This window comes from Poecile atricapillus, chromosome 4 (genome assembly GCF_030490865.1).
Source record: "Poecile atricapillus isolate bPoeAtr1 chromosome 4, bPoeAtr1.hap1, whole genome shotgun sequence".
In the NCBI taxonomy this organism is placed as follows: Eukaryota; Metazoa; Chordata; class Aves; order Passeriformes; family Paridae; genus Poecile; species Poecile atricapillus.
In genome coordinates this window covers 8,685,928-8,827,795 of record NC_081252.1, presented here as the reverse complement: position 1 = coordinate 8,827,795, position 141,868 = coordinate 8,685,928, and the positions used below count along the sequence as shown (strand labels likewise).

Here is a 141,868-nt window from a genome sequence, read left to right as displayed (position 1 = left end):
GGCCTGTGCCTGCTGTAAGAGATGGAGGTAAAAGCTTTAATGCTGACACCGGCCTGGCTGGAAAACTGAAATACAGAATTAATACGAGGAAAAATATTTACCCCTCTACACCTTTGAACTGATTTGTTTTCTAAAGGACACTAATATTTACATTCTCCGTAAAAGAAACGTGCGCTTTCCTCTCACAAAAATATTTTTATGTTTGACTAGACTTATTTTTAAACTCTTATCAATACAGGGCAGAATGTGTCCCAGAACAACCAAAATAAGGCAGAGGGAAAAATTATTTCTATTCTTAGTGTAATACCACAGCTTAAAGTTACCAGGTTTGAAACAGAAAAACCAGGACAGCCAAAACTCTGGGTCTTATTCCAGTTCCATTGGTGAGCAGAAAATGGAGAGGCTTTAAGTCTGCTTGTGCAACAGATAAAATCAAACCCAGAAGTTACTCCACACAGTATTTTTAAGCAAAGTTTGGCTGAAGTCCAAAATGTTTGTCTGAAAAATGAGCCCCTGTGTGTATTTGTAACCTGCAATTTAACAGCTTCACTTTGCCTTAGGACAGCCAGCAGCACTGCAGTTTTCTAGGTCTTTGTTCCTTTCTTTGTTAATGCAGCAAGAATTAGAACTATTTCTAATAAAACTGGTAACAAAGAGTAATTTTAGCAATTAGTACCAAAAATTTATATCATTTTTAGATTTAGATTTGTCCTGTTTTCACATCCCTCTATTTTTACACCTAAGAATTATTTTTTCAGCATCATTTTACTCACTTCAAGGAAACTGAAGTTTCTTCTCAGGCTCTCACCATGCCTTGCACATGGGCAATGCAGTGAGTCACTGCATCCCAGCCTGGGGCCATGGAAAATGGGTGCCAGGATTTCCTCTTTTTAGGGGGGCTCCTGGTGTTATGTTCAGGTTTCTGACCCCTGAGTGCAGCTCCCTGGAAGCAGGGGTGTTGCCTGGGTGTGACAGGGACTGGAGCTGGTGGCTGCTGTAGGTTAGTGCTGACGTGAGCTTTGTGGATTCTCTCAGCACCCCTGCCTGATTGCCTGCTGCTTTTTTGAAGATTGCATTTTTGGGATGTTTGCCTCTGATGCTGATTTCCATCACCAGTTTCATTCCTTCCATTACCTCCCATGACCTTTTGGGGGAGTGTCTACAAATTAGTTCCTGATATTTTCCCCCGCTTTCTTTTCATTCTCTCTTATTAAAGGAGTTTTCCCTTCATTCTCTTTCTGATAAGGAATGATGCCAAATTGCTCTTCTCAGCCCGTCCTTTTGTATGCTGATTCCAGCCAATAAAATACATTTGACATTTGAAATTTACTTGTAGAAATTACTTTTAAAAGGGTAAACTAATAATCAAAGCTTCAAGATACCTTAGCCACACAAACCTAAAAGCTCATGTCGTAAGAGAAATGAATTGATTAATTACCTTTGTCTTCTGTAACCCAGTTGATGACTCAGATCTGAAGCTCCAGGAAAGCCTCTCCTGACACACTGAGCCATTCTCGAGGCAGTTTGAGATTAACAGATGAAATACAATGCACTGCAACACAATTCAATACCTTTAAAGTAAAGTAACAAAATAACTGTAATATCTAAATTCACATTTTTCAGAGTGGGGCTAAATCATGGGGTTTTTCCACTCCTGTCTGCTCTGTAACATACCAGAGGCTTCCCTTTTGGGGGAAAACTGGCATCTTCTGATGGTGTTATGTATATGCACACAGCACAAATGGCCCAGGCTTGAATGTTGTCTCTAGGGTATAACTTTTCAATCTTGCCCGAATTTTTCTCATGGCCTAAAAAAGAGAGAATATTTCATCCTTAATTCTTCCCAGCATATGATGTTGCATCTCTAGTTATCAGCATGGCAGCTGAAAAGATTTTATAAATGTTGTCTCATCATACAACTTTCAAGTTAAGGAAAGTTACATCCTGTATGCTATAACTTGTTTTACATTGGGTGGCATCCCCATTTACCTCAGTACGTTTATTTTTATGCCTGAAATTCCAAGACTTTCTTTGTAAGCAAAGAGGAGTAGTTGAGTAAAAACGCTGTCTTTAAATTATTTATGCCTCTTCTGCTTTGCAGTGGAAGATGCTTCTCTGAACATTGTTCTAAAAGCTCCCAAGTCATTTAGCCCATTGCTTTATCTTTGGGTGATGCCATCCAAGGGTCAAAGACAAACTGATGTCAAGGCTGCCAGAATTTATTCAGAAAGAACCAGAAGCTGCTGGGTACTCAACACTATTTAACAAAAGCAAAAATATGACTGAATATTCATAGTCTTTTCTGGGACTTAAACCATTTACCTTGTTAGGGCAGCCCTGGCATTTTTCAGGGGAATGGAGCAGTCACTTCCCAACTGACATTAAATTACACTCACAGGTATGACCCCTCTAAAAATCCTGCTACAGCCCAGTAAGCGGAATCAGGCATTCACCATCACGGAGCTGGAAGCTGATTCACTGGCATCAGTTACTTGAGAGACAATTCATTTAATCAGGAGGCTGTAAAGAGCCCTTCCATAGCCTTATCAGATTGAAAAGCCCTTGTCAGGCAGTCCTCTTGCAGGGAGCTCTCTAAGAATACCAGGGAATTGTTTTCCTGATGCTGCATTTGGTATCAGAGGCTGCAGAGTGCAGACGTGGGCATCTCACACCTTTGGTGGACCAAGAGCAGCAGTTGATTACCAAGAGTAATCAACTCAGAATTTGAAATATTTCCCCCTTGCTCCCAGCTCTGAGACATCAATTGCAAATAAATAGGAAAGAAAAAAGCACATTACTATTACTCTGTGTATTATGAAACTTAATTCTGTATTCAACTCTGCTTTAGTGTGGGGTTTGAAGTTGCTGGAGCTGTGAGGATATCAGTGGTTGATTTATGTTTCCTCTAAATAACATCAGTATTTACTATAGGAGTTCATTCTGGATTACATTGAAAACAAACAAACACGGAGCTTAGAGATAAAGAAATATAAATATTCGTTATGCAAAATATTCACAACACTGCGAAAACTCACTTCAACAAGCCAGAAGCTGCTGGGTCAAAACACCCACATCCTTTAACTTCAGGGCAAAATCTTAAATTCCTTGGTTCTTTTCATCTGAGGATAAAATCACAGACACTTAGTTCAGAAAACAAACAAATATGAATAATTTGTTTTAAGTACATAATTTGCCAGAGCTGGAAGTCGCTTGTTATCAATTACAGTACAGAATTAATTTATTCCATACTTGACCTTTCAGTACTCAGTGTCTTTTTAACTTCCAAAGAATATTTATTCAAGGAGTTTCACTGAATGTTGCCTGTCTTTCAAAGGAGTTCCCCTTTTCATGGTGCAGCCAAAAACTGATTCCCAAACAGGTTCCTTAACTGAGGAAAGCATCCTTGCTCCATGAGTAATTTACTGGTGTCTGCATCTGTGCACCCAGATCTTATGTGAATATAAGAAAAATGTAGAAAGATCTATATTTGAAGATATTCTTCATTCAATCCCTAAAAAAATTACAAAGGAAAATATAATTTACCTTACATAAAGGTTGTGCTGTCATATTCCTCCAAACTAAGCAATATAATTTTCACTTTGATCAGCAGTCAGAGTAAAATATGAGAATACTAACAAAACATGTTCACTTTTACTAGTTTCTTCAAAGTATCACTTTCATAAACTGTTTCCTTCTGGTGTAATTAATGAGTGTGACTGTAAACCAACACTGATAATAAAATCTGCATTTTAGAGACCAGTGTTGTTTAGCCAGATTCTCAGGACTGTTCTTGTGCCTCTCATTCAGACCTATTGGACACAGATTGTCCTGTGAGGAAACAGGCATCAAACACACAAAATTAATAGTGATTTCAGCAAGGCCAGGGTATAGCTTGTAGAAACCAAAAATTTTCTAAAATTCATCTATCAAAACTGTTTTTAGACAGCACTAAACATGCTATTTCTGGAAAAAATTGGTACTTTTAACTTCAGAAAATGACAGGTGAAAGCAAGCAAACAGGTAGGGATTCCACAAGATCCCATTGCTGTATCTTGGCAATCCCTAAAACACACTTGAGTGTCCCTGTGTTGCACCTGCACATGTTTGGCTTTTTTTTCACAAAAACCTTCATTTATTATTTAAAATCCCACCTTTCTACGCCACATCACTTGCTGGAAGTGCACACGTAAAGCTTAATTGTGCTACTGCTTCCTTTCTTCAGTATAGATTTTTTTGGTATGGGCTATAACTTTTTCACTCTTAAAAAAATAGTTGCTGTTGTGTTTTCCTATGATCAGTTCACTGAACCCACTAAAAACCCATGCCTTGCTTCAGGGCAGTATTTGGAAGCCCCTAAAGATCCTGGACATCCTCCCAGCTTCCTGACATGGTCCCAGTGCCACTGTATGCACCACAGGTGACAGCAATATCCAGTGGTTTAGAGCTCTTTCTCCCCATCTTGTTTCTGGCCAGTTGCCTTCTTGATTTATACTGGATTTTATTGTGTGTCTCCAGCCCTATAAATAATTATCTGCAGGGTAACTAGAAGCAGCTGTGTCCGTTCCTCCAGTGTTCATATCTTACATTTCACACACTGAGTTTTATGCTGTTCTGCTGGTAATAAATGGCGTCAGATGGTAGGTTAGCTTTAGGCTTTAAAATTTCTCTTATTTTTAGTTATTCCGGCTCTCAAAAGAAGTGTATTATACTGAAACACACTATTATTAGACTTTTTGTGCTAGATGTATAGGCATATAGTATAAGCCTTTTGTCTAAGCAATCTAAAACCCATTTTGAACATATAATGAGAAGTATTTACCAAGTAAAGTTTCTTTTTTAAACTGGAGACCCCATTCCTGGCACTACTAATTATCTAGAAGAATGAACTGCCACACAGCAAGTGGGTGTTACACTCTGTTGCCAGAGAAAGAGGTGCAAGCACATTCTTTCTGGTGGTTCATGACTATTTTTAACTTTAATTTCCTTTGTAATTATTTCCTTTCCTGGATTCATAAATCTGCAGTAGCCTGTTATATAAATCTCAGCTATCCCATGTTTACAAATAATTCTGGCTTATACTCCATGTTCTTTGCACTTTGGAAATTCCCACAGACTTGGAGTTTGGGTGTACAAAGACAGACACAGGGGTATCACCCCATGTTTAATACCAGCTCTGTACAATAAGCCTTTTTTAATAGCAAATGTCCACCTACATTTCTTTTAAACCTCCTCCAGCCTTTTTGTTGGAGAAGCTACTTTTCACTTGGTGTCTCAATGACTGCTGTGTGGCAGGACCATACTGAGACTTTGTGGGAGTTTATACCTTTCATTACTTGTTCATTTTTTGGTTTGAAATTGAAAAGGATGGAGGAATCCAACAGTGAATTCTTCATGCTCAAATATAACACGGATTTTAAGGGGTGATATAATTGTGCCACTGAGGGAATAATGATGCTTAAGTGCAGATTTTAGGAAAACGATTTAGAGGTGAAAGAAGAGATGTAAAGGTAATAATTGTGGCACAAAAAACAGACCAAAGGCTGTCAAAATTGTGCTTGTGGAGAGCCATTAAACACAGGAAACAGTGATGGTTTATTATTGTAAATTGCAATGCAACTTACCTGTGTTCAGTGCTTGAAATGCTTGTGCCCTAAGTGACCAAGGGCTTTGGAAGTTGCCTAGGAGATCATCTGGCACATTATACACCTCTAATGTCATATTTTCCCAACCTTTTGTGGATAGCTGCCTGGCAGGATTGCTTTGAGGCCACAGAGGTGACCACACTCAGCTAGAGCAGTGCCTGCTCACATGAGTAGGTAAAGTGACTTCTTTACATGTATTTTTCTGTATTTTCCAGGGTAAACTGGAAAAATATAGCATTGACAAAGCTGTAAGGGCAGTGTCTTAATTCACTGTGGATACCTCCTCTTTCAAATGCTACAGTGTCAAATTGCAAAGATCCTGTGCCTTACCTTCCGGGCTTTCAGCGTGAGCAAGGTGACTTTAAAAATGTCACTAAAATAAAAAGCAGTAGTAGAAATAGATGAGGAAAGGCTTCAAGACATGGCATCCAGGGAATAAATCAGTGAGTTGCCAGCTGACCATGGAGCTCTGGCCCACTGGGAGCTCCCAAGCCCTTGGCTTGAAGAGTGGGATCATGCCAGGAGAGAGCAGAGCAGCACATGTAAGGCTTGCTCCTGTTCTCAGAGAAATCACTGGAAGTTTTGACCATGACATCCATGGAGGCAGGGTGCATGCCATTAATATTCCTAAGAGGGAGTGTTGCTGACACTTTCACACTGTAATCACTGCAGATCCCACCTGGGTAGCGCACAAAGCAGTGCAAATAAATATATTGTTATTGATAATAAAATATGATGATGAAAACTTGCTGGTGGTAACACTTAGCATTGCTAATATACAGCTCACAAGCTTGGAGACATATGATTTTGGCAATTTCAACTAATAAATACTTCACTAGTTACATTTACAAGGAGTAAGTAACTTATAAACAAACAATTTATCACATTTGCTTTCATTAAACTAAGAAGCTTCCCTGATTATATGCTGGCCATTCTGCCATTCACCACCCTTCAAGAGTGAGGTGGTTTTTGCCTTCAAATAAAATCAGCTCTTCATTTTTTCCGTTTCGTGGGTAGCTGGCAAATGACAGCTCAACATTTTCTGTTTGCACAGTGTGTCTTCTCTGTCTACCTGAGCTATCCTTGAAAACAGTCAACACCAGCAGGTGCCCTTGAACTACAGGTTAAAGTTACTGAAACTGCTGTTGTTGAAAAGAGAACGCTGGTCACCATTTCTGTGCTGCCTCAAAAGCTGTTATCTGAAATCCTGGATGTTTCCTATGGCAGTGGCCAGAATGGGGAGATAGGGAAGCATTATCTTCTGGCAGAAGGAGCTGCACAGTTTCCCTTTCAGCCTGCAGTTATCCCACTTCCCTGGCTCAACATGTGCACAGGAAAGAGTTTGTTGACAGACTTTGAAATGAGTTTATGGAGTTTACACTTTCATTTTTATTCAATTTACATTTGCAAGAGGCAGGGAAGGAAACCAAAAATCAAACTTACTATGGAAAGTATTTTCAGTATTAACTGTGCAATATAAGAAACTCTTCTCCTAGCAGATTTTAAAAGTGAGACTTCAAAATCTCTAGAAACAGGGCTTCTGCTAAACTGACAGTATTTCTTTGACTTTGACCATATTAGTCATTGCTTTTGCAGACTTAGCAAAAAGGAAAACTGCTGGCTTTAGCACCAGCACTCCCACAAAAAATCAAGCCTACTCTCTTTTGGCTTACTGCAATGTAGATGCCAGCTTAGTATTTCAATTTAAAAACAAGCATCTTTGTGAGTCCAGAGTCAGCCTTTCCTGGCAGGGAGCAGCTCTGGATCAAATGGTGTCCCCTAGGTGTGTTTCTCTCTGTTGCTGTCACCCACAGAGACGTCCTCTGAAAGCAAAGGGCCCAAGAGTGATGCAGCTGACTGCTGAGCAGGGGGCATCATTCAAGCACCAAAATGGCTTTTGACCAGCCAGACTCCTGGAGTTGTTTCTTAATCAGCTCTTTTTGTACTTTTTATTGATTACAGATCTAATCTGAAGTCCACTAAAACCAGTGAGGACAGGCTGTGTCACATGGCTCTGACAATGATGACAGAAGTGATGGATTTTGTGTAACTATCTGCAAACACAAAATCCTCCTGAATATTTATTTATTCTCTTACTATTTGCTCTCAATTTCCTACACATTTCCCTCTTTGACACTTGCTGATGCATCTCCCACCTGCCCCTCCCCAGCTCCAGAGCCCTGGGTGTATCTGATGCAGAGGGAATGGAGGAGGTTGGTGCTGATAAGTTGGAAGGAGGCAGGGAGAGCAGGGACAAGGAGAAATTGCACACCAGCAGAGCAGTAAGCATCTGACAGGGTGACTTGGCAGCTCCTGCTCCCCTCTCCAAGGTGGATACAACTTCTGCAGAAGCAAGAGAGTAGAGGAGAAGAGTTATGATGAGGGTAAGGAGCTCAGAAAGGGCTTGGAAACTGTACCTGGATGCTTTCCAGCTGTGTTGTTGATCTGTCTTCTGAACAAACAACCCCCGACTTGGACCTTGACATGGCCTTTTGGTATTAAGAGTTTTCCAGCTCCCAGGACACACAGGCCTCAGTGTGGGTCTGATAGGGACTTAGAGGTGATGCCAACTCTGCCTAGCAGGGGCATGTGCTGAAAACTTGCAGCTCTGATCTACCAGTTCCAGCTGAGGGTATCACCAGCAGTGCTGGGCTGAAACTACCCCAGTTTCTCTCCCAGAAGGGCTGTGTCTGGTACACAACTGGGATGAGGTGTGAGTACACACAGTGCAGCCCTTGATCTCATGGCTGAGGCCTAATCACCTTGAGAAAATGAGTATCGAGCTTCTTTCCTACTTCCCCATTCACCTCTGATGGTCACATCTGTCTCAGCCCAGCTCCAGCAACCACAAAGATGGAAAATCACTTTAAAACAGAGCTTGTGGTTTACAGCAACAATAATCTCTTTGGGTGCTCCTCTCTGGGAAAGGTGTTTTCTTTCAGCCTGGAAAAAAACAGTGATCTGAGAGCTGAAATTGAACATAATTTCACTTTTAGTGAAGGAAGGGGATAATAAAAGCTGATAATACCTGTAGGTAACAGCAGAATTCAGTATACTCAGAAGGGCTGCTGTTTGGGGTTGGGAGTTATGGTGGGTATTTGTTTGAGGGTGTGTGCTCTGTTTACATTTTAGACTCAGGCAAAGGAATCCACTCTTGTGTGTGCTGTTTTGTTTTTCTTGCCTGAACTTCAGGGCTGTGTATTTTAAATTCAAAAAGTGGAAACTCCAGCACATACTTCAAAAGATTATCATGTATTGTTTTACATTCTGTGCTGGACCTACAAGAAAGTATCGGCAGTTCTCTGAACTGTGGGGGTCCTTCCTCAGCTCCCCTGGCCCAGCTCCAGTAACAAAGTGCCTACCAGAACCTTCTGTTCAGCTAAGAACTTCCTAAAGTTCCTGACTGAACTTTATCAATTCCTTACTGTTACCCAGGTCCCGTAAAAGACAAAGACCTGCAGTATTGAATTAAACATGTTTCTTTTTCTTTTCCATGTGCAATGTTAAGGGACAATTGCTCAGACAATTTCATTTACTGTTTCAGTAAGAGCTTTCATAAAAAAATCCAGTATTGGTGGACCTACACTGCCTCAAACATCAGCTTTATGCTTTTATGCTTTTCAGGCTTTTAAGATGCTGCTTCTGTAGAGTGTCTGGCTTTACCCAGACTGATAAGGAGCCCCTAAAGCAACTGGTATTGATTCCAGCCTGCCAAAGGTAGCACTGGCAGCAGCATTAGGTGTCCTTCAGATGATCTATGCAGAAAGTCTCTCCTATTTGTCAGCAGCAGCTCCATCCCCACAGTTCCGCCAGGGAACAGATTACATGAGCTCTCCTCAGCCACTCCAGCGTTAAATCAGCCGAGTTACTTCAAGCAGCCACAGCAGCGGCACAGATGAGATGGGCTGGCTTCTGCAGTGGTGTTGATGAGGAGCACTCCAGGAATTCATTCCCCAGGCTGAACTGCCGGGGTGAGCTCTGGCACAGCAGTAACCAGAAGCTCTGTGTGTCTCAATCTGCCACCACCTTCCCAGCAATGATTGTCAGAACACAGCCTTAGTATAGGAAACACTAAAATTACTGTTGGGATTTAAACCCAGGTATCACCTTCTCAGGTGTACATGATGTTATCAAAGTGCACCAGAGACTTTTCTACATGCATGTCCTTTAAAGGACAAAAGGTTTCTGCAAATCCTTTGAGTTCTAGAGGACTCATTGCCACTAGCATCAATGACAGGACTTACTTTAGACTCAACTGCAAAATTGTAATTAAACAGAAGAGCAACCCTGCAGTCCTCTATGCATAATCTCTAGCTCTGTAATTTCTTCTGCAAAACTGACTCTTTTCTCATTAGATACAAACAGAACTGGTCCAAGTTCATTTTTTGCACAGTAACTGAAAACTTGTGATAAACTCCCAATATATTTGGTGGTATCAGTAAATAAGCAGGTCTGCTGGCACTTTTGTGCTCCCAAGCAGCATGTGGCCCTTAGATAGGACTATCTAAAAATGAGCTTTCCCGCTACAGTACCTCCATACCCCACTTCAGGCTGGCAGTATTTGCTTTCCCTTCCAGTTTCCTGGTTCATAAATCCTTCTCACAGCTCCTGACCCTCACAGGATTGTACATACCACCAGGTAGTTTTTCTTCCATTTGTAGCTATACTTTTATCCTTCTCACCTGCTCTCACTGCATCTCGTAGGTTGCAGCCTGTGAAAGAGAAAAGCAAATGCAGAGTTCCTCATTCACCATATCCCAGAACTCCTGAATTCGCTGGTCTTTCATTAAATTGAAAAAATTGATCTGTTGGCAAGTTCAGAAGAAATAAAAACTACATTGACAAAATAAGAAAAACAGTTTTTTCCACCTTCTTAAACTTCTCATAAGTTAATTACCAGTATCAATCTATAATCAGAAAGAAGGAGGGCAAATTGTCTTTTGTTCTTATTGAACCACATATAAAGGCTGAATTTTATTATGATACAAAAGGAAAGAATTTGTCATCATTAACTGTAATGTTTTCGGGAAGGAGGTTAGATAGGAGACTTAGCATCATTAAAGGTTTTTATCTGAAGATTTCCTGCCTCAAGTAATTGTTCTGAAGAAGTAAACACACAGAGAGATTATGTCATTAATTCTCCTTAATGAAGTTCTGTGCTAAGTGTTGTTTTGTAGGCTCATTTGAAGAGTTTTTGAAAAAATCTCTGAGGTTTTGTTTATTTACTTATTTTGCAGATGCTTTGCAAAACTGTGTCTAAATAATATATTTTGTGTTCACTGTATTCCTACTAGCTTAGTTCTTCGAAATCAAACGGGGTGGTTGGTTATGGGGGTCCTTTCCATAACTACCAGTGGAGCCTCATGAAGCTAATATGGATACAGCAAATTTGGTTAAAAAGATGATTTTTTATTATCTTCTATAATATTCATTTCTAAGCATAAGCATCTGTTAAACTGCTGCACATATCAGTGCAGTGCTGTAATACTGTGTAGTTTATACAAAATACCTGTGAAGAATCACCTAGTCAAACATTATCAGTATTCCTCATTTAATTATTCTGAATATTCCTCCTCTCCACTGAGTAATTCCTAACTTTGCGATGTCTGCATTTCTTCTTCTGAGAGTTAATCCACATCATACACAAAACCCTGATTTGGGCAATTTATTCTTCCTGGGTTCCCATTGCTTGAAATACTGAAGCAGATTAACAGAGACCAGTTCTTCAACATTTGAAACTTGTATATTTTCAACTTTCATTGGAGACTACAAAGAAATTTCAGGAGGTACTCTTTCTATCAGCAAATCTGCAGCACTTTTAACTTTGTCTTTTTATCTGGTAGTACAACATTCTAATTTTAAAAGCAACTTGAAAGGGTTTTCCCAAAGAGATTTCTCCTCAGATCCCTCAGTAAGATTTTTCTCTGAACGAATCTCATGAGAACTTGTACAGCAGGCATGGTCTATTAGAAATTAATTTAAAACGTTTTCCAGAATGGAGCTGCATTCTAGCTGCTGTTGGTGGTGCAAGTAATGCTCCATTGTGTCACCAATGAACTGTCTGATTATATAATTATTTTTCCTTTAGTGTAGGACCTGAACCTCTAACAAAGTTTTGACCCTTCTTAATTTGTGGGGTAGTGTAAAGCTTATCTTTACTGACTTCATTATGATAATACTTCTCACCTGTAACTCTTTTGGAAGCATGAACAGTGAGGGGAAATAATCTGCCATTTGCTTTCTCATTGCACTCTTCAGTGGAATTGCTGGTAGGAAATCAGTAACGCCAATGATTTTTCAAGTGTTCCCATCTTTGTCAAGATTTTCATGGAATGTGGTATCATTTTCATCACATACATATGCAGAAAACTAGGTAAAATCTGGTGAAGGAAATAAAATTGTGATGAAAAGAATTTTATCACTTCAGAAAATACCTGTCTGCCAGAGTGAGATTCACATGAAAATAACACCTTGCTACACGTGATGACAAACCCCAAAGTACACATTCATTTTCCATACACCAGTGTAAAGAATATTCTTTCCCCCCCTAAACTTACACATGCCTTCAGGGAATGAATGAAAGCAGAGAACTGTTTTATTAACACCTTCTGCTCCCAAATACCTCTGCAGGACCTGCACCATTAGTGAGGACATCATGGAAGAGGCTTGAGTGAAGGAGGTCAGAGGAACTGTATAGCAAAGGCAACATTATTCCTCCCTTACAGAGGCTCTAAGACTCTCTGCTCCAATTTCAATTTTCCAATTTTCCTGCTTCTTTGTTCCTAAAGGCACATTAAAGAGGAGGGAGCATTTGTTCTGCATCTGTTTCTTTCTGAATAATGAGCGATCATTTCTGTTATCTGATTAGGGCTTACTACATTCCAAATTAATTAAAAATTAAACGAAAAAAAAAAGGAGGAAAATAATTATTTTAGCATTCTACAGTGTTGAATACCTTGGACAACACAGCTGCTTGGCTGTGTGGTTTGGGACAGCTACTCTTGGCTCTTTCTTGGCTCTTGCTGCTGTGGGCATGTGAAGGATGCCTCAGCCATGGTGGTTTGGAGTAAGCAAATTCTCAGGATAAAGCCTGAGAATTTTATTCTCCTCAGAATAAAGTTTGGGCAGTTTCTTAGGAATCTGAGCCAAGGTACTGCAGGTCCCTGTTCTCTGAGGTAAGGCTCCTTTGGAACAGTACAATATGCTCTTTGAGGTGTTTTGTTAATAGCATCTAAGCACGCAGGTAGGACGTAACTCTCCTCCCACAAAGCAAAATTACAGGAACAATTAATAAAAGGTCTCCAATTCAGGGGATTACTCTGCCTGTGACTTAAGCCTGAGGAGGATCATTATCACCAGCCAGCAGAGGATCTATAAATAACCCACAGAGCTGAGTTTAAAGTATTAGTTTAGCCTCTCAGGGGGAATTCAGAGCATTGTCTAAGTGTGGTTTGAGGCAAATATTATCAAAAAGCAACTTATTGTTTTACTTCACAGCGGTGAGGAAATCAGCATTTCTTATTATCAGGACAACTGACATTATTCCAGCCCATCACCAAGACTTGTGGCAAAACAGGGAGAAAGAATGAGGCAAAGCTGTAATTCCCCAGCAAACACCTTTTCTCAGAGAAGGAGAGGATACCCTAATTCTGAAAATTCTTACTGGTAGTTGTGGAAATAGGCCCAGTCCACCCCTTCATGGGCAGGTGGAGCAGGAGCAGCAGGCAGGCTCCTCTTCCACACCAGGCTCTGCAGAAATGCTGTTTTCATAAAAAAATTTCTTTCATGTGCTCCTATAAAGGCTGTGCACATATTCTGTCTGGCCAAGTATTTTGCATCTCCCTCAGCTGGCTGGTGAGGAGATGAAGACTTGCAGGCTTTGTAAGACTGTGAAGTTATCCTGTTAATTTAGTTTGTACATTCAATCCCATGCCTGGTGATGTGGTCCTCACTTTAGTGAAAAAATGTTGCACATCTGCCAGTGAAAACATACAGTGTTTTTCTTACTAAATCAGTGATATTACCTTCAGAAATGTTGATAAATCCATATACAAAAGCAAAGCAGTCCAATACCATGCTGCTAGAACTATGATCCCTTAAAAATAAAGCTTGAGTGGGCTAGATCTATTTTTATCAATTCAACATTATTTACTTATTATTAATGGCTACAAAAATTGTTTTATTATTCTTAAGAGCATGCATAGCCTCTCTGTTTCATCTGTTTAAAGATACTCAAGCAGCCTGGTACTTCCCTCACTTATGGACGAGTTGCAGCCAAGGGGTAACTGGGGAGAAAAAAAGGAGCCTTATAAATGGATGTCTCATCCCTGGAAAGGTTCAAGGCCAGGCTGGATAGGGCTTGGAGCAACCTGGTCTAGTGGAATCTGTTCCTGCCCATGGCAGGGGGTTGGAACTAAGTGATTTTAAGGTCCCTTCCAAACTATTCCACAAGTCTTTGCAAAATAACTTTTTCTACATGTCAAAGCTGTACCACTCCACCTGGAAAATAGAAATATAATAGTCCATCCAGTGTGGAAATAATTATTTATATACCAGCCTATGGAAATAAGTGGAAAAAGCACTCCCAGTGCGAGGTCTTTCTAGGGAAACTGTGCTTGAAGCCTATGATTTCAAAAGATTGTGATATTAAGGTGCCACAGCTGCACTCAGAATAGGTCAAATTAGGTTAGAATGGTTTCAGTCAAGAAATCCATTTTTGATCTACACATTGCACAATGAAATTAAAAAATAAAATATTAAGGGGAAGAGTAGGGAAATAAGTTAGCAAGAGGTTATTTAGCATTTTCAGGGGCCCTGAGTGCACCAAGAGAACAAATTACAGAGTTCTCATTTTGTAAATTAAATCTACTTTTTCATGGCAAGGGAAAAATAATTTTAAAAATTCTAACTTTTCCATCTACATTTTAGCAATAAGGAGATAGTTCAAAGAATTTGTGAAATCTGCATTGCTGGGCATGCCAAAGAAAGGCTATACAAATACCTGTGTGAGTTACTACACTTGATCTCAGAGAACAGAATTTATGGCTGGAATTATACACGGTCTTACATATCTGTGGTTTCACAGACCTCTATTGCAGCAAATCAGATTTTCATTTAAATGTGGTATCCCCTAATCAACCCCTGCCTTATATTATTACTTTACTGGCTTTGTAGGTAAGAAAGGTTGATGCATAATTTATATGTTGTTCTGTACACTAGTAATGGATGTATATGAATACACATTTTCCACAACCTGAGTAAGAAACTCTCATCACATTTGGCCAACCTATTGACCTTGCTGTCTCAAAAGGCAGGAGAGGAAATGCACTTAAAAGGCAGCCAGACTAAGTGGAGTGACCTGTACATATTCAGTATTTCATAATCTGAAAGACCAGTTGTATTTACTGTTACTGCAATCACAACACAAAAATGTATTCCCAGAAGCATTCTCTGGAATAGAGCACAGGGACTGCTAATACAGCAGCAAGATGGCCAATCCAAATTCAGAGCAAAGGAGCTGGGCAATGACCCAAATATATTTGCCTGAGCTGTGACTTAGTGAATGAGAAATGAACATTTTGGTTGGTTGAGAGCAGCCCCGCACAGAATGTTTTATTTGCCTTATCCCCAACCTGGCCTGATTTTAGATGTATGTCAAAGTCCTTTTTTATCCCTGAAAATTAATGAAAATTATTTCATTTCTCATGCACAGATAAAGAGGTATGCATCTTTTATATCAGCTACTATTTTTTGCTTTTTGCCAATGCTTTACTTAAAAGCTCATAAAACTAATGGGTTTGTTCTAATAAAAAGGAAAGCCCTTGAGACCTCATATTCCCTGGCTGCACAGAGCTGCACAGATGAGGGCAAGCTTCTCATAAATCCCTTCAAGCTGAAAGATGTAGTAAAGCTTAGATTTTACTGTGTTTTGGAAGCCAGGAGGCATTTGCAGGCATCTGCAGCATCAAGGGACGTACCTGTTTACCTCCATGCTCCAAAGAAACATGTTCAGAAAGCAGCAGGAATCATCAGCCCTGGAAACTTGAGAAGAAACCTCTTCATGTAACTGTCTTGGCTTATTACCTGCTATCTTCTTTGCTACCTCCACTTTCAGGGTTCTCAGAGATGACTTCAGCTTGTGCCCAAGCTGTCATCAGTGTGAAAAACTACTACTTGGCTCATCATTTTCCAGCTCTCACAAAATCCTGCCTGTCCTGTGACAGGAAAGCTGTTATTTGTGACAGCCTGTGCCTTTTCAGTGTCTTCTCTGGCTGCTGTAAAGGGAAGAAATAATCATCATCTCTTTACAGCTGCCAGCTATGACTGCTTTTGAAAGCACTTTCAAACCTTTTCTAAGGTGCAGGGAGATCATCTGACCCTAAACTTGTAAAGAACTTAACATTTTGAGTAGTGGGTACACCATAGCAATTATTTATGTCCTTTAAGCTCTTTGGAAAAAAACTGAAGCACTCTGTAAGCATTAAGCATCTGTTCATATGGCAACACAAGCGTTCCCAGGCGAGTGCTTGCACAACGCTGAAAGGTCTAAAATGAAAACACTTTTAAGAAGCACGAAATTCAGGCGTACTCAGGTCTCCTTTCTGCACTTTGCCCACGGGCCCTGCTAAGCAGTGCCCACTTGTCACGTTCGCATCACTCTGACAAGTGAAGCTCCCTGAACTCTGAATGAGTTGGGACTACCAGGAAAGAGGAAGCTGAACACTACAAGCTTTGAATAGAAATCCAAGGCGGCTTTTGTACTTGGGACCTTTTCACCTTCTCCCTCGTGTCCTCTACCTGTGTTTTCCCCGCATCCTTCTCCAAGGAAGGGTCCAAGTCTGATAGGAATCAGAAGAAATCTTGCAATAACCCTTTTGGCATTTAAACCCCCGCTTCCAGCAGTGGATTCTGGTAGAGCTGTCATCTCAAAAGTTCTTACCATGCCTCTAGTGTGCTGAGATAAACTTAGATAAAGCTGGTAAAGCAATCCCTTTCAGAGCTTCCCCTTTCTGACCATAATGTACCACCTGACCTCAGGGACCAAACTTTGGTGGCTACTCTGGAAATCCCTAGTTACATTCCCTAATGCAGGCATTTAGAGTGACTGGAAGAGCTGCTCCTTTTCCCCACTGATACATAAGGGAGGTAGGAAGGCTCTTAATTCATTACTTAATTTAGAAGTTATTCAGTGTGATAGTCTTCTCTGCTCCTGCTATGGCTCACTGCAGGATGCTCACCTGAGCTCTGAGCCAATTTAATAATTATGATGTAAACTGGAGGGAGATGGATTTTAAAGGCTCTTTGCCTTTATAATGCAATAGTTTTCTAGCTTGAAAAAATGACATGCACAAATCCACCGTGTTGCTGCATGTAGTCCCTAGACAACAACAATGTGGTTCATTGTTGAGCAAAATTGTTCAACAAAAATGGTGTTCAGCAATGGAAAATGATTTATTTGCACAAAGATGAAAGGTTCTAGAGTAGCTTTCCAACAAAAGTCAAGACAGAAGCAGGTAAAACACCTAATTACTTTCAAGAGAAGTCCCTTTAGATTTAGGAAGAGCATTTTGTAGCACTAATGGGCAGCCAGGCACCAGATGCCCTGCCTTGCCCTTTTTCTAAGGGCCACAAAGAGGACAGAGTGGAAGATGATGTCATTCTGAGATACTTATCCATTCTACCCTTGCCTTTGCCTGTAAAAAGGTTTAAATGGAGTTTTTTTTATTTCTTAATTCTGGCTTAATTCTGATAAGAGGTTTTATGGCTGTGGGCTAGGTAGGTTTGTTGCATTACACTGGCTGAAATGTTATAAAGACAGCCATCACTGAATTGTATCTCTGGTTTCCCAAGACTATTCCCTTCATTTTACCTAGAAGTACTTCTGTCACAAGACCACCACACTTCTCAGCCACACAAATTTTAACACCTTACATTATTTTAATATAGTAATATAATTAACAATAATATTAAATCATCTGTCTCATAAATAAATCTGTAAATCAGAGTGATGCACCAAAAAAATCAAGCTACATAAAATTAATGAGTTTTAAGAGAAATCATGCAGCTTCTAATTTTTTTTTATATAGGGAAGGCTTGGAAGAATATATACATTTACTTTTAATCCCAAATTTGTGTCTGGAACAATGCCCTCTGCCAGTCAGGTTTAATAGAAACATAGGATCTGCCATGCTCCATTAATCCTATGATCCATCAAGTCCAATATTGTCCCCTCTGCTTGGCAAATGCAAGATGCTTCAAAGGAAGGCAAATTGTCCATCATGCACTTGGCCAATTTTTCAATTTGAATAGTCCATTGTGCAAAAGCCACTCCATCCTTCATGTCAAGTCCTTGTCCCATGTGGTTGCAAATGTTAAAATAATCAAATGGCACGAATGACCCAATGTACCGGTTTAATATTTTAATAACATTTAAGGCTGTGTTTATGCTCTGGTTGGGTCTGTTTCTCTTGAACTGTCAATTGTTTTTGTGCACAATGCTGCTCACATTCATTTTCATTACCTCTCCCATTTCTATTTCGATTCAGCAGCTGAATAAATCAATAGTATTCACAAATCTCCACAATTTGGTGCCAGTATTAAAAAATCACTTCTGATTTTAGATAGACATTAGAGGATATTTCTATTGAACAGCTACAAACAGGATGCACTGATCAGAGCCTTGCAGGAGTGTTCCTCTGAATTTCCTTAATTTGAATCATATTCTGTTGCTGCTGAACTGGGTCCAGATGCCTCAGTAAGAACTACTGATAATTATTGCTGCATTGCATGGGGATGGCAGCAGAGGGAAAAGAGGAAAGATGGGAAAAGAAATATAAGCAGGGAACTTACACGGGAACAAGCAAGGTTTGTGTGCCTTGGAACACAAAATTTCCTGCTTATTTTTTCTTCATGGGATGTACAGTCAGGTTTAACATCTCAGTACGTGACAGGGATCTTCCAGCTTTTGCAAGTGAAGGGCAACCTTGTACCTTGTATCTGGATTTTATTTGTGGTTTCCACAAAACTGGATGCTGATTATTTAATTGGCTCAGCATATCTAATCTAATAGGGTTGCAGGGAGACACTGCTCAGGACAGTGCCTAGCAGTCCTTTCAGGATCTAATGAGCTGTGTTGTGTTAATTGTGGGAATGTCACAGGGAGAAAAGGGTAAAAATGCTGATACACACATGCTTCCTCCCCTCTCAATATCTACCTCCTTTCTGTGGTGATGCCACCTCTGAAGATGGCCAAAACAAACTCTTGCCTCCTCCTCAAAATATCTCCATTATTTTCTATGTATCTCACCTATTTGAGGACAAGTCAGAGTTAATTTTTGGCCTTTTTTAGAACTTTGCTCATGTTCACAATCATTTTCACATTCCCCTTTTTACAATGCAAATGTCAATGTTAGAAAGTTTAAGTGTGTGAAGCTCTTGAAGTTTTCTTTTTTTCATCTAATACTGCTGGTTAGTCTTTTTTTTTTTTTTTTTTTTTTTTTTTGTTGATGACACATGTAAAAGGGATTTTTTTAATTTGAGAACCAAATTTTGGCCACAATGCAAGTTTTTAAAATGCTCCTGTAAGTCTTTCAACATACTGGTTTCACACACAGGATGTGCACTTAATGTATATTTACTCATCTGATTTTAACAAGCCCTTGAATAACCTTTGGATCTCGTCAGATGAATTCTATTCCCACATCAAAGTCCACAGTGTACAGATTCCCAGTTTTCCAAAATCTCTGACTTGCCAGGCACATATTTCTGTCAACAGCTGTTCCATCTGATAAGGAAACCATTTGTATTGCTTTTCCCCTATGGACTAATTTTGATGCTTAGGATTTCAATTTCTCAGGGCTTACTCTACCTCTGGTTATTCAGATGAATTTTCTTTGAGCTCTCTATTGGTAAGAAATCCCTGTTAGCTGAACCTGGAAGCTGAGGGGGTGGGATTCCTAGACAAAGGCCTCATTGTTGCAGGCAGTTTCCACACAGCAGATCTGGTAATGTGATGAAAAATACTGAGGGAGATGGAAATATCTCTATTATAAGCATATAAATGCTTTCTGCATGAAAGACACTTCCTTGTGTCTGTCTGTCATGTTACCACAAAATACCTGGCCTTCTACTGAAGCTCTTCTGCTGAATAAGCATCTCAGATCTCATGAGTTTTAATGGGAGCTGTAGTTGCAGTCTACTCCTGAAAATCAGGACATGGATGTCTTAAAAATTAATGCAATATGTGAGGGTCTCCTGAGTTTTACCTTTTCTCCTTAATTTGTCTGAGGTACCAGTCCAGCTGGACTTAGCTCTGCTCTGAAACCCTAGGAAAATTTCTCCCAGCTTTTCATGGGTTACTGTTTCTACTGAAAGCCAAATATGAATCTCAAACTTCGCTGAAAGTGGTTGCAATGGGATTGATAGAATTGACCTGAACTCACAAAAAAACAAACAAACAAACCAAAAAAATGGACAAGATCCTTCAAGTTTTTTTTTTTACTTTCCTTAATTTGGAAAGTGAAGAGTGAAGTGAGAAATGTGATGTCCATACCTCTGTGTCAGTACCTGGTCACACATGCATAGAGTGGATCATTGGAAGACAGGAGTGATGAGGGTTTTTTCCCATATTTTTACCTCTACAAACCTCTTCCTTCCCAAAACACATATTAATTCAACAGGACATTACCTGTTATTAACAACAGAAGAGTTATTCTAATTTTCATGGCAGAAGATTTTGTATCTTTAATATATTCTAAATTGCCTGCAGGGAATAATTTATAATAATGTCATATCTCCCTTTTCCCACACTTTTTCATCTTCTCTGTCAGTTGCTTCCAAGATTGTTACCAGCAAACGTAACAGGAATAGTATTTTTCCAAATATCCTGTTTGCTTGGGTTTTTCTTCTTTTTGTTATAGAGCACCTCTCAATTGCTAGAAATGTTGGTATTTCCTCACTCCCTTTTATGAAAATTAGCTTTTCTTACATATAAGGCAAGAAAACTGCAACAGAAGTATGTATAGGATTTTTGTTTTCATTTCATAACACAGACTATGGGATCCCCAACCTCAGAGAACACCTGAACTTGCCATGAGTTAAACATGTTCTATTCTATGGAAAAGCAGAGTGTTGGCACCTGTGGCTGCTTTAATCCGACTTCAGGCTTCACCATGCCTCTGATATCAATTCTGATTAATTCCTAATGAATGTCTCTGGATCTTAGTTCATCTTACTTCAGAGAAGTGAGATGTGGCCTCTTTAGGAGACATTTATTACCAGGAGGCTTAAGACTAACCCACCCATTGCCAGTATTGTCTCCTGCTCCCCTGGGAATGATGACACTCAGTGCTCAGCCCTTCACTCAGCACTGAACAGCATTTCAAGGGTAGGAATTATTTGGTAGAGCTGGAAACATGATTTTTGCTGTACCAGATAATGAGGCTTTTTTTCTCTTGGCCCCAAATGACTCTGGAGCTGCACAGGAGGATGTGCTCCCTCCTCCTGCTTAGCAGCATCTTCCTTTGATCTCCTCCCTCTCGTAGCTGTCCATCCCTCTGATGCAGGATGGAAAGCAGCGTTTTGGGATCACCCCCTGAGCTGCTGTCACTCAAACAGGGAGCACCTCTGGTGGAGTGTTATCACCTGTTCCACAGCAGCCCGTGGAGGAGAGATTACATTTTCAATCAACACTGTGCACTGTGGTATTTACTCCTCTTCCAGCCAGAGGAGTTTAATGCTCTGAGGTACAGCAAGGAGTTAGGACCAGATGGTATTTATCCAAAGATGAGATTTAAAGAAAGTAGGCTCTGAACTATGGCAGAATGAGGCAACCTTTCAGTCAAAACTGCCAGACACCCTGGACAAGGGAGCTTAGAATGGTGCAAACCTGGATGAAGGATTTTTTTTCCTCCTCAGGGAGCCACACTTGTCATTCAGGTTTGTCTTTCATACCTGTGAGCTGCTGTTTAAAGTTCTTTCTGCTAAGGAGTCAGAAGTGAGAATGTGCCTACAGATTAAAATATATTACAACACAAAACAATGTGGAAAAGCCACTTGTTTCTGGGTTTAAAAATCACTGTGAACTGCTTTAATTCATCACTTGACCTTTTTGCCTCTTGCTATTATTTTTTTTATGTCCTGCTTCCCCTGTTTTGATCCCCACAGTGACTCAAATCCCCCAATTAGAGAAAGATCAAACTGTGTCCAAAAATACTCAGACTTAATTACTTGCACAGGATGGAAATCATTGATAACTTGCTAAAATAAGAGCTACACTGCACTCCACACATCCATTGCAGCCCACAGCCTCATTAGTTCAAACACTAGAAATATCCATGCAATAACTTTTGCTATCAATCAGCAAGGGGACAGGAGGGCACATTGCACCCACCTGCCCATATCTGAATCACTGTCAAAAAGAAAAAGGATTTGTTAAAGATGTTGGCTTGTGACAATAAATTTACTTACCACGTGGTTCCCAGCAGTCAGCTGGAGGCTAAGGTTCATGTTCACATTTTGAAGGAGTGTTGGCTGACACAGGGACAGGGAAACCAATCTAAGGAAAACAAAATCCAGCCTTTATATATAAATGATAAACAAATCTTAGGAAAGTAAACTTTACAGTGGTTATAAGCTACATACAGTCCCCAGGGAAATGCAGAGACAAGGGAATTGACTCTGCAGTCCCTTTCCAAGTGGCACTTCTGCTGACTTCTAATTTCTACTAGTAGGACTGAAAAGAGAGGAATAAAACTTAATTGGCAGTCTCAGGATCCTGTGGATTTGTTCAAAAATGGATTGGATTTGTCTAAAGACATACCTGGCTTGCCTTAAGGCAAAAGGAACCAATAGGTGCAAATACGTAAATGTACATATAATTGCCACTTAATGCCAAAAAAAGAAAGAGTATTTGTCCATTTTCTGTTGGAAAATGTAGACAGTGTCTGTCTAATGGTACCCCTGGCACTTCAGTAGCCTTCTAATATTACAGAGTAGACCACATAATACCACCGCAACGCACAGCTCTGAGGGCCTGGTTTGCAGTAGGTGATTTGACAGCATTTTGTACCCACTCACTTCACATGGGCCTGAATGGCTGCACAGGGTGCCTGAAATTACAGGCTCAAGTCTCAGGAATGTGTCTTTTCATCTCATGTAAAAAGCCTTAAACCATAATATTAGTTCTGAGGCTGAGATCTGCTTACAGATCAGTGACATCACATCACTCCTTCTTTATCCTTCATGCTGATTTAACCTGTTTAGACTTTCATAGAAGTCCTTGATGTAGGAGCTAAATGTCCTTGAAAACACTGGGTTGTTGGCAAGTAGGCAAATTCCCAGTATGAGGCAAAGAAGGCCAATTTTGCTTTCATTACACTGTTGCTATTCCCACCAACTTCCCAATTTTTGTGAAAGTAGTACACACACGTTAGAGAAGGGTTCAATGTACTGCACGACCTGGATTCTATTTCTAGCATTACCATGACTATCTTTCTGCTTCTCTTCACCTGTCACTTCAAGCAAATAAAAACCAGTTTTGTCTCTTGAGGGAAAGTACTCTTCCTTTTTTTTTTTTTTTTTTTAATAAAGCAGGAAAATAATAATTTGGCATGTGATATACAAAGTTACTCCACAAGGGAAATTGTTACTAGAATTTTCTTGCATGTTGCTTGTTCTTAAATCTAAACCACTTGGTTTCAACAACGAGGTCTTAGTGTCTACAGTACAATTTTCAACAAGCAGGTTAGATTTATTTTCAAATTAACAGTGTTAATGTACCTGTCAGAGAAGTTCTGGTAAGGGATAACCCCAGGTCATAATTCCCTAAAAGATCTTTTTCCTATTACTTTTCCCAATCTTACTTAAGTGTACATCTACTCACTTGGGCACCTCATAGACCTGCAAGGTCTTATTGCTATAGTAGTTTAGTCTAAGAACCTGAATATATTTCCTGATATTTTATTATAATAAATGCTAGCTGTGCTATCTGTTTTTACTTCATTCATTCAGCTTAAAGAAGCTGAAAAAGAACGGCAGAGAATAATACAGAACTCAGGTTTCTGACAATATTTCAAGGAAATGTGTTGCTGTGGGTTCTTAGGAGCCACTTTGTTTCAATTTAGGAAAACTACTTCTTGATCCATTTGAAGAACACTTCCAAGGGAAATTTTGAAATCTGAATTGTATATATCTCATAATTTTGAGGAGGACACAAAAACTCTGCCAGAGACTGATTGATCCATATAAACAAAGCCCTGTCCCACTCCAATTCCAGCCCGTCTTGATCAAGTCAATCCGGCAAAAAGAATGAGAGATTTGTATTTTGACTGCAATTCCAAATCAAATATGAAATAGTTATGGTATTAAATCCATGTTCTAAAAGAAAATGATGAATAATCTAGCACCTTTACTAATAAAATACCACACCTGTTTTATTTCCCTGTTAGCTGTAACTCTTTGGGGCTTTTCTGCTCCTGCTCTGTCCTCAGAGTAGTATTCCTTTCATCATTTCACTCCTGTCTAGGCAACTTCCAGGAAGCATTTTTCTAGATTAAAATTACATCACTTCCAAACCCTGTAAATTCAAGTCAGCATTCACAAAATGTACTGGATTGGCAGCCTTTGACTCTAAAGTCTTTACCCAGCTGAATCTACAGCCAGCACAAGCTTGTCTGCCTTGCTTTGCCTGCTATTTCAAATTTATTCATATTTTCTCCTTCATTTTCTTCAACTTGGCTATGTTGACATCTATTTGAAACTGTGATAACATGAAATATTTTTAAGAATAAGTATTTAGAGCATTGGTATTGATGAAATTATAAATGTTTTCAACAAACACTTACATGAACTCATATATATGAGCCTTGAACAGAAATCAGTTTTCTGGGACATTCAGCCCTGACCAACATTTTGTAGGTATAATTTCAGTACTCTTAGATTTCTCATTCATTCTGCTGTTTCAAAAGTGCAGCTTCATGCATTTTATTTGTCTGAATCTGGCACTTCAGAGCCCCAACCATACCACCAGGGCACAGCAATGATTATTAAATTCTTACTGTCAGGTAAGGCAGTGACAACTGGAGTTTAATCACATGAGGATTCTCACATCCCTGTTCCAATGGTAGCAGCCTGACACTTCAAACTGTGGTAAATTTTCTATAAATCATTTCATGGTGACCAAGATAATTACCCTACACATTCCAATTAGAAATATGCCTTATTTCTAACACTATAACCATACAAAGTACATTTGAGATTCGCAATGGATTCTTTTGTTGCCATGTTGGCTGGTTTTAGGTTTGATCTCCTGGAAAGAAACAAAGGGGGGAATACTACACTTAATCTAAACACATATTAGGATCCATGTATTTCAGCTTGGTGGCTCTGTAACAGTATGGGGAGAGAGAAAAAAGGATTTGGTAAATTCTTTTTACATTACCCTTGTCCATGTTCCAAGTCATCCTTCCAAGGATGAATTCCAAAGTACTACCAGTGACCTGGATAACAAAATAGTGGACATTACCTTTCATTATAGGAACAGCAAACCAATCTCTATTACACAACACGCAAACCATGAAACAGCCCACAGAACACAATTCAAATTAGTGATGGGAACTGAAATGGAGAAAGCAAGAATAAGACTTCCTTAAAACTAAGAGCCAATATTAAAACTATTTTCTATCTATTTCTGAAAAAAAAAAAACAGACAACCCCAAACAAACCTTGATATATGAAAGCCTTGTTCTGAGGATACATTGTGAGGCAAGAGCATTTCTCATTGACTTTCACCTGTACTCTTATGTTTTATTCTCAAGGGAAATACTCAAGGCAATTGCAAGTCCATTCCTGTAGCCCCCTGTAATAACAGAGGAATTTATTATTTTTTTTTTATAAAAGGAACACAATATGGGCAGTACTGTTTTTTGAGTGAAAGGATCCAAAATACAAGGTTTGATGTAGACAGATTGCTGCGTGGCTGTGCTCTAAAATGTATAACACTGATACAGATGTATAATTAGGTTAGACACCTAGACTGTCTTAAATTAATAACCCCAAGCATTTCAGAGTTACAGTAGCTACACAGTATATTAGTTTCTTAGAGAACAAAATTTGCTCTATTGTGCACATAATTCTACTAAAGCTCAAAGGGCTTTTGCATGTGATGAAAGACATAAAAAAACACTTCCCTAAACAGTTCAAGATGCAAGTTAATTAAACTGACGAAAACAAAGCCCAATTCTTCCTTCAAAGCTGTAGCTGAGTAAATTATCTCTGTGAAACTCTTGGCTGGCTTTTCCTGTGCTTTACGAGGACAAACTTTGTACATACGGAAAACAACAAAGGCAAAACCAGGGATGGTACTGAAAACAGTGTGAGCTAATAAGTATTTTACACTGAGTACTTGATGATGCTCACGAATGAGAATTTCATCTTAGTGGTGATATGTGGATTGAAAGTCCACTTTCTCGGGAGTAATTGGAAAGCTTACATAAATTTCAATTTCAGCAGCACCTGAAGGCAGATTTGTAATGCAGCTTCATGGAAATTTATAGCGATACTTCTCAAAAAAATTTTAAAGCAAGAGAAAAATGGCATCTCAGCAGCATGTAGACAAAGTAATGGTGTTATTATATATAAACTAACACATGTATTCTATATGGTACATACTCATATGTACTATAGATTCAGAACTCTACTGTTCTGTATGCTCTGCATACAAAAGCACACAGGCTCTGCCTTGATTTTAAAGGGGTTGCTCTCCTACTACAAAATCATTTTCCCTGTGAAATAATGCACCAAAAAAACCCCCACCTCATAATAATGGAAGAGGTAATAAGTTTCCGTACAGCAGGAATCTTTGTGACTGGGCTCTATAGAGCATAATTAATTCTGATTACATGCCATGAGCGTCTCAGCATCCTCCCACTGTTTTTCAGCTTGGCACCACACAGAACTAAAGTAGTCAAGCCTAAGGCAGAGACATCTGGAACACTTTGGGGAACCTCGGCTCGCTCGGTAAGTCAGTCAAAAGCGCCTCTTTTTTACCTGAAAATTTTAACTTCAACTGTTTCCAGTGTGGGGCTGGATATTTCCCTAAGTACCTGCCGAGCTTTGTGCAGATTTGGCCGGACTGTTGGCCGCCTTTGGGCCGTTTCGGCGAGAATCACCTCGCTGCTGGCAGACCGCCGCCTCACATTGTCACCGGGGCCGAGGAGCCCGGGCTCCCTCAGGACTCGGCACCGGCTTTGCGGGCACCTCCTGAGGACTCCCCTCACGCCCGGCTTGGCGGGAACAGGATTTACCTCATGCCGGCGGCAGTGGCGGGCGGCTGAGGGACATTTGTAGCGCTGTCTCCCCCTCACGCCCCCCCTCTCCTGGGCCGTGAGGGGGCGGAGGTGGGACGGGAGCGTCCCCTCCTCTCCGGAGCGCCCGCTGCGGGAGGCGGGTGCGCTCTCCGTGGCCCCGCTGCCTCCGTGACGATGCCGTCCTAGCGAGGGATGATGACAGGCAGAGGAGGAGGAGGAGGAGGAGGAGGAGGAGGAGAAGGAGGAGGAGGCGGGGGGTAGAGCCGCCGCCAGGAGCCGTGTCTCTTGCTCGCCTCCTCGGCACTTCCCGGCTCCCGCTGCCGGGCTGCGCATCGCGCCGCCTTCCCGACGGGCGGCGGGGTGTTCGTGGTTTTGTGGTGAGGGGTTTCGTCCTCTCCAGGTGCTCTGTCCCCCGCCGGGCAGGGCTCGTGTCTCCCTCCTCCTCCTCCTGCTGCCTCCTTCCCTGCCGCACACGCTGCCGGACGAGGCCGGCCGGGAGCGGGAGCAGCGGCAGCCGCCGCCGCCTGAGGGGACCCTGATCATGTCGAGCAAGAGCAGGAAGAGCAAGGAGCAGGGGAGAGTGACCTTCCCCCCGCAGCAGGAGGAGGAGGAGGAGGGGGCAGAGGAAGAGGAGCAGCAGCGCCGGCGCCGCGGCTGGAGAGGCGTCAATGGGGGGCCGGAGCCCCCTCCGCCGCCGCAAAGAGCTGTCAAAACCCTCCGGGAGCCCTACGGATACTACCCGCCCCCCCCTTTTGCCAGCACCATGTAAGTGGGGCCCGGGGGGATGTTCGGAGGGGGCCGCCCGGCAACTTCCCCGGAGCAGGGATGCGGCTCCCGGCGAGTTTGGGGCCCGGGGGCGCGGCCGGCCCCGTCCCGGCCGGCCCCGGCAGGGAGCGAGAGCGGCCGCGCCGCACAAAGTGCCCTGAGGGCATCGCCCGGCCCCTGCCTGCCCTGGGCTCCCTCCCCAGCCCTCTTCAGCCTCCCCTTTGCTGCTTCAGCCTCGGGCGGGGACAGGTGTGTGCCGGGGCAGAGGAGATTCCATCCCTTCCCTTTCCACCCCCTCCCACCCCCTTTTTTTTTTCTCCCCTGAGTACAAGCGTAGCTGCCGCGAAATTGCCCAGTTATTGGCTCAGCTAAGGTTTGGAGAACCTATTGTTAATGCATCCGCTTTATCCTTACATATTTTTTAAATCTATGCTGAGATAAAACCAAATTCCCCACAGAAATCTAGGACACCTGTGCGGAAAAGCCTTAGTTCTGGAGATGCACCTTACCCTGTTTGGATGTGCGCTTCCTAAATTTTATTTTCAAAGGTGCAATCATGAACATTTTTCTATCTAGATATATAAAGAGATGCTGCCCATGCAACTAGACTTACTGCAAGAGAAATGCATTTGATTTTACTAGTAGGGATGTTAACTTTCTTTTCCCTGACTTGCAAAATGTAGGTTGTCCATGAATTATTCACTAATTTTTATAACACATCGCAGTTTAGGTAGACTTAACCCTGGAGAATTCCTTGACTATTTTATATTTTCAGGACAACGTTTAGTTCTTAATTAAATATTTTAATTGCCAGATAGCAAACGCTGAGTTTTAAGATAAGATATTCAGCATTTGTAGAAGCCTTAATTAAAATCACCCCAGAGACAGCTGTAAAATACAGAAATAATTAGGGTGATGCTTAGAATGGGATAACCACAAATAAAAGTGGGGATTACCATCCCTGTGCAGAAATTCTTCACAGATACCCTGTGCCCGGCAATTTGCACTTTGAGTGAATTGGTCTTTCACATGTCTTCGGCTGTCAGAAAGTTAGTTGTGCTTGAGTTACTTGTCTAGACTGCCTTGTAGATGATGGAGTGGGAGAGGAAATAGCAGTGGGAAAGGCAGCATAGTCATTTATCTTCTCTTTTGGAAGTGCCTGTCTTTATCTGCCATAAAAAGAGACTTGGACACATTATTTTTAGACATTTGAAGCTGGCTCAAATGCATTGTAAGCTATGAGTCCTCAGCTTCTGGGTCCCAAGTGTCATTCCAGAAAGGCTGACGTATTCCTGTGTTTAAGAGATGGGTTCTACACCACGGTGGGGGAATCAAACTGGAGTTTGGCTTACCCAGCTATAGGTGTTTGAGCCTGGAGTGAGCTCTGTCTCATGGAATTGCTCCCTGTTAGATAATTCTTGGTATCCTGGCAATCTGTGGGCCCAATGGACTGACAAAAGGGCTGACATGGATTAATGTGGCAGAAGTGTATTGAACTATTGTGGCTTGGAGGCAAAAGACAGAATTATATTTTCCCTGTTATGTGCCTTCTGGTCATCCTTGGGATTTTTCTCCTGGCGTAACAATCTGTGTTTGGTGCTAATGCCTGAAATCATTGTGCATGTTAATGAGGTGAAGATGAGCATCAGCTTGCTCCTGATGTGCTCAGATTGACACGTCAGGCTTTAGCAGGCGCAGAGTGAGAATCCTTGCCTGGAAGGATTTGTAGTCTAAATGTTCAGCACAAGGTGTAAGGGGGAAGAGGCAGGAAGATGTGAAGTAGTTTGCCCAGGAAGGCAGACATCGTTGGGTTTTGAAATCTCTGAAAGCAGCAGCCTGTGCAAGGTGCCTGTCAGCGTACAGCTGGCTCCCTCCTGTGCCAAATATTGCAGGGAAAAAAAAGTAATTAACCTCGGATTCCCACTAAGATTGCAGACTGGATGTAATACTTGTTTCACAGGGTACTATATGCCCCAGTGGAAAAAAGGTGGACAAAACCTGTAAATTAAATGGAGTAGGCATCAGATACCTGACTTCCTGAGTCTCTCTGAACATCACAGTGTAGTTTCCTGGCTGGAGGGACAGAACACAAAGAAAGGACTAAGTTTCAAAGGAGCTTTAAAATTCTTTGTTAGTACAGCCCTGTTAACTTGGTTCTTTCCCGGTGAGATGTTTGCCTTGTTCTGTGTGTGTATAGATGCCCTCTTGCCATCCGTATATAGTCCTTTTTTTCCCCACAGGAATTCAGATGGTTGGTATTTTCCTTTGAGGAGTTAGTGAGAATGGTCAGAAAAAGCTCTGCATAGTTTTATGGAGCAGGGGTTTGTTCCATCCCCTAAATGCATATACACCTCCTCCTGATATCTCACTGTAATTTTTTTTTTTCCATTTTTTTGGACTAAATCTTTTCAGTTTGGAGCCAGAACTTCTGTGAGATGACACGAGGGCATTTTGGATGATGGATGATGTCGTTTCAGACCAGTGGGAGAGTATAGACCTCAGTCAGATCTTGCAGCTGGCCTGATTTATGTTCTGCTGTTCAGCTGAATTAGCCTCCCTCTTCTGGAAAGCCCAGGCAGTAGCTTAGAGAAGGGAAAAGGAAGCTCTCATTTAATGCACTTTGGATTTGGTGCAGGGACTCCCAAATTTTTTGGAACATGAAGAACCATGCAGGAAGGAGACACTGGTTTTAGCGGTGGAGAAAGAAATTTGCCAGTGGCCCGTTCTGACACATGGCTGTAGCAGAGCTTGGAGAGGTGGGAGAGCCTTCCTTTGGGAGAGGCAGTGAGGATGGGGGTCTGCCCCTCCAGCACTGCTTGTGGCCCTGCTCAGAGCCAGGAGCTGCTTCCTCACATGGAAGAGCTGTTTTTTTCTGTGACAGTAACAAATAAAACACTTGAGATCACTTACTTTGAGAGATCTCAGGAGTCACTAGCCACAACACTGCTCTTAGGTATGAACACTTTTGTAAGGCCATTAGCAGCCTTTCATTTTAAAACTGGGACCTCAGAGGTGACTTTTGGCAGAACAAGAGGCACAATCTGCACCTCCTGCTCAGCTGACTCCAGTGTTGTTGCTTTTAAACACTGGTGGCATGATGTGCTTATCAGATCTGTCTGTTACCACTGGACTGCATTTCCTTTTCAGGGCTAGAACGGAATCAGGATCACTCATGTACTGTAGTTTAGCAGGGGGGAAAACTGCTTGTAAATTGTTGATGCCGTCTTTTATTGCATGTGATAGTTCAGGGAGAGTAACAGCCTGTTCTTTAGCACAAATTGCTCTATGGATCTGGGAAGGCCCAGGATGAAATCTCTGTTTCTCCTGCTACTCTCCTTTCCTTTAAAATTGCTAATGCTGCATGCAGTGTTAAAAAGTGGACTTTGAAACAAGACTATAAATCTTTTAGATTGCTGTAGATAATGAGAGGGATAAGGAAAAAGGAATTCTTAGGTCAGCTCTTCATCCCACATTTCTTTCCTGCTGCAGTTCTAGATAGAACATGAAAAGGGTTAGACAGAGTAACAGAGTAGAAATCTGTAATTGAAACAGCCCACGGTAGAAGCAGAGGCATTGTTGTGCTTTTTCCAGCCCTTTGCAGTTGCTGTCCTGCTCAAATGTCTTGCCTTGTACATTCCTTGTAGGAATAACTCTGACCAGGCAAGGATATGATGCAAAGTAAGGTCACAGTAAATGTGATGTGTGCAGAAAACAGGAGACAAGTGGGCATTGATTGTTCAGTGGAAAATCTTGTTTTTTAAATAATTTTTTATTTCCCATTTGAAGGTCCTGCATTTTAGATGAAAATATTTGAGGTGAGCATAAACATGTTATAATGTAGGATAGGTTTTTGTGTCTTATTTGACAGGTCTGTAATGAACCAATTAATTGTTCAGAGTGCACATAACACTGCTGTATCTGAGAGCTTGTGATGCTTATCATTAGGTTAGGTCTTGAAAGGTGATGTGCTCCCTTAGGAGCCTTGGCCTCACTCCTGTGGGAGTTCTGCTGCTAAGCAGAGCTGATGAATGAGTGATTCTGAAGGTTGGGGTACAGTCCCTGAAGTTCTTCCTTCTTTCCACTGAAGTTTTTCGGTTCCTCAAAATAGCTGCTTAACTCCTGTAGGCTCAGGGCCAAGTGAAACGTGTCCAGATGTGGTGGGACAGGTGTTAGTTAACGTGAGTGATCTCTAGTTCCATCCTCCTTTATTTCTACAGACTAATTAATACAGAATAACTGAGCATTTTTCTCATTTGGTTCTTTTGTGGTTTTTTGTTTTTTTGTTTGTTTGTTTTTCTGTGCATTCTGCAGATATTTTTGTATTTGTTTGTGTGTGTTCTTTCAACTATTTGGAACAGTTGAGGAGAGGAGTGTTATGATTCCCATCTCTCCTTTCCTCTTTTATAAATGTAGGGTGTCAGCACCTTAGCAAGATAAGGCTGAGTATCTGAACTTTAAAGGCTTTGGAGATAGAACATAAGTAATTAATGTACACTTGGTTCCATTTTAATTATATTTTTAAGCCAGTCTAATGATGTTGAGAGATGCAACTTGAGATTTTGCAGGTTTGATTATTTCAGATGGCAAATAATAAATATCAAACGTGCTGAAAATGGTCAAAAACTTAAAACTAAAATTTTAACCATTTTATTCATACTTTGGGATAGCTAAAACTATTAGATGTAAGAAAAGGAAAGCAGAAAATGGAACAGGAGACCTTGTACCTGACTGTTGCATGCATTACTCTGGCCACAGCTGTGCTGGCTTCAAGGTTTTCAAATTTGCTGAGGAAAGAGTGGAAGAAAAGAGAGAAGTGTGGATGAACACAACAGCCTCATGGCCCTTTGGTGCTGCAGAAGATTTTTTTGCTTTTCGTTTTTTTGGGGGATGTCTTGACAATATTTGAGTCATGAAAATACCAAGCATCGTGCATCTTGATTTTGAGAAGGTCACTTCAGATACATCCTTTCTGTCACAAGGTTTACAGTTAAGGATGTGTTCCTTATTAAGAAGCCACTCTTGAAAGGACATTTTGAAAGGATATGATGAATATATATATAATGTACGTACTATACATTATGTCTCTCTGCAGAAGTCAGGTGAATCTCCTCAGTGATCACCCAGAGAGTGGGGTTTGAAAGGAAGGTAGATAAAATGAAAATAAATGTCATATTTCAAAATATGCTGTAAAACTAAACGGAATATATAAGGACAAATGTATTGTGTATTTCATAAAAGATAAATGAGATTCAAAGTGGCAGTTTAGAGTCCTCTTAAAGCAAGAAGTCAGCATGAATCAGTTTGGTTTTTTCTTTGTTACGTTTTTAATAGCTTTAATTTTTTCTTCATAACATTACAGTAAACACTACATTTCTGTACTTGTGTGTTTTTGGATGTGGAGGAAGAGTGGAAATGTAACAGCATAAAGGACAATAACATCTTGTTTAAAAAGAAACTATGAGAAGACAATGTATCTGGTTTTGCTTCTGATTTTGTTGGGGAATAAGATAGCAGCACACTGTGGCTGTTCACAATGTGCGCCCTGGGCTCAAGTCTTTATTTCTGAGTTCTCCTAAGTGGGAAATATGCCTGAGGTTTAAGACATTAAATCAATTCTGTGTTTAACAGAGTTACAAATCCTCTCTGTTATGCAGCCTTTTTTATAGATTAAAGGAAGTGTTAGAGAAGTGAGGAAAAAAAAAAATAAAAATGAAAGAATGGATCATGTCATGTTTGCCAGAGCAGTTTTGCCACATCTTTCAAAAAGTGAATTGTAGTTAGCATTGCTTATACTGTGCTGCCAGTCAGGCTATTTCAGGTAGTCCAGAAATGCCAGCCACAGATAAAAAGGTAAAAAGATCAAATGCTTCATCTCAGGAGAGTCCTGCCCTTGCTAATGAGTATCCCAGTCTCTTTGCTTGATGTGCATCTGAACTGCCCGTTTGTGTTCACTGAAATGCTCAGGGCTTGGACTGGGTTTTAGGATGTTTGTGGGTGTGTGATAAAGTGATTAAGATTTTACATTTTGATGTAGATAGCTGGAAGGGCAGGCCTATCCATACAACCTGAATGGAATTAGTTCTGCCCCTAGTACCGGCAGTGCCGCATCCAGTGATGGCAGCAGGTGTATTTTGTGCGGTATCAACAGAGCAAAGATCATCGCTGGAAGATCACACCCACAAAAAGCCACCCCCACCAGCACATAGGGGGCTGTTTCTCTGCCTGTGGATTTGAAACTGCATCAGTTTGGATATATTTGCCTTTCAAAGCTGCCCGTGCAAATGCTACTGTGTCCACTTTAATGCAGAGCCCTTGCGTGCCCAAAAGTGCGTGTGACATTTTTCTCTTGGTTCTTTTTGCAGACTGACAGGGTTTGCTCCAAAAGGGCTGTTTAATATTTTGGTTTGCCCTTGGCATTCATTACATGGACTCACATCTCTTCTAATGCACTGAGGGTAGAAGGATTAATTTCCTCTTCAGTTTTTGTGTCTGGCTTTTCACTCCTGTGTCTGAGTTTTTCAGCAAAGTGAAAAAAATTAATTTTCACAATGCTCCTGTAAGATGGGAGCCAACAAGATGAGGAACAGAGGCACGTAGGACCTAAGAAAGAAATGTGGGACTTAAAAGATAGTGTGTGTTATATGTATTCAAAGCACACCCTCCATTAAGTCATATTGTTTATCAGCAGCACTTGGTGTCTCCATGCCCATCAAATCATCTCAAGCAATCTCTATCCCTTGAGCTGCTGGATTAACTGATAGCAGCTGGAGGCTGCCTTCCTCACAATTGAGCTGGACTAGAAAAGGCAAGGGAGATTGCTGACTGGTTTCATGTTTATGTGCAGATGGTGGTGAAGGAAGGTTAGGGTATCCTGAGTACGTTTTCAGGCTCTTGGCCTCTGCTCTGGCAGGCACAAATGCTTCTGTTCTTCCCCCAGCTATGACCACTTTACCCTGATCCCATCCATTCTGTTGTCTGACCTTGTCAGGTAGTTGTCTCCTGCTGCTGTTTTCCCCAGCTAGGCTGTGTCTGCTCCTCAGCCTCTCATCCTGGGTCCCTTTTCTTTGCAATTTCTATCCAGTCTCACTTCTCTGAACCTCCCTGCCCCTCTCTTGTTTCCTTGCCTTGCTATATCCAGCTCAGCACCCAATCTTCCTGTTCTCTCAACCAGTACCTTCACTGGTTCAGAATTCCAGTTTCTATGTTTGTCACATTGGCTTGCTCACCCATTCTTTTCACCCTTCTCTTTCCTCCCTCTTCTTTTGCAACTGGCTTCTGTGGAGAATTCATATATTTCCTGGTTTTCATTTTCCTTTAAAAACCTCACTTTCCTCCACCCAGCTTTCCTCTTTCTAGTGCAGCAGTTATCCCAATTTTCATAACTCTTTGACTTTCCCATTTTTTTTTATTACTGTACAAGAATGTATACGCAGACCCTCTCAGCTCCTGAAATGGGTGATGTAGAAACAGGCCCAACACAATCCACAGCACTGCAGGAGTCCACTGGAGTGACAGCTGATCCCAGTCTGTACTGGATGACTCCTGGTGTGTGGAACCTGTGAGCAGTTCAGTTGCAGAAAGTCTGCTGAATGCGTATATATTATTGTTTTCCAAATATTTGTAATTTGACTTGTGAAAGTGGCTTGTGAATAGAAGCTTCCAGGTTTAATGTTTCTCGTAGTAAGGTGAGAAGCCGTGATCAGGCTTCATCATGTGTTGCTTGGCAGGACATCCTGAAGAAAATGTGTTTTTTCACCTCACTTTTATGGTAAGCATTAAGTATTGCCTTACTTATACTACCAGCTTGAATGCCTGTGATGGATAACATTAATTACTACTGAAAGCAGTATAGTAGATGTGTTTTCATTTTTTATATGTGCTAAGTGAGCTGGGAGGGATTTCTGAAGAGGAGCAACGTCCTAAAAGAAATGAAAAATGTTAATGAGTCTTGACCATGCTAAGAGAGCAGCAATGGCCCGAGGCATTGAGCCTGTGAGTGCCTTCAGATTGCAGACAAGCAAGAGCGATCCCAGTACAGGATACTGCTAGTCAGTAAATGGGCAAAGGACAAGGGACAATGGAAGTTACAAATTCCCCCCAGAGTGCAAATTTGTTACCTTTTCCTTGTTTTCTAGGTACATCGAAGAGAGCCCATCCCTAAGGCGTATGACCATGATGAGGGAGAAGGGAAGGCGACAGGCCATTAGGGGCCCGGCCTTCATGTTCAACAACAGGGGCACGAGCCTGACAGCCGAGGAGGAGCGATTCCTGGATGCTGCTGAGTACGGGAACATCCCCGTGGTGCGCAAAATGCTGGAGGAGTCAAAGACACTGAATGTCAACTGCGTTGACTACATGGGCCAAAACGCCTTGCAGCTTGCTGTGGGGAATGAACATTTGGAAGTGACAGAACTTCTGTTAAAAAAAGAGAACTTGGCACGGATTGGAGATGCCCTGCTGCTTGCAATCAGCAAGGGTTACATTAGGATAGTGGAAGCAATTTTGAATCATCCTGGGTTTTCAGTAAACAAGCGACTGACTCTGAGCCCTTGTGAGCAGGAGCTCCAGGATGATGATTTTTATTCCTATGACGAAGACGGTACCCGCTTTTCTCCAGACATCACTCCCATAATTTTAGCTGCCCACTGCCAAAAATACGAAGTCGTGCACATGCTGTTGATGAAAGGAGCAAGGATAGAAAGACCTCATGATTATTTCTGCAAATGTAATGACTGTACAGAGAAGCAAAAACATGATTCTTTCAGTCACTCTAGGTCAAGAATAAATGCGTACAAAGGACTGGCCAGTCCAGCTTATCTGTCCCTGTCCAGTGAAGATCCAGTGCTCACTGCTCTAGAACTCAGCAATGAACTTGCCAAGTTGGCCAACATTGAGAAAGAATTCAAGGTAATGCTGTTTTTCTGTTTCTCTGTCTTTGTTGTTGTTTTAAAGTTGCTGCTACTTCACGTTGTCCTTAGATTCTGAAATAATTCCCTGTGCTTTTACTTTTTCAATTACAAGTACTCTCATCTTCTTGTCTCTTTTATTCTTGATACATAAGCCTTTAAAAGGAATTTTTAATGAAATGAAATTGCTTTTGCACCTGCTGTGTTTGGAGAAAATTGGTAAAATTGGAAACTGGAAAAAGCGTGTGTTCTGATAACCTTGCAGCAGATGGAAAATGATTCTGGTTGCTGTAGCACACAAGGATTGTTCTTAGTTACAAATGCTGAGTAACATAAGTGCAAAAAGCAGAAACATTTTGATTTTCTTGAGGATACTGCAGCACTGACCTTCTAATTTTTCATTTGTACTGATTTTGACTGATGTCTCCAAATTGTTAAGAATACCCAAAGTGGACTTTTTTGGCTGCATCTTTCAAGAATGTCACGTGTTCAGAACCAGCTGTTAGACTGTTTACAGATGTTAGTCCTCTTACCTGTTTTTCAGCTGTATCTGGTTTTGTGTGTCAGTGCCCTGACTTCTTTACATATTTCAGCTTCTCCCTCAGACAATTAATAACTTAGTTAACTGTAGCCCAGTGTTTTTTTAAAATGATTTTTCAGTTTGGTTGGCTACCTTGAAAAGGACCATAACAGCCACCCGTTCTCCCCCTGCAGCCAAACCCCACAAAAAATCCAACCCCAGTAGACTGCTTGTAATGAGAAAAGCTTGGCTTGGGGAATGACAGATTGCTCTCAGCAAGTAGAGATATTCACAGCATTGTCTCTGGGTGTAACAGCAGATTTGTTGGGCTTCTGCAGGGGCAGTGTTGGGTACCACTTGCTTGTTGAAGGTCTTCAAAAATTACCTGAGAGAGACAGAAGATGCATTAACCTCTCCAAACAGCAGCAAGCACTGCTTACCCTGTGGAATACTCAGAAGGAATATACAACAACCTGGAGAAAGACAGGCAGAAATTAATAAAGTGAAATTTAACAGAAGAGGAAGAAAAACTCCTGATAAAGAATAGGTCCATATTCAGCTGAGTTAAAATAGAATCAAAAAATAATTTTTCAGTGTTGAGAAGGATTAATATATTATAACACACACTGACGAAGTGCAAAATTCAGCTTAAACCCTTCCTCCCCTTTCTTTGCTGAGGGAACTTGCTCATACCATGCTGTGTATTGTGTAACATGGCAAATTAATTGAATACTTCCTCAATGTATTTATTCAGGGGAAAATGTCAGATTTTTCTTTTTCCTCAGATGAAAAGGTACCCTGCCACTAAAAGCTAAATTAGGGCAAGCTGCATTGTGTTTTTGTTAGGCAAGGATGTAGATGATTAGAACTGCATGGAAAAATTACAATGGAAATAGAAATTCGTGGGAGACTCCCATCTCACAGGTACTAATACCATGCATACAAATTTCATCAGAAAAGAAAAAAGTAGCTTGAAATTTTGGAGGAGAAAAGGTGAAGTTTTTTATTGAGCTTCTCATTTCAAACCAGAGCTTTAAAAAATTATTTCAGTTTTTAAAATTGTAATTCCCTGCTATTTTGAGATGCCTAAAACCCCAAGAAATTGACTGTTTTCACATATTTCAGTATTTTTGGATGGCACTTAGATGGCTACTAACCTTGCCAGGTGTATCAGATGATTCAGTTTTGGCACCTACAGTAAAAAATGTTCCTGACTCCTTGCTGGCATGGAAATTCCAGCTTCTCATCAACGTCAAAACATTCCAGTGAAATAATTACTTTCCTCATTGACGTCACATTGCTTTTTTCTCCCTCTGTTTCTATCAGGCCTGATAGGAGAGCTGAGTGTTTTCCTGGAGTTCCTCCCATCTGTAACTGCCTTTCCAGTGCTTTCTTCCCTATAGATGTGTCATCTGAATGTGTTTGGCTGATAACTTGTGTGCTTTGTCACATCCCAGAGGAGAGGGCTTCTAATCCAGCATTTGCATTCCTGCAGACTTGTGCTGCACTCTCCTCCAGGATCATCACTGCAAATGCTCGAGTATTCCACTCAAATTCAATCTGTAGCACAGCACTCAGCAGAATTGTTTCGGGGTGGAGAAAAATGGGCAAAATACTGCATCTCTCTCACAAGAAAAAACATGGACAAATCTGTTTAAATCATGATTTATTCTCAGTATCTATGGAATATTATGGCCCACAATGTTTCCTGTGCATGCTCTGCTTCCAGGATGCAGAGCACTCCTGCAGAAAAATTCTGTTCTGGGTGGTTTTCCCGCTGAGAAAGAGCATAGGTTGAACCTGTTTAAAAACACCTGAGGGACAACTTCCCTGGTAAATGCTTGTTACGTTGAACCCAAGATCCATTGCATATGCAAAATCCAGTCTGCCTCTCTTGCTTATCATTTACACTAAGAAATTCTAATGCACAAATCAGGGTTTGCGCAAGTGAATTAGAAATGTGGGAAGGTGACTTAGGCCATTCATTCATGACAGTCAATTCCTCAAGAAAACCTGATTAATTGCAATGATTTTTAGGGTTTTGGTTTATTTTCTTTTTAGAAGTAAGGAGAAAGGATTCAAAGAAACCCCAGAGCCCTGATTTTTCTTGGAAGATGCAAGACACATAGCCAAAACTAAAGTACTGAAAATTATATAAAAATAGATGAGGAAACTGGAGCCCTAAAGACCATTTCATTCTAATTCTTTCATCTCCAAGCTTTCTTACTTCCATTTGTGAAATCCTTGTTTCAACCTGCTGCTTGTCCTTTTGCTCTCCTTCTTCTATTATATTTACTTCTTCTTGACACTTTTACTCCTTTTTGATTTTTGTATCCACTTGTCTTCTTCCCATGTATTCTTCTGTTAGATTCTCTGATGGCCAGGGCAGGGAGTACAGTATTTCTCTGACTTTACTTGGTATTCCTAGTCCTCCTACTCTCCTAATTCCAGGGATTGCCTGCAGGATTTCAGATGACATCAGGAATTTCAGTTTGATCTCAGTCAAGAACGTGACCAAATTGTAGAAACTGGAGCTGTACCTTGTCTTAATGTAAATAAGTGACCATTATCATAGTTGGAGAATTATCTTTTCCTGTCCAGTAGCACCACAAAATACTCTGCAATACAAATTTTACCAACTTTTATGTTTTCCTGTTCTCCTATTTTTAGCAGATCATGGCCACTGCAGCTTGGCTTGGGGAATGACGAGGTTGAGTTACTGAAGTTAATTGATATTCACCCTCCTCCCTGGGAATTTTAAAGCTGTTACTGCCCAGGGAAAGGGAGGATTTCTGGCAGTCAGAACAGACGATGGAACTTTCCTTTGGAGTCACCATAGGAAGAGAGAGGACAAGGTAGCTAAAAAGACCCGTGGTTATCTCTTGATACCAGCTTTCAACTAAATACTGTCCTGTGTAAGCAAGCTCAGTTCTCCCAGCTGAAATTGCTCTGGCAAGGATCAAAAAGGTTGTAGTGAAGCTTTCTATAGGATAAATCCCTGTTCCCAGTTTTGCTAAAAGCTCCTACTGAACCAACGGAAGATGTGGACGTGCATCTAAAAGCAGAATCTGTCAGTGTTCCAAGTAAATTTACATAGTGTTATCTCAGCTGAACTAACAAAGAGTGTTCAAGCTTGATCTAGGTTTAGGCCCAGCTTTTGAAAGGACAGGGCCCAGATCCATAACCATTAGCACAATTATGTGCTTTATTTGCATATACAGTTACATGTGCAAACTCACCGTACATGTGATTTCAAGGTGGCCATTTAGCAGATAATAACATAAATTTATGATTCAGTATAATGACTGTGAATTAGTTGTGCATTACTCGTGAACTTGGGTGCTTGCAGGAGTGTGGCTCCTGTAGCAGAACACAGATCCCTACATTTTGTTTGACTGCATGTGATTGCTCAGTATAAATTTCTTCTGCAGTGGCTACAATTCTTGTGTGAAATCATCTGAAGGTTTTCTGTTCGTGTGCTCTTTGCACACAGACTGATACCTTCTTTGTCAAGACTCCAGGTGAATTCACAAGGCAGTGCTTGATGTTATGAGTGACAACAGAACACAGAAATTTGGGCAGGCTGAGATCCAGCTTTTGATGTGTGTCAGAGTCCTCTGAAACTGCTTGTGAGATGCAGGTTTGCAATTCCAGTCGTCATCAGTTGTCCTGTATGTGCTGGAGTCAGCTGCGGAACCTGGGAAACACAGTGTGTAGGCTGACATTTTTTGATGTTACAAATATGTTTGTACAACTGTTAGTGTTGATCTGGTGGCTTCATCTGTATGTTCTCAGGAGTGAGCAGAGGTGATTTGGATGGCTGGGACCATAGATTAAAATTTCTGATGTTCACACAGCACCCTTGAGGTAGAAGGTTGTTTGAGAATCGGGTACTGTTTGTCTGTTTAATTCTGTAAAGCAATCAGATAGACTGGGATAAATTTGATTTGCTAATACATAGGTAAATAAAGACCTGAAGAGGGAAATCTGACAAGTTTTCCTGCTGTAAGATTCAAAGCCAGAGTGGGATATTAAAAATGCAGATGCTGGTTTTCAGTTCTCATAACAGCATTTGTGAGCAATGTAGGCTGTATTTAATCCTTAAAACTGACAGAATAAAACCTCATCCATTATACTGTTAATCTTATCTGGCAATAAGCATAACTTTTATAAGTAAGTGGTGTATCTACCAATGAAGAAACATGTCATTCATGTTTCTACTGTTATTCTACTGCTGTTAGAAGAAATCTGGGTAACTCTCGTGGTAGGCAAACATGAAAAGCATGGAAATAACTCTTGTTATTTCCTAACTATTAGAAATCCACAATTTCTTCTTCAATTTTTTCACAATTAGCAAAAGAATGAGAAAACGTTTTGTAATTGAAGCCTATCCCTGCAACTGGACAGCCATGTTCATTCATACAAGGACAAAATTTGAGTTGTCATTAAAGCACTTGAATAATACAAAACCATCTGCACTAAATTTTATTAAACCTTAATAAGATACCACTTTAGACTGTAGGTTAGATACAAATAATAGTAAAACAAATACTTTTTTTTCTTGGGAAAGTTACAAGTGCCTGCAAATTCAGGTGAGAAAGAATGTAGTTTCTCTTTTAGTTATGTTGTATTATTACTGAAATCACTGCAGTCATTGCAGTCCTCCCATGCACTTTGAATAGTGGATTTACAGCTACTTTAAAGTGTTAGAGAGAAGTTGATTGTCAGTCTTATTCCTGTTGATTTAATGTTAAGCTGTGTCTGATGATTTTCATGTTTTTTTGCTCAGCCACCTCCTTTAGTAAATACTTCCTTTAGCTGTAGTGAAATATGCAAGCAACTCTTGCTTGAAATTAGATGCTTAAGGAAAAGTGTTCGAGTTCTCATCAATATTTAGGAATTCTTTTGTGGGAACAATATAAACAACATAGGACTTGAATAAACTGAAGGCATGGTATTGCCTTTAGCTTCATTGGATTGTCTTCAGTCACTCCTTTTTCTTCAGTGTATAAAATCCTCATCGTCTTTTTACATTGTGTCACCTCCTGGTGCTTTGCTTAATATTCTCCATAACCTGAGTTCTAGCAGTTTATACTTAGAGTTTTGGCCTCTGTGATGAAGCTCTTTCTTGAGTAGGCTGTCAGAAAGGCTGCTGCTATTTTCTAGCCACCATCCTGGAGTGTCCTTTTGCAAGCTTTTTATCTTTGTAGTGTCTGGGATCTAATCACATTTCGTGTAAAAGCTCTATCTGCATTCAGACCTCCATGCTAGCAATTTTAATCACTCCCTTGATTAACTTTTTAATGAGACTTAGCCTTTTTCAAAGTCCTAAATCTTGGTCATACATAAGTTTGCTTATCCCTTCACTGAATTTACACATCCCAGTATTATTTTTATAACTGGTTCTTCTGTCCTGTTCTCCTTGGCTACCAAAAACAAATCTAAAATAACCTTACATCCTGTTGCTTCACTGGCAACTGAATTAATTTGTCCTCTGTGACCAAAGGAAATAACAGGATCCTGTTTAAAGGTCTATGATTAGGGCTGGTTGTTTCCAAGTCTGTATCAGGGATGTTAGTCTTGTGTAATAACACAACTTCTAGGAGTATTTATTTGTCTCCAGTAGCATTTCATTCTGATTCATATCTGAATCTGACCTATGGAATTGGTGGCTGATTCTTGCACTTACCCTATGCATCCTCTTTTCCCATCATTTCCCAAAATAATTGGAAACTACTGAGAGCACGTTAGTTTCTCTGTCCCATTATACAGCTTCGAAGTTGAAAATTTAGCGAATCTACCTGTACAAGGAGGTAAATTACTTAGGGAAGGAGGAAGAAATGAAGGTTTCAGAAAAAAAAAAAGGCATTAAGTGAGAAAATTATGAGGGCAGAAGCAGTAAGGAAACATTTTTGAGAAGACAGGCACCTCGAAGAGAAAACCTGCACCCTCAAAAAGTGATTTTGAAAAGGCAGTGTCTGGAAATTAACAGTAAAACACAAAAAATGGAGAGGCAGAGGGCTCAAATTAGTGTTTTTGTGGCTGGTGGAGGAAAAAAAAACCAGAAGAAAACCTATGGAATAATTGAAAAACGTGGTTGTGCTGTTTCTAGTTGAGCACTCAAGGTAAAATTGGCAGATTCAGTCAGGTTTCCTCCTCCAGCTGTAACTTCACATGAGGAAACCTCACATCTCAGATATGGAATTTCTAGAAATCTCTCTGAGAGAACATGGACACAAAACTGAAGACTGAGATTTCTGCTGAAGCAGAGATCAAGGTAAGAGTTCATAGGTAATGTCACTGAGGTGGTGGGAGACATTTATAAGTATAAACAAAAGGACAAGCAAAATTTCAGACATGCATGCTTTGCAAAGTTATCTAAACATTCTGAAATGCAGCCACTAATGTTTTGTCAGAAGAGGAAGCAGATTAGAGAGAGGCAAACATTTGATGTTGACATATATGGTAGTCCTTGGAAAGACTGAACAGGTATGGAAGATGAATTCTCCTGTTCTTTCCAGAGCACTCTTATAGGAAATTTGGGGTATTTTGCCCACAAACTTGGGGTCCAAGTTTGTCCTGCAGTTATCCCATGCAGTTACTTTGTAACCCACTGTACCAATTGTTGGGTGTGAGAAGTTCCAAGGGAAGGTGGGGAAGCAGAGGGTGGAAAAGGAAAGAGGGGAAAATGTACCTGGTGTATGTCAGAGCGATGAGTAATCAGCCACTTTAGCAGTGTAGAAAGAGCTAAAAGGATTTTGTAGCCTCAGAGGCAATTATTTCATTAGTTGTCAGCAAAGTTTTTGCTAGAGTGAGGTTACTTTTTTGATAGTCCTGGTCCTGCTTTAAGAATAAGAATGTATAAGAATATAAATTCTTATATTTTCAGCTGCCCCTTGTGACCCATCCAGGTTATTTTCATCACACTCATGTTCCCATGCTTTGTCAAACAGCTGCTGTTAGGTGTTCACCTTGTGTCAGAGAACAAATGATTTGTATAGAAATTCTCTAATATCTGATACACTCCAGACCTGACACAGTAAAAATCAAGCTCTTCATTTTTAGCCACTTGTACAGGTCCTTTTTTCCTCGCCATTGACTCGGAAGCGCGTTTGTCACGGGCCATTTTTCTGTCCCCCTCCTGTTGCAGAACGACTATCGCAAGCTGTCCATGCAGTGCAAGGACTTCGTGGTTGGTGTCCTGGATCTGTGCCGGGACTCTGAAGAGGTGGAGGCCATTCTGAATGGGGATCTGAACGCGGAGCCGGTGGAAGCGCAGAGGCACCGAGCGTCCCTGAGCCGCGTGAAACTGGCCATTAAGTACGAAGTCAAAAAGGTAACTCCTCGCAGCTCTCAGACGCTGTGGCAGGAGGGCAGTGCCACCTCCTCCTTCTGCAGGTGCTGTGAACCCGTGGTCAGAGGCACAACTGAGACATGGTGTGAGTAATCAAGACTCTCACAAGGCAGAAGAGGACTGTAATGAAGGAGTTCAGTTTAATCTACTTCCCACCGCTGAGAAGTGGCGGGAGACTGTAATGACATAAATGAGATGCGCTAGCCAGGCTTTGCACGGTTGGTCAGATCCTTCTCCTGATTAATCCAAAAGCTATTTCAGTAGAGCCAGATTTTCACTCAGTGGCACTCAGGCTGTGTTAGTCAATGCAATAATACCTAATCCAGAGAGAAGGCTGTGTTGGTAAAAGTGTTGGTTTCAACCCATACGTAGCTCATCTGCGACTGTGTGTTGTAGTGGGAAATTCCATGTGATTTACCGTGTTTGTTCCTTTAAAAAATATTTTAAAACTCAGCCCTGGAAATGCATGCAATATGTCTGTGGCTGCTTGATCAATTCATTTCAGTTCTTCACCTTTGTACCTGTGTTTTTGGCAAGTGTTTTCAGTAGATGCCTCTCTCAAAGTAATTTGTATTTTGTGAATTCGTGTTATGTGTTGAAAAATGGAGCTGTGCATCACATATTTGACGTAAATACATACCCTTTCACTATAGTTCTTAGTGCATTGCTATGTTGTTCTCCTCAAGATCCCACATTAGGCTAGCACAGAAAATAGTTAATACTGTGTCCTGTTGTGAGAGGAGCCAGGAAGTACAGCAGTGCCTATGTATTATTTACAGCTACCTATTTACATGATTAGTATCACTTCCATTCCTTACAGCAATTATAGTTTCATCATCTCCACAAGAAGCCTTGTGTCTCTCAGAATAAATAACCCTGTGTTCTGTGGCCACCTCTTGAGCCAATCTGCCATATAAAATGAACTGTAAGGACTCTACCAGAACAACTGGGGATTGCTGGTGTTTATGACCAAAAGATTGATGACAAAAATTGTAAACACAGATCCCAAGCAGCAAATCATCATTTCCAGTGTAGAATTGGTCTACAGCAGATAAGTGCATATTCATTACCAAAAATCAAGGTAAATATATACAAGCATTAAATTAATTTGAAAGACTGGAACAGGGAAAAAAAAAATCAAAGTGCATAAGTATGCTGTAGTGTCTAAATATATACATTCCTTATGCTATTGCAGTCTAATGTGTACCAAAAGTTTGTTGAGGCTCGTGTCTCAGCTTTCACGCTGAAGGCTGTGGTTTTCTTTTATGAGTTTGTTGTCAGTGATGAAATTCACTGCTGAGCAAAGGGCCACACAGATCTGTTAAGAATAACAGAAATCTAAAGAGTGAGAAAAAAAAAAGATTAAATTTCTCATAGCAAACTTGTTCTCTTCTCTTACAAGAGAGAAACTCGGAATGCTGGCTGCAGTTCATGACAAATACAGTTCAGAACCTACAAGAGGAATGATCTTGGTGGGAGGAAACAGCTGGTGCACAGTTGTTACCATATTCATACAAGTGCAGCTCCCTGGAAGCGGCCGTTACACAGGGCATGGCAAGGATGGAAATGCCTCTGTCGTGGTGGTCCTTTAATGCTGGGATTTGCTCTGTCAGAGCTGTGACAGATTCTAGTGATATCCTGACTGGAACAGATTCAGATGTGGGAACTCCACATGGGATTTTTTCAACTCTCACCATAGGAAGCAGACAAGGATGTGGCCTGTTTCCTTAATTTTCTGTGTTTCTAGCTGTGCTTCCAGGTCAGGTCCATCCAGGTCAGTTCCTGGTTATCAGCAGTGCAGCCAAACAGAGCAGCAGGTCCATGAAATAGTTAACGAGCCTATGTCCTGTCCATAGGGAGGAGAAGCAGGAAAAAACATATGACAAGTAGCAAATGTGCTCAGAACTTCACTGCTAGGGAAAGGGAGTTTTTAATTCTATTAGTAATGAAACTCTTGCACTTAATGCCCTAGGTACAGCACTGAAGTGGAGCCCATCTTTTAAACATGATGTGATTTTGAAGCTAAGGTTCAGACTGAAACCGCAGCCCCAATAGAGAAGGACTAAGGGAATTAAGGGAGAAAAAAAAAAGAAAAAGAGAACAAATTAGTCTTGCTCTGTATGCTGAATTAGTTCTGTAGTTATGCTTTTAGTTTTGTGTCTCAACTCTGTCTTCAGATGGCCAACAAAATTCCAGAGAAGAGCTGACACTGGCCCAACTAATCTGCAGTTCTTGCTGAGACGAAAATCAGGATGGAATTTCCAAGTGAAGTCAATAAGAGCTAGAGTAAAATCACAGGAGTTAATTTTCAAACCCTGAAATGTTCAACTGATAGATAAGAAAGAAGATGCAAAACTCTCTTTGTATTTTGTGTGTTAGTTTATCAGAGTGTGCCAGGATTTGTTCTTGCTCCATCTAAACCCAGCCATTATGATGGTGGAAATAAATAACATAATCACTCTGAGTCATACAGAAAAATATTTACATACTGATGACTTGGTTCACGGTCATGAAACTGAAAACATCAGAAGTGTTACTGTCAATTATGCTTGGAAAAGCAGCTACATTAAAATTGGGATATTTTTTCTTTTAGTGACCAGATACTGTTCTCATGCATCATTTTTGTTCACTGGTGTTCTGCTTGGAGCTGAAAGTATTAGATACATGTGATAATGAGTTCAGCATATGTAATGAACAGTGAGAAATTGCATGGAAAATAGAGTGAGAGGAGAAAAGCAGGAAGAACAAGGTTGTAGGATGATGTGAGCAGTAGCTAGAATGTGGTGTGAACCGACTGTCCTTGGAGGAGATGAAGCTGCAGGCAAATACAGGTAATACAGACACACATGCAACAGGGGTGGGCACAGTTTAAAGTTGCTGAAAATAAAACCAACATAATCACAAGTTCGAGTATTTCAGTAACGACTGAGAGAGGAGGGATGAATTTCAGAGCTTTTATGGATGAGAAGTGACACAGCTTGCTCCAAGGGATTGGAAGTGGTGCACATTGTGCAGCTGCCAACAGTTAAATAAGTTGCTAAGATCCTCTCAAGAGCCTTTAGACTCACTGCCAGAGAAGAACTTGCCCATAACCCTTGGCATCTTATTCACTAAATCTTCCTTTTTTTTTTTTTTCTTTTTTTTCTTGTTTTGTAAATTATAGCAGATCTCCTCTTAGTGTCAGATCAAAATGTTGATAGATCAGGAGAATAAACCAGCACAGAGCTCTGGGTGAGGTGCCACAGGGCCCATGGGCTGATTCCAGCCCTGGGTAAACTTCCTTAAAGCTCCTTTACTGTTTCTTCCCATTCCCTGTGGTAACAGAAGAAATGATGTGGGTGTTTCTTCCCTCCTCTTCCCTACAGTTTTAAGCCTGATTTTAAAAATGTCTTTTTGTAATTTGAAATAATTATTTACTTTCCTGCCTTTGTCCACAGTTAATCTGCTGTGGGATTTGTCCCTTTGATGTCCTGAGTTGACAATGAAATTTATCTTCGCAAAAGAAGAGGCTGGGGGCATATGTCAGAATGCACAAACACACAAAAACCCAATCTCTTCTTCTCAAATGGGCCAGGCTGGCAGTTTTTATGGTGCATAAGCTTCAAAGGTGACAGCCTAATAAAAAGAACAGAAGCAGTTTGAGTCGACATTAATTTCTTAAAGGACTTTTTTTACAATCTCTTTATTTATTTCTCTTGGCCACTCCACTTTACGTACCAGCTGCATTAATATGTGAAATAACTGCTTAATGCATCACACACCAGAATGCTTAGAGACTTTAATTTTACAGCAAAGTAGGTTATAGTATGAAGATTGTCTCCCTTTTTAAAGTTCATGCACCAGTTTTAGATTGCTCTTCTTGAGAGGTTTACGGTTCCTGTTTTCATTGCCAATGATTTAATTAGATTTTCTTCAAGAAGTCTGTCCTGTTGTACTACTCTATGCACTTTTTAATGAGATTTGGAATATTAATAGAGTTTTGCAAGCAAGACCTGGCGAACAACAGTGTATGTAGTACATAATGATCTCTGCAGAGTACAAGGGAAAATAAAATGGGTATCCAAGGTTTACAGTATTTTAATTCTTTTTTCCAGTGTATATCCAACAGATACCAAATCTCACTCTTAACCCAACACAAATTATCAGTTATCAGATTTGTTTTCAAACTCTTTTTTGAGAAACACCTGGCCTCCCTTATTCTGATTCACTAGTTATTGACAAGTGTATTACCAAATTTCTTTAAACTGCTGTGAAAACCAGGCTGCTCACCCTTGTGCTTAACTGATGCCCCACATGCTCTTGTGATGTGTGGCAGTTTCTTTTATATTTATTAACCTTTGTTTTAAAGGAAATGAGAAAAAACCCATGGTTCTTAAATATCTGGTGTTAGTTTACACCTGTAGCAGTCATGTAACACTTACTATTAATGACAGCATGTCTTGGTTTTTCTTTCTTTTTCTTTTTCTTTGCAGTTTGTGGCCCATCCAAACTGTCAGCAACAGCTACTGACAATCTGGTATGAAAATCTCTCAGGATTACGGGAGCAGACCATAGCTATCAAGTGTCTGGTGGTGCTGGTTGTGGCATTGGGCCTTCCCTTTCTAGCCATTGGTTATTGGATTGCACCATGTAGCAGGGTACTGAATTTTATAAATTATGTGTCTTGTGCTGTTCTCGGGGCTGCTTTTCCTTTTCTGGCAGTCAACATGCAATTTCTGCTGCTTCCAAATTTTAACTAATTAATGATATTTTTAGCTGTCTCTAACCTTGAGCCAAAGGATGCTAAGGGTTTTCTTGTTATTTGCACTGTAAAGAGGGACCACAATGATGAAGTGTGAACATAAATTAGCCTTAAGCTGAAGAAAAGAAAAATAACCTTCTCTGAGAGCTTTTTTCTTTTTTGAATTTCCCTAGGTTGTGCTCACCTCACTGTCTCTGTTGTGTCATTTCTTTGCATTACTAACATGGATTTTCTGAAAGTCACCGCTCAGATTCTTTATTAAGTCTCCTCTGGTGGCATCCTAAGGTCTCATGCTGTTCCCATATAAACCATTAGCAGAACATCTGTTGACTTTACTGATGCAGAACTTAATCTTAAGTAAAATATTTGTTATCCCAGCCCTAGGAGGTCTGTTTGCCAGCTGAACCATAGAGCAGAAATTAAATTAAATGCATCATTCTGACCACGTTGTGGGGCATATTTGTAAAAGAGCATAGCTATAAACTCTTACCTTTTAAAAAATATGTGAAAGTGTAAGGGTGCTCCCACCTTTCCTGCTGGTCTCAGAAGAAAAGGAACAGCAGTTTCTTTGAAATCCTGATGGTCTGTAGCACATGAATTGTTTGCAAATCAGGTGTACTGGTAAATCTTTGGTAAATCAGATGATGGAAGATTTTTCTGTTGCATTAACATTTTAAAAAATTTTAAGTACATTTACTCCTGTGCTGAATGTGGTCTTTCAATTTTATTTCCTTAGCATATGTAAAGCAAAGAAATGTGAGTTTCTTTTATATTTCATTCTTTTAGTTCATCTCAAAGAGGATAAGGTTTTTCTCATCTACATATTTGAAGGGAACTTGATCTTTTCTCTGGGTTAAATATTTATTTACTTGAAAGATAAACCTTTATGAAAATAGTGCAATTGTTACACTCATTATCCTCTGAAATGTCACTTTCCATTAATATCTTTAGTAAATCTATTCTTCACAGCTCCATATAATAGGAACATATTAATATATTTTGAGCTGGTGTCTAACATGGAAAAGTGACATTTGTCCTTGAGCTCTAATTCCCAGTAGCAGAAATGTCTGACGTTTTTCCTCAGTGCTCATGTCAAATAAAAGCGCTATACAGTCAGGTCAGTTGTTGGATATTGCAATTACAAAATGCTTTGTAAAGGTCAGGAGCAGGAAGGGAACATGAGATTGTTTGCCCAGGTAGTAAATACAGTTTAATGTGTGCTGGTTTGCTTAGTTCATAGCAGCTGACCCAAATTTCAAGGAAAACAATTCCTTGAAATAAGAAAGCTCATGTGGTCTTCTGGAAGCAGCTGGTCCCCTCTTCTGGTGCAGACAGACTGCCCCTACTGCTGCTGTTTTGTTCTTTTACCAGGTGCAGATGTGAATTAAACCTGCTGAATTTGTTTTAAAAATCACTAATATTTTTGATTCTATTTTTCTTAGTCCGTTTTGTGGAACGGTCATTAGTTTTAATAGACACATGCACTTATTTGGCACTTAGAGCTCTGAAGATGTGTTCTGTGGATGGAATATGGTAGCCAGAGATAAGAAAACAACTAATTTTTCCTAGAGCTGTAGTTATAGAAAAGTTAATGGTACACTCTTGTTGTTAGGGAAAATGTTTTGATGGAGTTGGAGATTTTAATAATTTATCTTTCCCTGGGCTTGCTTTACAAACTCTTCCTGGTCACTGCTATTGTACATTTGCAATTCCTCAGAGTGTTTCCCCTCAAACATTGCCATCTAGAGTTTGTGGAAGAACATGAGCACTCACTAAAAGGACAACAAACTCTGTGACACTCCCTGTGGGAGCCTTTTGTTTGAAATGGCAAAGCATCACAGCTGAGTGCTCTTGGAAGGATATCCTTTAAGAATGAGGTTTCTGGCTCTCCTGAGCTCTGAGTGCCCATTTATGCTTCTGGAATGCCTGGTGTTTCTTTGACAAAACTGAGTGACTGCTTTCATTCTGCCTTTGCAGCTTGGAAGAATTCTTCGAAGCCCATTTATGAAATTTGTGGCACATGCAGCATCCTTCATTATTTTCCTAGGCCTGCTGGTGTTCAACGCTTCAGACAGATTTGAGGGCATAACGACACTGCCAAATGTCACTGTTACTGATTACCCCAAGCAGATCTTTAGGGTGAAGACTACCCAGTTCACCTGGACAGAAATGCTGATCATGGTGTGGGTTCTTGGTAGGTATATTGCCCCTTCATCTTCCTGTTTTCCTGTAAATAGAAATTCTGAGAGGGAGGAGAGAAGCCCAGGTCCTAAACCTTTGATCCAGCTGCCGTGTGCGGCAACCACTAAACCCTTAGGGCAGGTAAACGGGGCATGAGGACAGATTTGGAATCATTTGTAACTCCTGGTTTAATCACTGCATTATCCTAAACTGTGTCAGGGTAGGGAGGTGAGTATCACTTGCATGCTGCCTTTTGCGAGTTCCAGTTTATACTCTTTATTTGACAGAAGGCAAGGACTGGGATTTTCCAGTCCGGTGTGTGGCTGCTCTGAGTGTGGTTGGGATGGCAGCGGCAGCTCCTTTGAATTACACAGCCAGAGAAACAAGAAAAAGTTTGTGGGGTTGTGATTTTATTATTTTTTGGTTTTTGTTTTCCCTAAGAAGCCTCTTTGAATCAAGTAAAAAGTCTTGATTCACAACGACTGCATCTCATGGCTATGGTGAGGCTGTGATCTGAATTAAATGCAACATAAATTAATTTCTGAGAAGAAGTTTAAGTAAGAAAAACAAATTACACATAGCCAAATTCCACTCTATATGCTGAAAAGCATCTTATTCTGTAAAGTGGAAAAACAGTGTTATAATTGTGCCCTTTTTATATTGGGTCATCTGTGTTGTTGGGTACCTGTGTTCTTGTGGAAAAATTAAACCCCCTGATTCAGAAGTGGCTTAGGAATGTAAATGGTAAGAAAGTAAGAGGACGCTTTTTCCCCACACTTTGTTTTCCCTCCTTTGGAATTACAGAGGGTTTGTTGTTAGCCCACAGTACTTTCACTGCAAAGTCAAGGCTCTACTCTGCCCTCTCTGGGGTGATGTCTGAACTATATTTCCATTAATTAATCTCAGTTAATTTACTATTAACTTACTGTTTGATCAACCCCGTGGAAACCAAGAGAGAATAACCTTAGTGAAGGGGATGATGATGCTGTGATACTGCAAACAAGTGAATCTTTGCTCCACTGGTATCACCCACTTCCGTGAAATGGGACAATGCAGGGAATTTAAATTACAACAGTTTGGCAAACATTGCTGTGCTTTTTCATTTCTTGTTGCAGGGATGATGTGGTCAGAATGCAAAGAGCTGTGGCTGGAAGGACCCAGGGAATACATCTTGCAGTTATGGAATGTTCTGGATTTCGGGATGCTGTCCATTTTCATTGCTGCTTTCACAGCCAGGCTCCTGGCATTCCTTCAGGCCACAAAAGCACAACAGTATGTGGACAACTACATTGAGGAGAACGACCTCTCTGAGGTCACACTTCCTCCAGAAATTGAATATTTTACTTACGGTGAGCTTAGTTTTTCTAAAACAAACACATTTGAACATAGGAAAGCTTGAAGGATGCAGTTAGAAGCCTCTCTTTACCCTAGAGCTAAATTTGACCCCCATTTTCTTTTTGTTGAGTTGTTTCATAGTTATTAATGTTCATAAACATCTATCAGCATTTCCTCCTGAAGGAAGGATGCTGGTCCTGTTAAGGTCTGCTTAAGTAGAATAAAATACTGAATACTTATTGCAGTGCAGAAATTGTCAATAAAGGTGTGATTAATCTGTATTTTCAACACAAGAAAAGGCTGCTGACGTTGTATTTTAGGATGGGCTTCAATATATTATAACAGCAAACTTGGTTTTGTTACCTACCCTAATTGCAATGTAACCAATCTGAACTTGTGCATATGTAAATACACATTTAGAAACACAGGGTATTTTGATATGAAATACACTTCGGTTCAGTGTTGTTCTGCTAAGATGGTGCATGAATTCACAGAGTAATTTATGAATTTCTGTATAACTCAATTGTTTCTGTGCACATTGTGTGTAAAACCCACAGTCCTATTTATTTTGAGGTAATTGGCAAAAATCTTTATGGTCACTATGGGAATTAGGTTATATCCTGCGAAAAGCAAAAGCTTGGTGTGACTAATAAATGAAATTGTTCATCAGGCAACACTTCCCATCAATAAACCACCAAATAGGAATAAATTTCCCAGCTTTACCGTAGTGCTTGTTAAGATAGCTCACGTTAAAAGATGCAGTAAGGAATTAGTTATTGTCTAGCTCAAGTTAAAATGCAAACTGCAGAAGAAAATTTCATGTTTCTTAAAGTTTCTTTTCTTCTAACAGAAGGTAATGTAACTCATATTCATAATTTGTGACTTAAATGAAATAGGAATAGAGCAGCAACTATCAGACTCTTCAAATATTTGTCTCAACTAAATTCAGACACATTACTGGAAAAATCCTATCAAGATTTATTCCTCAAGATTGTGATAAATGAGTAACCCCTGTATTTCATATCTTCCAGCTAGAGATAAATGGCTCCCATCTGATCCTCAGATAATATCTGAAGGCCTTTATGCAATTGCTGTTGTTCTCAGCTTTTCTCGGATCGCGTATATCCTGCCTGCAAATGAGAGTTTTGGGCCCTTGCAGATCTCACTTGGAAGGACTGTTAAGGACATCTTCAAGTTTATGGTCCTTTTTATTATGGTTTTTCTTGCATTTATGATTGGAATGTTCATACTGTACTCCTACTACCTTGGAGCTAAACTAAACCCAGCTTTTACAACGTAAGTATGAGGTTTCATTGTAAGTAAAAAGCCAATCAAAACTTTCAGGTTTTTCATTAAGATAACAAAGTCTCTGGGATATTGTGTGCTCTCTCTTAGCATTAAAATAAAAGCAAAGACCTCAGAAAGCAGAACACAAAAGACCAATTGTTCCCTGTTTGTATAATGGAAGCTTTCCCTTCAGCCTGAAATAATTTCACCTGTATATATTTCAATCACCCAGATTTCTTGGTGGGCAACCAATTGGAAGAGAATATTACTTCACATAAAATACCTTTCTAGTTCATGTTGTTCTGCATGTATTGTTACAGCTCTATTAGCTGTGATGGATAGGTGGAGCACAGAGGAGTAGAAAGTGCTGTGAAAAATGCTTCCTTGCATGTTTGTTGTTTTGATCAGTGCTCTGATTTGCAGACAAATAAATTGAGGTTGTTTATCAGTGACTGTAAACACAACTTAGATATTTCTTTGTGTAGTTACTAATAATACCTTCCTTTTTTTTTTCCTACAGAGTGGAAGAAAGTTTCAAGACCTTATTTTGGTCGATATTTGGCTTGTCTGAAGTAACCTCTGTTGTCCTCAAATACGATCACAAATTCATTGAGAACATTGGTTATGTTCTTTATGGCATTTACAACGTCACAATGGTGGTGGTTCTGCTCAACATGCTGATTGCTATGATCAACAGTTCATATCAAGAAATAGAGGTTCTGTTCTCAAGTTTTTCTCTTCTGTTATGCTGAAAAAAGGGCAGAATTGATAGGAATTATTTCAGTGATATGCAAAGAGTACAAAGAAGAGATTACCACAGGAAAGGATATCACAAAATGTATAAAGTAAGGCTGACTTTGTCTAACAATTCAGCCAAGCTGCAGAACCTCACAGGATCTAAACAAGTTTATCTCGTGCCATGTACACATTATATTTGACATCCAACTCCAATTAAAAAACAAATCAGAAAGCACAGAGTATTGAAGATACTTGGGTTTCAGAAGTAAATCTCAGGCTGCTGAAATGAAAGTAAAAGTGCATTTAGAGTGCCAGCTTTCCAGATCATGAGTTCAAAGAGTACTACATTCACACAGATGCCAGCACACGCCCACACAAACAGGAAGAAGGATTATCTAAGACATAGTGTACAAATGGATATGTCATTCCCAGTCTTTTCAGTGAGTTCTGGGAAATGTTAGGGAATTCAGCAGGAGAAAACTAGTTATAGTCCAGCCTTGGACTACTTTGGTAAGAGTGTATTAGGACAAAATAAGTTTGTTAGTATTTAACACCATTTTTTCAGTTCCACAAAGTTTTTGTTTTCTATACTCCATTATAAATCAGACTTGCTTGTCCTGGTTATGTAAAAAGCTGTGAGCACTACCATTTTAAGCCAGTTTTTGTCTAGAGTCTAATATTTCAACACTTGTGCAAGTAACAAACTCATGTGACCACTTTAAGAAGAAAAACAAGACTTGAAAAACCCCTGAAAGCTCCACTTTAAATAGCAGGGAGTTTATATGTTGGCTTTCACTTGATGCAAAAATTATGCTTGTTTAAATGCTTGAACTAAGTATTCTCAATGAAATGTTGCCATAAAGAGACAACTGAAATTTGGTTCAAATAGACTAAGTAAAGTGGTTGTATTTCTGCAGACCTGCTGGAAGTCTTACTAGCAAAAACATAGTATTTTATCTAAAACCAGAAAGATATTTTGAAGCAATTTCATTTGAAAGAACCTTTGCATTTCATAAAAACGGAGTGTATCATCTATTTTATTTCCTAACACAGGATGACAGTGATGTAGAGTGGAAGTTTGCTCGTTCTAAACTTTGGCTGTCATATTTTGATGATGGAAAAACGTTACCTCCACCCTTCAGTCTTGTACCAAGCCCCAAATCTTTTTTCTATTTCATCATGAGGATCATTAACTTCTCTAAGTGCAGGAGGAGACGGCTACAGAAGGACATAGAAATGGGAATGGGCAATTCCAAATCAAGGGTAGGTTCTGAGATCTTTTCATTGCAGTGAAGAATTCTGTGTACATTCCAGCAGTCTTTTTTTAGTTTTAGCCTTTAATCCATGCTTCTGATGGTAGTAGAGTAATTAATCACCTCTATCAATAAATCTCTATGTCAGACTGCCTAAACATACTGCATAAAACAAGAAATAGACTTAATTTTTCTTGGAACAACCAAATCTAGGGAAACACAATTAAAACAAAAATTGATGAGTGTTCAAAGGTGCAAATAATTCCCACAAGGAGTTACCTGAATATTGATTAAAGATACTTTAAGCCTGTTTCCTCAGAACAGGATGGCTAAAATTATCAGCATTAAAAAAAAAAAAAAAAAAAAACAAAAACAACCAAACAACAAAACCAACATAAAATTCAAGGCAATCTCACTTTTTAAAAAATAATACTCTGATACAGTAAAAGATGGAAAGATCTTCAACATGTCTAAAGAAAAAAAAAATGTAGCTGAATCCTAACTGTGAATTCCATAATTTACTTTAATTTTGTCTTATTTCTTCCTAGTTAAACCTTTTCACTCAGTCAAACTCCAGAGTTTTTGAATCCCACAGTTTTAACAGCATTCTCAATCAGCCAACACGCTATCAGGTGAGTACATACAGTGATCACTGTCCTGAGTAATAGAACTGTGAGAAGGTTCTAGCAGAATTTTGTGTTTCAAGTACATTTTGCCTTCAACAGATAGAGAAAACCTTCTGTGGAAATCAAACTCTAGAATGCTTCTTGAAAAAAAAGAAAGTTAATGTCCAAGCCCATTATTTGAAACATTTCAAAACTAGCTCATGCATTACTTAAAATTGGTGTTTGATGTCCCAGTTTGGAAATTGTGAGGAGCAAACATCTGAAACTGGGGAAGGAATATCTGAAATGGGTTTTTGGGTAAGGGATGTGAAAGCTGACTAGGATGGCTGTTCCCTTCCTTTCTCAGCATGCCCCCAGAAAAGCCCCTTTGAGGCAAGTGCTTCATCTGGGGCTGTTCATTCTTCCTCTTAGGCAGATGTGACAGAGAGAGCTGAGAAAGAAAAATGAACAGTGTTTAATTATATAATCTCACCTGATTATATAACTGTTTTAATCTGGCAGCAAATAATGAAGAGACTGATAAAACGTTATGTTCTGAAAGCACAAGTGGACAAAGAGAATGATGAAGTCAATGAAGGTAAGAAAGAGACTGAAATATTCAGAGGCAATTTTTTTCATGTTGTATTAGGAACCAGCATTACAGTGATGCATGGGGTTTTTGAGTGAAAAGAGGAATTATTTCTATTTCACATGCACTGAGGCTCAGATAGTAATGGAAGTATGCCCATGTCATAAAAAAGTGGAAAAGTAGGACTAAAGAAGTAAAAATGAGAAATATTATGGGCCCTGTTTTACAGATAGAAAATGAAAGCACAGACATAATGCACAGAGGAAATCGGTGAAGGAGCCACTAACTGTATTCACACTTCTAGAGTCCTAATCAAAGCTGCAGGATCTTTCTCTGTCTCATTCAACTGAACACATAATTACACACAATTCACCACTTTACACCATGAACTACTTGTCCTGTCTTCCTTCATAAAGCTGTAAGGAATAATCACCTGTGAAGCTGCTCATTATTAAACAAAGCTCCACAGTCAGCTGTGTGGTGATAAAAATGACAAATGTAACCTCTATTTTGGTGGGAGACCTTTCGAGAAACAGAGGATCTGAGCTCCCTGACAGATGTGAGAGGTGCTTGCTCCAGGTGCACACCCTAACTCACCGCTGGGATGAGATTATGGCAAAGGTTTTCCTCCTTCCTCCAACCTTCCAGGAATGAAACACAGGCCTGCAGTCCAACAGGGAAACGCCAGTGCTCTGGGCAGATCCCCAAACAAAAACTAGTTAGAATGTTACCAAGCAATAGAGTGATGCAGTGATGGATAGTCTGGGGTCAGAAGATGTTTTACTGGCATGGCAGCATCAGGCAGCAGTGTTTGTGCTGTGAGGGGCCTGAATGGGTTGCTCAGCTCTCAGCTAAGGCAGCAAAGTTTCTGTTTTGCTCCTTACTTGCTCTCTTCTTACCTGTAACTCTGCAGCAAGAAGCAGGGGGAGCAAAAAAGATTAAATTAAACCCCCCTCAGTGCCTTGAAAAGGCAGCATTGTGCACTGACTGTTATCCTGACACTTCCCCATCCTGTGTGGCTGTACAGAGCTGTGATTCTCAGTGACAAAAGCAGAAAGGCTCCTAAAAGTGAAACCTCTCAGCATGCTGCTCTCCTGAATTCCCACTGCTTTCCTCCTGTTCCTGCTCTGTGATGTAGGAAATCATCTGCCTAGTGACTGATGAAAAGACCGTTCTGTCACCAGCAGTGCCAGCCCTTTCCTGATGCCACTTTTGTGTTGGCAGAGATGTGTTTAAATTAGCAAGACGGTGCAGAAGAATCAGGGTTTACTGACATCATCATGGTTCTGGCTTTGGCACCAGGTTTTGTAGAGGAAAGTCCACTTTGAGCAGGGCAAGTAACCCTTGAGTTTCACTCTTCAGCTGCACAGCAAAGTGCTCTGTGTCCTGATCATCTCATTGGCATCCAAATTACAGCCCAGCCTCTGAAGACACAATTCTTGAAGTCTGCTATACCCTAAACAGAAAACATTGTATTTCTATGTACTACAGCTACTTTAACAAAAGTCTAGATATTTTCCCTGTTCTGCATCACTAGAGAATTTTAAGAGTCTCTTCATGCTCTTTTATTTTGTACACGACAAATCATTTCTGGAGGCAGATACTGTGTAAGAATTCACATCCCTCACACTTGCTGGAAGAACAGTATTTGAACATTTTTAAATGCTTTTGCTCTTGAACAGAATATTCTACAAGGGAAAACGTGCTGCTGCTTATTACAAGCCTGGCCTTGACAGCTGTCTTTGTTTAAATGTGTTTTTTATATTTGTGTCAAATTATAACATTGTGTTAAATTGGTTGACTTTTTCTAATTCCAAGGATGTGGGTAAGGAAGAGGAGAGAGACTCAGAAGCCGTGAGTTTTACTGCCAGCTCTGCCACACTTTTCCTTTGTGATTTTGGCACATCCCTTCAGAAAAAAAAACAAACTTCTTTTCCTTTTCTCTCTAAAATGGGGATACTAATATTTACCAGCTGTTCAGCAGTGTTGGTGTGATTAATTCATTAACCTTTGTACAGCCCTTTGGGAATCTTTGATCTTCTGTATACACGTGGAGCACAAAGTGAGCCCCTGGTGGGCTGTTAAAATTCCTTCAGTACTGTTTAGGGATGGAGACACATCACAGAGAATGAGGAAGAGGTAAATCCCCCTGAGCCATCCTGTACCTGCTCTCATGAACATTTTGGGATGATGATCTGGAACAGGCACTGATGTGACTTAACAGAAGAGTATTGCCTGATTTTTGAACTTCGCTAACAAGTGTTTCTTTCCATTATTAATGCAGGTGAATTAAAGGAAATCAAACAGGACATCTCCAGTCTTCGCTATGAACTGTTGGAGGATAAGTCCCAAGCAACAGAGGAGTTGGCAATTTTAATACATAAACTCAGTGAGAAACTAAATCCTAATATGCTGAGATGTGAATGATTCAACAAAGGAACCGTGGCTTCGACTACAGCACAACTATTTATTGGCAATAATATTTCAGTATCTTATACTTGAAAAAAATGTATTGTAGATTTTTAGCACTAAATAACTTTATGTACAGCTTCTCTGGAATTTAGTCTTAGGAACTTTTATTAACTCACCACAAAAAGATTGCTCTCTTCATTTTAATTGTCTAAAAGCAAGAACTATCATAACATTTTTTTTTGCATTTATGCATTAAAAAGGTATAATGGTATCGATTGCTGATATTTTAACAGGTTTATGACTACATATGGAGAATTCTTTGCACTAAATTTGCAGGACAAAAAATTAACAGATACAGTGTAATACTCTGTTCCTCGCAGTGTCCAGGTACAAAATAGGATTTTTCATACTACAATAAAACAACTAGAGATGAGTGGAGGATTACTTGAAATCTTTGTTCTTTATTAGCGGTGCTAGTAACGCGTGTAAGCCCAGAACTCATGGTTATGACCACAAGGAGTTGCTGAGAACCGGGTAAGTGGGAATGTGATGGCAGCAGCGCTGTTTAACATGTCTGTGTATGCTCGTGCCCGCACCGACCCTTTCTGAATTCAGTGTATTTACTCTGGGAAGAGTAAGGATTTGTTTTAATTTATTTTTTTAACCTCAGACTCCGTGCAGGGCTGGAATTTTTGGCTTCGTTGTTAAATAAACCATTCCTCCCCTACGGTTCGGCAGCGAGCCCGGGATCTCCCTCAGGGCCGTTCCCAATGGAGCCGCCCCGGGGCGCGCCCCCTCGCCCCGCCCATCTCCCCGCCCTCCGCCGCACACCAGCCAATCGGAGCGCCCGTTTGGCCGGTGCCCCGCCCCCCGGCCGCCCGCCCAGCCAATGGGAGGCGGGCGCCGCGCGGAGGTTGCCGCGGTGACGGGCGGCGGGCGCGCCGTGCCGCGGGAGGGACGCGCGTCCCGCGGGAGCGATGGAGCCGAGGCTGGCACGCGTGGATTACCTGCAGGTGGGCCCGGCAGCCCCCGGCAGCGCCCCAGCACCGGGGCGAGGCGCCACGGCCCGCCCGGGGCCCAGGGGCGGCCGTACGGCGCGGCCTGCGAGCGGCCCGAGGCGCGTCCCGGCTCTCCGGGCCCCGCTCAGGAGCGTCTCTTCCATCCACAGGTGGGAGTCACGGCGCAGAAGACGATGAGGCTGCTGCCCGCCTCCGGGAAGAAGGCCACGCAGAAGGTACCGACAGCCTGGTGCTTCGCTGCCTCTCCTGTCCTATGCCTCATCCTATCGTTAATCATCTCCAGAGTTTCCTTAGGTATAGGACGTCATAGGGAAAGACTGTGCAAGCCCATTTTGGGCGATGAGAAAACCTCTTTTTGGAAAAAAAATAGGAAAAAAAATATGAATTTGTGATTGGAAAACTTCAGAACCGGGAAGCAATTTTTGTAGTTTATGGTATTGCTGAAACCAGGAGGGAGTTCTTCCACGTTTCTCTATTTCTGTTTTACTAACACTTAAGACTAGAGGAAATGGCCTGGAGCTGAGACAGGGGAGATTCAGATTAGATATTTAAAAAATATTTTACTGTTAGGATGGTCAGGCATTGGAATAGGCTGCCAAGGGAGCTGGTGGAGTCACCATCCTGAGAGGTGTTTAAGAGGTGTCTGGATCTGGCAGTGAGTGCCATGGTTTAGGGGTTACAGTAATAATAACTTGATGGTTGTACTTGATGATCTGAAAGATCTTTTCCAACCTTGGTTCTATGAAATACTTCTTTTCAATATTTTCTTAATATAAGTTCAAATTAAGGAGACGTGGTTAGGGAAGCTCAATAAAAAGAACCACTTGGGATTTTTTCATTCAATAATAAAGTCTTAGTGTAAAAACACAACTCTTCCCAAATACATCACCTCATGGTTACCGATGTTTACAAGTAGAAGCAGGAGAAGGATTGTAAGTGCCTGTACTTGAAATGCTGTTCAATGTCCCACCTACAGCATTTTATATAGGTCTTGAAAGTATACTCCCATATGTAATTAAGTACTCTAGAATTCTGAGTCCTTAAATATAAGAAAATATAAATTTCATAGCAGAGGGAATATTTACAATAGAATGTAGTGACAGGATGAGGGGGAATGGCTTGAAACTGACAAGAGAGTAGGTTTAGATTAAATATTAGGGAAAAATTCTTCCCTATGAAGATGGTGAGGCACTGGCACAGGTTACCCAGAGAAGCTGTGGCTGCTTCATCCCTGCAAAGAATTCAAGGTCAGGTTGGATGTAACTTGAGCAACCTGGGATAGTGGAAGGTGTCCCTGCCCTGCAAGGGGTTGGAGTTGTGTGATCTTTCCCTTCCAATCCAAACCATTCTGTGATTCTATGAATATAGGAGGAGCATTATTTAAAAACATAGTTGTAATAAAAAAATAACAATGTATTATACTTTTGAAGGTGGTTGTTGGAGATCAGGATGGGGTCGTTACATGTTTTGGCATAAAAAAGGGAGAAGCTGTGGTAAGTGAAAATGTTCCATTTAAAATTTTGTATTTTAAATGTTCTTCCCAGTGAACCTTGAAAGTCCATTTTTTATTGACATGGCAAATAAGATGCCTGGACAAGGTGTCTGGGTAGAACTGTGGACTGGTGAGAGCATGCTGATCTCATGCCTGGTCAAGTACAGGACCTTCCACAGTTAGTCAAAAATGTGGATCATCACCAAAAAAGTAATTTCTACACATTTTGCACTTCAGTTAAGTTGGGCTTAAGCCTGGGCAGATACACAGTTATTGTAATGGGACAAAAACCTGCAGAGATTCATTAAATCACATTAGGGATTTGGACAAATTGATTGCTTTTTATGCCCACCTCAATAAAAATTTATTTTCTTTCATGAGTTTTCTTCTCCAGGAAGTTCATGGTTAGCTCATAAGTATTCTACAGCAATAGAGATAAATCAGTGTAGACTTCTGGAATAAGAATGTAACATGTGAGAGGGAGCAAGTTTGAGTTTTTCCCATGAATGAATAAATAACACTAAAGTAATGAAGTCTCAATTTATGATGTTTTCAAGATTTTTAAATTTATTTACTGATAAAATGCTTGGTTGCTCTGTGATTCTGAAGATAAATATACAGATTATTTTTGTCTGTGTACAACCCATTGCATCTTAGGCTTGCCAGAAATTGTAAAGAAATTTCTCATCCTCTATGTTAAAAAATTACCATAATTATGATATTGTGATGATGAAAATTGCTTTTTTGTTGACAGCCAGTATTCAAGACACTGCCAGGACAAAAGATCTCCAGACTGGAGCTGGGAGGAGCTCTTAATACACCACAAGAGAAAATTTTTGTGGCTGTAGGATCTGAAGTCAGAGGTTTCACAAAAAGAGGGAAGCAGTTTCTTTCCTTTGAAACTAACCTTACTGAAAGCATCAAAGCTATGTATGTATGATTTTTGCATTTTTTTTGAAAGCTGTAGCAGATTGCTAGTTTATGATTTTGCAATTTAGCAAATTTCTGCAATTGTAGCAGATTGCTAGTTTATGCAATAATTTTAAGCATATTGTTTAGGTGATATTAAGTGCCAGTCCAGCTTCAGCTTGTGTTGAGACCTGTAGCAGAAATTTGGAATATCATGGAGAAGTATTGGAAGTGTAGGGGGAATTGGGAATGGTCTGGAGGTACTCACACTCAGAGCAGTGCAAAATCTACGTGAGCAGAGCTGGAGTTATTGCCACAGTGTGTCCTGTCCACATAGCTCCTGGAGGAAAATCTTTTTTTGCATTGTGTTGTAAGATTCTGCCATAGACAAATCAGCATAAAAAATATAGTAATGAAATTTCTATAAAGATATTCTAAGGGATTTACCTGAAGACAAAGTAGAAATGTGAGAGCTCTAGAAGCCACAGGGTTTTAATATTTATAAGGAACTCTAAAAGCTGGAACAGCTTGCAGGGCCCCATAATACCTTGTAGCTGTAAGCATAGTAAGGCGTAAAAGCATTACTCTTGCTGCAGCAAGATGCTACAGGAAGTGTTTTGTTTTCCTCAGGTACATTTCAGGAGCAGATCTCTTTCTCTGTGCAAGCTACATCTATAACCATTACTGTGACTGCAAGGACCAGCACTACTTCCTATCAGGAGATAAAATCAATGATGTTCTCTGCCTTCCTGTAGACAAAGTGAACTGCATCACACCAGTGCTGGCGTGTCAGGACAGAGTCCTCAGGGTGTTACAGGTTAAAATGCTTCCTTCTTTATGTTTTATGTGTGGATGCTATGGAATGGCAGTAATTATGAAGGGAATATAATATCAGCATGGCTTGAACATCATAAGGATCAGTGTATTTTGCCTTACTTGTCAGTGTTACTGCTGGTGCATTCCCTGTTTGTTGTTTTTTTTTTAAAGTAAAATCATTATCGTAAACTTGCAAAAAATGAGGATTAATAAAACCACTGTAAACACGCTTTGGACTTTATAGATGGAAGTAGATGACAAATTGGTCCCTTCTAACTAAAAGTGCTCAAATACACATTTAATTTGCTGAAGTCTTTATCACTTTGGGAATTCTTGCTCTCATAAATTGCTGTTGTGACAAGTCTTGAGTGATACTAAGCGGTTTAACATATTAAATTGCCAGATGAGTTCCTGGATCATTTTTGATGATAACAACACATTTTAAGAGTCCTATGTTTTATTTCTACAGACTTCACCCTGGTTTTGGCTTAGAAATGGTTCTCCCATAGGAGTTTGAATAAGTAAATCTTACCTTTTAGTGTGATCCATAACAATTTTGTCATTGTGGGGCTTTGATTTGGTAAGCAGCTTTTGGTATGCAGTGTTTTGGGGTTGTTGTTTTTTGTTGTTTTGTTTGTGATTTTGTTTTGGTTTTTTTAATAAATTCATTTAAGATTGTTCTCTTTGTCATCAGGGATCTGATTTGCTGTATGAAGTAGAACTTCCTGGACCACCTACGGTTCTTGCTCTGAGCAATGGAAATGGGGGTAACAAGATTTTGAATGTACACATAATTATTAATACTATTTTACTATATTTTAAAGATTTTGTAGCTTGTCTTTGTTAATTATTTTGTCTTGATATTTAAGCTGATGTTAAAAACGCAGCAGAAAAGTGACTATGTGAGGTAATTTTTCTACCTATAAATACACACAGAGATATGACTGTTTTAAACCTGAATTATAGTCATATTTAACTGAAGGCCTCTTACAACACTAGTGAGATCTGAAGGGTCTCATTGTGTAAAAACAAACTGGACTTTTGGGGGCCATGTGCAGGTTTTGGGTTTGTGTTTGTCTTACACATGGATTTCCATAACTGGAATACATGGACAGACGAGAATATTGAGTAGAGCTAACATAAACTAAGACTGGAAGGTTCAAACTTAAAATAGTTTGGTCATCCTTCTTGCTAATCTGCTCTAACCTCATAGAAATCGCTTTAGGGTGTTAATCTGGTGCTTAATTTAGTTTCAGTTAGATTGTGGGACAAACATGCAGAGCTGGTTTGGAAAAGTAGCTCTTAGTTGCTGAAATTTTGTCACAACATTCACTGCTGGGTGTTTGTTCTGAAAGGATTTCTCAGTTTTTCTTTTGTAAAGTCCAGTGAATAGCCTTTATACTTCAGCCTAACTTTGCTGAAATATGTAGTCATAGATTCTGACTGGTTTTTAGGCAGAGCTCCAGTGCAGGGTGCAGCCAAACACAGAACAGTGATAGCCACAAGGAAATGATCGAGATGGGTGCAGTTTTCATGGATTTGTTTTCAGGTTTGAAGCCTGACAGTTCTGTTGCACATCACTAGTTCTGTGTTTCCTTTTCCCATGGGCTGCAGAGTGTAACTACACGACATTTGGAAGTTGGTGTGCTTGATTTTATCAGTTTTAAATTCAGTTTCTGTGTTTAGGTGATTCTGGGGAAGAAATTATTTATGGGACTTCTGATGGGAAATTGGGTCTCACCCAGATTACTGGTACCAAGGCAATACCAAGGTGGGAAATTGGAAATGAAAAGAAGAGAGGAGGTATGTGTCTCAATTTCTCACTCTAACTTTCCAGCATACCTGAGGCTTTGTTAAGAGTAAGGTAATCAGGAAATCTTATTCACAGATAACTTTGGAGGCATATTGTGGTTATGTCAGTATGTGATATTAATATGACTAAGGTCTCATTAATTCTTCTGATTTTCTGGAAAATAATTTTAATCAGTTTGTCTTGCTTTGGGTTTTGTGCTCGTATTATTTCAGAATTTTCAGAATTTTAGCAAGCTTTTGCTTTTACACTATTTTTAAAGTTGCATTTGTAAAACTGTGTTGATTAAAATATGTTTGATTGAGATGTTTATAAATTTTTCTATTTCTAAGTGTGGGTATATTTGGCAAGTATACCTGCAAAATTTACCAGATGTTCAGTAGTTTTAAGGTCTCTGAAGAGTCATAATAAAGGGTTTTGTCTGAAGGTGAAAAATGTCTCTATAATAAGGAATCAAAACTTTCCCAGTTTTAGCCTTGGTGTGCTGCTTCCGGAACATCTGTTAGCTCATACTGCTTTGTAAAGGAGAAGGTCAGGAATGGAATGTATAAATACATTTTTGTTTCATTATGAGAGCTATCACCACATTATATTCTTAAAATGCTTCTTAGTATGTCCTTTATCTTTCTATGAAATATGGAGCCACAAAAGCTCCTTGAACCTGAAGCACAGGGGAGCAGAGGACTTCAGCCCCGAGGACTCATCCAGAAATCTCATTATTAACATCTTAAAAGCTGGCCAGGAGTCTCTTTCTGTGTAACTGAGTGTGGCCTTTATATTATTGTATCATAAACTAATAAAGATGAAGCAAATAGCTTTGTTTTCTTCTTCATTAGGTATTCTGTGCATTGATAGTTTTGACATTCTGGGAGATGGAGTTAAGGAATTACTTGTTGGACGAGATGATGGAATGATAGAGATTTATAACTTTGAGAGTGCTGATGATCCTGTGCTTCGACACGATTATGTAAGTCCTCATTCTTCATACACTGCTGGAAAAAAAGACATTAATTAAAAATAAAAATCTGTATTTCAAAATTTATGTGATCATTACTGCTAAAAGATGTGGTTTGTTTTTAATTTAAGAGGTTTGTAATGTTGACAATGTGAACTTGAAATCAGCATGGTAACATGCAAGAACCAGAAAGTGAAGTAGTTGTGATTTGAGCAAAAATCAAAATAATGTAGAGAGTGTATGTTAAAGTTTTGGCTTACTTGACTGTTGGGTGAAACCTAATACAGAGTTTCTCTCTGAGTGAAAAAAATTAGAGTTTTGTGTACAGTCTGTGATTTACAGGCTAATAAATGGAAGCTGCCAGGGCTTCACTGAGCATAATTACTTTGGTTATCAATTATTTAAAATGGTAATTGGATCCAGAGGGATCATTTCAGTCAGATTGCTAATTTATGCTGGAAAAACACTGTCTGACAGTGTTTTGCTTTCAGCTCTGCAATGTGTTTGCTGTGTGGAGTAGAATCTTCTAAAAACTTCTAAAATGGTGCAGTGATATTTTCCCTCTTCTTGAATGTGTTTATTTGAAGGCTTTATCAGAGAGCATTGCATCAATCCAGGGTGGCTGTGTGGGAAAAGATGGCTATGATGAAATTTTAGCAGCAACATACTCAGGTAAGCCTCATATCATTGACACAATAAATGCTATGTGTGTGGTGAGGTGATGAAACGAAGCAGGTTATGTTGTTAGTGCAAGTCACATCTCTTAGAATTTTGTGTAGAAAAGATCTCTTTTGATTTAATATTTACACTTAAAAAACAAGGTTTCCTACACTTAAACTGTGGGGATTTTATATTTTAAGCTATTCATCATGTGTAACACAGTGACTGGCTGTATTTTGGTGTAAACTGCTGCCTTATTGTGAGGAATTAATGAGTATGTCTGAAGGAATGAGTTATGATTTTTTAATATATATGAAAAATGTTGATATACAAATATTTATTTTATTTTTCTGTTTTTTACACAATTTCATTCATTTTCAGCTTCACAGTGCCTTAAATGGAGTTGATTCTGATGTTAGCTCCCCCATGTGAGGCATCTCAGGAGCTCCTCTGTAAGACTTGAGCTATTGGCTTGTGTGTGACAGAGGCCATGATAAACATGCTGCATATGTCAGCTGCTGGGAGCTAAAATATTGCTAGTTCTCTCTCTTTAGTTACCTTCAGTGCTAAAATTTAACCTGTTGAAACTTCTTGTAATGAAAATCATGTCATTTTGGCAAGATACAATCCTCAGTCAGTTACTGAGAAATAATGGTGTTCCGAGTACCTCTTCTAAACACTTCTGAGTGATCAAAAGACCCTTACACCTGACCTCAGATGAATTGTTTGGTATGGCCACAGTACTGTTGCAGCCTAAGTCCTTTGTGGCTTCTTTTAGTGGGAATGTTATAAAGATCCATGGATCATAGAAGAAAGGGAAAAAGTGAAAGCCCATCTTCCCCTGTGGGCTTTCAAAGGTGAATTCTGGTAGGATGTGCACTAGACTGATTTTGGCAGGGAACCAGAGCTATAGACACCTATTCATTTCCTGCATATCATGCCTGAGGTATCAGAATATAATCAATTAGTATTTGCTTTTATAAATAGTAATTTAGTAAGCAAAAGTGTAACTTTTTTCAAGCAGCAGCATCCAACCTGTAAGCCCAGTTAGCAGCATCCAGTTTGCTATAAACACATTGCACAGCTTTCATTTTGTTTTCAGTACTGCCAGTAATTCAAGGTTTTGTCAGAAAAAGAGAGGTGAGAAAAAAATCCAAATGCTCAGTTAAAAACTGTGAAAGAGGAATTTATTGCTCAAAGTATTTAATGAAAAAAAAAGAGTAATGATTTCCAATTTAAGAATGAAACACATAAAAAATTATGTGTTTAGGATTAATCCTCAGAAAAGGATTGAATTGGGCTCAATTCTCTCTACCCTGTGTGGAACAAACATCACACATACAATAGCTGAGTGTAGAATTTTCTTTTTAGCTTATAAGGAATATAAACTTCATATATTGGTTTAGGCTGGCTGACAGGACTGACTACAGAACCTGTCCATAGAGAAGGTGGATCAGGTGAAGAACTAAAATTAAGTCAAGAAATGCAGACCAAGATTTCATCCTTAAGGTAATTGCGCTAGAAAGAAATTTAAATGGAAGAATGGAAATGTTAAAAGCTGAAATGTCATCTCTCCTTCCTATCTCACTGGATTTTCTTTACTATTAATATATCTAGAAGTAGAATCAAAGCTTTTCAAAGTAGAAATGAATAGCAGCCTCATTTCATGGTCATTTTCTATCTTGCCTTCACATGATGATGTGTTAATGCTTTCTGCCTCAGTATCAGCAAGATAAGATTCCTTTCTTCATTGCTGCTCCATAGCTTCTAAATGATGGCAGGAAAAAAGTCACTACCATATTATTCAAAATGCATTGTACTCTTGAAGGAAAAAGATTGTCCTTTCCTGTGTCTCAAAAACCTCTTTTGTCAGGGAACATGTAAAATCCATGTGTCCATGTGACAGAGTTTATATTTTATCTTTGCTAAGTATGTCGAAGGGGAGTCATCAGTCACTTCTGGCTGGAAAATTGAGGACAGGAGATAAACAGGATTGCCTTGCAAGTTTAAAATACTTAAATTTTAGGGTAGCTCTATAGCTGCCTTTTTTAAAGACATTATGAGTGGTTTCCCGTTTCTAGGAATGAATTGGAACAGTTGCAGATAAAAGTACATCAGGAGCGGGAGAAATACCAGCAGTCCTCTCAATCCAGCACTGCAGTTTCCTCAGTACCTGCCTTCAGTGTGAATGACAAATTCACACTGAACAAGGATGATGCCAGCTACAGCCTCATCTTAGAGGTGCAGACAGCCATAGATAATGTCCTGGTGCAGGTCAGTGGGGCTTTGTTCTTGTTGGTTTTCTTGATGCCTAAAAAAAACACTCAGAACTTTTCTAGTTCAAAAAGCCAAGTTACAGCCTCTTAAGGACATGTTTGTTAGGGAACAAGTACAATAAATTTGTGCTGAGAAGAGCAATGTTGCCTTACCAAAATAGACCAAAGTGCCTGCTGTAACAGAAGATTTCTTTATAATTTGTTTGCTTTTGCATGTCCTTATTTAAACACCAGTTAAATGAGTTGCACATCCTCAGTCGCCAGTTAAGTGCCTTCTGTAGTGGAAAATTAATTTCAGAATGTTATGGGCCACCTGTTCACTTTCAGTGTGGAACAGCATCTGATTTGTGTGCAGTTGGGGAGAAATACTCCTGGCCATCACAGCAACCGTAATTAATTATTCCTCTTACTGTATCAGCTGAAATTAAGGCCATCTTTGGTAGTCAGAAAAGTAGCAGTAGTAAATTACCTTCTTTTGGGAAATGAATGAAGAAAAAAATATGACAAGGAGGAATTTAGGAGACGACTTTTCTATAGCAAATGGGAAAGAAGTACTGCAAGATTTTATTTTTCACTTAATCAGATCACAGATCGCTTAAAAGGATCACAGAGCAATGCTAAGCTACAGCTAATTTGCCACTGTATAATATCAGATGTTTCCACAGCTAAATGGGAAATAGTGAAATTGTTTGATCTACCTTTCATGTCTGAAAGCCAGTTGCAGATTTTACACTAAGGTTGTGGTAAGCTAATGCCTCAGGAGATCGGGACTCTGTAAGGGAATAACAGAAAGATCATCATGTTACTCCAGGATTAAATAGTAAGCTGCATGTCTGTTAGGCTTTTGCCTCTGAGATGAAGCAATCTCCTTGCCTCTCCCTCATTGCAAAGATTGATGACAGAGGATAAATGCACTTGGAACTACTCAGGGACATAAGCTCTTTATTTTTCCTTCCTCCTCTGTTCTGCAGAGTGACGTCCCACTAGACTTGCTGGACGTGGATAAAAATTCTGCCGTTGTTAGTTTTAGCAGCTGTGATTCTGAGGTGAGTGAAACAGAGGAGGTGATGGCTGTAGAGATGGCACAGTGAAAACTCTTAATATTGTGTAATAAAAATAGAACTTGGATTTATATATCCCTGATTTAAAATACATTCAGTTAGACTCCTCAATGTGGAGAGCACAGCTTCATTAGAGATACTGCAGAATTAGGAGTTAATTAGGAGGTCCTGCATAAGGCAAACATAAATATGTGCAAAAATATCTGCTGTCTTTTTGTTCCTGAGGAGGATTGTGAGAGACACATTCAGTGTTGCTCTCTTCTCTGGGTTTCATGGACTCCTGTACATTTACTTCCAAGTAATTTAGGTGAAGAGTGTTACATTTCTTACTAAGTTAATTTCTAAAAAATATCTTTAGAATGTGACAGTTCTGCTGTGCGGGAAGTAAAATGTTTGTGTTCCTTTTTTTTACATGTAATAACTACAGACTTAAATAGTTACAGAATTACTACTGACACTGAGGGCTGGGGAGAAAAATCGAGAAACTACCTTAGGATTTATGAAAATCTTCTGTAAAATATTTTCCCTTCTAACAGTACTTTATTTTAGTTTTAAGAACTGAATTTGCACATCATTGTTCTGCCCTGGAGCACCCAGAAATCAGCTTTTTATTTTAGGTTTTGTGCCATTTATGATGATTAACTTAGAGCTTTTTGGGGTATATTTTCTTACTGATCCTGCTTTTGTTTTTGAATGTTGAACTAATTTTTCAGATGAAGGGGGCAGGCTGACATGCATTTTTCAGATGAAAAGTAGATATATATGTAATCTTTGTAGAGATATTAAAGAGTGTAAGAGGCTTTGGTTGTATTCTCCTTACAGAGAGATTTTTTTTTTTTTAACTTTATGATAATTAAAGCTAATTGGAACATTCAGGAGAACCAAGGGTTGCTTTTTTGTATTTAACTCCTGTAAATAGCTGTACATGCATTGCAAAAACTTGACTGTAACATATCCATGGTTAAAACAGATCAATAGAAATTATGTGAATCCACATGCCTATTTTGTATTATTTTCCTGTTAAGGTTTTTCCTTTTTTTTTCCCCCTTTTTTCAGCCAAATAGCAACTTTCTTCTTGCAACTTACAGATGCCAAGCAAATACTACAAGACTTGAACTTAAGGTAAAATCCTCAAAAACATGTTCCATAAAATTAATGGTTAGTCCTGCTTTGGAATGGAGAATTCTCTACGTGGATCAGTCTAGTTTCTACTGCTGCTTGTTTCCTGAGACCTTCTAATCCAGGGCTTGTGTTCCTTTTTATTTGTCTTTAGGATTTCTAAGGGCTTCTAAAAGTATGTCACAGGAGAGCCTGGGGTCTCTTTGAGTGTCCCAAAGATGAAAGCAGTGGGGACACCACAGATTGGGAAAATACAGGATTCTGAAGGCAACATGTGGAACTCAAAGCTGAGGGAGGTGTGGGAAAGAAAGCTCTGGCACTGTTTATCCTCTGAGGTGTCTGAAGGAAGTTACATTGGGAACTAACAAAAGAATATAGACTCTGTTTTTGAGAGGAAGCAAATCCTGTCATCCCATGTTTATTATACTTAAATGCATGTGGGCGTTTTGGAGTTTATTTTTAAGGATCCACCAAATTTTATGGCAACCACCACGAGAAATAATGAAGGAAATCCTGGTTAGGAAAATGCTGAGCATGCACACAGGCATGAGGTTTTCTCTTTTTTACTGTAGCCTCCTAATCTGATACATGTTCACATAAAACTCTCAATTTTGAGCCTTTTTAATTTAACTGATCAGAAAACGAGTTAGAAAATGTTATTTTATTAATATTTAATTCATCTAATACAGCAGCACTTCACTGGACTATGCTCCATTTAGTTTTAAAATTCTGCTTTATTTATAATGGCACTACAAGTAAATATAGTACTCTAAATATTCTTTGAAATACTAGAGGCTTTCTTTGAATATAGATTTCTTTGCATATTTATTTATTTATTTATTTAAACATATACTTTGAATATTCACTGAATTTCCAAACAGTGGTAAAATAATCTTTTCCCTTTTCTTCTTTTCTGTGGGTCCTTCTTTCCTCTCTGCAGGTTCGCTCGATTGAAGGACAGTACGGGACACTTCAGGCGTATGTAACTCCCAGAATTCAGCCAAAAACCTGTCAAGTTCATCAATATCAAATTAAGCCACTTTCACTTCACCAGAGAACTCATTCTATTGACCAGGACAGGTATGTGCAAAGAAAAATCAATGCCTTTTTCACTTGGAAAAAATGACACAAGCCAGCTGAAACATTTGCTCTATAAACTTAAGTATGCAATTTCTAACCCCTAACCTACACTTTTGAGCCTGTAGTTCCATTTCATGGATTTCTTAATAGAAATTATAGATTAAATGGGTTCCTTGCCATTCTTGTTTTGGGGCTATTTTTTGTTGTACTGCCCTGGGTTATAGTTCAGCCCCATGTGTTAGTGAGCAGAGGGTGTGGTAGAAAGGAAACTTTCCTCCCTAGGTAACTGTGTCTTTTCAGTTTCAGCCTCGTTCTCTGCTCCACCCTTTTCCTCTAATTTTTTTCTCACAGCTAACATGGCCCCAAAACTGAGCCAAGACTTTTTTTTTTTTACCTTTATTTCTCTGTTATAGGAGTTTAGTATTTTACACAGTTTCTGATGGATTTTTGCCTGCCTTCAGCTAACATCTCGTGTTGCCTCCAAGGATTTGCTTCTTCAAACCAAAACTTAAAGACTGAAGGGAGGATACCAAAGGCTTCAGTGTGCAAATGAGCCTCACTATGCCTTGTTCTTGATAAAAATGCTACATCTGGGGTTTACAGCATGGGAGGCTCTTGAGGCTCTTTCTTAGTCATATTTGCTCTTGTCGGTTATTTACCTTTGTCCTGAATTTCAGGTTTAACAAGTTGCAATGGAACATCAAAACCTTCCAATTTGTTTTTTTTTTTTCTAGATCTGACATGCCTTGTGGGAGGTGAAACTTCAATGTGCATGGACCTTCGCATTTTCAAGTACAAAAAACCAGCTGTATTCTGCAATATGTATCTATACTTAGGGAGAGACCTTATTTTTTACAGGGTGTTGATTAAAAGGAAACCACCAGGTGGAACTAAACTTTTTTTACATGGACAGTGTCCCTCCTTCTTAACTATTAACTGTGCTTTTTCTCTTTTAATTTCACAATGTCCCAGGCCCATGAATACACTGATGCTCAAAGGCCAGTTCAGTTTTGCTGAAATTCACTCCTGGGTGGTGTTTTGCTTGCCTGAGGTGCCTGAAAAGACTCCTGCTGGAGAGTGCATCACCTTTTATTTTCAGAACACTTTCCTGGGAACACAGCTTGAAAGTACCTACAGGTAAAATACGATTACTAAGCCTAGTGCACTCATGTGTTCAAGTTTATTTATTTAAAATTTTTCTTCTTGTATAGAAAAGGTGAGGGATATTTTAAATCTGACAACATCTCTACAATATCCATCCTCAAAGATGTGCTTTCCAAAGAGGCCACCAAAAGGAAGATTAATCTCAACATATCGTATGGTAAAAATTCTTCTCCATTTTGTTGTCCTTCAGTTCATTTGTTATTCCCAGAAGTGGAATATGTAGTACTCATTTACTTGCTGTTTTTTTTTTTTTTTACTCCCTGCTAGATGTAAATGAAGAATCTGTTAGGCACACATTAAAGCTTATCCACCCTAAATTAGAGTATCAGCAGCTGCTGGCCAAGAAGGTTCACTTAATAGATGCTTTGAGAGTAAGTATTGAACTCTTGGGGTTTGATTTTTAATGGGGGGGGTTATGCTGTCAGATACCAAACCATGGCTCAAGTCAGGTGTGTGTCATGTGGGGATCTGTTCCCTTTCTGTTCCCTTAAATAAAATTAAATCAAATTGAAGCATGTATTTTAAGTGTCTAGGAGACAAATTTCTTGAAGGAAAATCCTCTTTTTTGAAATATAACTAGTGAATAGCACGTAGGATCACTGAAGATGCTTAAATTGGATGGTAGAAGGGCAGCCAGCTTTATCAGCTACTGTTCTCTCCTAGCCTGCTGTTATTTTCCAGCCCCTTCTGCCCCTCTTTCCACTAACATTTATACTTTTTTAGATCATCCAGGCCAGGTGCAACTTCTTTGCTTTGGAACTTCATCCCAGTGTCTCATAATTTCTGAATCATCTGCTTTTGAGTCTTTTGCCTAATACCCTCCTCAATGGCCTTTGAGAGGTACCAGATAGGCAGCTTGTCTCAGTTCTTTTTCCAACAACCAGGATTTTCCTGTCAAAAGCTCACCATCATCCAGTTGGTATTTTTTATTTAAAGGGAGGGGAGGTGAAAGTGTTCAACCAGTTCTCTCTTGTCCTTTTGCGGGAATCAAGTACTTGTCAGAGCTCTTTAGAAAAGCTGGCTACCAATGAGAACAGTGAAAATCTTTATTATCACTAAAAGGATTTTACTTGGGCTTGATTTGGCAAACCAGGGATGTAAAAAACAGTAGAGAATTTATTCTTAATGCATATTGTGTTTGTGCAATAATAATGGTGTTGTACCTCCTGCTTGTTTTAGACAGCAAATCTTCAATAAATTTTTTGGTCACTCATTTTTTGGATGATAACTTATTGACAGGCAGTAAAATAATCTAATGATTGATGAAAGCAAACTCACAGTGCACAACATAATTACTTCTTGTCTAGAACAGAAGTTCTTTTCTCTGGAGGATGAAAAGATCTATACTACCAACCATCCTAAATTGGTCTGCTGATAGACTGAGGCTTTTTAGAAGAAGCCTTCAAAACTTTTTGCTGTCACAAATTGAGTGATACTTTCAGAGTTTACTTTTATCTTCAGACTTCACTGTGTGCTACACTTTTTTTAGGAATTCACTTATTCTAAAAACGAAGGTATGGTCAAGGTTTGAGTCTGTATGGTCTGTTCCTGTTCTGGCTCAGAGCTGGAAGCTGTAATACACAGGATTTTGAGAATCCAGTCTATAAAGTGACATCTGGCATTTCATTAGAAGAAAATGAGGCTCTCTGAAAATAACATTTCCTATTATAGAAGGGGATTGTCTTCCCTTTGAAGTACTTCCTTCTGACATATCTAAGCTTAGTTTGTTCTTACTTGCTGTTGTGATAGTTACCTGCTGTTAGGTCTCACCATTTTAAACTGTCTTTGAGGAATTACAAGTTCATGAAGGCAACGTGGACTTCTTGCTCCCAAAATACCGCAGCATTTTGGAAGAGGCAGATCAGCTGCTTGAGGAATACAAGAGACAACCTGCACATCTGGAGAGACTTTATGGTTTGTTGACAGTTCAGCTTTGTTTAAATGGGGCTTAATGTCCAGAGATGTGGCTGAAATAGACAGCAGCTTATATTTAGATGATTCTTGTCTTTATGGACATGGTTAAAGATGGTGTTCAAATTCAGGATGGCATTTAGGAATGTATAAAAGTTAAGTGGCTTGGATGTGTTTACAAGTAAACGATTGTTTAAAACAATGAAGTTAAAGAAGTCTTCTAACAACTGGAATACTCGATACATAATCAGGAGTTAACAGTAGAGAGAGCTCCTACTGAAAACAAATAGTAATTCCTGGAATTTTACCTTTACAGGTATGATCACAGATCTCTTCATAGATAAATATAAATTTAAAGGCACGAATGTGAAAACCAAAGTTCCTCTCCTTCTGGAAATTCTGGATGGCTGTGATCAAGATGGATTGATCGCTTTTTTTGATGCTGCCTGACAAAGAAAAAGCAGAGTAATTTTTCTGCTTTTAACCAAGGCATTTCAGTATCAAGTCAAAAACACTTTTTTGTTGTACTGTCAGCTCTTACGTTTTATTCATATTTATTTTCATATTGGATACAGTAGTAAACTTCATGCAGACTGTTTTGTATGTTAACTGTATGCAGAGGTTTTATGTACAGTGTTAATAGCTCAAGAAAGATCAGATGTAAATACCAAAAGTCCTTTTGGCAAAACTGTTTTCACTACTCTTTAGATGACATGGAGCAGCCTGTCCCCCCAGCTGCAAGAATGGATGAAGAAACTTGTTTCCAGAGACTTGGACAGATTTGGAAGAAATCTGTGTGTTTAAGTTGTACCTAACTTAGTTTTTCCTGTTGTGTTGAGAATGTAGTGTGAGAATCTCACCAGACTTGATGTGGCTGGTGTGTGCAGAGAGGGGGGAACTCTGAATTTTAGACTGATGATAACTCCATTTAAAGCCACATTTGTTTAGGAATGGATGGCATTAAACTTGCTCAGTGCTTCTCCAGCCTCTCTGTGCTTCATTTCAAAACTCTGCCTCCTTTCTCACTTGATTTTATTTAAAATTATAAGAGATGAAGCAGCCAGTGGAGACAGAGATCTGTTTGCAAGTAAAAAATATCAACTCCATTGGAAGTGATGTAGAATCATCAATGGGGAAGGGACCTTGAAGATCAAGTCCAACCACCTAGTTGTCATTATCACTGTATACCCCTAAACCACATCCCCCAGCACCATATCCAGACACCTTGTACACACCTCCGGGGATGGTGACTCCCCTATGTAATAAATTAATCTATGAATAAAAATTCGTAAAAGGTATAAATAAGATATATATATTTGTAATGATATAAAAATACAAAATGAAAAATCCTTCTCCGGGTCTGGTCGAGATTTCCCTCCGAGAGGCAACAGATTGCAACCAACACCCAGATAACAAACACAAGCAGGCACATCAGCCCAGAAAAATAGACAGGACGAGGGCCATCAGGAAGACAAAGGAACTGGCTCAGAGAAGATATCCATCTCCGGACCTGAACAACGCCCTGCAGATCTCTGTTGGGAAACAATCAGGTCGACAAAAAGACAAGCCCCGAGAAGGTAGTCATCGCCAGACCTGAACACCCCACCTGTCAAACCGTTGTTGGAAAAGCAATCAAAAGAGACAAAGGGAAAAAGCACTGCCGAGATACCCATCGGCTCCAGCCCGGATCCCACCGCTCTGCCCTGATGACACAAATCGAAATAAAATCAAAAAACTTACAGAATCTCTTTACATATGAGGAGACTCTGTCCGGACACTTGTTCACTCTATTTTTCCATGCCAGGAAATCCATTCACCCGACAATCAAGGATACTTGGTGAATGGAACCTGCTTGGAATTCTAGCCTGGGGACACAAAAATCTCTATAAAAACCTAGGCTTGTGAACCCTCAAGTGTGGATTTGGGAACATCTATACCTTTGGTATAGACCCTGTCCACCCAGCGCTGCGCTGCCCATTTTATTGTGGTTTTTCTCGCTGTTTGTTCTTTGTTGTTTTATAATAAATTTCTCTTTTTTTTATCCTGAATTTGCCTTTGCATTTATAACACCTAACATTGATATTTTTTTACCTAATTCCCTCATCTGAGAGTGGTGCGGCCCTGGCACAGGTTGCCCGGAGAAGCTGCGGATGCCCCATGCGTGGAAGAGCTCAAGGCAAGGTTGGATGGGGCTCTGAGCAGCCTGGTCTAGTGGAAGGTGCAGCATGGTTGGAACAAGAGAACCTTTGTGCTCTGCCATTCTTTGATAACCGAAATCTCCCCTGTCTCGCCCTGGGGCCATTTCCTCTTGTCCCCTCGCTGCGGGCACCTCATTACCCCCTCCTTTCAGAGAGCTGTAGAGAGGGATGAGGTCCTGTCCCAGAGCCTCCTTTTCTCCCGGCTAAACCCCCCGCTCCCAAGCTCCCGGGAAACCTTCACGAGCCTGGCCGGGCAAGCTCCAGCACGTTTCCCACGCACATTTCCCGGCGGGAACGCCCGAGGCTCTTCTCCCCCTCCCTTGGGCGGGTGCGGGGCCCGGCGTCCCCGGCAGCCGCGCTCCCTCCCCGCGGGCTGCCCGCCCTCCCTCCGCGTCCGCCCGTGTCTGTCTGTCCGTCCCTCTGTCCGCCCCATCCGGCGCGGCCGTGACGCCGCGCGCGCCCATTGGGCGGTTCAAGAGTCGCGGGCTACTTGAACGGCGCGGGCGGCTCCAGGCGCGCCCGTCCCCGGCCCCGCCGCTCCGGCCCCGCCGTCGCCCCGCCGTCCCCTCGGCCGTGCCGCCCCGCTCCTGCTGCGGCCATGCTGGCGGAGCAGGAGAACCAGGAGAACGTGCCCCCGCCGGCGGCCGGCAAAGCCGCGGTGCCGCCGCCCGCCGCCGGCAGCCGCGTGGCGCTGGGGCTGCTGCGGGGAGCGCAGCAGCGCGCCGGGATCCCGCTGCAGGTGAGGGGGGAGCGGCGGGCTGCGGGGAGGATGGCGGAGGGGCAGCGCCGGTCCGGCGCGGCCGGAGCTGTCAGGGCCCGGGCGCTGACGGCCGCTCTCCCCCACAGGCGGCGCGGGGCGGCTGCGAGGGCCGCGGAGCGGCGGCGGGGCTGCAGCAGCAGCAGCATCGGCATCAGCCCTTCTCCATCCATGTGGACGAGCCCGATGGGGAGCGGGAGCCGCGGCGGCAGCGGGGCGTCCCGGCGGGGCAGAAGGAGGAGGCGACGCTGGGGCTGCGTGCGGCCGTGTGTGCCCTCGGGGAGCGGCGGCCGCTGGCCCCCCTGGGCAACGCCATGGAGCTGAGCTTCGGTACGTGACACCCCGGCCCCGCTGCGCCGTGCAGGCCGCGTCCCTCCGGCAGCCCCCTCAGGGCCCTGCCCCGGGAAACGCGGAGGAGCTCGCCCCGGGAATGATTGCCAGAGCCAGCCGGAGGGCTGCGGTTTGGGACGCGGGCTGGTTTGGTTCCCTTGAGTCCTGCCAACAGGACGCGACGGCTCTTAAGTAGAGCTGAGCCTCTGTGTTCTTATCCCCTGCTATTTTAGGCCGTTTTACGCTTTATAGCTTTGACTATCAGTACCTTATGAGAGAAGCCAGATTACAGACACGATCAACCCATAAATCCTCGCCCTTTGCTACCATTACAGAGTTAGAAGGAGGAGACTTTACCCAGGCAGATCCCAAGATGTAAAAGGTTTTTTCTCCCAGGTAGTGGTGCAAGTGTTTTGAGCTCTTCCCAGTGTGTGAAAAATGGGAACTGCCAGATCCTTCTTCTGCAGCACGTGTCTGAATATCTAAGGGCTGATTTTCCTGTGATCCACTTCTGCGGGCTAAAAAAAGCTCTGGCACCCCTGCCCTGTTTTAAACCACAATCTAAGCTTGCAGGATCCACATCTATGTAACAAGGTAACACAGGATGCACTGAGCACTACATAATTGCAAGAGTTTTCCATCTCTCTCTTCTTAGGGGGAAGAAGAGAAAGGGGAAGGGGAAACTTCCCTGTTGCTGTAATATTTGACTTCCATAAAGCCTCCTCAACTCCCAGTCCAGCCTGCACAAGGTTCCCTGTGCTGTGAGGGAGTGATGTGATCGTGCCCATTTTAACATGGCTGTTATCCTCTGCTTAGATTCTCCAAGTATTATGGACATTTCAATAACCTCAGAACCGGAAGAGAAAGCACCAAATGTTAATAACGTGCCAGACTATATCAGCGAAATCCATACGTACCTGAGGGAAATGGAGGTGAGCGGCTGTCCCTTTTCTTATTTGCATACAGCCCGTGGGGGAAGAGTTTGGGGTGGAGAAATGTATCTGAACACGAGTTACCAAGACAGTGACTAAGTTAGAGCTTGCTGGAAAGGGAGAAATAAGAGCACGGGACTGGTTTATTGTGATAAAGTTGATTGTGCCATGCAGAAGCTGGAAAGCAAGATTACAGAAATAGAACTTACTGATCCTAAAGTCACCAGTGTTTACTTTTGATTTGTTAAACTGTGATAAATGCACTTTAAACAGTTGCTTCCCTACCAGCACGTGGTCCAACCTCAACTTTATCTGTCATCTAAACCTACAGGTGAAATGCAAGCCCAAAATAGGTTACATGAAGAAGCAACCTGATATCACAAACAACATGCGGGCTATTCTTGTGGACTGGCTGGTGGAAGTTGGAGAAGAATACAAATTACAGAACGAAACCCTGCACTTAGCTGTAAATTACATTGATAGGTTTCTTTCTTCCATGTCTGTTTTGAGAGGAAAACTTCAGCTTGTGGGTACTGCAGCTATGCTGCTCGCATCGTAAGTGATATTGCTTCATTTCAAGTTCCACCTGCTGGTTTCATACAGATGAAAATCTTGTGGCTGTTCTGTTGCCTAGAGCAGGACTGACTCAGGAGGGCTTCACACTAGGAAAAAAAGTCAGGAGTTACCCACCTAAAAGCTTGGCAGTTATCTTTGAAGTTTGCCCCTAAAGTGAGGATCCTTTATTTCCAGCTGCAGCAGCCAGCATCTATAAACAGTATTTGAGGGAATACGCATAAGGCACGTGAAAAGCAAGTTGTGCTCGCCCCAATTACTAATTTAGTGGGTTATTCTGGAGTTTCAGTGACTCCAAGTCCCAAATTCCTTGGTCCTAAATTTTCATGCTGTTATAGCTCTCTAATTGCAAATCCTGCTGATTCAAGAGCTACTAAACCAACTGCAGCGAACTTGTTTGGCCCCTGTGCCCAGCTCCTTCCCAAGTCAGAATTCAGATGAGCATTTCATTAAATGTTGGTGGTTTTCTAGCACTCAATTATTTACTCATAAACGTTCCTCCTGGCAGGAAGTTTGAAGAGATCTACCCTCCTGAAGTAGCCGAGTTTGTCTACATCACAGATGACACCTACACCAAGAAGCAGGTCCTAAGGATGGAGCACTTAATTCTGAAGGTTTTGTCGTTTGACCTGGCGGCTCCAACAATCAACCAGTTCCTCACCCAGTACTTCCTACACCAGCAGACAGATGCTAAAGTGGAGAGCCTGTCCATGGTAAGTAAGAATTACTAGCTCAGCCCGTGTAATTAGAGAGTTTTATTGCAGATATTTATTGCACACTCACACACAGATACATATATATGTATAACATATATGCACCTTATGAATTGTGCCACTCCAGAAGTGGTGCCCCATTGCTGGAAACTAACATTCCTGCTGCCACTTTCTGTTTGGGATGCTGCATTCTTATCAGAGGCTGGCACTTGGCCTGGCTCAAGCACGCACCCTTACTAAGAGCAGGCAGAGATTAATGAACTTTAAATTGGGGCTTGTTGCACTGCTAGATAGATGTTTCCCTCTCTCTTATCTACAGCTGCCACATCTACCCCCCACACACACTTTGGCAAAAAAGGACTCTTGGTTTGGTTTTCCCCTCAACCAGCAGCAAGCTCTAAATCCAGAGGCAAATTCCTAGAGCAGAGCACAGATAACATTTCAGCTGAAGTTGTGGTAAATCCTAGCTGTATGGTAGGTACCAGAGGTCTTGGTACCAAGGCTTTGTCTCACTGTGAACAGGTCGGACCTGACTACACTCTTCCCTCTAGTTCTTATATATCACTAAATATAAAATATGCTGGGAAAACCATGTGTTGGGAATGCTGTTTGACAGTAGCTAGCAGGAGATGCTTAAAGTAAGTGGAAATTAATGAAAGGTGTCCTTCCAACTGGTGGCAGGATTGGAAGCTCAAGTTAGGGTTCTGAAGCAACTGTTAACTTTTGGAAGCAGATGATTCCCTCTTTCATTTCCCTTGCAGTACCTGGGAGAGCTGAGTCTAATTGATGCTGATCCTTACCTGAAATACTTGCCATCAGTTATTGCTGCCGCAGCATTTCTTCTGGCAGACTACACACTCACTGGGCAATCTTGGGTATGTAGCACTCCAACATGTGCCTTCACGGGCCTCTGTGTGTGTTCAGTGTATTTGTACACAGCTCTGAGTGCTGGGCCTGGGCTGCAGGAATTGCAGCCCCTCTGTGCTCCTAGGCTGCTGATTAGGGATTGCTCCAGCCTGTGGCATTTGAGAAATGGGATGGAGTGAAAAGCTCCACCGCTGGTGATCAGTGTTAAGTGAACAGCAACATTCAAATGTTTCTCTCCTTTTCTTTTTTCCCCTCAGCCTGAATCCCTGTGCAAAGTAACTGGCTACACCCTTGAAGACATCAAGCCTTGCCTCATAGACCTCCACAACACCTACCTCAGAGCGGCGCAGCACACACAACAGTCCATAAGGGAAAAGTACAAGAGTACCAAGTGAGTATCTGCAGAGGTGTTAACCTCTGAGTTGTCCAAACATGTACCTGCCTGGCAGGGTGTGGGTGTGGGATGTTATCTTTTGATGAGTCTTCAGGCAGACTCAACTAACCAAATTCTTCAGTGAGATGGTGACAAGACTCACTGGGGTTTTTGCATGATGGCTTGTCAAGTAATACTTGGTGTTCTGTTGCTGCCTGGACTGTCAGGTAGAAACTGGAGGAATTTTCTTGATGTTCCTACAGTTGGTGATACCTGATGCTCTTAAAAATCTGTGTGGGGCATGGCAGTCAACAAGCCCCAGAATGTTCCCTGCCTGCTGGGAAATGTGCTTTGCTGCAGTTAATGCTGCTCTTTGTTAATGCAAAGAGCACTTGAGCAAGATGACATCCTGCCTCTTTTGTTCCCTCTCTAGGTACCATGGAGTATCGCTCATTGACCCACCAGACACACTAAACTTATTGTAATAATCAAGAGACTGATCTTTTTAAGAGATGTATATTACCAGGAAATGATGTACAGTTTTAAACATGGTTCAGGATCCTAGATATGATCACTCAGAATATGAATACAGGCTTTGATGACTTCAATTATGAAGTTCAGTTTCATGTGGTTTTAATGTAAATCTTTTGTACATGCAATCTTGTTAAGAGTTTTAGCTGTGTTTTTATCAAAATGTTCTCTTCAGGCACAGAATTAACCATTCAGGCCACGTGAAGTCTGAGACTGCTTATCTAATTATAGACTAAATGTTAATATTAGCAGTGCATTATTATAGTAGGGCTTTTTCTCCTTCTGGGTAAGAAAGACTTGGTCTCCACAGAGTATCAGTTGAGTTTTTATACTGTCTAGTTTAAACTGAGACTTAGCATAGATTCAAAACGTGCCTTAATGGCTACAAAACTGGAAGAAACTCTATGGCCATGAGGAGAACTCCTTGCTGGAACCGGCTCAGGAGGCTCTTTAGGATGTGCCCCAGTAGCTGTATAATGTAGTCTTCATCAGGGGAAAGGCTGAATGCTCTGCTGCAGGGACTGCACAGTTAAAAACCCCCTGCACCAGTTCATACCTCGCGCTTCCGCTACACAGAAAATGTTCTTGCTGTCGGTATTTTCTAGTCCAAGTGTAAAACTGATGCTAATCTAAACCCGTGGAATTCCCACTGATGTGTTGGCTGTCCCAAAAGTCCATTGATGCCTACTGAGAAAATCAGTCCTCAGTCTGCTTGTCTCTTTAGGGTGGTGGAGGGATTAAACTGCAGTGGGTGAACTGCTGCTCTGTGCCCTCAAGGGCAGGGAGTATCTTCTGGCACGGATGGGCTGCATGCAGAGCAGCATGAATTCTGTACGCCCCTCACACTTGAGAGAAGCTCCTCTGTGGCACACAGCAAAAATGTGCCATATTTTTCCCTAGTTCTGGAACTGTTACATGAGCGAAGTGGCATCGAATCAGCATTAGATTGAGTGGATGTTTACCTTCAGCCTGTGTAAATGGATGATGCTGCCCTGTACCCGCTGTTGTTTGCATGTAAAGCAGCGAAGTGGGCTGAACTGAGCCATTTCCAGGTTGGCTAATAAACACTTTTTGTATCTGATGTTAGTGGTCTTGCCAATAGCTTAAAATCACTGAGGGGTAGTACTGTCATCTGAAACTGCCATTCGTTTCTAAAGCCTTTTGGAAAGGGCTGCCCTGTGAAACCTGTTCCTCTTTGACTTGAAGTCGAGTCGGCGCTGTCTCTCTGGTTATCTGGACACCCAGCAGTATAAACTCCTCCTCACAGATGTCCAACAGCTGTTAGAGTGTGGGCTACCTGAAATATTTTTTTTTTTAAGTCGTCATCTCTTTGTCAGGATGAGCAGCAGCAGGCCTCAATGAGAAACAACTCTGTATTTCACCTCAGCAAACTACAAAGTTACTGCTCTGCCCCACCCTTGTGCTCCTGCCTGAGCCTTCCCTGAACCACCTCGAGTCAACTTGGTGGTCAAAAATCTGGTCAAAATATGCAGCAGGAGTAGCCTTTTTGGCCAGTCTGAGCTTCTTAGGATGCACTTGGACTTTTATGCATGTTCTAATGGTTAATGAAGATCCACATTTCATTGGCCAACAGTCTTCATTTAAATTAATTTCAGTGGGTTTACTGAAATGCCGAAATAGATTGGGGACAGCCTGTGCCGTGTATCATGTCTGGTGCTTGGGGTTGGAAACACTTTAACCTTGCAGGAGAAGGAGTTTATACAGGGAGGAATGTGTTTTTCACTGTCTGCGACCTTGGAAGGGTAACTGGCAAGGCTGACTGGCAGCAATTACTTGAAGATAACAGGCTGCAGTGCTCTTCCTGGGAAACTGGGTTCTGCCTTCCTTTCTGTGGTGTATTCCAAGATCACTGAGAAATATAAACATTGGAGAGGTAATTTAAAGGAAGCCTATGAATTATTTCCTCCAGAAAAAGAGCAAGTAGCAGTACTTAAGTGAAAAGACTTCAGTGGGTTTTAGTATTAATTCAGTGCTTAATCAAAGAGCTGTGCTCGAGCTCCAATGGAACTTCCCCCCTTACTGTTCCCATAGCACAGAGAAAAATTCTTCCACACTCCCTGGGCTTTATCTTCACCATTATCGACACTACTTCCTCCGTAGCCTAACAAAAGATCTCCAGTCAGGGGCTGGCATCTCTGCCCAGCATGACAATGTTCCTCCCTCCTCAGGGCAGCCCTTGCTTCTGCCATTAAGTGCTATCTTTTTCCACCTTCTCATTTTCCGCAGTTAATATGGGACAATTCCAGCTTTTGCTTCTAAGCTTTGAACAAAATATCCCAGGTTGTATTGTACTACTGTTAAGCCTATCCAGGTTACCTTCTAATCCTTTCCAACTAAAGGCTCTAGGGAATATAGGGATGTTAGGTGTGAAGAAGAGATAAACAGCAGTGCAAAAAATACTGTTAATTTTTCTCAAGAAGTTAACAGTCTTGTGGTACTACAGGACTAAGAAGGAACCACATCTTCACCCATTTTTGTACTCAGGACAGTGACTTTGGGTTTTTTGGAAGATCTGACACTGCACTGGTTTAGCTCCTGGAGGTTTTGTGTGTTGGTCCGTTCCTCAAAGAGCACAACTTGATTCAAGCTTTGCCTGGCTGGGAGCAACTTCTTATATATATATATATATAGTTTTGGTCTTTTTTACATGAAGTTCTTAACCTGATTTGGAGAAGGTACAATCTGCAACAGTAACTTCTGTTCACAGCTCATGTAACACTGAGGTCACCTGTAAAATAGCCCTGCTTCAACTCTGTAAATATGTGTGTGTTTCCAGTGTCACCTGTTTGCAAACAAAGCACCCAGATCATCGGGTATTTTGGAATCTTCCTCATCTCTGTTTTGCCTGGTCTTAAATTCAGAGCATAACTCTTTGCCTATAGTTCAAGAAGCATTCGTGTCTGTTGCATGTAATATTTAATTAAACTTTTTAAGAAACTCCACTGCTGAAGTTCTGTGCTGGTTTGTTTAAATCCATCCATTCCTGGTGACTTTCACACAAAGCGGTTTGAGTGCAGGCTAAGGTGTGGAGTAACAGGGCAAAGAAGGTTTTAATCATAGCACATTGATTTTTCCCCTGTGAAGAAAGCTGAACTAGGTGAGTTTTTGCTGCAGCTGGATGCCAAACATCGGATTTCACTTACAGGCACCATTTTTTTAATTTAAATCTGTGTACAATCATTTCAACATATATGTAAAAGCAGAACCGGATATTGGGAGGGGAGGAAATAAAATTATCTACAAAAATAAGCTCAGTAATAGTACACCAAAATCCATATTATACAGCATTCCTGCAGGAAGGGATGATGGCTTTAACGAGTTCTCTTCTTTCTTCTCCTTTTGTTAAATGCTTTCTTACTTGGATTTTCTTGTTTGGAGCTGGTCTGTGTTCTGTCAACAAACAACAGTTGTATCAGAGAAAGTGATATATAACTGATCATAACTGATATGATACTATACTGAATAATTTTTCAAAATAACAGAGGCTGATTATCCATAACTTGGCAACTACCCACCATGCCTGAGGCCAAGGTGTAAATTAATCTTTTGGAAGTGCACTAAGAACAAGGGTTGCCATAGATACAGCAGCATATCTCACTTCTTGGAGGTAAAACTCAACATTAGCTCTAGGGTGGCACACAGAATCTCTGCAGCAGCTCTAAGGAGCCACTGATTGAGATCCACTTTTATGCTCTCATTCCCTCTGGAAGGACTAAAATGAGTCAAATAGCCAAAACCATCTCAGACAGCTGCAGTCCTGCCAGGCCTGAAAGCCAGAGCTTTAGCCTAGATTTAAGCTGTATCAGTATTCCCTTTGATCAACTGAAATCTTTCTTGGCCTTGCCAAAATCCTCTCCTTCCTGGTGATACTTCTTACAAACTCCCTTCCTAAATCCACTTGCTGGTTACCTTGTTTTCCTTGGTAGCTCCTGTGGTTCCAGAATGACAACTTCTTCCTCCTCGCTGTCAGACAGCACGACGGGTTCATCTAAAAAAAGCAAAACACAAACCCCACCAAGCCCAAACTGCTGATCAGTTTTGTACAAGCAACCCCTGTAAATAACTGCAGTATTTCTAAAGAAACATTCAGAGGGATTACTGATTCATTTGGAGCCCTCCCTATACTACAGAAATCGAGTTTTGAAAATAACTGACCAAGTCAAGTGGAATTAGCAAATGTGCAAAGTGGCTACAATGGTTCTTTCTTCCTAAGGACCTTTCACATTTTAATTCTGACCTGTTGATAATGTGATATAATAAGATCTGATATTAAGAAAAACAAATACTTACCACTCTTAGTTTCCCTCAGTGTACTTGTACCCTCAGTTTCTACTTTCTCACATTCAAAAGCAGCTGCCTCACTTTCATCTTCCTCTTCTTCCGCTGCTTCTTCCTTTTCAGATTCTTCAATGTCTCCCCAGGAGCTCTCTATTCCTTCCCCAATTTGGGCTGTACCAGGAGTGTGCAATACTGGATTGGCAAAACTGCAGGAGTTAAGAAAATCCTTGGTGTTTGCTGGTAAAATTCTTTGTATTCTGAGAGCAAACCAGGTGGTTTATAACCCATGGGAGAACAGCCCTTCAGAGTGCCACTTCTCCAACCACAGTTCTGACCCCAGCTTTGCACTTTTAGGCATGGAATTAAAAGCAGACTGAACCAAAACCAGGATGATGATGTTTACTCTCAGGGTTATATGGCTACCTAAGCTATGAGGAATTTCAGATGTGTGTTTAGCCTGGTTTCCCCCTGAGTATTACTCTGGAAAAGATACACTTCTGAAGGAGGGTCAGCTTTAGCAATGATTTCTCCAGCCTGTTCTTCCACGTCATTGGTGTCCACAGCAGCACTCTCCATTTTGAAGGCAGTGATCCTTTGGTTGGGGATGGATTCCGCAAAGCCGAACTTCCCGCCTTCTTTCCTGCTCATTCAGCGACAGACATTATTTCAACCCAAAAATTGTTTCTCTTTCCAAGTTCAAGTAGACAAATGCTTGCTATTTAAAACATATAAGTGAAGACAATTTGCTGCTGAAAGCACAAGCTGACATTACTTTTTTTACTACATTTCTTTAAAAAAACCATTTCTGTCCCTTCCCAGAACACTGACCTGGCTTTTTGGTCGTTTTCCAAGGCTTTCTGAATCAGTTCTGTTATTTCTCCCACCTTAACAGCTGTTATTTTAGTGCATCTCAGAATCTGTTTGTTACACATACGAAAAACAGGAAAGCAAGAAGTTTTTAACTGAAACTGTAGAGCACCGTAAGAATCACAAGCATTTAAATCACAGGAATTTCAAACACTTAAAATATGGCACCTTAGCATGAGGGATTCACTGAGACTTCAGCAAAAAGTTAAGAGCCTCCAGAGTGCAACTGGAAATAATTTGCAAGCTTTTTCAGCTGAATCACAAGGAAAATAAAAAGATGCAGATCTAACCAAAAACTATGCATTTTCTGCATCCCTTCTGCAGCATGGTACACAGTGCCATGCTCTTTCACTAAGACAAAAAATACATCATCTTTTCCAATAAAACCAGGCAGTTAATTGATTTCTCAGCTTCCAAATGTCATGGATATTCCCACATCAGGACTGCAGCACAGGAACCAGTTTATACACGGCAGAAGGACTGGTCCAGGCTAAGGTTTACCTGATCCTGCAGCAGCATGACCACTCCACTGGACTGGATAGTACAAATTTCATGGTGTTTATTCATGGCAATTACAAGGAGCCCATCCATCACCCGCTCCTCACGTTCAGTTGGATCCACCAATAAATAGGTCCTAGAATCAAGGTTTGAAATATGAGGCAACAGTAGAAATTCAAGGCATTTACTACCCTTAAACACAATTAATCAAAGGAGTTGGTTTGCATATTAATTACTATGAGTATACAAGATTTATACTCCTTATATGGGTACATAAGACCTCAAAATCTTACCCTTGATGGAAGAAGGCAAAACTGACACAAATAGGCATGTGGTGGATACTCAAGGGGACAGGATCACGTTCCTCAGGAGTGTACTTTGAAAGGAATTGGCCCAGAATACAGTTATTTATGAAACTCGTTTGATTTTAAAACGACAAAGAAATTTAAGGAAATTAAAAAAAAACAAAAACAAAACAAGCAACTTACCACAGTTACTTCCTCTCCTTGCACAGACACATCTGGCCTGCGGAAATGACACAGAGCTACAATCCCTGCTATGCTGGCAGCATCAGTGATGTTGCCATCGTGGTTTAACAGGTGCATGTCCAGCCGAATTTGCCAAACCTGAGAAAAATACAAAAAAATACAAAACCGCTTGATTCTACAGAAGGAAATTTTATTTTTCAAAACTAGTTTATTTGGGTTTTTTTTTTAACCAGAAAAAGAACCAGCATATATTCCTTAGGTCTTTGATTAAGATGATGAGAGATCTTGGTATATTTCAAGATACTTACTGTGCCAGATTTAATTATGACAAAATATGTAGCACTTCAGCACAATTTAAACATCATTCTGTAGGGTCCCAGCTACTTCAGAAAGCCTATGTAGACATGCAAGGTAAAAATACCTCTCAAATCAGATGAGTGGATCTTCACATTAACCTAAAATCAGTACTTCTACTATCCAACGCAAGACAGGGACCAACTTAAAACTGGACTACACGTATCTTTTAGTTTAAACCCACCAGCAATTCAGAAGTTTTCCTACCTTTTCACCAGCAACAACGCAGAGAGATTCAGTGTCAATGCATTTGGAGTCTCTGAGGCATCGTTCCAATAGTCTGTTCAGTGACACCAGTAACTCGGATTGTCTGTTGGAACAAAATTAACCCAAACTTAACATGATTACCATGGCTTTTATCCCATCCTTGTTTAGTCCTTTTAAGACATTCATTACCTGCCAGGCTCCAGCCCAGGTGCAGCCATGGGTGAGAGTTCCAGATTAAAGAAGAGCACACCTTCCGTGGGCCGGTTTGGCTTAGGGGGAACGAGTTCACACGAGACCTGTGCAAGAACCCTGCCAAGGCAAATAAAGCACCAGGTCACAGAACGTACCAGGGAAAATCTAGTAACAAAACACATACTTGGGGAAAAAAAGCATGTGGTTAGGGCTTTAGTTTGTAATTCTCACTCCTGACAGTTTCTTGTTCAACACCTGTCATACATATTTAAACTCTGGTCAACAACTGAAAGAACCAAATTTAAGAACTAGGACATACTCCTGTCTTTTAAGACGAAAAATCGACTCGAACACGTGAGAAACGGTAATGAAATGTTTATGTAAGTGCGTAACACAGGCGAAAACACAGGCAGAAAAGGGTCGTTTGGTTTGGGGAAGAATGCAAAATGCGAAATCAGTGAACAAAGGGATGAAAACTTGGGAACAATTTTGAATTTTATAAATTACTTGTAACTACAATCATCGCGGAAACCCCATCCCTTTCCCGCTTCCTTCCTTTCCATCTCCTCCTCTTTGCTCCTACCCTTGAAACACTGCGACTTTGAGGCTTGAAAGGTTAAAATCTGTTTACAGAGATCTCTGCAGGCTCGGGTTCCTCAGGTTTTACATTTAACCCGGGGCCCGCGGCAGAGCCCCCGCGCCCACCTGGTCCTGCCCAGCTCCACGATGCAGCAGCCGCGGTCGGCGCCGAAGGAGACGCGGATGTTCCGGTAGTCGTAGCATTGCCTCCCGTCCAGGCGCTGCGGGAACACATGGACACACACATGGAGAGGGTAAGTGCGCCATGCCCGCCATGCGATGGGACCGCGGGGGGAATGGGGGCGGGCGGGCGGCTCCAGGGGACAGGGGAAAGGGATGGGGAAAAGGGCAGGGAGAGGGATGCTGGCGCGGCACCTTCTTCTCCTGGATGGCGCGCAGGAGGAAGCGCCGCTCGCAGTTGGAGAGCGGCGTCGCCTTCATGGCCGCGCTGTGAGGGGGCAGCGCGCGCGGATGGGGGGGGGGGGGGGGCGCGCGTCATCGCCGCGCGCCGCGCGTGCCCAGCCCGCACGCGCCGCGTTCCCGCCCTCGCGCGCGTCCCCTCAGGGAGGGCGCGGCCCGGAGAGTGCCGTACCCGTGCCCGAACGCGCTCTGTTTGTTTCTTTCCCTGCTGTTCCAAGCAAGACGTGCCCCGAGTCAGCTTCGTGCTGTTCCCTCGGGTCCTGCCCCTGGTCACCAGAGTGCGGAGATCGGCACCTGCCCCCCGCTCCTCCTCCCGAGGACGCTGAGTTGTCCCCTCAGTCTCCTCCAGCCGGACAGATCAAGTGCCCTCAGCCGCCCCTCACACGGCTTCCCTTCCACACCCTTCAGCTTAATGTCTTTGCCATGTCATGGTGCTCAAAACCACACAGCAGCCGAGGAGAAGCCGGGGCAGGGGTGTGCTCAGCCATGAGGCGGCACAAAAGGGACAGAGGCAGCGTGGGCTGATGCCGGAGTGCCGGTCGTCGGGAAAGCCATCTGGAATTTTTGAAAAACCCACAAAACATGCATGCCAGACATTTCGAGTGGTTAACACTATTGTGGTGCCCAGCCCTCAAGGTGCGGATGCCCTGCAGCCCTCAGGAAACAGCCGGGCTGGTATCAGGAGTGCTGCAGGCAAAAATGCAACCAAGACATCCCGAAGAACATCGCTCCCTGCTCTTCTGAAATGTTGCCCGTAAGTAAAAAGGCCTTTACAAGCGGCTTTATACTTAGCTCGAGCTAAAACAAGAAAATCGGTTATCTTTACACCGACATTAAACCCCAGACACTGGCATTTTCCACACAAAAATGTTGAAATATCTCAGTTACGCTGTCTTTTCAAACTTTGTTAACACAATACAGTTCTAGTGCAAACTAAAATGGAAGTTTGTGCTAGTGAGGACAAGTGCTGCCTGATCTTCCCATGCTGGTTTTATATTTCCAGTTTTGGATAAACGAATATTGTGACAAATATTCGGTGTAAGACAATATTGATGAGATTATTTAAAGACACTCTTTCTCCAAGGATAAGAATAAGCAAATAGCCCTTGGAGTTTTACTAGCCATCTTTGTGTGTAAATTCTTATTTTCCTTTTTCTTTGGTTGAATTTGGTGACAATATTCATTAGCGAAGGCTTGGAGTTAAATTCTCTAAGTCTTCAGTTTACTAACAGCAAATTTGGAAAGATTTTTATTGTTGGTGGGAGTCGTCCAAACAATGTTACTCTTCAACTACAAAAAAATGTTAATTTCAGCATATGTTGAGATTTCTGCTAGAGGTGGAGTGGCAAAAAATCCTGTTCCCACTTTCTCAGTGAACTGTAAGGTGCCTCGATCCATCAGGCTGGTGCCAAAGCACCCTTTTCAAAATAGAGAAGGTGATGGTGAACTTCAGGGGGAGCTGTATGTAATTCCAGGGGAAATAAGTCATGTACTGGGGCTGGAAATCAGCTGTGTCCCCTTTGATTCATGCCACCTTCTTCACTCAAAGGCAACTTTGCAGCTTTCGTGCTTCCACATGTTCTAGGAAGGGTAAAGACATTTGTATGGACAAACTAAGGAGGCACAAAACCACAGCATTGGAAATCTGGAGGAGGAGGGCACAGAAAATAAGGTCGGTATAAACGGTTAATGAAAGAGAAGCTGAGTAATTTCTGTGAACAGTGAAGGGCAGGGTTACAATGGTAATGAAATAATGGAAATACTCCGGGTGCTCAGAAGGAGTGAGTGTCGCACCCTGCAGAGCGAATAAATGAGCGAATAAATCGCAGCACTTCAGCTAAAGCAGGAATTTTTTAGAAAGAAGATCCTGATGATCTACTATGCCCACATGGAAGCGTTTCTTCATTTGAGCTGAATGCTCTGTGGGCTGAAATGCTTGGATTGGATTATTTTACTGAACCGAGCCTGGAGGGAAAATCTCATTTGAGGACTGAAGAAGAAAACCAAACTGCATCAGAATCTCAGCATCTTGACAGCAAGCTGCCAGCAATTTTCATGGCTTAATCAAAATAAATAAGAAATTGACCTTTTCTTTCCATGGCAGCCTTAACTGCAATGTGCCTTTGCTGCTTGGCTGCAAGTCCTGCTCATTTACACACACATGCATGACATGATGTATGCAGTATTCCAGCTGATAAGGTTATTTGGGAAGAAAGGCTCCTCCTAGATGTAATAATGTAATTTATAATTTGTTTTTATGATGAACAGTTCCACGGGGGGTGGGAGGATGGGCAAGCCTTGCAAGCAGAGCTGCTGGCAGAAATGAGGCATGAACAGCACCTCCCGCTGAGATGAGGAACAGAATATTCTGGCCAGGATCCAGGGAAGCACTCAAACAAGCTCTTTACCTGAAGTACAAACAAGCACCTTTGTCCCTTACATATTAGAAGGAATGTGTCACAGCCTCCAAGGCTAAAATTTAGGAAAGGAGTTGCCTGGTATATGTGCTCAAATAATTTTGTTTAAAATAAAAAAGGGACCCAGAACTGCCAGGAAATCATGCAAACACCAGCTTAAGGCAAGCTGGTAATAACATCATCTACTTGCTGGATGCTTGTAGATCACCTTCCATAAGCCAGATTTCAGAGTAAATCCCAAAATACTCTTGCTGTTTCCACCTGTGCGTGGCCTTCACATGATCTCTTGGGGTTTACTGCTCTCGTGAAAGAATTTTTTTGCTCCTAAGAGTCCTCCCAGAAATTCTGATCGTGTAGACAGCGCTGCATTGAACACTTCCCAGCTTTCAGCAATCCCTCTGGGAAATTGGGAACTGCTTCCAAGGCTGGATGCCAGGCAAGCAACAAAGTCAGAGGAAAAGAAGTCACACTCCTCCTTTTTTTTGTCTCCACACCCTGCAATTTCCCTGTCTGCAGGCAAATTGTTTCCATGCTTTCTGTGGATTCAAGTGAAACCAGTTGCTAAGTGTCATGCTAAGCCAGAATTGTCACAGCTCCAGTTGAAGTATCTGAAGAAACCGATGTCTGAGTTCAGATTTCAGTGTGGTTTAAGATTTTCAAACCTTTTAGGAGCATCTTCAAATTCTCTTAAGAAGCAACAAATGTCCATGTTGAAGTAGAAACTGTAATTTCATTTCACGGGGAATAGGCAAAAATAAACCAAAATTGTTGCCAGAAAAAAAGCACTTTCTCATATCCTAATCTTAGGTATTACTTGTCAGATAAGTTAAATACTGGCTTGATGCAAGAACACAGGAGTGTGAAATGAAGTGAATATCTATTTGGAAACATTTTTTTTCCTATTGGAAAGGTGTCAGAAAATGTTTGCTGATACCACACGTTGATAGTCCTACAATACAGAGGAAATCCTGAGTACTGACAAGCTTATGAGGCACATCTGATCCCTGAGAGATGATAGCACATTTAATAAAACTGGGGGAAAATCAGATCATCAAGTTAAGCCATTAAATCAAAATGGCTTTTTTTTCCAATTATTTCTCTGGCTTATCCAGCTTCCAAGTATCTGTTACAAACCAGAAATTAATCTTGACTGCCTTGAAATGCTGGAAGTCATAATCTTTCTTTAGTCAAGTATTTTTGTTGTTTCGCATGGACAACCTCTCTTAAAATCTTGGTACTAAAAGTGCTTCTTTTAAAACAGGGGATGCATCTTTTTGTTGATTTGTCTGATTTTAAATGAGATTTCACTTTTACAGTTGTATCTTAGAATGCAGGTGTTGTTAAAAGACAGAAACGTGGTTGAGAAGTGCCTCCTGTTGTGTAGAACAGCCACTCACCAGCATCTCATGCACAAGAGCAGGCTGTCCCACATGAAGTATTCTCTGTCTTATACCACGTGTTAATCTCTACTTCCCAAAGATCCAAATTCTTCATTCCCTGCCAAGAAATGCTCACAAGAAAACCATTGAGAGTGGTTGAATTCCTTGTAGTAACACAAGCTAAATGGGAAAGTGCCAATTATTGTCAGAGACCAGAGAGTCAGGATGAGCACTGGAGAATGATGGATGCTGGCTGGCCTTGCCTTTTTCCACCAGGTAATGTTTCCTACAGTATGGGTGAAGTTGTCCAAATGATGGTTTGTTACTTCAAGAAAAGGTAAATTATCATTTTCTCAAATTGTCTTAAATTGTTATATTGAGTGATATTGTGAAGTATTATTCAGAGGTCCAACAAGGATAGAAGATTTGGTGTGAAATCATAACTCAATGCATATTGGTCTCCTTAGCTCAGACTTGGGGTGCTGCTATGCTTATGTTAATTATTTGGGAGACTTGATGAAGTAGAATTTGTGAGCTTTTTTTAACAGATATTTCTTCAGAAAACAATACACTTTCTCTGGCCCTCAAAAAATTTGCAGTATATGCAGCCGTGCTAATGTTCCCTGTGTGAAATTTCACTTCCCTGCCTTATAAATCCAGGGAAGCTTTGGGAATATGACTTGAGTCAAGACAAATCATGCAGGCAGGTGGACAGATGGTACCATGAAAAGCAGAACTCGTGGTGGGTCCATCACAATCATATCGTTCACCAAAATCTGAGTCAAGGGGCCAAAACTGGGAATAACTTTCCTACTGCCACAGCAATACCTGACGAGTGTTTGTGCTTCGGGCCAAGGGCAGGGTTCTCAAACCTCTTCTAGGAGAGGGACATTTTCAGGTACCGCTGGAATTCGGAGCTGTTTGACCCGTGCTGGTGGCGCGGGGTGGGGGCCCAGGGAGGATGGGTGCACATGTGGGCATTTCAGTCTGGATGGGAAGCTCCGACTCGAAGTGAGCCCCGCCAGGAGCTTCTCCTGGTGACAGGTGGTCTCGGAGCATCGTTTGTGTGACAGGGCAGCAGGGACAACACGGGTCGGCTCGGAGCACCGGCGCAGCCCCGGTGCCCCCGCACCCCCAGCCCCTGCCCCGCTGCCCTCCGGCCGCCGGGGCTGCCCGGCGGGAGGTGCCGCAGAGGCGGGGGGTGAAGGCAGGACGGGCTCCGCGGCCCCTCCGCCCGGTGCCCCTCTCCTGCCGCAGGGGAGGAGGCTCGGCCGCCGCCGGCACCGGCACCGAGCGGTCCGCGGGGAGCCGAGCCGAGCCGAGCCGCGGGCGGCATGGAGTGGGAGCTCAACCTGCTCCTCTACCTGGCGCTGTTCCTGCTGCTGCTGCTGCTCCTGCTGCTCCTGCTGTGCCTGCTCCTCCGGCAGCTGCGAGGCTCGGCGGGAGCAGCCCCGCGCCGCCTCCCGCCGCCCCGGCAGCCCTGGGCTGAGTGCCGGGAGCCGGGAGCTGGGAGCCGGCCGCCGCCGCCGCCGCCTCGGGCCGCCCCCAGGTGAGTCCGCGACACACACGGAGGGCTGGGGGCCGCCCCCGGGCCGCCTCCCACTCTCCGCGTCCCCCGGGAAGGCGCGGGCTGGGTGCTGCTCCGCCAGCATCCCCTGTCCCCGACCGCCCTCCGGTTCCCCCGCTCTCTCTAGAGTAGCTACGTTTGCCATGCAGAATTCAGGGGAAATTTGAAGGTGCGTTCACCCTGCAGCTTTTACTGTGTAAGAAAGTATTATAAAACTGCCCTCAGGCTTTGCGGAGGAGATTATGTTGGCTTTCCTTTGGCATACAGAGATTCGAATTTGACCCGATTAGAGAATTTTTAAATGTAGTGTTTTCCAGTGAAGAAGACACCTTTTAAAATAACTTATCCCCCTCTGCCCCACCTTCAACCACATCTAACTCAGTTTTCCTCCTTTTACTCCACAGGAGCTATTCCATCATGTAGCTAAAATGCCAAGTAGGCTTCACTGCCTGTAGGGTGGGAACAGACCTGGCAACAGCCCAACCTTGGCTGACCCTACCCCATCTCTGAAGTCCCCCAGGGACCACTTTGGCCCCAGCACAGCAGCTGCTCCTCCCCAGGTAATGCCTGGGGCTGGTGTCAGTGTCCCACTGCCTGCTGACTGCCCCCATCCTGTGCAGGGTATCAGGGGTGGCACGGACCAAGCAACTCGGCTGCTGGGCCTTTAGGAAATTCGTGCTTGAGGCCTCTAGGAAATTTGCACAGACCTTTGGCACCAGGGTTTTTTGGTAGCTCTCTGGAACCAGGGTGTCTTTCGGAGAGTGAGCTTAAGCCAGCATGAGTTCTGACCTGTGCTCACTCTGGTGAGTTTCTGCACCATGGCAAAAGATGGACAGACACCGGTTTGTCCCTACAGCAAGGACCTGTGGAGAAGCTAAGAACAGGTGCTAACAGCTGTGCAGTGAGCTTGGCAAAAAGAAATTATTGTAGTGCTATAGAGCTGGTGTTCTTGTTCAGAAGTGTGGGGTTTAGGGGTTCTTCTTTAGGCCACATTTAAATGGCAGCTGTTGGGGCGGTGTGGCTGCAGGCAGCCAGGTCTCCAGCATTGTTGTGGGGTGTATTTTCACAGTGCAGATTGCTGCTAATTCAACAAGTGCCTCTCAGTACACGATCTGCCTTCTTGGCTCCTGCTGTGCATTGCTCTGTTACAAGGCAGCGTGCTGGGAGCACGAGGACACTGTTAGAGGGAACACAGGATATTCCAGCTCTCCAGCCCTTGCTGCAGTGATCTGAGCTCTCTTCTGCTCACTGCTGGGTAACTTGGCGTGGGGGAAGGATCTGCTAATGGTGCAGGGGTAGTTAAAATCAAATTGGAGAGGCCCTCCTCCAGAGGGTGTTGGCATTGCTCTGACCTTTCTTCTAGCTGGCTCACTGTGGCTTTTTATTTCAATTGAAATTGTTGCACACTCTGTGATTTAGGTCAGGTCTTTTATTTGCATCATTACAGATGCATCATCTCTTATACAGACTGTTCCAACATGAAGTCCTGCTTGGCAGGGGCTTTGCAAGACATAGGACATTCTGTTTGGGGTACTGGTCCTGGGGCTGATGCCATGCTTCCTCACACAGCTCGGGCCATGAGGATTTGCTGTCTGTAGCCCCTCCTAGTGACTGGTGCCCCAGCTGCCCTTCTCCTTTCTTGGTTGTTTTTTTCAGTCATGGGAAAATGATGAGGGAACAATCCAGTGTAGGTTTCCCCGCCAGTAACCCAACAGTCTCTTATCTCTATGGTTTTCTTGTTCTTCCTCTGTGAAAAAAGGTGGGAATGATTTTGGCCTCACATCAGTGATTAGAAAGAAGGTGACTAATGGTTTTGCTCTATTAATATGAGTAGCTGTAAAGCTGCTACACATATTCTGCATGAGCAACAAGAGATTACCTTCAGAAGGTGACTTCACAGATAAGTAGCCCTGAAGTGTTTAAAACCTTGGGAATGGTTGGGACACTTCTAATAACTTGTGTTGCAGAAGCCTTTCATACTTATTGCACTGCATGGAGCAGAGAGAATGTGGTTTTTGTACTGGCTCTACAAGCATGACTGACAGGGCACAGTTACCTTTCTCTGGAAAATGAAAACTAGTACATGATTTTTCTCTGACAGATAAGCATTTTACACCAACAGTGCAGGAGAAAAGTTTGTGGAACAAATTCAGTGACAGAGGATTATAATCTCTTTGCTTTGTCTTGTTTTGGTACTAATACTGCATCTCAAATGTTGTCATTTCACAAATACCTGCAGTGCAGGAATAAATACCTCAAATTCACAACATGAGTGTTCCTTTTAAGTAAGCTCCATGTTCCAGTCATCTGCAGTGTAATTTGGAAGGACAAGCAGGGGAGTTGTTTGGCATCACACACCCAAGTGGCATCAAACATCTGCTCCATTCAAACGATTTCCCATTCCTTGATGTGTGTTTTAGGGCACAGCTGTGGAGGCAGCACTTTCCCTTCTGCTGGTATGGTCACCGGGCAGGAAGGTGGATGGATATTCAGCTCTTCTGGGCTGCTGTTAAAGATGCATTGTTTGCCCAAAGATTGATGCTGACAATCCTTTGATCTTTTTGCTCAGGAAGGAGGGCAGGCAAAGAACCTGTCCCACTCTCCAGAGATCTTCTAGGAAGTTTGTAAATTCCCAGTGTCCAGCCTCTCAACAGAAGATGAACACCCTTTTGTTTAATCAGTGATGAGAGGCAGAAGTAAGTCAAAGGCTCTAAAAGATTAGCCAGATGAATCATCGAGGGAAGATGTAAACAAGCTGCAGGGTGAGAGAAATACAAGATGGAATCATTAGTAGGAAGTTACTCCTGAGCCCTGGGTGCTGCTGAAGTGCACAGGCACAGGTATCCTGTCCTGGGAGCGGGCAGGGTCTCCCTTCTGTTCAGCACCGAGGTGTTGGGACATCTCATTCCTGGGCCATTGCCAGCAGCACCTGAGGGAAGTCAGGTAACAGCTGTGAAAAACCTTTGGGGAATCCAGAAGAATAAAACAGTTAAATATGTATGCTTTTGTTAGCTGTCAGCTATAGGGTAATGAAATAATCTGCAAATATTTGAAAGATACAAACTCTGAGGAAGAAGATTTATTTAGCACGATACTGGACATAAGAGAATACAACACACGGATTAGGAACACTAAAGGCAGGAGAAAGTAGTTGACAACAAAGTGTATTAACTCAAGAAATTATCTCCCAGGGAAGACATGCAAAACTCGATGTTTACCTGTTGAAAATTAGACTGTCACGGGAGGGAATAATGCTGTGCTCTTATGAAGAGGCACTAACCACGTTGTCACCTCTTTTCCCATCTGCAGATTAAAATACACAAAGGCTCAGTGGTCCAGAACAGTTCCCAGTGAGGCCTGAAGAATTATGCCAGAAATGTCCTAATTTGGGTATTTACAAATACTCTAAACCAAACACAGCAATCTGTCTCTTTTTTCTGATGATTCATCTGGTGTATTTTCACAGTGACAGGTAGTGGCATAGCTCCACTCACAGCCACAGCTGTGCAAGGCCTGCTCAGTACCTTTAATTTTTTTTAGCATTCCTGACAAACTCTCTACTGTGTTGTTTCCCTTCAAACGTTGTTGCATCTCTCAAATTCCACTTTGAAAATCCACCTTCTTTGAAGGGCTGTCAGAATTCTGACAGTCATTTAAGATCTGTTTTGAGGTGCCTTGGGGAGACTTCAGCCAAAGCAGGTTTGCTGTTCAGGTGTATGGGCACATCTGAGCTGACAAAGCTTTTAATACAGAATATGATGGTCCATCTTATTTGGACTTAGAGAAGAAATTTATTATTATTATAACTATTATTACTACTAGTACTACTGCTACTTTGATATTTTACCACATGGTAATGACTGCAAGTTTTAGAGAATGGGGAATATATTGCCTCATGTAGTTACAAAAATTAAAGTATTAATCAGTTCTGTGAGAAATATAATTATTGGAGGAAATTTATGGAAAGCCTCACAAATCCAAATGCTACGTGTTTTCAGTGTGACTTTTAGTGAAATTCAGCAGCATGTGCTTCAGGTGAGTTCTCTCTGAAAATCCATATCCTATTTTTGATTTCAGAAAAATTAACATCTTCAAGAACAGATCTTGTCAATAGCAATGGTCTTAAAATGGTATTTTGCATTTCCTGGATCATTGTTTTAATAAACAGGGATAAAATGTACACCCTCAATCTGCTTAGTTTATTGTTTCTGTCTTTATGGGTGTTCTTTTTAGAATTTTATTTTCTGCTTTTTCTGGGTCTGTGTTGAAAGAAACTGCACTCTGCAAAAATGGTTAAAAGACAAGTCCCTGCTTGCTGAAGAAAGCAGTTGATAGAGAAAAACAAATTAATTTTCATTCCAGCCTTTGTGCACAAGGCTTTACTTAATCTCCGTGTCAGCAAATGGTCCTTCTGCTTAATATCTTTAAAAGCTGAGTTCACTGCGAGTCTGCTGCGATCATCAGAGCACACTCACACCTATTTAACACCTGGGAAGTGGTGTGCGCTGGCTTATTAAAATTTATGTCTCATTAAGGAGCGTGTCAAGAGGCAACTCTCTGTCTTCACACATGGTAATGAAGTTTTCAGATGATTCTGTTCTCTCGCAAAAGATCTCCTGTCTTTGGTAGAACGGGTTTTGCCGGAGCTTTGATTGATTGCTGCAGACAAGTTTAACCGCTCTGCTTGGAGAAAGGATCACTGGTGTATACTTTCCCTCCGTTGTTTTCTCTTCCTTCCTCTACACGACGTGAATGCCAGGTAACATCAGACGTGGCATGAAAACTTCATATTCCCGTTCTGAAAATGAGAAAAGCCTCCCTAAAACTCTCAGATCTTCACATTATGACAGTGTCGCTGACTCTTTGGGATAGCCTAGGGCTGAGTTTGTGAGCCCTGGGGGGATTCTGATGAGCCAGGGGGGAGTGAGGGTGGGCGGGAGGTGGAGGAGGAGCAGAACAAAACGCAGGTGTGGCCAAGAGAGAGGGATCAGGCTCCTTTACTTGCAGGTGAGGGTAGAAACAGAGGTTAAAAGCACTGGGACAGGAAACTGTGCGTTTTCTGGAGAGAAGGGAGGGCTGGGAAGCCATGTGCCAGTTCTTGGCTGTTGGCTGGGCGGTAGTGATGCCATCTGGAGAAACTTGGGTGTCTGTAAAGAAAAGGAGGTGAGGATGGAGGACCCCAGAGCAGAGGAGATGCAGGAACAGCAGGTGACATGCTTATATATTTTGCTCTACTTGGGTTACTGTGTAGGAAAGAGCAAAGCAGGGTCTTCCTTAGAGGGTGAAGGGAAATGTGCATGAGAGGGTGAAGGGAAATGTGCATGTGCAAAATAGCTCCCAGGAAAACAGTGAGGCCTCTCCTGCTTTGTTAAATCTCCCCAGAAGTTCCATTGGGGTTTTTGTGTCTACATAGAGGTTTTTCTGTCTGTCCTGTGAACACAGCTTAGCACCCTTTTCCTAGATAGAGTGGCACCATGTCTTGGGTTTATGTGCCCTTCTTTACTTTAAAATTGTCGAAATTAGACTGTATATCCTTGTTTTCTTTTCATAAGCCCCTAATGAAATAATTTTGTTGGAGTGCCAGTAGTTGAAGTGATGTAAACCACTTCTTTGTTAAAATGCAGTTTGGTTAAAGTAGAGGTCTATAAATTTTATAGCTCTGCTTTAGTGAAGTCTACTTTAATGGACTTGTCTATGTCTGTTGCCCTGATTCACATATAAACCCCTGGAGACTCGTCAGCTGTCAGAAAATTATGGATGTTTAGCAGAGGAGTTAGAGGTCTGCAATATGTTGTGCAAAAATAAGCATGAAGGAAAGGAAGATTCATTGCTGCTCTGCCCCAGCCCTGTATTGGCATACCTCATTCAAACCTGACTGAATTCAATCACCTTAACCATGGCTCTAAAAAACTGGGAGGGACATGTGCTGCACCTGGCCTGTGTGTGCACTCCTCGTCCTCTCCTGGCTGCTGGTTTTTGGGAAAGCCCTGTTACCCTAATTCTTTGGGTACCCTAATTCTTCACCCATCTTCAGGGAAACAGAGGCAAAAAGTGGTTCTGAGCAGGGATGTGTTGCAAGCCTCTGGTGGGGATCATCACCTGTGGGGAGTTTGTGTGCCTCAAAACCTGAGTGTGGGCAGTGACCCACCTGCATCAAGGCCCCTGGTGGCTCAAGCCAAAATTTTGGGTTGCTAGAGCAGAATAGAAAATGGACTCAGAGCTATTCCTGCAGTCACTGTTTCCTGCCTCGTGAATGCAGGTCAGAAACCCAAAAGAGTGCTAGAAGTGTTATAATGCCAGCTAATAAAGCTTGCAATTTGGCCTTCAGTTTGGGGAAAAGAGCACTTTCCCTCTGTCCTGGTGTGGTATGGAAGGCAGGTGAATCTGCTTTGGGAAGAAGAGATTGTTTTGCCCCGGGAGTGCAGTGATGAACCCACAAAGGTTCATAGCAGCTTGGTGGCCTTTACGTGTGGCCCTAAGCCCCCAAACCAATTTCAACCTTCTGTTTCTGCCACCAGTTCTGTAAGTAACAGCAAGCTCCATGGAAAACACAAAGGTTGACAACATGTTAAGAATAAAAGACCTCAAGCATCAGCAAATGCTTGTGACAGGGCAGAGATGTGTAACAAACTCATCTGCTTGCTTGTCTCAGCCTGCAGCTCTGAGAAATCAAATATCACCTGGGAGGTTCTGCAGAAATAATTTAACTTTCATAGGAAATGCATAGTCGTGGAACTGTGCAACATTAATTTAAACAGAAATTAAATTTAAAAGTTGGGGTTTTTTTTTATCTAGTACTTCCACTTTAGTCTGGTCCTTTGAGCATAGTCAAAGCATGTCTGGATTTCTCATTCACCATTCGAAAGCTGTTTGCTTGATATCATTTATGAACATCAAATTTTAAAAAACCAGTTTGCTTGACCAAAATCTGCCTTGTCTGTAGAGACATCTCATTGTTGTAAAATCTTTCCCATTTCAGGTTTCCTTTGAGAGGAATTACTGAACACTAGAAAGCACTGCAATGCTATTCAGTACTGGTTCACAGGAAGGCATTAAATGCATGTATGAATTGTGATGGTTTTGGTTTCAGTCTCCAGTGAAGTAACCTGAATCAACAGGCTTTACTGTTTTCTCCTTATTTGTTCATCACAACTGTATGATTAGTATGCAGGTTTTTTGGCATGAACTATTTCCTTAATGTGTAGTACCCAACTCAAAATTAAATACAAAGTCTTAATAAGAATTTTAGGGATTTTAAAAGGATTGATGACAAAAAAAAAATTCAAGACCCTAAACCAGAAGCTTCTATTTTTTTCCCCCCTATTGATCCTACTGCATCTGTACTGGATTCATTTTTCCAGCTCAGCACTGAGCTGTGTTAAAGACAAACTCTTGGCATGAGATTATCTATTGCCATGGAAAATTTGGCTTACAGAAACCTGCTCACAGTTGGATACTACAGAAAGCTGGTGGGGGATCTGCTGGAAATGCTTATAAAGCAAAAATACTCTGGGAACAAATATTAGGATGTGTAAGTGAACAAAAAACCTTTCTCGTTTCCCCAGTGGTGCCGCAATTCCCGAGCAGTGCCACTAGATGGCGAGCTTTCTGTGAGGCTCATCCCGCTTTTAAAATCCCTGGGACTTTTGGGAATATAGGAAGGGATTTCAGCAAGTCAGCGTTTAAGTTACTCATCTCTTCACTTCCCCTTTGACTATTACCATATCTGTTTCTGAAAAAATTGCTGCTGAACGTGGTTTAGGGTGGTGTAACTGAATTTCCTACAGTGACTCAGAGGGGGAGCCTGACAAAAAGCAGCATCCGTCCTTCCCTGCCGCTGTGTTCAGCAGAGTAACTTGTGGTCAGTTGGTGTTAAACTGCTGTACAGCCATTGTGTATATCCCTACTATACCGGGATATAGATCCTGGTGCAGATGGAGGCTGGGGATGCTGGGAAGTTGGTGCTCCCTGGTTTCTCCTGGTTTGAGGCACAGCAGCTGCTCACCGTTCCTGGGACCTATGGCGTTGCCTCTTGTTCAGCCGGGTGAACGCTCCCAACCCTGAAAGGAAAGTTCTAATTAGCCATAAATATTTATTTATTTTGGCTGAAGGCGAAAAGGTAATTTCTGTTAGCAGCTGTCTCCAGCAAATAATAGAACACCAGGAAGGAAATAAGTTAGCCATTAAAAGAATAAAATGCATCTGCTCCTGCTTGGTAGTTTGGATGCCAAGTTTAAATGTGCTGATTTGCCAGGTGCTGTGGCACAGGTGGGATTGCACCACTTTTCCCTGAGGCTCACAGCTTGATGCTGCAAGTCCTGCCACTGTAGTGCTTAAATGCTTTAGGGGTGTTGGAGGAATCGAGCAGGAATTTGTCTTCCTTTCCTCCCTCTTACCAGCCCAGAGCTAGGACTTGTGCAGCTGGAGAGGAGCAAGACTTGCCCTGTTTGGAGAAGCTGTTTGACAAAACTTAAATGTTGTCTAACCTCAGTTTAACCCCTGCCACGGGATAATGAGGTCTGGGTATTTCTCTTTTCTCATTCTGGGAAGATGATTTGACTGGCTCAATTGTGACTTCTCATTCCTTCTTAACTCCACACTTGGATTTGGCTTTTTTCAGCAATGGCCTCTAGACCTGGAATGGAACAGCCATTTTATTTTTAGGGTTTTGATTACCTGGGGTATGGTCAAGCATGTGATGTTGGCAGACAGCTCATGAGAAGCCAGTCAAACCACTGACTGGAAATAGATACAACAAAATGAAGAGCTCAGGACATATTAGGAGGGGGCAGGGAATGGCATTTAACATTAGGCAGCCTGTGGTTCCCCTTGCAAATGGGGTTTTCCTGTAGCATCTGAATGCCAAAAAACCACTTTGGTTTTTGGTCTGATGAGGCATCGGGATACGTAGCAGGAGTTACATGAACACAGCAAAACCAATTCTAATCTATAGTTTAGGGTTTAGTGCTTGCTATTAGTTCTTGGATAGGAATTTGCATCAAAGCACTTTTCTGAAGAATAAATACTGTTTTAACCATATCACTCTTGGAAAAAGAGGCTTGAGGTTTCATGGTAGCCTAATAGTGGATCTTGAAAAGACTCACAGCCCCTGACTTTTAATTCATCCTCTAATTAAAAAAAAAAAAAAATAGCGTTAAAAATGCTATCAATAGAATCAAGAACACCAGGTTTTCCTTTGTGAATACCTGAATAATAACTAAATAAAAGTTATTGCTGGGGAAGAGAGGGGGAGAGCACCTTTCATTAAGCAGAACCACAGTTTGCATCAGGATATCCCTTGTTCCTGTGTTCCTGGACTCTAACCTGGCTCTGATTTACCTACAACTCTGCTGTCATTAACACTACTGGAAGTGGTTGGTGTGCTGCATTAATTGTTTTAAGCTTGAAAATGTGAATTAAAGTAGCAAAAACTCCACCAAAAGAGATGCTGAAGCATTGAGGTTTTTTAGAGGAACAATACCATGGACATTTCTCCTGAACTTGTAGTTTATTCCCAGGTAAACAGCTAGTTTAGGGAGAATAAAAGTATCCTGTCATACACACAACTCTTCAAAAATATGATGGTGAGAAATTTAAGCTACTGACTGTCTTATATTTATGTTTATATTAATCCATGGAGGAAAATACCCTCTTTTGCCTTGCAATGATCAGGGTGGGAATAGTAGAATGGTAAGAAATGCAATTTTTAAATGTCTTTGAATATTTTCTTGAGGCAAAGGTTGTAGTTTACACAGATCAACCTTGATCTTTGTGGATCCCTTCCAACTCAGAATATTGTGCTTCTGTTTGATTGAGTATGACAGCGAGCAAGAGAAGGTTTATGGAATTTTGTCCCATCCATGATTATGCCCAAAGCCTCGTGTTTGAATGGCTTTGTTCATGCATAAACCTTTGAGTGGCCTGCTCACCTTTTGAAGTTGAAAAATTAAGAAATGGAGAATTTTACTCTAGGGTGTTTGGGGTGTGTGTTGGCAATGAGCAATTAAAACACACTTATGTGCTGGCAGTTTAGGCAGGTTTGTCTTGGTTCAGATAGCAGAATGTATTGTAGAAACCAGGAAAGTGGTTTTTGAGGTCTTGACCTAAGTGATAAAAATATTTCTTGTGTTTCAGAGTACTGAGCATTCAGTGTTGAGGATTATATGGAAAGTTATAGACAGAAAAAATGGAATTAAGTTCCAAATAAATCATTAAAGCTCTGTAGGACACAAATGCCTCCTGATAAAACTGTTGGGTTATCTGGGTTAGATGTGGGCTCCTTGCAGTTTGAAATCAAATCAGACTGTTAGTCAGGGTTTTGGTGAATAATCACTTGGAAGGTTGAGATCAGCGTGTTTCAGAAACAAAATGAGAGGCTAAAGAGAAAATAAATTGATGTAGACTTTGGTTTTGTATCCAGGCTTACTTCCTCATAATCCAAGCAGAATTGTGTGGGCCTGGTTCTGCTCTTCCTTATGGTAGCCAAAGGCTTTTGCTGTGTCAGGTGAGAACAGCCACATGGAGGTGGGAGGGTGCTTCTTATCCTGGCACCTTCAGAATAATTGATGGATTCTTTTCTTCATGAGTCAATAGGTAAACCAAGGAGGCAGCTCTCAGTGAGCCTGAGGGCCTTCGGTGAAGTAGGAGAGAGGAAGAACAAAGCAGTGCAAAGTCAGTAGCTTGTGACTTGAAACCTGGGCTCAGTTATCAGTCCCCAGCAGTGACCTTGGGGCCACCACTGAGCCTCAGCTTGCCTTTATTCTCCATTTGAAAATGAAGATAATGCTGTTCCTGTATCACAGGACTCTTGTGTGCCTTCTAATGGGAGGCCTCTTGGTGAGAATGAGGTCTTGTTACAGGACCTCACTTAGAAGTGTTTTAGGGAATAGTAAATGCAAAGCCCACACTCGTTTAGTGACCTCATGCCAGTTCATTTCAGCTAAACTTTTCTCTTCCCCACAGAGAGGGAAACAACCACTCATGGGTGGTTTTTATCTTCATGTCTCAGATTTTTTTTTAATTTCCATTAAGCTAACAGAACTCAATTCTTTTTCTCTCTGCTCCTAAGTAGAACTAATGGCCTTAATGGTTAAGGGAAATGCCTTTCTGAACTTGAACTGGTTGTTTGGGTAGTTATTTAGTGCTAGCCCAAAGGTTTGAAATGGCACTTAAGTTCTTCACACAGTGCTTCAAGTTCCTGGATGGGGGACAAGTGTTTGTTTTTATAGATGAGCTGTGCCCTCATACACCATCTGTGTGTGGAAGTGTAGAGCACAAAGCCCAAGTGATCTGCTCAAGATAAGCTGTAGTACAGAACAGCTGGAAAAATAGCCTGAGCTCCTATCTCCTTTCTCTCTTCTTTCCCCAGAGGAAGAGTCCATATCACTAGTTATTAGGGATGTAAACTGTGTTTCTCAGGAAAAATTAGCATGGAAATGAAGCCCTGCCTTAGCACAGTGCTGTAGAGCTGTTCTAGTAATCAAGAGCGGCATCAGGGGCCTGAGAGAAGGACTAGAATCTGGCTCAAGTGATTTTTCTTTGCTTGAATTGAGACGATTGCATTGATGGCGTGCATCCTTGTGAAGTGTCTTACTCTAAAGACGGTTTCAAAGAAACCTGCACCTCCTCTGGGTAAATGAAAATAACTCTGGTTTCCAGTAAGAGGAATTCAGCTGCCTGCTGCTGTAATTGGTATGAATGCCTGTACCTCCCATTAACCTCTTCACATTGAACTGGTATCCCCAGAGAAATCAAGAATCTGTCAGAGTGCTGCTCTATAATGGGTTGTGGATTAGAAGTAATGAATCACTTACAGGAAGTTGTCTTTGCTGGAATATAAGACAACATTTAGTCTCCAAAACAACTCTCAAAGTGCTTTAACAAACAGCAAAATCTTCTACTTTGTACTCTTAGCCTGTCCCTTCAGCAGCCCCCTGTTGCCAGCGCATGCGGCAGGGAAAGAGTTTTATAAACTTTCTGCCAGTGTTAAACTCTGAAGTTGTTTCCCTGCTGGTAAACCAGTAAAACTCTCCTCTTTTGTCCCTTATTTCAATGGTGTTACTGCTTAGTGTTTGCCTCACACCTTCCAAACACAATGTGCTGGAGTGCAGCACACAGCACTCTCCATTTGTGCTGAGCTGTCCTCGAGTAGGAGCTCAGGGAAACAAGGCACTGAGAAATTTCTATCCTCTGCCACCAAGTCTGGAGCAAAACAGATCCTTCCCTGTCAGTGTTAATCAAAGCGTGAACTTGAAACTACTCTATTTTTCCTCACCCTCACCTTTGCTTCTGACTGTGGTTCATCAAGGAGTTTGGACTATTTCACTTACAAAAAGACATTAAAGCATTAAGGGTTGATCTTCAGTTATAATTCCATAAGGAAATTGTCTGCTCCATGAAATCTCCCAAGCATGAAAAATTCCCTTGGTAAGCCTATTGCCCTTCAGTCCCTCTACAATGGGCTTTTAAAATATTTTGCAATGGGATTTTATTTTTAGGAAGAAATACTTTAGCTAGGACAATAACAGGCCTTGGCCTTTCTGTCTTGTGTGAGAAGTGCTTTAACGTGATTCCTGTGCTCCAACTCTGTTTGATAAATTGAAGGACCTTTCCATTTTCAGCAGCTTCTGGATACATAGCAGAGCAAACTCAGCTTTGAGGAAGGCCTTGCTCTTTTATTCTCTTCTGTGATTCATTTAAAGGTAGTTATGTAGGGTCACATAACAGCTCAGAAATAGCGTTGGTAGCAAAATGAGCTATGATGCTTTTGGGCAGGAGGTGAGGACCTGCTGGGAGACTGCCTTGATAGAGCAAACCATCCATCTTCCTACTTACTTATTTTTTACAAACTCCTCAAAGCAACTGCGAGGGGCTGTGCTTCTGAAACTACCTGCTTTTGTGCTAACTTTCCACGCTCCTGGACTTTTCCATCGTTTCCAGAAAAACGCACAGATGTGTTTTAGTGCGGCAACCAGACTCTGAAAACATTTTTCAAGCCCCTTATTAGAACTCCCATATCAAGTTAATTATTTTGCATATCTGATCATTCTTGCACATGTTTTTTGCCTTGCTGTGCAGCTACAACCCCAGGATTTCACTCTGTATGGACACATCTTGTGCCTTGAAGTGGATTGGAAACTGACAGGGTCCTGCTTGCTAAGTCTCAATATATGCCAGAGCTAAATATACTATTAAGGCAATGCCACTCTTTTTCTGATATTTTACTGATGTCTTTCATTCCAGGTGTTTGCAGCTCTGTGTTAAGGAAGAATTGGAAGTGCACTGTGGCAGCAGCAGCCCTGGGAAGCAGACTGTTACATCCTGGTATGATTTTAGTAATGATTGAAATGCAAAGAGCAGGGAGGGGTGTGGAAGGTGAAAAGACTGCTATGACCTCGTGTGGTTTTTTTAACTTGTGTGAAAATTTGTCTTCATTATTAAAAAATGAGAAAAGGAATTACACTAAATCTGGAAGGCTTATTTATGACTTGTGGGTGGGCACTATTGACTGTTAGAGCTGCTGTCAGGTGAAATACCTGCCTACCCATGAAGGTCCTGCAGCTTGTGAGTGCTTGTGAGTCACCATCTCCAACTGTGCTAGCCTAACTTGAATTGTTCATGCTGAAGGCAACCAGTGCAAAATGCATTTCTCTCCAGGCACACGTTCATGTCTTCATGTTCATCCTGGATTTGCTCATAGAGCTATTCCTGCCTTTTCCTTTTGCTTTCAAATCAATGCAAAGGCTGAAATTCTGTGCTAATCAGATTTATTTTCTTTTCAAACATCTGCTCTTGCCAAATGGCCTGGCTAGTCTTTCCCATGGTTTTACTCTAACATTCCCCCCTGCTCCCCCAGGCCTCTTTGCTTTATGAAGTTATGTAAATATTCCCTTGCTTAAACACACATTGATAACATTTTAGATTGACTGGAGTGGGTTTTACTCCTAACGTCATCTGTTGGCAAGAAGATCCTTCTCTTCTCTGTTTAACCTTTTCCTACCATTGCAATTCATCTTGGATTGTGCATTTCAGACCCCTTCCAGAGCAGAAAAATATTGTGTTCTCACTCCCAAGATTAGTTTCCTTGATTTTCCACAATTAGAAATCCAGAGGTAGCCTCCCATTGACTGAATGCTACCTCGTGTTTGTTCACAAATAATAGAATAACGAGCAGGTTGAAGGCAGAGGAGTGGAAAACCATTTCAAATATTTTGATTTGGAATAAAATAGAGTTCTGTCACTGGAAATGAGAAGCAAGATGTGTCCAGAGATACTTACTGCAGAACAAAAAGCATGTGTTAATTTGATTCCAAATCCACAGCCCCAAAACCAAGTTTAAAGGGCAAAATGGAATTCAATACATCTGTTGGATCATTTCCTTGAATCTGAGAGTTGCTATAAAGTAGTAAGGATACCAAATAAGGCACAGGAAACAGAAATCCTATAATCCAGAAAAATCCATTCTCCTAAATTGGGAGGTAAAAAGCCAAGCTGTCCTCCCCTTGCCTCTTAATATGCTATTATACACATGACACACTTGGAACAGATTCTTTAGGATAGCAGGAATTGTGTGTCACTGTGCCTGGGTTAAACTACACCCAGTATTTCAGAGAGCCAAGGATTCAAACCTTGGATTGTGGTGCTGGGAGCTGGGATGGGCTTGCTGCAGCAAGGAGAGGGAGATAGAGCAGATGAATTCCAGGTGATCCCATGCTAACTGCTAAGTAATTTGTCAGACAGACGCCTTTTTCCAAATTATGCAAGGGTTTGTTTTATTTGTGAAGTTTAATGGATATTTTTGTGTCAAGAAAAGTAACTTGCTGACCTTTATGTGATATTTACTGTGGAAGAGGTTCTATTAACATATTTCAAAGTGATGATGATTACACATTGATTAGTTCCTAGAGACTCGTTAATTGCTTGCATGATACTGATACAGCTTTTTTAAAATTTCCATGTCACCCGGTATTTTTTTCTGATTCACTAACAAGGTTTGACTTCCATGTGGTACTTGAGGAGCCTTTACTGCAGTGTTTGTGTGCCTCATTCCAACTGACAGAGTGGATTTAGCTCCCACTGCATTTCCTTATCTTTGCACTCTCTAGATGGTACAGCTTGAAACATGATCCAGCGTGGCCTGTGTCTCATCTGGGTATGATGTGTGGGGAGAAAAGGACTTAATTTTGCAGAAAGGTGTGGAAGTCTAAGCAAGGTTGTGCTTAAATTAAAAGAAGCCAATTTGAATATCAGCTCTTTTTTTAAAGCTATAATCTATCATGTTTTCTTTAATATTGTGATTCTACCTCTAAATCCATGTGTGCATTTCCACATGCATGCTATGAGCAGCCCTCTATTCCCTTCATGCATCTTTGTGCATATGTGGAATGCCACTTGAATGGATTAGATTCAAATCAGAGTTGAATAAGTAAATCAGGACATTTTAGCAAACAGTTTGTTCCTCGGTCCTGCAGAAGAAGCCAGATGGGTGGATCCCATGTTTTTGCTGAACTGTATGTGCACTGCTGGGGCAACAAGAAACACTGGACAAAATATTTGAATTTACATCATGATCTATGTTTCTCTTGCTGTTTGTGAGGTAGATGCAACTTGCTTTCAGACAGAAGTGACTGTTACATGTTAAAACGCTCACACAGTGGGATTATGTTCATGTTTTGTTTTGGCAGGGACAGCGAATTCCATTCGCATTGCAGTCACTTTTCCTCCTTTCATCTGAGTCTGTCTGCAGCCTAGATGGAGCAGCTCTTTGAAGGAGCCATGCAGACTGCATCTTCCTTGCTCTCCCAAAGTGGACATATCTTCCCTGTTCCTGGGGCAGGGAAATGGTCCGGCTGGAAGACATGAAATAACAAGTGTCATTGCCTGAAATGCTTGAAGTTTCTGATAGTCGAGAACTACAGCCCTGGCGTTCTGTTCAACACCGTGCTTGTTGTGCTAACCTGGCTTACTTGGAAGGCAGCCTAGGTCAGCTAATGAAATGTCTGCTTTTTACCGAATTCAGTTCAGACTTGCCCTTTAGTGCTGGGATAGGATCCCCTTCAGATTGACGGGAACCGATTTTATACAAACTTCATCCGGAGGGCGCTTGAGCACCAGCTGGAGGCTGTCTGTCGGCAAATGTAATTTTTCTTTTAAAAGGCTCACAATCGCTAGGGAACAAAACACTAATGCCACCCTTCCAGGGCATCACAGGGATGGAGGAGAAAGCCGGGATGCAGCCGGCGGTGCCCGGCCTGCAGGCGGCCCCGGGCGGTGGCCGAGGCTCCCTGCCCGCCCGGGGTGGGGCTGGCCCGGCCCCCGGCTGAGGCAAGAGCGGCGTGGCCGCAGCGGGACCTCCTCCTTCTTCGCTGGTGCCTCTCTCGGTGCCTCTGTCTCTCTCTCTGCCCTTCGCTGTCCCTCAGTGTCGCATCTCTCTTGGCAGACTTGGAGTCGGTCCCACCCGGAGGATCGCAGAGATGGCGAAGGTGAGGAAAGCGGCGGCTCCGGGAGGACACGGCCCCTGCCCGGCCGCTCCCGGGGACATCCTTGTATTATCCCTCGCCTTACTTTCACTCCTTACCGATTTCTTTTCGGGCTCCCTTAAACCAGCCCATCCCCAAGCCCGGGCGGACGCGGACGGGAGAGGGACAGGGATCATGTGAGGGACGCGTCAGGCACAACTTTTTTTGGTTTTTTTTCCCTTTTTTTCCACCAGTTTCCACTACTTTGGCCAAGTTTTCGGTACCCCGTGTTTATATTACGCATGGGTGGAGGCTCCTTCCACTAAAAGGAAGGAGAAAAAAAAAAAAATATCGCCGTGGCACTGCCTAGCGGGGGCTTGAGGTTCGGTATTTCCATTTCCAGTTTTCCCATAGCCAACACGAATTTTTCTGGGAGCCTTGGAGCTATTGTGCTGTTCTTAATTTGGGTTTTTTTCCTTTGCAGCCCTTTGGTTGCTGTGGTTTAAGCCTGGGTGAAGGTGTGGAAAATGGGGCGGACTCCAGCATTTGTTTCTATAGTTGCATGAAATGCATACACTCTGGAAAAAAAAAAGAGGAGTTTAATGGTTTATTTGTAGGGTTCACAGGGGTTTGTAATGGCTTTATGGGGTTTGTACTGCTGTAGGAAGTGAAAGCAATCAAGGTCTATTAAGGCTTTCACAAAGGTCAGAGTAATTGCACTTAATGAGTAGAGTGATTAGCAGTCTTTTAATACCCTTGTGAATATTTACTTATATTATGTCTGGATTTAGTTTTAAAAGAAAGCAAGGGAACTTATTTTAAAGAAAAAAGTTTTTAATAGTATTTTTTTCTAAATTCTTCAAGTTTTTGTTTTGTTTTTTCTTCTGAGTGACAAGGAAGGGATTTCTTTCTCTAAACGTCAGGCCTGGATATTAGGATGCATGTTAGGAGAACAGGAGCCCTTCCCCATCCCAGTGCAGGGCACCTGGCCAGAGGGATATACTTGGACAATAAGACTTTTATTCCAGTACCTGTAGCATTGCTTATAGGCTTAAGGGTAAGTTCCTTTTACTAAAAGCATGGAAATTTACATTATTCTTGTCTGTCCCACAGAGACAAACTTTAATTCATCTTCTTAACAGGAATATTTCATTCTTCAGTAGCGCCAACCAGTCACACTTGGCTTCAGCTAGAAAGTTTTTTACTGCCTAAGGTGACACTTGGGGATGGTTTTTTATCTGTGGTGGGTGGTGGTATGTTGAAGTCATTGAACAATGAGGGTTTTTATTAGGGAGGCCTTGTTCTCCAATTTCCACATTCATTGGGCTGCTTTCCATGTAAGTAGTATTATTTGCCTGTGCAGTTAGGCAGCCATGAAAGACTGGGAGTGTTAAAGTGTTGTAGCCTGTAACTCATTTTATGGGAAAAAAAAAAAAAAAGTAGAAGAAGAAACTCTACTTCTCATGACACCTGTCTGTTCTATATGTTACATTATGAAGTAGAAGTAAGATTGAAAATGCCTATGAAGTGCTGTCTGTCAATTGACAGCAAGAAACTCCTTGTGTACAGCTAAAGCTTCAGAGTTCACAAAGGCTGCACAGTACAGTGTGCTGGAGTCCAGTTTAGCCTAGGTACATCACTGGAGAATAAAACCTTTGAAGAAGGTAAGTTATATTTGGAGTCTTGGTCACTGAAGTACCTGTCCTTGCCCAGTTCTGTGAAGATTTATTTTTTTCTTTGCCCAAAGGCCTGAGGAATTTTGTGCATTCACTGTGTTCACAATGAACAGAAAGGTTCGTTCATTTTGTAGGAAAACTACAGCATGTGCTGCACAGGCTGGTTTCTCCCTGCCTGTGTTTATCTGCTTTCTTTGAGGCAGTACTGCTGCCTTGGCAAGCTGCCCTTTCTCTCCCAGCTGTGTGTCTGCAGTGGTCTTTGTAACTGCAGCGATGCCCAGGGCACCGTCTCTCCTGCTCAGTGAACAGGCTGGGAGCTGCTGCCCTGTGCTTGCTGGCTTGGAAATCTGGGAAGAAAGCAGCAAGTGCTATGGACTGATCTGGTTTGGTCTGCTAATCCAAATTTTTTTTCCTGAATGAAACTTTGGGAGTATTTGGTGTGTCCCTTAGTAAACTTCCAGGAAAGGATCGCTTGCTGCTGCTGTAGGTGTGGCCGCTCTGTGCTCCGGAGTTCCTATTCTGCCAATGTGCACGTGTGAATGGGAGCACAGGGATAGTATTTCCAGTTCCATAGTGCTCCAGAGGATCATCTCACATTTCAGTCTACAAACACTTCTTCCGAACTGGGCTCTGAGCAGCTCCCTCTGTGTCTTTTGAGGTTACTCATGAGGATGGGTTTCTCAAATGTCTCTGCACTGGTTCCTACGTGGCTGCTGCTTGCTCTTCTCCTTCTCTCCCACCCCCCTCTTCCTTCTTTTGTTTTTTCCATCCCTCCTCCCTATCTTTGATATCTCCATGGTGTACTGACTCAGAGTTCACCACAGATGTTGTGTAATTGTTTTTTTCTCAAGAGTTTAAATTTAGTGGGGCAGATGTGAGTGTAGTCTGCTGACCTGCGCTTACTCCTCCTGTTAAAGCAGACGGTCTGAAGCGCTGTTAAACTTGGAGAGGTGTTTTGCAGACATGTCTTCATAGCTTTGCATTTGCATCAGCTCTGCACCTGTGTTCATCCACTCGCAATGTCATTTGCACTGTACTGCCGTTGAAATGTAAGGAAGTAATTGCATTATTTCTTGTGTCATGTTGGTTTTAGAGCACTGGCATCTCTGCGTGGGCTTCAGTGGCTCTGAAGGCTTTCAGGTCAGCAGTGAACACTGTGTTGTGTTTATCTGCAGGATGGTTCTTGTGTAAGACACCTTACAGCAGTCGGTCATTTATTCCAGCACATGACCTTCTGGGCTCTCTGTCTGCTGGAAATAGCATACCTTCTCTCTTTGCTGGTAAATATTCTCCATTTCCAGTCTTACCACTCCACAATTTTCCTGTACCATCTTGTAAACAAATGGCTGCTTGAAAAAAGAGAAAAAAAGTCTCACAGCACCTTGTCTGCACTAAATACTGGGTTTTCCAGCAGCAAATTTTTGAGACACTGCTTCTGTTGCTGCAGAGAAAGGGGGTGGCTCTTCATCTGTGGAACTCTGACTGAGAAGAAGTTGCTGTACGTGGTACAAAGCTGTGGTAGCAGTGAAGGAGTCTCAATCAGTTCAAGTATGGTCTGTTGTTTGCTGATATCAAAGCTCTGCATTTAACAGTGGCTAAACACAAGTGCTTGTGGGTGGGAAATGTTTTGTGTCTTGGTGAGGAAAATGCAAAGGAACATCTTTAAGTGGCTATTGTTACTGTTGCCAGGATATGTGGCACTGACTTTGTGGTGCTGAAACGTCTCTTGGGAGATGTTCCCTTCGAGGTGCTGGTTAGAAACATTTCACCTGATGAGGTTTTATCTTCTGCTTCTGGAAACCTTTGCTAGCACAGAATTGGACAAAAATACCAGAGCATGTGAATTTGCTCATTTGGAGGGGCTTAAATGCTAGAACAATATTATCTCTTCCTTTATAGTATTTTTTTTTTACTTTCTTTTTCCCCCCTCTGCCTTTTTGTGCTAATTTTGTTTCTAGGTGTTTCATTGGTCTCATTGAGTAGTGTCTGAAGGAAATAAAAGCTGCTGTTCATTTCTAGTGTGTGATCACAAATTTCACTTGCACTACACATGACTCCTTAACAACAATCACTGTATTGAGGAATATAAACAGAAAAGAATGTGTGTGGGTTTAGGGTGTTATAATCTTGTGATACACTTTGTGTTGAGGTTTTTTGTGTTGAACTTCTTATATTTTACTGCCTGGTGTAAGGTGTGGTGATTGAGTAAAGGATAACTGCAGATTACAAAAGGATTTATATCAAAGACTATTTGTCTCTTTCATTGATGTGCTTTGGGTGCTACTGGGTGGGGAGCTTTGCTATCGAAAGAAAAAAGGACCTATGAGGCTACTACTGTGTATCTGCTTACTTAAACGGCAAGGAATGTTTCTAGTGATATTAAAGATAAGATATCTTCTCACAGAGGTAAATAAATAATGACGTTTGTCTGCTTCATAGCTCCTGTTTCAAATTTGCTGCAACAATGAGTTTGGGTCAGCCTGTGATGGTGGTTCAGAAGAGGTGCTGCCCTCTTTTTAGGTGGCCAAAATGTGCCATGTTTGGGAAGGAGACAGCTCTTCCCTCCATGGACTGAGTGTCTTACTGCTGCAGAGCTTTCTGCTCTTGTCCATGTAATTCACAAATGAGAAATCTGAACCAGAGTAACTAAAAGGGTACTTGTGAGTAGTGGAGTGTTTTAGATGGATTTATGGTTGTCGAACATGGTGTGCCTGAGTATTCCCTGCTGTACCAGATTGTGAGGCCTCACTGCAGTGCTCAGGTTGAGTAGGGTTCCGATGTGAAGTTAGGGATGGCTCCACCCTTTCCCGGTATTGGGCCAACTATTGGGAGTGTCACATCAGCCCACATGTGGCTCCTAAAGGCAGGTGCAGCTCAGGTTCTAATGGAGGGTGGTTGTGGCAGGTGGGAAGCCAAAATCCGCTGGGTGCTGTGTGCCACAGGGGAATGCCTGGAATGCAAACAGTGCTCAGACATCAGGAAAAGTCTTTTAGGCTTTAGCTGCACTAGGAGATTTTCAGGAACTGTTCATCAAGCTTAGTGCATGTTCAGGCTTTCCATGCTGTGCTTTGTAAAAGAGTTTTGAAGGATTTCTGTCAGTTAAGAAAAATGAGAAGGGCGATGCAGAGAGATTTCATCTGGCATGTAGTGTTCACACATTCTTTGTCCGTAACAGCCACACAGGAATGTGGGGCTGTTGTCACAAGACTTAGGAATTGTGAAGGGGAGCTCCACTTCCTTATAACAAGATAAGCAAAAGAAAGTAAAAGATCAATATCTGCTTCCTCTGAGATTTGTTAACATTGTTCATTTCCAAAGGAGAATTGTGGTGCTTCTGTAATATTAATTATGTTGAGATGATATGGAACAAAAATAAAATAAATAACCCCACTCTAGCTGGAGTGGTAGTAAAGGAGGAGGAGGAGGGAAAGGCTTTTTAGTCTTTATCTGTTTCACCAAATTAAATTCAGTCCATAAAAATGAGTCCCAAATCCTTGAGATTTTTTTCATGGTAGCCTTTGGAATTAGCTAGGGAGATGACAATAAATACATTTGAAGTACTATCTGATAGGATTGCTCATAATGGGACAAGCAGAGTGTTCCAGTGGATTTGTCACACCTCTGAGTTTTTTTGGATGTTGGAAACCATCTCCTAAAAAGAAACTGGTTGTTGCCATTAAACACTGTGGCGCTTTTGTTCTGAACTGTCAGAAAATGTGCAAAATTAACCTTTGCTGGCTGCTGCTACTGCAGTGGGAGCTGTGGGGAGTCTCTGCTGGCCAGGATGACACAGGAGCCATGGGGCAGTTTCTGGTTACTGCTTTTTTCTCCCTCTCCTTCTGGCTGACCTGTCTCTGATGAGTTCATTGACTGGAGACCAAAGCACGTAGTGACTGAAATTCCCAACTGCAGGGAGGGCCAGATAGCTGTGCTGCCTCTGGAGTAATCTGGTGCCAGTCTCAGTAGGTGTCTTGGCACTTGCTCTCTTGTGCTCTTTCTTGAGAGTGGAAAAATGCCGTGCCTGTACTGATTGCTATGTTTTTAACAGCAGTGCTTTCAGGAAATTTCCCCTCTTCAGCTATTGGAAGCATCTTCCTGTTCCCCCAACCCTGTTGTTCCCCCTTTTGGGAAACTATTAACTATTTCCGTAGTTAATAAATTAACTACTGTGCTAAACACATATAGGTTCTTGAACTATCCTGTTTAAATAAAGGCAAAACTTTTCCACAAGGATGATGAATGTCCTTTTGTGTTTATTCCAAAGAGAAATTCCCTCAAGAGCCGTGTTCCATGGAAACCAAGTAGAATTATTTTTGTGTTTGGGCAAGCTGATCTCTTATGCTTATGTTTGAACTGTTCGGTTTTTTCTTAGCTGCAAACTAATGTAGCTGAATCACTGTTTAAGAAGTTGCTCATGTCAAAAGCACTGAAAAATTCAAAGCCATTGTAGAGTTCAATGGGTCTCATTTGCAGGGTGGTGGAAAAAATCAGTGTGATAGTGCTGGAGAGTTCCAGTAGGGTTTTCTTGAGATGTTATTTCCATATGTGTCTTTGTGCCATTTGCCTAGCATACATGACTTGTGCAATTAATTTTTCAAATTACTTTAGCAACTGATAAATTCTAAGTTGTTTCCCTGCATTCAGGTTCCAGTGTTGGAGATAACAGTAGAGTTGGTACGTAAATATACCCAAATTTAGCTGGTGCACTGCTAAGGAAAACTGTAGTAATGCCTCTGGAGTGAGCTGTGTTTAAACACCCACAGATTGCTCTTTAGCCAGACAATTGCGAGAAAAATACAGTCAACTTTTGGATTGTGAATTCAGATTTAGCCTGAGCTTGTGTATGAACTGAAAGATGCAAGATTCTATTTCATGGGTTTTTCCCTCTGCCCTGACCCTCTTCCTTCCCTGCAGTACACGAGAGGCACCGTGACAGCCTTCGCTCCCTTTGATGCCAGAGCTGATGCAGAAGCCCTTCGTAAGGCCATGAAGGGAATAGGTAAGGATAATTTCTAATTTACAAGAAAGAAAAGGGTGTTCCTCCTTTGCAAACATCCTTTCTGATCTACTTCTCTGTCTCAGTAGACCAGAATAGGGCGTGTGTCTACAAGCCATGGAACCGCAGCCCCAGGACTGCACTGGTCTGGGCGTGTCCTGGTTGTGACTGTGCACCTCTCAAAGATGTTCATTTTTGGGTTTGCATGTGGGGAAAAAAGAAGAGATTTATAAATTCTCCATTAAGAAATGAATGCTCTGGGCACACAGAAGTTTTACAGTGCAGTAGCTCTGGATTTACAGGGACAGCTGTGGAGAATTATAGCAGCATGGTAGGAACTCTACGCAGAAAATCCACAGCAGCCTCCTGGGCCTGGAAGTGTGTGAGCACAGTGCAGTTACTGGGGCAAGGAATGTGAGCACACAGTGTGAATGCAGACTGAGAAGTGGTTTTTAAACCCACACTGTAGTTTTCTTCCCCAAAACTTCCCTGGGAGAACAAACCCTGAGTTGGTGCTTTTTCTGAAGCCACCTGTGGAAGGAAGCAGAAGGAAGGGATGGAACATGTGATATGCCTCAGCCTACAGGCAAACTCAGTAGGGCTGGGAAGATGCTGTGCTGGGAGGACCTACCTTGCAAGCTTTGTGTATAAAATGGACAACAGCTCTATGCTGCTGCCCTCTGGGCTGTCTGGGATTGCTGGACTGAGTTTTGCTGGGAGTTGGCAGTTGTTGGTGAGCCCAAAGGCAAGACCTTTCTGTGGAATACAGACTTACTAAATGTTACAGCTGGAGCTTGGAGCAGAGTCTGGATCAGAGCACTGATGGAGAACAAACAACATTTTAAGTCCTCCAGTCATGTTTTTGCACCAAACTTGGTGGCTCAGCTTGGGGTATGGTGACATTTGTTTTAAATGCTTTTGCTGTTTGCTAGTAGGCTTTGTTGTCAAAGTGTCTTTCACTGCCTTTTGAGTTGGTGACACTGCAGTTTGTTTTTCAGAGTGTGTTTGTAACTCTTTGTTCTTTCTAACTTCAGGGACTGATGAAGAAACCGTGCTGACGATTCTTGCCACCAGAAATAATGCTCAGCGTCAAGAAATAGCTTCTGCCTTTAAAACCTTATTTGGCAGGGTAAGAAGAAGAAAAGCTACCTCTGGAAGTGTGCTGGTTCTGGCTTACAGTGATTGCTTTAAAATACGAGGCACATTCACCATGCTCCCTGTAGTACATTCCTTGAAAGAAAATTTACTTTTGTCTCCCTCTCTCCTCCACCCTGCCTTACCCTAAAAAGAAAAAAAATCACAATATGTTTCAGGTTTTCCAAAAGCCTTTTTATCCTTTTCTTCTGCCTTATTTGTTTCAGTTGAGGTACCAATTTAAACAAAAAGAGTCTTTCAGCTTGCAGCTTGTGTGCATCCTTTGAAAATGCCTTGCTCTTTGTTCATCACAGCACTGTTTGTTCTGCACTAGGATCTTGTGGATGACCTGAAATCAGAACTTACTGGCAAGTTTGAAACCTTGATGGTGTCTCTGATGAGACCAGCATATATTTTTGATGCTCATGCACTGAAGCATGCCATCAAGGTAAGAGGAGGGAGAAATAATGTGTTACATGAAATGATCGGTGCTTTTAGTTGATTTTTTCTTTTTTAGGAATGAACTTTGGTTGCTAAAGGGAGTGCTAATAGAAGTAGGCTTTAAAAAAATTAGCCAAGTTATGCTGACCGCTGCCAGTGCCATGGTTTTGCCTGGGTTTTTTTTCATCCTAATAACTAAGAGGCAGTTTAGAAATCTACACAGCATAAAAATGGTTCCTTTTGGTTTAAATACAATGAGTAGATGTGCAGTTGCTTTCATATTTTTTTTGCTGCCCAAGTGCAGTGCTGAAGTCCAGACAGCTCTGGATTTTTCTGCTGTGAGCAGCCAAGGTTTTGTAGCTATACAACTGTATGAAAATTAGTTCAGAGCATTTAATGGAAGTGTGGTACTCTTTGTTTCTTCTTGACTCTTATTTAAGCTACAGAGTGGGTTACTTCTGGTGGATTGCAGTGCAAGTCCAAAATTGATGAGCTTGTGTAAACTGGTGTCCACCAAAATTATGAGCAGGTATTGTTTGTAGTATTGAATGTGCTGTAAAAACTGCCCTCAGTAACACAAAGGGAATAATTGATGGCCCTGTCAGCGTTACCCTTCTATATTTTCTCTTTAGTGAATGCATTTAGTGCCTTTCTTGGCAGGCCAGGTAAACAAACAAATTACAGTGTGGATGCGTAGAAATGTCAGTGTCTCTTCCATGTGCTCTTTTTTTCTGCCTCTGAGACACCTGTGGAATTTCAGGAGTTTGATATCCCTGGAGTATTTACAGTATTGATCAAAACAGAGGTCACTGAACTTGACTCTAGTGTGAGGTAGTGCTTTGTGGAATGACACTTCCATGTAAACTCCCAAGATCCTGGATGAGCAGCTGGTTAATATGTAGGCTTTAGTCAACTCTGCAAGCAAGTGCTCGTGCATCTGTGACCCAGCAAATAATCCCTCAGACAGAAACTTCGCTCCTGGAGGTTTTCTGTAATGCCTTTATGTACACTGGGGGAAGGGGAGAGTGGTGCCTGACAGAGAAACTGATAAAGGCCTTGTTGATTAATAAAAAAAATTGTACTCCCAAGCATCTCTTATTGATTTAGGAGTCAAAGACTGACAGGGAAATGACAGAACAGGTGGGTGTAGGAGGGAAAGTAGAGATAGTGAAACAAGAGTGGTTTTGTTCTTGTCACTTACAAAAAAGAAGGTATTAAATCTGAGACCCTGGAATTTCAGAGAATGTGTCTGCACAGGAAAGGATGTCAGGACTGGCTGCAGTTCAGCCAAGGAGGGTAACAGTAAAGCAGATGTGATGGCAGGGACTTGAGTGCAAGGTCTCAGCTAAGAGCACTAACTCTGTGCTGAAGGCTGTCCCATCAATTTTCATTACTGCTGCTTGGATAAGAGCGAGTTGAATTGTGCCTGCCTCCCTTGTTGAGTAGGCATGTTCATGAAACAATCTGCATTTTGGAAATGACTACCTGTAACCTGGCAGGTTTATATTCTGGATAGCTTTGTGTGCAGTTGCAGATCTTTCCTTGTGTTTAGATTTCCACTTTTTCCTTACAGAGAATGTTGTAAATAAATGTGCTGAAGCAAAAAAATCCTCAGTATTGCATTTCAGTGTTGTTTTTGTGAAATGACTCATTTATAAGTCTAAAGAGCAGTGGATTATTCTTGCAAACAAAGTGGGCTTAGACTTGTGGAAACAAGATACTGGCCTGGATTTTGTAGGTTTTATTCCTGTTGAAGTGAAAGAATGGCTGTTGTTTCTGCTGTCATTAAGAAATGCAGAACTGCTGGAACTATCTGGGTTAGCAATTCTGTTGTGAAGTGTTTGCAATGGAAGAAAGGGTTTGTTTAACAGCACAGTTCACAGCTGGGTGCAGAGCTGTGCTGGGTGACTGTGCTTATCTGTGTCCTGGCTGGTGACAGATACCCTATGAGTTAGAGCAAAGATGCAAACTTCCTCCATTCACATCTCTTGATATCCTTGATTGTAATAGCAAAGAACTGAGGCACACCTGGCTGTGCTTGGGCCTGGAAGGGCCCATCTGAATCCTGCAGCACTGGGCTTTCATAAATTGTTGGGTTGGGTTTGAAAACAATCAAGACAGAAATTCTCTTCAAAACCGCCACAGTATACCAGAAGAAAATAGTTTTTTTATTTGGTCCAAATGTGTAAGTTTATGCTTGGTTTTGATTGTCAGAGGGAATTCTTGTTTTCCTTCTGTTATTCCATCAGCTGATTCTTACTTGTACCCCTGCAGGGAGCAGGAACCAATGAGAAGGTGTTGACTGAAATTCTTGCCTCCAGAACACCTGCAGAAGTGCAGAATATTAAACAGGTTTATCAGCAAGGTAATTTTCTGTATAAAATAAGGGTCTCTGTTCAGTTCCCTTAATATGATTTTCGCTCATCTTTTAGATAAGGTCTATCTCTGAACTGATGCATGTGTCCAATAAGAGGGAATTTTTCCTGCAGTGTTGCTAAACTTTGTATTGAAAGGAACTAGAATTTGAATTGTAAATTGAAATAGTTTTTATTTCAGGGTTATAACTGCAGGTTGTGGTATTTTATGCTTTATAGTTAGAATTCATTCAAAAGCATTTCTTTCCTCCATCCATTATTTTCATCCCTTTGACTGAAAGGCAATTTTCAGTAATTGGAAACAAGAAAACTGATACCACATAAAAGAAACAGAAGTAATTTTTTTTTTTTTCCCTTTTGATCTATGTTATGTTCAAATGCACTTATGCTAAAGCAGGTGCAGCTTTTGGCAGTCCACAGGAGTAGATGCTTTTACCCTGTGATTGTGTGGCTGTTTTCCAGGGTGATGTTTAATTCAACAGATTTATTTTAGCTCTGTGCAGATTCCTGCCACACAAGAAATCCTCACGTTTTAACGAATTTTGAGCCCAAACACAGAGTCTCCAGGAGCAAAATTGATTAGTAGCAGACTTTCCTGGGCTCACAGTTTTTGTATAGTGAGACTGGCATATTTTAGCATGACTTCATGTCTGTATCCTCTTTAGTCTTAAGGAGCTGAATCCATGCATGTCACCTTGTACTTCAAAATATTGTGAGTAGTCTGTTCCTGACATGAGGTATGAGGTGCTGTATTTTCCTCTTTTAGAGCACTGTTATGTTGTAAGTGAAAGTAGAATGTGTCCTGACTGTAAAAGATGTTTCTGACAGATGATTGTACAAACTGTGAGTCAGGTGAACTCTTTGCCTTCCCCTGAGAATGGGGAGGGAGGCTGTAAGGTGGTGAGTGGATGTTGCTCTTTTGCAGAGTATGAAGCCAGCCTGGAGGATAAGATCACAGGAGAAACATCAGGCCATTTCCAGAGGCTGCTGGTGGTGCTGCTGCAGGTGGGTGTCTTTTTGTGTGATGACTTCCACTTCTAGGTGCACTTAGCACTTTGTGCTTTCTGAGCTGGGTTCTGGATGGGCCCAGGGCTAGGCAGGATTGGCTCTGGAGCTGAGTCACTTCCTCTGATGTGCAGGGTCAGCCTTGGGCTCTCTTCTGAGTCCATGTCAATCCAGTGGTATCTGAATCCACTCTTCTGAGATATTTTCATATCACTGAAGCAAAAAACTTCTGTGATGCCTGTGGGTGTAGCAGGTGCTGCTGTGTGGGGTTTTGAGGGCAAAATGGGAAGAAGACACTTTTTTCATACAGACACGTGCAAGGAGAAAGGAAAAACAGGGTGGCTTTGGAGAAGATACATGAGGGGGTGACTTCTCACAGTAACTCACAGGCTCAATGTAACAGATAAATGCTTTTTTACCTACCTTCTAATTCTTCAGTTTAACAACTTCTCAATTTCTGTTTAGGCAAACAGAGATCCTGATGTTGGGGTTGATGAGGCTCTTGTTGAGCAGGATGCTCAGGTGGGTGACTGACTTGGGGTTTGGGGTATTTCTACAAGTTATCTCACAAAGATGGTAAACAACTAGAATTCAGATGTGCAAGAGTGATAGTTAATGTTCTCTCTGTTTTTATGTTTTCATGTGCCTTTGTATGTTCTGGACAAAAAAAGTGCTAAAACCTGAAATAATGGCATCAAAATTTTTGCCGCTTTGACATTTCAGTTTTGCTTATTATTTAATGAGGGGCCTGAATGAAACAGTGAGTAGATCACTGGCAGAGAGGCTGAGGCTTGCTGATGCTGAGGGACCCACTGCTGGAAAACTCAGATGTTAACAGCTCATTGCTTAATACCTGACTTGAACTTCTCTCTGAATTTAATCTCTTGTCCGTGACTGCTCCCTAACCCTGTCCTCTGGATGGAAAGGATTGCCAGCAGTTCATCGGTGTCCTTGCCAGTCTCTTGCTGGGTGCCATTCGCTTTGTTGGAGTGACAGTCAATATTTCAGCAATTTGATTACAACTCATTTAATACATGTTTTTTCTCAGTTATTTCAGACAACTCTGCATGAGATGTTTTTCTCTCATAAATTGGCTGTTTAGATGAAAGAAATACAGGACTTGTTCAAGGTGATAAGGAGTAAACACAGTGTATCAGATCAATAAAACATTCTCCTGACAGGAAGATGGAGAGACAGACTGGCACAGACCTACTCCTTTGTCACTTAAATTCAGGAAGCATTGTTGTTCTGCTGTTAAAGTTAATTTCCTGTGAAAATTACAGCTGGAAAATTAGAGGGGAAAACGTTTGAATTGTGAACTAGATTGTTCCATGAAATTTTCAGTTTTGCTTTTAGCTGGGCCTGTGTAATAGAGGAAACACATGAAGCACCAGCCCTGGTAGGTAGTTAGATTCCTTTCGGCTCCTTTAATTTGGTTTAAATGAGCAGCTAAATTTAGGAGGCACCAAACCCAGCTGTTGAAAAGGTCCTGGGTTTTCCAAAAAGTCTCTGTGGTTTGCTGCATCCATTTAGCCTGAGCTGGGACCTGGAGTCAATGGACTTTCCATTCACTGCCCAACACAGCTGGAACAGATTCAGTCATTTTCTAATTGCTATTCCCAGGTACAGATGGTCAGAACTGAGGTACATGACTGTGCAGATGTAGAAGTATTTTTGGCCTCCCAGTGCTTTTCTCGAGTCATATATTCTGGAAAGGACTTGACACATTAGAAGGCAAACTTTTTGCCCCATGGTGCTTTCTAAATTTTTTTATGTCCGTGATTACTAAATATTAATTCAAAGCAATTGTGAGACTTTATTGAGAAAGCCTGAAGGAGAAAGTCTGACTTTTAGGAGGAGATTTTGTGAATATGACTTCTCTAAAGTTATACAATTGAGGTATGTTTGGTGTACTGCCCAGTGGCAAGGCAGGTAAAAACTTAAAGCTGACATAAAGTGCTGTTTACAACTTGTATTATCTCTGAATCAATCTTTTGCTGGCATTCCTAAATGCTGTACTGGGACTTCTCATTTGCTACTGGTTGGAGAGTGTGGGTATTCGTTTGGAGGAATTAGCATATATTATTTGTAATAAATATCCTGACAGTGAGTGGCTTGAGAGCTTTTTCCTCTCTGCCTTTTTTTCATTCTGTACCATTAATACTAAAAAGATCATAGATACTACAATACGTATAACCTTTCTCCTTACAGAGTGTTTAGCACACAGTTTGGAAAAAGGCAAAGTTTTCCAACTGTCAGGAAAAAGAATTTGTTTAATTTTCCAAATTTCTTTTTCTTTCTCATTTTCTCCCAGCTTTTGCTCATTCCAACTTTTTGAAGTGCTTTACTTTCCTCATGCTGAAAATGCAGCCAGGTCTTTGTCTGCACCAAAGACTGACTTGCCTGAAAAGCCATGAATGTGCTAAAACGATGATTAAAATCTAGTTTCAAATGACTAAGAATTTATCAGCCCACAAATCCTGTTTTTAAGAGCTAGATCCAGCTTCCCGTCCTTCTTGGAAAACTTCCTCCTGAGCCAAGTTTGTGTGGTTCTGCTGTTGAAGAGACATCACGCAGCAAAATCTTGCTTCTCTGTTTGAAAAAGGGAAGCAGGGGAAAGGGCAGAAGCTTCAGGAAGCTTGAGGCATATGAAGAGGACTTTGCATTGTCAGTTTCAGGGCCTGAAGCTGCATCACTTGTGGAAATGCCTTCATACTCAGTTTCAGATTTTTCATTTATTTCTAAGATGAGTTCAGTACTTATATTTCTTTTTTTTTTTTTTCCCCATCCTGCTATAGCTTGTCAGTGAATTTAATACTCCTTAGGGTGAGACAAATAGAGCTTTTCAGCAGGATCCGTGGATACAAAACAAATGCTGATGTTTTGATCTCTTGAATTCATAACAGGTTTTGTTCAGAGCTGGGGAGCTGAAATGGGGAACGGATGAAGAGAAGTTCATCACTATCCTGGGGACCCGCAGCGTTTCCCACTTGAGGAGGGGTAGGTAGTGTGGTTAACAAGGGCCTCAAAGCTTATGCCTGAAATCCAGCCTGGAAAAGCTCAAGCCCATTTTGAGGTGCATATTTTATGAGCTGCTGATGGAGAGACAATACCTTTTCCCCTGCTCCTTGCTCATCCATAGGTCTGTTTTACCAATCTGTTTAGGCCATTGGGAATAATGCATGGGGCTGTACAGGGGGCATCTGATGGGAAATGAGTGCTCAGAGCAGGACAGGGAGTGGCCAGTAGCCCCTGAACTGTGGATAATGACACATAGATGGCACTGTCCTGAACTGAGGGGCACTGGCAGCAATGTTGGCTGTTCACTGACTGAGCATACTTTGTTTTGCAGTGTTTGACAAGTACATGACCATTTCTGGCTTCCAGATTGAGGAGACCATTGACCGGGAGACCTCTGGTGATTTGGAGAAGCTGCTTCTGGCAGTGGGTAATTGAGTCCTAACATATCTAGAACCAGGCTGCATTTGCTTCTTCCCAGGCCTCTTTATATTGCACTTGCCACAGAGACTGGCATGAAAACAGGGTTCCTTTAGAAAGGTAATCACCTGGGATCTCTTTTTATATCTAGAGAAGAGGTGGTGAGCTGCATTCTGTTTGGTCATGTGCACCTCTGCCAGAGGTGAGACCATACTCTGCCTTCACCTGTATTCCTGGCAGCTTAACTAGGACAGTGTTGTAGAGCTGGACTAGTAAAGTCTCTCTGCTATCAGAAATACATGTTTGTTTTAAATCCCAGAACCCAAAGAATTGTAACAGGGGAACAGACCAGGTGACACCACAGGAGAGAATAACCCAGTGACACACTCCTTGTCTTGTCAATCAAAGATTGCCCTGTATTCAGTAGCAGTCAGTAATTCACTCATTTGGCTTTCTGCAGTGAAATGCATCCGAAGTGTGCCTGCCTATTTTGCTGAGACCCTGTATTATTCCATGAAGGTATGTAAATGTTTTCCCTAGGTCTCTTTCCATCTCCTCCAGCTACAATTCCTCTCCCTTTAGCTTGTTCTAATTTCTTCTGCTGCTGTAAGTGCTGACAGGATACTACAAGATACTTAATATCATTAAGTATCTTCAAAAGGTTCAGGAAGCGCAAGGCTGGGAGAGGATGCAAACAATTCATAAGATTTCCTTGGAGTTCATCGTGGGTTTGTCAGACCATAGATCTCTTGCAGTCATCAGCTGTTTTTTGGCTTGGTGTTATTACACTGGAAAATGTCTGGCAACGTCCTCTGGGCACTTGCAGCTGAGTAAACTGCACCTAAACTATTTTTAGGTGGAGGATGTACTGAGAAAACAAAGAAATGTAAATTGTGCAGATTTTAGTGCTGTTTGGGTGGTGAGTATTTACAGACCCAAGGGCATTTGGTAGCTCTGAAACACCTTTTGGTTACTATCCATCCCGTTTTGAGAAGCAAAAGCAACTCAGCAGAGAAAAGGAAAGGCTTAAACAGCTGCAAAAGATTACACACAGGAATTGCATTAGCCATGCATCCGTGTTTCTGTTGGCTCCACCTTCTCTTGGATGAGAAGAGATTAGCAGGGAAGGCTGAAATTTTTAACTCACAGCGGGTAATATTAATTAAACCAGAGGCAGGTAGTCTTTTGTTCTCAGGCAAGTTATCAGCTTCCCTGAGGAATTCTTCCTTTCCCCTTCCTGGAGAGCCCTGAAGTATGTTTGTCAGAAGATGAGGTGACAGCTTGAGAGTTAGTGATAAGACACAAAATGATAGCTTAATTTTTAAAAGTCCTTTGCTGCTTTTATAGATACCAATGTAGAATAAGGTTCAGGTGAAAAATACGAAATACTGTACCAGGAGGTACTGAGCTGTCTGAGGAACATTACTTTTTTCTTTATTATTAGTTTTTATTTTTTAAAGAATGCAATTTTCCTGTAGGCTTTAGATTCTTATACACTTCTGTTATAAGGAGCCTGACGAATGTGTGCTGGTGAGACCCCCAATTTTTTTAAAATATAAATAAAAATCATTAAACACTTCAGAAAAGAAAGTTTTTTGTCAATTATTACTCTGACAGAGGAGTTTGTACTTCAAATTTATCCATTTGGAATGACAAGGTTCTGCACTGAGCAGAGCTTGCTTTCATGATTAGGGCTTGGCTTCTATTCCTCAGAAACCACTGGACTCATGGCATAACTTTTGAGCAGCTTTAGGGCATTTCTAGGTGTAATCCAAGAATATTGCCCCCAGAAGGATTGAGTGGCCCTGGACGTTAGGCTGAAGATGACCGTGGGGGCTCTGCCAAGTCCTTCCCTGAGGTGCATCTGCAGGTCAGCACATGAAAGTTTGTATGGCTTCAGCTTGTGTGGAGTCTGCCTTGTCTGAGCAGAGGGGTCAGGGCCTTGGTCTGCACAGGAACGTGAAATGTTTCAAGCACTGAAGATGACAGAGTGGGGCATGTTTTTGTGGTTGTAAAAGGTTTGTGAGGTTTTTCCCCCAGAACAATCAGCTGGAGAATTCATGGGATGAGTTGCTCTGCCTGTGTCCTGCTGTATGTTCCTTTGTACTGGTCTCCGCTGGGGTTGAGGTACCCAGTTCCAGAGCTGACTGCAGTTCTGCAGCCTCAGGGGGGATTTACACCTGGTTCTGATGGTGGTGAGCAGCTGTGCTACCCTGTAACTGGAGCCCTTGGAACTGAGTTCTTTTATGTGGACATTCACAGTTGAAGCCTGAGATGAAACATGAAATAAGAGGCCTGAGCATTTGACACTTGATAGAGGTTCAGGGATTAGAGCATCCTGCACTGGTCAGTCCTCTCCACATTTCAGTGTGAATGTCTCATGATACTGCCCCAAATATTCTCTGTTTTGGAGCTGAGCTGTAATGCCAGAGTGGTTTGAGATGCCACTTGTTGCTTTCATGTTGTAGCAATTGTTTGTATTTCATGTTTTGTTGCAGCATCTGTCCAGAGCAAGCTCATATTTGAAAGTTATTGGGTCTTTTCCCTTTAGGGGGCTGGCACCGATGATGACACCCTGATCAGAGTCATGGTTTCAAGAAGTGAAGTTGATCTGCTGGATATTAGACAAGAATTCAGAAAGAATTTTGCTAAATCATTGTATCAAATGATTCAGGTAAAATTACTGTTCTGTTCTCCTGAGAACAGAATCGCAGGGGTCATAGAGATGTCAGTGTTTTCACTATTGTTTTTCTTGCCAGAGAGTGGGTGTGGGTGTACAGCTGGGCTTTGAGGTTGGCGAGCTCCTCTGCAGTTTTGACATGGCATTGTTTAAGTGGGGGACACTTGGTATGGAAAAGTATTTCCTTACAGTGTTCACTAGGGCAGATGATGTGGTTTTCTGAAATTACAATTACTCATACACCATTTTTAGCTACTGCATCATTTCCTTGTTCTTGTCTGGGTTCCTTATTGTGCAGTGCTCCAGAGAAATAACACTGGGGTTGGGAGTCCATATTATCATGAAGTTCAAGTATTGGTCTTGGATTGTGGTGTGGAACCCTTTGGAACATTTCCAAGTGTAAAGGTTTTCACTGTGGAACCACTCTGAGTCATAATTTCCTTTGAGGGGATGGGAAGGAGCAGGAAGGGAAGGAGCCAGTAAGGAATCCAGAGCCAGCTGTTGCTGCAAAGTTAAGCCAAAAAGTGCTCGGTTTTTTTTTGGTTTTTTGTTTTTTTCTTGTTTTATTTTGAAAGTCGTGCTTTTTATGTTTTTTCTATTGTCATTCCTGAGATTATGGTCCCTTAACCATGTTGGGTGGAGATGCTTTTTGGTGCTGCCTATCAGGCCCATATGGATTTTGTATCAGAGCTTCCCACTGATCACAGGAAGCAGAGCTGGCACCATTCTAGGCAGCAGCAGGTGCACTTTGCCCGTGTGCTGCTTTTGGTGCTGCTTTGGGCTTCTCCTTTGGACTTTCCCCTGCAGACAAATGCATCAAATGTGCAGTGGGCAGCTCTGTTTTCTAGTAAAAATTTTGGAGGCTTTTTTTTCCTCTGGCCATCTGTATGTGTAAATGCAGCTCTCATGTAAGAGGCAGAGGATTTCTTTGTGTCATTCCTGAGCAGAGAGTCATCGATGTGGATTTCCTGTGGGGTGGGATGAATGTGTAATGTGCTGGGGCTCTACTTGGCTGCTGCTCTGTTGACTCACGGTGCTGCTGTGCTGCATTGACAGAAAGACACGTCCGGGGACTACAGGAAAGCGCTGCTGCTCCTCTGCGGCGGGGACGACGACTGACGGGCAGGGACACGCAGCGCTCGTTGTGCTCCAGCTTTGCAGCCCCTCGTTAGCATGTCTGCCTGAGGTTTTGTATCTTAATGCTTTGTGGCTGCTTGAATTTATACTAGGATTGCACTTAGTAAAAAGGAGCGCATTGTTATCCCTCCTCTTCTCCACATCCCAACTTCCAGGAATTTCAAGTGCCTTTTGTGATCTCTGCGAGGGTCACCTTCATGGAAGGTGGGTGCTGAGGACAGAACCCAGTTCTTTACAGGTGTTTTGCTGAAATAGGAAAAAGTAATCATGTATTTCACAATAAATTCAATATTATCCTTTTTTGCTTGTATTCCTTACATTTCCACTGAATGTTAAGCTAGTTCTAACATGGCAAGGAAATCCTTTGTATGTAATATTTGAATGAATTTTCTGGACATATTACAAGCAGTCATTGGAAATCTAAAGGACCAATAAATCTTTTCCCCTCTCATCACAGCTGTATGTGGTTTTTAATCGAATTTAATGGTTCTTTTTATCTATTTTCCCTTTTATATGATTCCACTGCCTCAGACTGTTGGTATATATTTCCTCCCATTACTGAGGTTTTGAAGCTCTCTGTCTTGATTTCCAGCCTAGGATGGGGTGCTGTGGTGATGCTGCTGTTCAGTGTAGCTGGAAAACCAAAGTGTTGGTGCTTGCTGAGCATTGCATTCTCTTTTTGTGCTGCTTTGTGTTTTTCTTCTCCTCTAAAGCTGGGGCGGGGAAGGAAGGAAGGAGAGTTGTTGTGCAGGGCCAAAGCAGAGCAGATGTGCTGCACTCTAGGACTGGTCTGGGATGGAAGCAGATGAAGAAGTGGGATCTGTTCTTCAGGGATCTTGGGAGAAAAGAGGATGGCTGCATGATCCCTCCTCTCAGGTTATCAGGGAGCAGAGCACAGGGTGAGAGAAGCACCAGCCTGCTTTGTGGGCTGCCTTGAATCCTCTGCTTTGGTTCAGCGTTTATGATTGGATCTGAAAATCAAATTGACATGTGTGAAGGAGAATAAAGAGGCTTCTCTTTCATGCCTTGGTAAGGTCTGAACACCATGGCTCTAAACTTGGCTTATCAGTCAGTCACATACATCAGCTGCAGAAGCTTCATGTTTTAGTAGTCCTCCTGGAACTGATTCTTCAGAGGTTATAAAGAACTTTAAAACTTTTGTGTTGAATAAATGCAGAGTTTTAATTTTTTACATGGTAATTCTGAATTAGTACTGTCACAATCTCTTGCTACTAAGTGCTTTGTTTTCGGTGCAAAATATGCAGAAGAAAAAAATTATATTGTGTTCAGATGTTTTCTTCCCTTTCCTGCAATGAATTGTCAGTTTTGCTTTTTGTGGAGTCTTTACAAATGTCTTAGCAAGGATTGTTAATTAAGAGCTACTCATCCTGGATGTGGCCAGCTGCACACACTGCAAGGTTGACATGACCACTGGCCTGGAAATACCTTGGGGTAATGGGAGGTTTTGGGGGTTTTTGGTGGTTTTGGTTTTTATCCTTTTCTTATTTTTTAATGATTTAATAATTGCCAAGGCAAAAATCATGCACAAAAATCTTTAAGGTACTGCTTTCTATTGAGATCTTTAGAGATTTGACACTATATTTAATTTATCAATTTATTTTGGTTTCTTTAGAATTTTTAGGAAAGTACCATCTGATCTTCATGATTTGTTTGCAGTTCTTCCGTAGAATTTTGGCTCATGTGTGGAGCTATTCCAGCAGAGTCTGCCCCTTGTCACAAGCCTGATGCTTATGATTTAAATAGAATGATCTAAATTACTTGCAGAATTTATAAGTAGTGACTGACCAGGAGTTGTAAGGGGTCAGTATAGTATCAGTCATCTGCAGAAAGTTTCAATATGCAAATGGAAAAAAACCATTTGAATTTCCCTTTTGAAGTAATTAAACAGAGAAAACAAAGTCTCAGAGAAGCTTTCTTAGTCTAAAAAATCTAATTAACATGTAAAGATGATAATTGAATTGCAATTTTTGTAGTATTGTGTAGCATCCCTTTAGGAATACAAGATTTGGAATCTTGGGTACAGAGCACTCCTAAGAGAGCTTTAAATTACAGCTGCCAGTGAATTAATTACTTCCTCTGTGGCAATAGTTAATCATTGGTGTGTCTGGCTTTTTCTCTCCATCTTCTGAATTTGACTCATGAAAATTTATCTGATGTTCACCTTGTCATAATTTAGAACTGTTGAGAAATCCTTTCAATCTCTTTGCAAAGTCAATTTGTAAAGATTTGAGCATGAGCAGTAAAATCAGCCCTCTTAACCTATGAAGAGCCTGTTTTAAAGCAAACTCCAGAAAGTACAATATTGTCAGTTTTCCCTGAAGAGCTCCTGTCCCTTCCTGCTTTGTTTCTCTTTTCCCCCAGAGGAAAGTGTTTAAGGGGCTCCTATTTTATTGCTAGAAGTGTGATATTCTTTATTGGCTTTCATCACAGTGTGTCTGTCTTTGCAGTATTGAACTCAGTGTATAGGGGGAAAAGAAAATTATTATCTTCTTTACTTGATTTCCCTCAATTTTGTTATTGATGTATATGAAGTTATGATTTTGCTTGGTTTAGATTCATGGTAAGTGCTATTCGTATTGTTTCTTTCTCCCACTTCAGCTCCCTGACAGCTGGAATTGGTGTGGGCATCCAGTTACTCAAATATGTGCTGAAAGCAGTAATTTATGAACAAGGCAATGTTATGCATGAAAAGCCTAAGCAATAACTCTCATTTTTGATTTAGTGCAGAATTCATCTGGAAGTCAGAGAACTGGTGAGGAGGGTTGGGTCACAGCTTCTGTGGTGTGGGGATATTTCTGGTGTCCTCTGGAAATGCCACTCGATGGATAACCCGGAGCAGGTACATGGAATGTGACTGAACAGCACTTGGTAGGAAACTCACCTGCCCGGTGTCTTTAGTTCATCCTCACCTTGTATTTCTGACCTGAAATGGAAAGGCTTCACCTCTTTGTCTCAGGAAAGCTTTTAGCATGCGGTTATTTTGTTCCTATCCCAACAAAGCAGCTGCAGAAACACTGAAACCTCCTGGAGTGGCTGCACATAAACCACACAAGGCTTTTTCTAGCTGTGCCTTCAAGAGGCGTTGCTATAATCAGCAAACAGAGCTAAGTGGAAAGCCTTATTTCATCTTCTGCTGCCTGTAGTTACAGCTCCAGTTCCTCTGGCTGTCGGGGAAGTGAGTTGAATTCCCATTTCCCAAATGGGACAGGAAGGTCGTCTTCTCCAGGCCTGTGCCATTTGCTATGTGGGCAGGGGATGGTGCTGTTGTTCCAAGTTAATCTCATGCAGCCATGGTGGTGCCCAAATTCTGTTATTCTCTCTCAAATCACTTCCTGAATTTATTTTTTTTTTTGGTTTCTTTATCTGGTTTCCCTGACCTAAAGCATGAGTCAGACAATTGAATTTTTTTATTACATTTTCAGAATCTTTCACTGCTATCTTGTGTCCATTATGAAATGAGAGAGCAGTGAACAAAATACTTGAGTGGAAATAGAAGCTGGGTTTATGCACATGACATTTTTATTAATGTTAAGCATTTACCTGCTGCAGTCTGAGCGTAGACAATATCCACTCTTACTCCCCAGTTATGGGAAATGAGAAAATATGGTTTTCTTCAACTCATGCATTTGCAATTGGGGAATTTAGCAGAGCAGATTTTGCTGTGCAGTATTATTTGCTTTACAGAGATTTCTAACCTGCAGTCCCTGAATTACTGCCCGGTCTTAGTAAGCCTGGGATGTTATTTCTTATCATTCCAGCACCAGCATAACTGCCCTGTGCTCTCCAAAGGAACTGCAAGGCTGTGGAGGATCTGATATTTCAGAAGGTAACTGTGTAATTAGCAGGAAAAACTCGTGGGGTGGAAAGGATGGGAAAAATGTTTTGAATTTTTTTTTCTTTCAAATAATTATGGTAGCAGAGGTGGCATTTGTGGCATGTCATGACAAGCTCTTGGAAGGATGTTCTAAGACACAAACTAATCTGGTGTGCTACCACAAGAAAAAAATGGCCAATGTAATCTTCCATTGAGATCTGTGGGAAATGGGCTCATAAATCCTCCTGGATCGAGAGCATACATGAATAGAATTTCATCCACAAAATAATCTGATAGCTTTAACTTTTTGGCTACTTCTAGCCTTAATTTCAATAAGTAGCAGAATGGTATAATAAAAGGGGCAAGTCTTGGTCATTATTCGCATCTATGAAGTGTGTCATGGGAGTGAGGGAACCTGAAGGAAGGAAATAGAGATAAAAGCCACCTTGTGTAGGTGATTATTTCCGCACACTTCGCAGGAAATGTGTTTTCCTCTCACCCTTCCTGTTCTCAAAGCCTCCTTCAATAAGAGAAGGCTGCAGGTTGCATATAATGAGGCCCAGTAGTACCCCTGAAATCCAGTGAAAATGTCATTAGAAGTCTTGCTCTGTATCAGTTGCTGAGTATTCATCACATGTTCTGTTCTTTCACGCTGATTTCTTTGTCTTTGTATGCAGAAATATTAAATCAAGAAAGTTACTCTGTGGATGCCTCTATAGCTTCATTAACTACTTTTCCCATTTATCGTTGCTCACCCTTCTGCCATTTAATGTTTACTTTCAGAAAATAATCTTCTGGTGATAAGTTTGACTGGAGGAAATTAAGAGTTTATAGATCCTGACTGTGCTGGCACCACAGACTGAATATGAATGATAAAATAAGAAAAAAAAAAAAAAGACCTAATCATTTTTGATGAGTTTCAGCAGGGACAGCTTAGTAAGAGAGCTGACTTTACACCATGACCACCCACTGCTCCTAACAAATCCAGCAAGGCAGTGTTTTGTCACTGCTTGCACTTGATCATATTCACCATCTCAGCAGCCCTGCTTGCAGCACAGGCAGTCCCACATGTGGGCCTCACTTGAAATGGTCTGAGGTTGTTCTTTAAAATGTTCTTCAAAATTTTCCCTACCAATAATACAAACATGGCTGGCATGACCTGTGGAGGGAAGAATGGGGCTGGGAGTTTTTAGTTTTGTTTTTGTTTTTTTTTTCCCTACACCCCCTCCCCTTTTCCTTCCTGCTTGATGCTTAGATGTTAAAAACATTTTATAGATGCTGTTATCTGCAGGTAATCTGACTTGCTGCTCCACGAGGAGCATGCACAGTGATTCTCCCATGCAGCTGAGTATAAAGCATCTGTTGACCTTAAGGGCATAACAGAGCAACCACCTCTTAATGCCATTTACAGTGAGTAAAAATACACTGTGATCCATCAGAGGCATCCCCTGGCTAGAGGAAACAAAACCCAGCCAAAATGATTGCCTAATTGTTTAACCTGTTTATGTTGTGTTTTGCCTTGGCTCAGCCCCTACTGTGTCATCTTCACTCCAGACTGAAGTATCATCATGTGCATTTATTTGCAGCCTCTTCCTGTTTGTTTCATCTGTCTTACCAGGCTCTTGTGTTGCAGATGAGGATCTGAGCAGTTGTGGCTCGAGTGAGCACTGAATTTAAACAAAAGATCACTTGTCACACTCTGCTTCAGTCCATGTGCAGGTAGAGCTTTGATTTCATGGTGACCTATAGACTGTATAACGTTGCCTGGGGCCTGAAAATGACTGGAGGGAAGGAAGGATGAGCAAAGACTACAAATTGATGAATGACCAGAAGAGAAGTTGTCGTTACTTACTGTTCTCAGACCAGAAGAACCAAGGGGACCCCAGCAATATTGCCAGGTGGGAAGTTTAGAAGCAAAATGAGAGGAAGTGTCATGACATGATTAAGTTACAGGACTCGCTGTTAGGTGGCACTGTGGAGATCATAGCTACAATTGCACTTAGAAGCTAATAGGACAAGTTCATGCAGAGGTCTAAGGGTAAGTTTTATACCAGATGCAGAGTGTAGCTCACGCTGTTCCCAGCTGCTTTTCCTGGGAGCCCTGTTTGTGATGGATTCATGACTGTCCCTGCTGGCAGACAATTACTGGATTAAATTGCCCATCCTCTACCCAGGTGCCAGGTTTTATTTCCCCCACCCTTACCTTCCCTGGCCAGCAGAGTGTAGTTTTTCTCCATGGCTGCCTGCTGAGTCACAGATGAAAACTGCAAACCATGCCTGTAAGTCTTTCTCTACACAAGAAACTGCTGATCTGGTTTGGAGCCTGTTAATTAATGGCCTCTTGGGACTGACCTTGCTGAGTTTGACCTCAGCTAAGATGAGCTGAAGCCATTCAGTGGAGAACAGTCTGTCAGGAGTGTTGTAGATGTGGTTGGTCCTGCCTTGGGGAGAGGAGAAGATGGGGCAGTGTTTTTCAAACTGTTTTTGTTGAAGTTTCACCTAAAAGTTTTTGAAAAACAAAACAAATCAATGCAAATTGAAGGAAAGCTTTGAACATGCATCTGTTCCTCCCTAATCCCCTCTAATTTCATTCCTTTGCAAAGGATATGTAAATATTTACCTTTCTGGTAAATATTTGCAGTGGTTTGTAAGGCTGCATCCCCGGGGAGTTTTGTCTTAAGCAGACTTCTGCCATTTCTTATTCTTGGAAACAGTGAGGAAACACCTCACCGCTCTCCGGGTTGCGCTCGCCTGCAGCAATGCCAAACTGATGGATGGCAAGGATCTGACACCAACAGGAGCAGATCTGTCTCTTTCTCCTTGTTTATGTGTTTCAGAGTGCCCACAGCTCTCAGTGCAGGACACAGAACCTGGCCTGTAACAACCACACCAGGTATAAATGAACAGACTAAATTCTATTCCTAACTGCCAGTGGGAGCAGCCACACTTATGTTTGTCCACATGTACTAAAAGCTGCCACTGTTCCTCTCTAGATGTGTTCCCTTCCTTCTGCACAAGCTGCTTGCTCAGGAAAAATTTACTTTTAGAGGCCTGACAATTGAACAGTTTAGGTTTTGAAGTCCCTTCCTCAGGTTGATCAACTCAGCCTCCCCAGTAACAAGAAGGGAAAGGTCAAATAGTGAATAGCACAGAGCTTTCCAAGCATCCTGAGGCAAGGGACTTGTTATTTTTAAAATGAGAATATTAAACTCGTAGATGTGAGAGTCATGTAGGCAGAAATGCCTTATTTTCAGCATTGGCTGGATTGGCTTTAGGATATCTTTTATGGGACTGGTAACACTTAAAGTTGTCATTGCAGCAGATGGAGTAAAACAGTCAAGTTTATACTTGACCACATCAAAGTCTGTGATTTTTTTTCACTCCATAGCCACAGTTTTGAACATAGAGTCTGTTTTCAGTCTGAACTAGTATGTGGTTAGAAAGGACAGAGGCATGACTGTAGAGCCCAGTCTTTTTCTGCTGGACTGAAAGGCCACTGTTGCTTCTGGCAGCGATGTTCCTCCAGCTGCAGTGTTCTGCTCTATAAAATATTGTGCTGCTGTGCAAAACCTGCTCCCTGGAGCACTGGGGTTTGCTGTCTGATACGATCACTTCAACAGATCTGTTTCACCAACAAGGCTCTGCAGCTGGGACTGCCCTGAGATCTCTTGGTAGATAGGCTGGAGGTCATTTCTGTTCCCAGTGGCTGGTGGGAAACCAATCTTTTCAGAGATTCTGCTCCAGTACAGCGGCTGATCCCTGCAGTCCTGGCAAGCGAGAGGCAGGAAGGGGCTGCCTGCCCACCCGAGTGTCTCAGGCCAGCGACACAGGAAGGGAGCGGATGGGCTTGCATCAGCTACCCAAAATTATTGAGAATCCTTTGTCTGTCAATTGCAACAGTGAAGAAGCTTTCACAAAACCTGTTTTTACCCTGCCTTATAGTCCTTGTGGATTCAAACACTCAGGAGTTCCACCGGAAGACTTGGATGCAGTTTAGGCTTTAAGGCGCTTGTTACAGAGTCCCGTGTTGGAAATAGCAGCCAGGCTGCAACATGCATTAAAGAAATGGGATTAAAGTTTGAGCTTTGCTTAGAGCACTCTACCAGAGGGTCTCTGAGGACTCCCTGCCTGAGTGCTGGCAACTTCTGCAAGTGAGTCTGTACTTGTTAGGTTTTTTCCATTTGAAAAGATCTGGACATTTTTTCTGTGGGAGCTGTTATCTCGGCATTCTCTGAGTGCAAGTGTGAGAAGTGACCTTTCTGGTTTGCTGGTCAGAAGTTTTTTGCTTCTCTGCTGAAGTCTAAACCTTTTCTGCAAGTTCAAAATTTGCCATTGTCCATAAAAGGACTTTTGAATGTGCTTAACTGCACGCTTCTTTCCCCTGAAATTTCTTGCAAGATTATGGGGTTTTGTCTATTAAAAGATGGTCATTTCCTGTACAGTCAGTTCACAGTCCACTATCCTTGAGAAATGGAATGAACAGAACAATATAGAGCAAAGGATTATTTCTCTCTAAATTCTGGGAGTACAATTTGATTTTAGCCTTAGATCACAGCACTTAGGGTCTTTGGGATATTATGTCACCCTGAAGTTATCCTGGGAAACAGTGACCTGATGATATTTCATTCCTTTCCTGATGCCCCTTTGCTCCAAGGAGCAGGGTGTTCATTTGTTGGTGGCTCATGCAGAGAAATGGAACAGATGAGGGGGGTGGTTTTGATTCCATAAACGTGCTGTCAGTCCTGGAGAAAGCAGTGCTGCAGAGGGGTTACAGGGAGAGAGCTGTGATTAGGGTTAAACGATGTCAAGTCACAACCACTAAAAGCTGCAATGTGGGCAAATTTCTTGAGAACAGAGTGATGAGAAGTCAAGGTTTTTATGGCACCTTCAGTGCAATTTTTGATTGCCTTTCAGTCTCATTCGATGCTCACATGAGGAAAACCTTGCAGAACACTATGGCTGGCCTGAAAAAATTGCTTTTGATCCCAGACTGTGTAAGCTTATTTTTTTCTCATCATTTTTCTAGCAAGTGTTACAGTAGCAGAGTCCATTGTAGAAAATCGTGGAAGAGAACAGGGAGAAGCAAAATCCATCCTGAGCTGCCAGTTATTCAGGAATGTATTGCTTTGGTTTAGAATCTAGAAAACAGAACCTCACAGAGCCTTTTGCACTGAGAGCCTGTTATCATGTTATTTCTAACATGGTGCTTAGTTAACAGAACTCTTAATGGCTGTAGTCATACCTGCTTTAGTTTAGAGATGCACTGACAACTTCAGAACATGATGTCACCGAAGATTTTGTTGCAAATTCCATTTGGGAGAGCTGACTGAGCTCCCGTAAGATTGGTGCACATCTGGGCATGCCCTAAAACGGACATTAAGCAGCTTCACTGTGGGTTTGCAGTACTTATGTTTTTTCTGTGTCTGCCTAAGACTGATATTTTCTGAACTTAACTCTCTGTATCTCCTACCAAAACCCAAAGGAAATTAGCAACAAAGATGTTCTTCATCCATCTGCTTAGCCCATGAGAGAGTCTTTCACAAATGAAGATGGAATTTTGTCATTTTTGGGCTAGTGAAAATGGAAGCAAAACCTAAGTATTTGTCCAGGTTCAACACAGCAAGTCAGTGACAGTTCCCCCTTTTCTGGGATCACTGTTGTTAAATCAACAAAATGCTCAGAAAGCTGTGGAAATGTTACTTGAGGACTCCTGGGGTGCTGATGGTCACATGCCATCTGGGAACTCTGATTGGATGTACAGGAGATTTTAAGTTCTGTTGTCTGATCCATCATTTTAATGGCACCAAAATTATGCATAGATGAGGAGAAAAATATCTACTGAGCTGGAAAATGTACTGAACTGATACTTATTTTGCATGAAGCCAAATTCAGCTGTTGACTCACTTTTATCATCAGTTCATCTGGCTTTATGAAGATATGTAATTTAGTTCCTTCCATGTAATATACTTGATAGAACTTGATAAAGCTAAATGGATATTCTATTTTATGGATCTCTGCTGAGTAGAACTGGAGAAGGTTTTAGTTAAGTGTTGAATAAATTCATAAATCCCCCAACAGCGAATTCTGTAAATGCTTGCATTTTGTCATGCTTTTCTCAGCAGAGAGGGGTATTGAAAACAGGGCGCTGGCGTAACGTTTCCTTAGGAAATGGCTTGTAGGAGTCACTCTGTTCTTAATTTGGAAAAACAGCAGAGAGGCAGAGAAGAGCTTTCATCATCCATCTCTGT

The 141,868-nt window shown here is 41.6% G+C and overlaps 5 protein-coding genes across 6 annotated transcripts; 4 read left to right on the top strand and 1 right to left on the bottom strand.

Moving 5' to 3' along the window:
• Positions 1–27,181: 27,181 nt before the first annotated feature.
• TRPC3 (transient receptor potential cation channel subfamily C member 3) lies at positions 27,182–60,061 on the top strand. Of its 2 annotated transcripts, XM_058838594.1 has the most exons (13): positions 27,182–27,712; positions 35,848–36,619; positions 44,289–44,474; positions 48,965–49,129; positions 51,211–51,427; positions 52,530–52,763; positions 53,781–54,045; positions 54,557–54,752; positions 55,828–56,037; positions 56,576–56,659; positions 57,155–57,230; positions 59,040–59,075; positions 59,506–59,640. In XM_058838594.1, the coding sequence occupies exons 1-12, from the start codon at positions 27,489–27,491 to the stop codon at positions 59,048–59,050; spliced, it is 2,640 nt and encodes an 879-aa protein (XP_058694577.1). In that variant the 5' UTR covers positions 27,182–27,488; the 3' UTR covers positions 59,051–59,075; positions 59,506–59,640. The 2 variants fall into 2 exon arrangements, with proteins under 2 accessions (XP_058694577.1, XP_058694576.1); XM_058838593.1 differs by lacking the exon at positions 59,040–59,075 and having other exon boundaries at positions 59,506–60,061.
• An 82-nt stretch (positions 60,062–60,143) lies between these two features.
• BBS7 (Bardet-Biedl syndrome 7) lies at positions 60,144–76,889 on the top strand. Its single transcript, XM_058838595.1, has 19 exons — positions 60,144–60,646; positions 60,802–60,867; positions 62,083–62,145; positions 62,899–63,074; positions 63,684–63,870; positions 64,564–64,636; positions 65,556–65,672; positions 66,516–66,646; positions 67,222–67,306; positions 68,701–68,803; positions 69,376–69,568; positions 70,542–70,616; positions 71,688–71,753; positions 72,691–72,830; positions 73,803–73,967; positions 74,042–74,151; positions 74,262–74,365; positions 75,785–75,908; positions 76,222–76,889. Exons 1-19 carry the CDS (start codon positions 60,611–60,613, stop codon positions 76,353–76,355), a joined length of 2,148 nt encoding a protein of 715 aa, XP_058694578.1. The 5' UTR covers positions 60,144–60,610; the 3' UTR covers positions 76,356–76,889.
• A 1,812-nt stretch (positions 76,890–78,701) lies between these two features.
• CCNA2 (cyclin A2) lies at positions 78,702–84,257 on the top strand. Its single transcript, XM_058838872.1, has 8 exons — positions 78,702–78,842; positions 78,950–79,190; positions 80,007–80,122; positions 80,454–80,677; positions 81,204–81,408; positions 82,170–82,283; positions 82,533–82,666; positions 83,082–84,257. The coding sequence occupies exons 1-8, from the start codon at positions 78,702–78,704 to the stop codon at positions 83,131–83,133; spliced, it is 1,227 nt and encodes a 408-aa protein (XP_058694855.1). The 3' UTR covers positions 83,134–84,257.
• Positions 84,258–86,333: 2,076 nt separating this feature from the next.
• Positions 86,334–91,158, bottom strand: EXOSC9 (exosome component 9). The gene is made up of 12 exons (XM_058838871.1): positions 91,039–91,158; positions 90,790–90,884; positions 90,082–90,201; positions 89,893–89,995; positions 89,332–89,469; positions 89,137–89,219; positions 88,847–88,979; positions 88,307–88,395; positions 87,972–88,118; positions 87,491–87,684; positions 87,110–87,188; positions 86,334–86,590 (listed from the first exon to the last, which is right to left on the bottom strand). Exons 1-12 carry the CDS (start codon positions 91,102–91,104, stop codon positions 86,512–86,514), a joined length of 1,326 nt encoding a protein of 441 aa, XP_058694854.1. The 5' UTR covers positions 91,105–91,158; the 3' UTR covers positions 86,334–86,511.
• Positions 91,159–112,763: 21,605 nt separating this feature from the next.
• On the top strand, positions 112,764–132,236 carry ANXA5 (annexin A5). Its single transcript, XM_058838360.1, has 12 exons — positions 112,764–112,927; positions 119,494–119,578; positions 120,610–120,704; positions 121,044–121,157; positions 123,425–123,515; positions 124,451–124,530; positions 124,996–125,052; positions 127,437–127,530; positions 127,883–127,978; positions 128,429–128,487; positions 130,520–130,642; positions 131,705–132,236. Exons 1-12 carry the CDS (start codon positions 112,919–112,921, stop codon positions 131,765–131,767), a joined length of 966 nt encoding a protein of 321 aa, XP_058694343.1. The 5' UTR covers positions 112,764–112,918; the 3' UTR covers positions 131,768–132,236.
• Positions 132,237–141,868: the final 9,632 nt, after the last annotated feature.

What these genes read in the sequence shown, in the direction of transcription:
- ANXA5 (XM_058838360.1), top strand. An exon ending in CGTTTCCCACTTGAGGAGGG is followed by an intron (nt 127,531 to 127,882) that starts GTAGGTAGTGTG and finishes TTTGTTTTGCAG; the next exon opens with TGTTTGACAAGTACATGACC. An exon ending in CATTGTATCAAATGATTCAG is followed by an intron (nt 130,643 to 131,704) that starts GTAAAATTACTG and finishes CTGCATTGACAG; the next exon opens with AAAGACACGTCCGGGGACTA.
- BBS7 (XM_058838595.1), top strand. Translation starts at nt 60,611, where the DNA reads ATGGAGCCGAGGCTGGCACGCGTGGATTACCTGCAG. An exon ending in GAGTCCTCAGGGTGTTACAG is followed by an intron (nt 63,871 to 64,563) that starts GTTAAAATGCTT and finishes CTTTGTCATCAG; the next exon opens with GGATCTGATTTGCTGTATGA. An exon ending in TAGATAATGTCCTGGTGCAG is followed by an intron (nt 69,569 to 70,541) that starts GTCAGTGGGGCT and finishes TCTGTTCTGCAG; the next exon opens with AGTGACGTCCCACTAGACTT.
- TRPC3 (XM_058838593.1), top strand. Translation starts at nt 27,489, where the DNA reads ATGTCGAGCAAGAGCAGGAAGAGCAAGGAGCAGGGGAGAGTGACCTTC. An exon ending in CTAAACCCAGCTTTTACAAC is followed by an intron (nt 54,046 to 54,556) that starts GTAAGTATGAGG and finishes TTTTTCCTACAG; the next exon opens with AGTGGAAGAAAGTTTCAAGA. An exon ending in ATCAGCCAACACGCTATCAG is followed by an intron (nt 56,660 to 57,154) that starts GTGAGTACATAC and finishes TTAATCTGGCAG; the next exon opens with CAAATAATGAAGAGACTGAT.
- EXOSC9 (XM_058838871.1), bottom strand. Translation starts at nt 91,104, where the DNA reads ATGAAGGCGACGCCGCTCTCCAACTGCGAGCGGCGCTTCCTCCTGCGC. An exon ending in GCGCCATCCAGGAGAAGAAG is followed by an intron (nt 90,885 to 91,038) that starts GTGCCGCGCCAG and finishes GTGTTCCCGCAG; the next exon opens with CGCCTGGACGGGAGGCAATG. An exon ending in TTTGCCTTCTTCCATCAAGG is followed by an intron (nt 88,980 to 89,136) that starts GTAAGATTTTGA and finishes CCTTGATTCTAG; the next exon opens with GACCTATTTATTGGTGGATC.
- CCNA2 (XM_058838872.1), top strand. Translation starts at nt 78,702, where the DNA reads ATGCTGGCGGAGCAGGAGAACCAGGAGAACGTGCCCCCGCCGGCGGCC. An exon ending in GCAGCTATGCTGCTCGCATC is followed by an intron (nt 80,678 to 81,203) that starts GTAAGTGATATT and finishes TCCTCCTGGCAG; the next exon opens with GAAGTTTGAAGAGATCTACC. An exon ending in GAAAAGTACAAGAGTACCAA is followed by an intron (nt 82,667 to 83,081) that starts GTGAGTATCTGC and finishes TTCCCTCTCTAG; the next exon opens with GTACCATGGAGTATCGCTCA.